This window comes from Sceloporus occidentalis, unplaced genomic scaffold (assembly GCF_023333645.1).
Source record: "Sceloporus occidentalis isolate IW3139 unplaced genomic scaffold, rSceOcc1.0.p SCAF_56, whole genome shotgun sequence".
Lineage (NCBI taxonomy): Eukaryota > Metazoa > Chordata > Lepidosauria > Squamata > Phrynosomatidae > Sceloporus > Sceloporus occidentalis.
The window spans coordinates 2,603,629-2,728,920 of NW_028317036.1; the positions used below are offsets into that span (position 1 = coordinate 2,603,629).

The 125,292-nt window shown below is 38.7% G+C and overlaps 5 protein-coding genes across 7 annotated transcripts; 1 reads left to right on the forward strand and 4 right to left on the reverse strand.

Moving 5' to 3' along the window:
* Window positions 1-30,126: 30,126 nt before the first annotated feature.
* On the reverse strand, window positions 30,127-39,620 carry LOC149287814 (histamine H3 receptor-like). The gene is made up of 4 exons (XM_089492420.1): window positions 39,449-39,620; window positions 38,201-38,367; window positions 36,951-37,346; window positions 30,127-30,153 (listed from the first exon to the last, which is right to left on the reverse strand). The coding sequence occupies exons 1-4, from the start codon at window positions 39,618-39,620 to the stop codon at window positions 30,127-30,129; spliced, it is 762 nt and encodes a 253-aa protein (XP_089348546.1).
* A 2,265-nt stretch (window positions 39,621-41,885) lies between these two features.
* Window positions 41,886-50,299, reverse strand: LOC149287815 (histamine H3 receptor-like). The gene is made up of 4 exons (XM_089492421.1): window positions 50,077-50,299; window positions 49,517-49,701; window positions 48,575-49,111; window positions 41,886-41,927 (listed from the first exon to the last, which is right to left on the reverse strand). The coding sequence occupies exons 1-4, from the start codon at window positions 50,297-50,299 to the stop codon at window positions 41,886-41,888; spliced, it is 987 nt and encodes a 328-aa protein (XP_089348547.1).
* A 2,997-nt stretch (window positions 50,300-53,296) lies between these two features.
* On the reverse strand, window positions 53,297-55,901 carry LOC149287816 (histamine H3 receptor-like). Its single transcript, XM_089492422.1, has 3 exons — window positions 55,670-55,901; window positions 55,141-55,307; window positions 53,297-54,070 (listed from the first exon to the last, which is right to left on the reverse strand). The coding sequence occupies exons 1-3, from the start codon at window positions 55,899-55,901 to the stop codon at window positions 53,297-53,299; spliced, it is 1,173 nt and encodes a 390-aa protein (XP_089348548.1).
* Window positions 55,902-59,642: 3,741 nt separating this feature from the next.
* Window positions 59,643-69,775, reverse strand: LOC149287817 (protein IMPACT-A-like). The gene is made up of 11 exons (XM_089492473.1): window positions 69,740-69,775; window positions 68,310-68,441; window positions 67,528-67,580; window positions 66,962-67,024; window positions 65,574-65,668; window positions 64,951-65,079; window positions 64,629-64,717; window positions 63,323-63,396; window positions 62,256-62,346; window positions 60,463-60,597; window positions 59,643-59,714 (listed from the first exon to the last, which is right to left on the reverse strand). The coding sequence occupies exons 1-11, from the start codon at window positions 69,773-69,775 to the stop codon at window positions 59,643-59,645; spliced, it is 969 nt and encodes a 322-aa protein (XP_089348599.1).
* Window positions 69,776-74,792: 5,017 nt separating this feature from the next.
* Window positions 74,793-117,169, forward strand: LOC149287818 (oxysterol-binding protein-related protein 1-like). 3 transcript variants are annotated; one of them, XM_089492379.1, is made up of 27 exons: window positions 74,793-74,913; window positions 76,327-76,412; window positions 76,814-76,888; window positions 77,260-77,371; window positions 78,106-78,191; window positions 78,628-78,772; window positions 79,445-79,512; window positions 79,595-79,639; window positions 80,346-80,419; window positions 80,979-81,042; window positions 81,500-81,601; window positions 81,843-81,965; window positions 83,987-84,068; window positions 85,240-85,340; window positions 91,682-91,847; window positions 96,558-96,714; window positions 105,920-105,995; window positions 106,791-106,925; window positions 107,470-107,567; window positions 107,683-107,865; window positions 108,702-108,809; window positions 109,176-109,265; window positions 110,300-110,426; window positions 115,457-115,573; window positions 116,131-116,254; window positions 116,408-116,498; window positions 117,067-117,169. In XM_089492379.1, the coding sequence occupies exons 1-27, from the start codon at window positions 74,793-74,795 to the stop codon at window positions 117,167-117,169; spliced, it is 2,859 nt and encodes a 952-aa protein (XP_089348505.1). The 3 variants fall into 3 exon arrangements, with proteins under 3 accessions (XP_089348505.1, XP_089348507.1, XP_089348506.1); XM_089492381.1 differs by lacking the exons at window positions 74,793-74,913; window positions 76,327-76,412; window positions 76,814-76,888; ... (10 more) ...; window positions 85,240-85,340; window positions 91,682-91,847 and adding an exon at window positions 114,142-114,155 and having other exon boundaries at window positions 96,560-96,714; window positions 115,468-115,573; XM_089492380.1 differs by lacking the exons at window positions 74,793-74,913; window positions 76,327-76,412; window positions 76,814-76,888; ... (10 more) ...; window positions 85,240-85,340; window positions 91,682-91,847 and having other exon boundaries at window positions 96,560-96,714; window positions 110,300-110,432.
* Window positions 117,170-125,292: the final 8,123 nt, after the last annotated feature.

Here is a 125,292-nt window from a genome sequence, read left to right on the forward strand (position 1 = left end):
TGAAGTAGCTGAGTTTTTAAGGTCACAGTAACTGGAGGCACAAAGAGAAGCATGTTTGTTACAGGTAGAAAACCTTCTCTCCGACTTTATCCTAGTGGACTCTGACTAAGGGTCTAGCCTCAGATGTGGTATTGTTTTAAGTACATAGTTCCGTGAATATTTCCAAGAAATATTCTAAATAGCTAATAGCATGGGGGGGTTGTCAGAAGATAATCTAGGGCCAGCATGTAATTCAAAACAGACCAGAAAACATAGTTTCTACAAAATTAAAAAAGCATGTTTTTTTAAAGTATAGCAAAAGAGTTGTCAATGATTTATATAGAAATATTATTATTTATTTGTTCTTGGTTTTAATATGCTGTGATAATTAATGTCTCTGTGAGACAATATAGATTTGTTATCCATTTTATTAACAATCTGCTTACAGATCACTTATATCTGCTAGATAATTATGAAACATACAGGGTAAGATGCACTGAGATTTACAAGGTTAGAGAGCTGCCGCTCCAGGGACGTAAACATCTCTATGTCATTTGTCATCATCCAGAGCAATGTTGTCCAAATGCCTAATGGGGAGTATCATAAACCATGCAGAAGCATAGACTAGTGGTCCAGAGCCTATTAAATTAGTGATACAGTGTATCTTGTGGATTTCTAACAATTTAGAGGATCCTATAGATAAAGGATAAAGCCATTTGCCATAAAGCAAATAAAAAGTTTGCACATTAAGCAGGCGCATAAGTACGGATCTCGGAGTTCACAAAGGTGTTCAAGGTCAATATAAGTTCTTCTCAGGAAAACTTTACATTCCAGGGAAAGGGCAAAAGCTTAGGAGCTTTTTTGTTTGCCTTTATCAGGATCAGTGCATACCGGAATATCTTACAAAGGTTCAACTTCAATGGCTTGTGTATTTTTTTTAGCCTTGTGGCTATGTGATTTTAGTGAATACAGAACGTCTTAGAATAGAACAAGCAACTGCTATTCAAAAGCAAAGTCATGTGAACTCTTTAAACTCAATTTTAAAATCCAAAGAAATAAAAAAAGGATTTAAATAGAGAACTGCTGATGTTGTTTCAAAACATTTACTGTCCACTAAAACACAAATTGTGGATTTTCCTATGTTGTCAATTCTGCCAAAATATGTTTGCTTTTTAAAAAAACACGCATGCTTTTATTACATAGTGAATGCTTTTCTCATAAAGGAAACTATATTGTACAATGTGCTATTTAGGGTAGTTTCATTTATTACGTTTTATTACAAATAGTATATTGTTATTTTTCATACTAACATTAAGGTACTCTGTGAATACTTTAATAAACATTCTTCAACTATGAAAACATGAATAAAAAAATAAAGGACTTTCTTAAGGTAGGAGCCACAGCCATGCAGCCGTCCTTTTCCTCTGTGATCAGTCAATTCTTGAAATAGCCAAATGGTGGCAAGAAAGCACACTGCACAGAACCCGACCGGTAGTGTTTGTCGAGCCAGGTCTGGAGCTGACTGGAGGCGAGTAGATCAAGCGCATGGAGATACGATCTTCAGAATCTCTCCATGCATTTGGAGATACCATGAAAATGTAAAGGGACCATGCAGCTACCATGTGCTTTAAGGTGCATTTAATGGCTGGATCGTTCATTTGACTCCTTCCCTGGCACTGATCAGAAATATTTTAGACCATATTCAATATCCATTCAGTCATAAAAATCACTATATATCAAAATAATCTAATAGTGTGTTATTAGGTATATTTAAGAACTGATTGCACACAACATAAAGTATAATGAATACTCAACTAGAAATTCAAATTACTTTACCTCTACATAGACAACTATAGTAAAACCTGACCTTCCTATTCTAATCCATTTTTATAGTGTCCATTATAAATGTGATACTATATTCTCTGTATTCTTAATTCTATGAATTATGCTGGTAATTTGGAAAGTTGGCAAATACATAAATGTAGGATAAAAATACATTTTTATAATACACATAAGATAAACATGTATATTTAAAATATTGTCTACATACTGTATCCATACACACAAAAAACTCTTACATTTTACCAGCTAATATTTTAAAAAGCCAATATAATGACAAATACGGTTTAAATATATTACTATTAGACATATATAATATATACACATTTGAAATCCACTTTATCTATATTCCAACGCGGAAAATCATAGTGATTATTTGCCACCGTGTTTGCAGGATTAATCTGTTTTTTTTTTACAAAATGTTCCTTCCTATTAAGCTATTATTCAGCTTTTGTTAAACGTTATTAGTTATGCAGGTTTTGCCTGAACCCTGCGCTATTAAAGAAAAACTATTTCAACAAAGTTAACTAAAAATAGTTTGTGGGACACTCACTTCAACACCAAAAATATACATACATACACACACACACATATATATATATATATATATATATATATATATATATATATATATATATACATACACTGCTGTGCTAAAATGTAAATTCAATTTTAAGAAGGTGTGGAAAAATGCTGTTTATATATATATATATATATATATATATATATATATATATATATATATATATATATATTGAGAGAGTGATACACGTGCAAAAAAGAAAGTACACCCTTTTTAGTTTTTAGCTTCTCCATTTTGGCTTTATTTTTGTTGAATAAATCATGACGTGGTGTAATATGTCAAGTGTTGTTGTTCATCTGAGGTTGTATTTACCTAATTTTTAGACCTGCTGAGGAACAGCACTCAAGGCTTGCACTCAGCTTTTATGAATAAATAATAACTACTTGCCCGGGTGCAGCTCCTGTTAGATACATATAATGTCCAAAATAATGCTTTATTTAACGGTAAGAAGACTAGCTATTTTGGACCGCAGAATGGTCCTTTATCAAGATCGTTATATTCCATCTATAACATTTTGTCTCACAAACAACCTTGACCTCACACTTTTTATTTGACCTGGAAGCGTAACATTTGTTACATTTGCATTAAAATGTAATTGTAATTTCTGTATAAGCCATTAATCAGTGAAAGTTGGTCAAATGTTTACTTTCAACAAAATAAAAATTACTAACACCATTTGTTTCCAAGATAACACTGTCATCAGCACTTTAAATATCTAGTGGGAAATGTTTATTACAAAATTACTTTTCTGCTGAAAGCTATTTGTTTAAATAGAATTTTGAGTTTCAGGGAAGATTTTACACATACTGCTCTATATTTTGTTATGAAATAACATCGACAAACATAATTTCCGTTTTCTCACTGTTAAGAAAAAATTACGTTAAAATGTAATTTGTCAATATTTTTGTTTTATTCAATGGATTTTAGACTAAATTAACTTTAGAGTTTAAATATTTCATAAGCAATGTGTTTTCCAATGTAGACTTGATGAAAGCTACATGACATATCAAATTTAATGCTACCTACACATGTAGCGACAGATAAAATGGAAACAATGCAAACCCACAGCAGCTACATCTATAAGGTAATATTTTAAGAAGACAAAATGTGGTACAGAAAATTGGCATTGCTGTTAAAGCTATAAAAATTCTACTGTGGCGCTATCCAAAATTCAAAACGATGGGATTGAATTAATGTCAAAAGACAGAAACTATACCACTGAGAAGCTCTAAAAGCAGTGTCAAACTAGGTAAGATATTATTAAATGAGAAAACAATGTCAAATTATGATTACAGTCTTTGTTTTTATAGATATAAACTGTTTTAATGCAATGTACTTTTCTAACAGGGTTTACAGGGATTACAAAGTGGTAGCACTTTTTTCTATCAATAAAAAAGTCTACCTAAATTTGTTAGTAAATCATTTAGTGATTGATGGTGCAGTGATTTTTTAACTTTTTAAAAAAATTGTTTTCTATTTTAGAGAAACTTGTAAATTTACAGTTACATATATATATATAACAATATAAAGTATAAAACAATGCTTTATAAATTGTTATTTATATAACAATGCTTGTGTATTTTTTGCATCTGTGTTCATAATACAGAAAAACGGAAGTTGCCTCAGCTTCTCCATATCTGTAGTATATTTATATTAGAAAAACTCCAATCTGCGCCGTTTTAGTGATATAATATTTAAAAGGCACACTCAAACCATCATATGCACTTTAATGCATGATAACTGAAATGTCCCTTTATATTTATCTGGTACCCCCTTTCAAATGCATGGGCTTATTCTGCAGAATATTATCATGTGCATTTGCCCCTTTCACCGGCCCCCAGTTATTTTCAGTGCAGGTGATGTGCATACCTGGGAACTCTCCGGGTTTGCCTGGAGATTGCCAGGTGAGCGCTGCTCCTCCGGTCCTCCGGGTCAAGACCCGAATCCTCTGGGTCACGGGAGCAGGGTCTTGGCACGCCCGCTCCCCGCCCATTTTCCATTTAATTGGGGGTGTTTCCCGATGTCAGCTAGACCTCCTACTGATATCAGTGGGGCCGCCCACCGACATCAGGGGGAACTCCCACCGACTTCACGGGACTGCCCGCTGACGTCTGTGTGCAGTCCTGGCCGTGTTCCGCAAGGGAAGGCTCCAGGTAGCCGGAGCCAAGAAGTTCCCAGGTATGGTGATGTGTTTGCCTCTCCCAACATGTCATGTACTTAATGGCAGTCAGCTTCAGTGCTGGCTTGGTGAACGCTCTAGGTAGGTAGATGGGTGTTTAAAGAAACAGCAATGCACATCAATTCAATTAATTTAAATGGCAACACATTCCTGCCAGTGGTTGGCTGCTTTGAGAAGCTAATCCGTGATGAGAATTGTTGGAGGTGGCATGGAGCTGCAGCTTCTCTTTAGGGTAAGTACTTTTCTAACTATTGTTTTTAAAGAGTATATATTAAAGTACCCATGTACATGTGTAAACCCAGACATCCAGAGCTGGTGGTGGAAGCCATAGACAACAGCCATGTACAAATGGAGTGTGGCTCACTGAAAGGCTGTTTAGATTTCACTGATATAGCAATCAGTGAAACAAACTCAGAAATAGAGGTTGAGGAGAGAAAATTATTCCAAGCAATAAGAATTTATGACTTGTCTCATAAATCGACCACATCCAGAAAATGGCGGTGCTAATGTGTTAAGATAGTTACTGTGTATTTAAAATAATGCCAATTAAATCAACTTGTTAAAGATGGTTAGGTGCATGCTGGTGAAAAAAATGTTAAGCATATAAAGCAGGACATTAAGGTGTTTAACTGCTATTAGAAATATCTTGAAAACAGGTTTTTTTTCCTTTTATCCTTTTGCTTCCTAGAGGTATCACTGGCTTTAAAGGGACCTCATCACCCATATTTAGTTCAGATGACAACAAAACCAAATATCTTGATATATTTCTTACCAAAAACACAGCATGATTTGGGGGATTATATCATAATCTAAATTCTGATAGCAATAGCCCCATTGCTTTATTTATTGAATTTCATTGCTAAAACACAATGCGTTTTATTGCATTTTCCTAAAACCAGGCAAGCCTATTGCTTGCATTATTTATAAGAATTATGCTTAATTCTCATTTTCTCTTAGTAATCTCTTGGAGTAGGTAAAGATTTGTGTCTCTGTTGGAGAACTAAAAGCAGTGGTGTAAATACATCAATTATTTATCATCAATGTGTTTTTTTTAATTATAGAATCTTACTTTCTGATCAATTTAGTTGCAATATACACCAAACTCCTAAAGTTTGAAAAGACTTCTACTATTTTATCCAAGAGGCTAACAAGCTAAAATAAACTTACCTTGAATTTACATTGTATTATGTTGACACAAATAAAAGATTTGCTAAGGACCTAAGGGCGCTGTCGATTGCTTGGACATTGGTGTTCATATTGCATGTGTTGTACTTCCGAAGTGCTATGATGGGTAGAGGTTCCATCAACCCCTGCATTAAACATTTTCTGTACACATGCTTTGAGAAAGTGCCCATTAGGTGAGTGGGGTAGTTCTTTCTTAATAACATTGGAGAAGGTGCCAAAATAATATGATAGAGAAATAAAAACTAATAGCGCAATTTGAGCTTTTTGTGTCTTTTACCACTGTATTTCCACTGTCTTCCTCCGCTTCACCTCTTCTGCCTACATTAGCCCTCAATCTGGGGTAAATTAGTTAGCTTCAGCCATGGCGAAGACCCAACAAAACACACCAGCTAACTAGAGCATTATTATGCGCAGGATCAATAAAGGTTTACATCCAATTGTAGATCAAAACACAATTTGCAAGACCTCATGCCCAGCACTTTGGTGGTCATGTGTGGTCCTACTACCAGGGCCGGCCTTTGGGGTGTGCGACCTGTGCGACCTGTGCGACCGCATTCAGTGAGAGTGGATTGGTATGTGTGTGGATTGGTATGTGTGTGGATTAGTGTATATATGTGTGGATTGGTATATATGTGTGGATTGGTATATATGTGTGGATTGGTATACGTGTGGATTGGTATACGTGTGGATTGGTATACGTGTGGATTGGTATGTGTGTGGATTGGTATATATGTGTGGATTAGTGTATATATGTGTGGATTGGTATATATGTGTGGATTGGTATATATGTGTGGATTGGTATATATGTGTGGATTAGTGTATACGTGTGGATTGGTATATATGTATGGATTGGTATGCGTGTGGATTGGTATGCGTGTGGATTGGTATGCGTGTGGATTGGTATGCGTGTGGATTGGTATGCGTGTGGATTAGTATATGTGTGGATTGGTAAGTGTGTGAGAGTGATGGGTGTTATGCTGTACCATTTCCAATGTCTTTTTCATGATCTAATTATGCTCTAAAAGTACATCATAACTCCCATCATTCTATACTGTTCCATACAGTGGCAGAGCTGGGAGGCAGAGGCCTTGCACCCCCACCGTAGGACTCCTGAAAGGTAAGTGAACTTCAAAGAGGGAAAGGGTAGATAGTTAGGAGGGCGTATATAGGGAGAAGGGAGTGAGACAGGGGAAAGGGGGTAGATAGGGAGAAGGGAGTGAGATGGGGTAGATACGGCAGAAGAGAGTGAGAAGGGGTAGATAGGGCAATCATACTCCTATCATGCCAAGTCTGCGAGTAAATCCTGGAATCTGGGTATGCCTGGGCATGATAGGAATGTGATTGCTGTTAATCATATATATATATATGATATATATAGACTTGAAAACCGAAGTTGTTTGTGTGGTTATTTGGAAAGTCCCTGGAGTGCCGGTAACTATTTTTGGACTTTATATATATTTGGTGTGTTACTTACTTTAAATAAAAGTGTTAGATTTTTTATGGTGTTGGGGGGGTCATATTCGGTTTTGGCCAGGTAAATGCTGCACTTTCGGTTTCAGTCCAGAATTCGTTTCGGTGCATCCCTACTACTAAGCCAGACAATTAAGTGGTAGGCCTACACCACATCAATGTTTGGCGTAGTATATAGTGATTGGGGTTTTGTTACAAGTTTTGTTACAAGTTTTTATTCCTTTCTTTTTTTGGGATGGGGGGGCGCCAGAGGAGTAGTCCGCACAGGGCGCCAGAACACCTAAGGCCGGCTCTGCCTACTACATTAGAAATCCAGTAGACTTGTGCACTCAGATTCATATAAATTGCAATTTTAACAAAATTAGCAAATGTTAGCATTTCTTACGGATCCCCGAAAATGTGGAGGGACCCACAATAAAAACACGAAAATGAAGCAAAGAGCTTTGGTTTTTTTTGCTTACATTTTGTTGGTTTCTTTCACTCTTACTTACTTACACACCCAGATTGCACACATTGGACTTGCCCCAGCACCCAAATTGCATCCACAGGACTTGCCCAGCACCTAAGGTACATCCAAAAGTCTTACCCAGCACCCAGTTTGCATCCACAGGACATGCTCAGCACCCTGATTGTATCCACAGGTCTTGCACAGCACCTAGATTGCACTCATAGGACTTGACCACCTATATCTCCCAATTCTTTCTCCTCCTTATTATCTTGTTATATGACATCATATACATATAAGCAGCAGGAAGCGGAGGAGAGGCACTATGCACCCGCCTCGGCGCAGCCCTGTATACATGAATGATGCATGGAGCTTGCAAGAAACACATATTCACATGCATGCATATCTGTGTGTAACAGGGAATAGATAATTTTGCATTCTTTTCCTTTAAGTGCTAAATCTGAACAGGGTTCAGCTAAGGATCTTGAAATAAGAGTTCTTGAGAAGTACGGAAATTGTTTACAACCTGTCTCTTATACTATCAAATTATTAACTAATGCAGAAATCAGCAATGCACATATTAAGAAGCTTTTAGGAATATTGTTTCCTGTAAATGATTAAATCAATATGTCTGTGGTCAGATACAGATCACAAGCCCCTGATAACCTATCCGAGAGAGCATTAAATGACTGTGCATTTAAGGTTCAAAGAACCTTAAATAAAGTATTTGTAGTATTTTTAAATTAGAAATTATATTTATTATACATTATTTATGTATTTATGTAAATACTGTGTGCGTTTGCATATATATATATATAAATAAATGTATATATACACACACACCGATCAGCCACAACATTATGGGCACCTGCCTAATATCATGTGTAGGTCCCCCTTTTGCCGCCAAACTGACTCCACAAGACCTCCGAAGGTGTCCTGAGAATATATGGCACCAGGATGTACTATGGGAGGAAGGGAAGCCGATGGAAGCAGTGTGATGTTTTGGGAAATGTTCTGCTAGGAAACCTTGGGTTCTGCCATGTATGTGGGAGTTGCTTTGACACGTACCGCCTACCTAAGCATTGTTGCAGACCATGTACACCCTTTCATGGGCACTGTATTCCCTGATGGCATTGGCCGCTTTTAGTAGGATAAGGCACCTTGCCACAAAGCAAAAATCTGTTCAGCTGAGGAACACAACATCAAGTTTAAGGTGTTGACTTGGCCTCCATCCCCCAGATTTCAATCCAATCATGCATCTGTGGGATGTGCTGGACAAACAAGTCCGATCCATGAAGGCTCCACCACACAAATTATTGGACTTAAAAAAATCAGCTACTAACGTTTTGGTGCCAAATACCACAGCACACCTTCGGAGCAGTTTTGGCGGCCAAAGGGGCAAAGGGGGACCTACATAATATTAGGCAGGTGGTCATAATGTTATGGCTGATCGATATATATATATGTGTGTAACATACATTTTTTGATAGTAGTTTTTTAAATGTAAGCACACCTCCAGACTTCACTATAGAATTGCCTTATAGGCAAACTAGGCAGTGTAGAGTGAGTAGGGTCCATACTTTGCAAATGTCCTAATTCATGTATGATAGTCTTGATTTTGGGACTCTATCCTGCTATCTTGCAAAGTAGTGATCTGGTTTAGGGATTCAGTTGGCTTTTCCTCTCCACAATGTCTCATGTACTGGATGCCAAGAAATGAGGTTACGTCAGTACGGTGATACAGCGAGACTGAGAGAAATCCACTGAGTATGTGTCATGAGGAAGGTTGTGCGGGAAGAGTATATGGTTACAAGGGGGGGGGGTGCAGAGAAAGTATGCCAGCAGCCGGTCAGGCACTTGGCCAGTTTGGAGTGTTGGGAGGTATTATGAGGTGCTTTTCTAAGGTAAGGACGAGGTGGGGAAGACCTGGGTTGGACTGGAAATGACACTTTAAGGAGGGGGGCTGCCAAATTACATAAATAAGCTTGCACACAAAAGACACAGTTTACCTAGGATGTTAGAAACCCTAGGGCTGCTAATGTCAATTATCCTTGCCCCAAAAGACATTTTGAAATCATAAAAACTTTACGTTAGGGAAACCTATATCCCCTATTTTAATAATATAATAAACACTTTCCTATACTATTATACATCATTAAATATATATATATATATATATATATATATATATATATATATATAATAAGCTAGTGATTTTAAACATTGTTTACATGTTTTTATTATTAAAATACAATGGCATTCATTTTAATAATAGTAATAAGAATCTATCCTTACACTAAAAATGGATGTCTAAAGTTACTTAAAAGGTTAAAATGATTATATATATATATGCCATTAAGTTTTCCAAAGTAATTTTATTACAATGGTACATTTTATATTCAAAATGTATCTATTCTATAATTTAAATATTAATTATACATGTCTGCCCTGCAAAATGTTTTTCTAATCTTTTTTTTTTTTACTAATTTGTATTTTTCTGTGTCACACTAAAAGGTTTATTACTATAGCCCAATACTTTTTTCTTTACCACTCTATACATATAAATTATCAGTAAATGTGATTTTTTTTTACAAAAAAACTATTTTTGTCTGTAGACAAATTAGAGCAGAATGATTGGGGCCACTGGTGTTCAAATAATGGATCTGTATAGTATGATATAGTTTGTGCCAACCATCAATCAAAATAATGTGAAATGCACTTTCATTATAATAAAAGCAGCATTTATATAGACTTTTTATCCTTAAAAAAACACAAAGCGCATTTTCAGTTTTCAGTTCCATTATAATTGGTTCTCATTGTATGTTCCTCAAATAGATGAAAGGCTTCAGAGATTTTACTGGGATTTAAACCAATAGCCGCAATGTTATAAGACATTAAAAGGCAGAAAACATTATCATGACAAATAATGGGCACACTAATGTACTTCACCCACTCAGAAAACGTACACACCACAGCATCTAATAAGCTGCCCTTATTCAGACATGAATGTGCGGTGTTCAAAGAACTTAGCACTTAATGGCTATATATGTTCCAGGAGGCTCTAGCTAGGTTCTAGCTATGCACAGGTGATGTAGACTAGTCTGGGGGTATTTCTAGTTTAATTCAGGGTATCTAAGAGGGCTGATCACCATGTCTTTCATTGTTTGTGATAATTAAAAGTACAATACAGTAAGCTATATTTTGTTGAATTTATGTTATTTTTGTTTGCCTTTTTTGTCTTTTGTTAGGGGTAAGCAAACATCTTAAAGAGCTTTTTAGTTTGCATCACAGACACATTAGCCCCCGTTAATAAATGCAGATGTTGTTCATATTTCATTTATTTCGTTTTTAATCAGATAATTGAACATTTAAAATAGCTGGGGCTCTCCCAAATAAGACAATATCATAATACATTTTACACTTTTCTCTAACCACTCAAAATATGAAAGGTGATGAAAAACCCCTCCACTGGGTCTTACAGACAGGAGCTCCAAGGGATCCATGTATAATGTGGATTTAAAGGCAAAAAGAGTTGTTCGTTAAACTGATTTGCATTTACCTACCGAGAATCTCCTGCACTACAAGATTTCTGTTTGGGAAAACAAGTCTTTAGGCTTGCTTGCTGGATGTAACTCGGTGTTTGGCAATGCTTCCGCAATCTGTAGCCAGTTTGGAAACAAAGAACAGGCAATTTGGAGCTATTTTTGGTAGAATAATTTATCACTTCTCATAACTTACCACAATCATTGTATTTAGATTAGATTCAGGTAGATTCAATGTGATTGCACAACTTTTGCCACGTTGCACTAGATTTGCTCTTTTATAACCCCCATTACACATTGATTATATATGTTTCCATTCAACCAATAAAGAGACAAAACATGATTTATCATCAGATATAATCTGGGTTAAATATACTGCCCTTTTAACAATACAACAGCCCATTGTGGCTCTCTTTCAGCTGGCACTCCACCACAGTCCTTACTCTGAAGGATCAATTCATAAACAATTGTCCAATTTTTCGGTAAATTCAGTCCCCTACCACAATGTTGGGTATGTTTTTCTGCCAGTACCTGCCCATTTCCTTACTGCTGATGCTGGCACTCTATCGCTTCCCTTACTCTAAGGGAACAATTGGCTGTTGGATGTGTCTTTCCATTGGTATAGTGCTACCATTACTGGTGGTGGTTGTGGTCTTCCAACGCAAAATTTATTTTGGATCTCTTCTTAAGCCCTAAATTGCTGCTGCTCATAGTAAATCTTGTTTACATTTTAGCCCAGAAGGTGGCCTGGACCACCCCCTGAAACCCAATTTGTTGTCCCCAAAAATATCTGAAGCTTATAATAATCATGAAGGGCACCTGATGCTCAGATTTGATCAGCGTTTATTTTAAGTATCAAACAGCTTCAAAATCTCTTGATGGGATATTGGCAAAACAAAAAGCATTATCCTCTTAGCTCAGAGCTAAGCATAGTGTTAAGCAGGGCCGGCGCTACCTATAGGCAAGGTAGGTGCCAGCCTAGACCACAGATCTATGCAGTGGTGCTTTCACTGAAGAAGAGATGTAGAGTCACTGGAGATTCACTGGATCTCCCTCTAACAGGCGCTCCCTCACAATGCTGCTGGTGCTAAAGAAAAAGGAGGAGTGATAATGAGAAGGGGATCAAAGAAAAGGGGGAGACAAAGGAGGTAGGGAGAAGAGTGAAACATACAGAGAAAGAAGACACAGAATGAGAAAGGGGGAGATACATAGAAATAGGTGGAGAGATAAAGATAAAAGGGAGAGAGAAGATAAAAATAATGGGAGAGATAATGAGCAAGAGGAGGATCAAAGAGAAGGGGATAGATTAAAGGAAAGGGGAGATAAATCAGGTAACAAGAATTGGAAGATGGACAGAATGGGGAGAGTTAATGAGATGGGGAGAAATTATGAGAAAGAGGAGAGAGATGCTTGTGTTTTTAAATTGTATGTTAGGACCAGTATGTCTAAGGGCAAGCAAGTATGTGGATGTAAGGGTAAGTGTAAGATAGGATGTTTATGTGTAGGGGCAAACGTGAATGTGCATGTATGTGTGCATGGGCAGGTGTGTGTTATGATAAAGTATACAGTCTATCTATCACTGTTACTGTTTTGGTCCTAAAGGGTATACAATGAATAAAGGGTGCGTATGAGACAAACTGAGAGGGAAGACCACTGTGGGTGCAACCTGGGTGCTGGGCAAGTCCTTTGGATACTGGGGCAGGCCCTATTTGTGCAATCTAGGTGCTGGTCAGTCCCATGTATGCAATATTGGTGTTGGGCAAGTCCTTATGTATGTAATCTGTATGCTGGAGCAAGTCATATGTGTGCAATGTGGGTGCCAGGGCTGGTCTTTTGGTTATAAAAGTGTAACACTGATTAAGATATAATACCCTAACATAAGTCTTGTCTGCTCTTGTTTGACCTGTGCTGTGCCCCTGCCTGCTCTATCATTCATCCCACTTTGCATAAATGTTGGGGCCATATTTGTGGAAAAAATATTTTTTAAGCCTTTGAAATAGACTGGTTGAATAAGTTGTTCTGAAATTGTTAACATTCAGTATTTGGCTACAAAACCATGGTGCATGGCGTTCTTTACCTTTTCTTTCTGTGAGTCCAAATTGTTGTTTTGCACTACTCGTTATGTCCTGCATGCACATTGTACAGTGCTGCGGAATATGATGGCGATATATAAATCAATAAATAATAATAACAAACGACCTTTGTAATGACTACAGAACACAATGATTTTATACCAGTTTTGCTAGGTTAATTTAATTTCACAGCAGACAAGAAGATAGATGCATAAGACCACAGTGACATCTTCTGGTTTCCTCATGTAAAATCACTTTACAGAGTGCCATTTATACAAGTCACATAACAATGTGTTTTTCCAAAATTGTTAAGTGGGGTGGTTAACACACATATATAACAAATATATATTAATACATACAGATACATCAGACTTTGTAAGTTTCTGACAATGAGGGACACATTTATAAGGTATGCAATGTGTTCCTTTTGAAGCACTGTTAAGTTAGAATAGAAGGGAAAGAAAAATGTTGGTGACGCAAAATAAACTGAGCTATTTTTGAAAGTAAATGCACTACTGCATAAAGTATTTGAAATATCTTCATGCCAATAGTGAATGAAACAATGTGTTATGGGGTCTCTGTCTTCATTCTCTATTATGACTGGATTCAATTTTACTTAACATCTCCAACAGAAGGGGCAGAGCTGATTTGCGGGCCCAATTAAATCATCGCAAACAGTCTTTTAAAACACCAGAGAGATGGACATTCTGAGCAGCCACAGCCAGGTGCGGACACCATCCAAGGACTCGGACAACTAAAAGTAATGGATCCCCCTTAGCCACACAATATCATGACCACACCTCTTCGTGATTAAGCTTCTCCCTTCTCCCTATTTTTTTTGTATTTGTAGTAGTACAAAAGATAACTTTTACAAAGGCTCATTGGAGGCATGTTAAGATTTTGACACAAAGTTGGTCTTTCTTAAAAAAAAAAAAATGTTTTACCATCACCAACTATTATAAACATGTACCCGAAAACCTACAACCTATAGAAGGAGCAAATAGCTGAGTTAACAGGGTACATGGCCTGAGTTGTCCTCAATTTCTATGGGTTCATAGGGTGGTCATAAATAGGTGATGGGTCTTAGGTTGCTAACACTCCAGACATCTTTATGGCCGATATGCTCCCTTCACAATGGTAAAGATGATTTTATCCACTATATATAGAGCAAGACATTGTGCTGGCCGGACAAGTGGGTCAAGGAAGGTTTGACAAAAAATCTAACTTTGTTGGAGTTATTCCCTATAGTAGCTGCTCTGTACTTGGGTGGAGAGAAGTAATGTGGAAGGCGTCTCATGTTTGGTTGTGACAACTTGTGTGTAGTTATGGTCATCAGCTCAATGTATTCTAACAGCAAACTGGTATTGAGAAAAATTGTTTTTTAAACAGTTTTAAGCTTAATATTTTTTTAAAGCTAGGCATATTCCAGGTAAGAGTAATCTATTCACTGACACTGTTTCTCTCATGCAGATCTCAGCATTCCATGTGAGGATCCCTCAGTCAGAAGAGGAAGGTGTCCAGTCCCCAGTGTATTTGGGGGATTGATTGGGGGCGATTAAGATTAAGAACAGTTATTAAGAATTCAGTAGCGGAATCTACCGGGACAGATTACCTTAAGACTTTTTGGGAAAGCTACAATATGGCTATGGGAGTGGATCTGTGGAAGGTTAAAAATATGTTGCAATTTCACTTGTGTTATACCTTATGCAGGAGGGTTATTCCAGATCAGGTATATACAGTATAGCAGGGGTTGATTTTGTTATATCTGGGCTAAATTCTTTGCAGCTTTGCACATTGGGGAGTTGGTGTCCAGATGCAAGTGTTGCACAATTTTCAATAATTTCTTCATTAGTGAGCACAAGGGATAATTTCTTCATTAGTGAGGACAAGGTATGAGTCTTCATCAGCAGGTCCAAGAAGGATCAGCTCGATACAGTAAATTGGTTGTCATTGTTCAGCATTGGTGGCCCATTAGCATCAGTTTTAGCTTATTTAGCAATTCATCCAAATAGTGAATCCCCCTTTATATTGCACCAGAATGGTTTGCCCTTAACCAGATTCCAGTTTATAAGTGTTTTAAAATTATGCTTAAGGGAGTTGATTTTAGAGAATGTCCATTATTCATTCCATTCATTTAGGATTAGGGCAGCAACAGAAGCTGCAAGATGAGGTTTGGGAGATGAGCATACCTGGGAACTTGTGGGCTCCAGCTACGTGGAGCCTACCCTTGCGTGACGCGGCCAGGACTCCCCGCTGACGTCAGTGGGTGGTCTCGCTGATGTTCCTACCTGGGACTATTTATTTAATAAAATAATATGAATTGATGTTGTTTTTATATTATGGTTTGGCTGAAATAATGTAAAAAACCCTATTCTTTATTGATTAAGTTGTGTGTGTTCTTACTTATTTAAAGTATGGGTATGAGGCAGTAAACTATACAAACCCCATTTATAGTGAAGTCAACGAGATTAGAAAAGACTCTCCCTTTCGAGTATAAACCCCAAAATGTAAAATGCCTTCAGTGCTCATTAAGACCCTGAAGTCTGTATCCAAAAAGTTTACAGTGAAGTAGCTTTACTATATTGCCATCTGTCAGAATAGGTGGAACCATGACAATGGAAAATAATTGTAATGCTCATAGTTGATGACAACGTTATCCATCTTCCTTCATATAATGTTCTCATTGCTGACATATGACCACATGTCTAGCTTAAGAACCCCAAAGTTCATGCAAATGCTTAATGGTTATTGTACAACAATTTACATTAGTTGAAAATATGACAAGTGTGTATTTTTTTGAAGCGTTGGGGATCTTTAAGCAGAATAGGTACACAATCTCACTTTTAGACTAATAGTCAACTAGACATAATTAAAAGCACATATTATTTTAATGATATTTAGAGCAACACTAATGTTGAGAGAGAGAGAGAGAGAGAGAGAGAGAGAGAGAGTTTCCTATTGTGCATTGTGTGCACCATTGTAACTGTGCTTCAAGCTCTCAAATAGATTTGATTGATGTTTATGTGGAATTGTAATGCTTATGATAATGGGTAGTAACCAATTTAGTTTTCACTCTTTGCGCGTGAAGTCTCCATGTCTAACGTGTTTTCATCAATTATCACAAATGCAAATGCTGTTTATGATTTTCATCAACAGATAATTCTCAGTTGCAAAGATTTTCTAAGTTGCTCTGGAACCTAGTTCAAAGAGATTCAATTAAATAAATATAATCACCCACATAATTAAGCTTTATTGTGATGGAGTCCAAGCACCAGATAATTAAAATCTAGAATTATGACCATAACAATAGCTATGCCCTGTTTCCACTGTAAAATCCACTGTGTCCCATAATTTCTGTCTAAACCAAGATATGGATTTCAATAATAACTATTTACTAATTTCTCTTTGCAGGAGGATTGACAGCAGTGTATTATTATTTGATTTAATAAACTATAAAGCTTAAAGACTCTCCTCATTTCTACTGACAACATCATTCATATCCTTTTTAAGCAATGCTGTTCAACAATAGAATTATGATGTTTGGATAAACCTGCAGGACCACTGGCAACTATATAGATAGATAGATAGATAGATAGATAGATAGATAGATAGATAGATAGATAGATAGATACACACACACCTACTGGCCACTTTATTAGGTTCACCTGTTCATTTGCTTGTTAACACAAATAGCTAATCACATGGCCAATCACATGGCAGCAACTCAATGCATTTAGCCATGTAGATGTGGTCAAGGCAACTTGCTGAAGTTCAAACCGAGCATCAGAATGTGGAAGAAAGAGGACTTAAGTGACCTTAAATGTGGCATGGTTGTTGGTGCCAGCTGGGTTGGTCTGAGTATTTTAGAAACTGCTGATCTACTGGGATTTTCACGCAAACCATCTCTAGGGTTTCAGAGAGTGGCAGTTGTGTGGACAAAAAAATGCTTTGTTGATGTCAGAGGTCAGAGGAGAATGGGCAGACTGGTTCGAGATGACAGAAAGGCAACAGTAACTCAAATAACCACTCGTTACAACCAAGGTATGCAGAATATCATCTCAACACATCGAACCTTGAAGCAGATGGGCTACAGCAGCAGAAGAAGGAAGAACATTGCCTGGTCTGATGAGTCTCGATTCCAGCTGTGACATTCAGATGGCAGGATCAACAACATAAAAGCATGGATCCATCCTGCCTTGTATCAACGATTCATGCTGACAGTGGTGGTGTATTGTGTGGGGGATCTTTTCTTGGCACACTTTGGGCCCCTTAGTACCAATTGAGCATCGTTTAAACATGACAGCCTACCTGAGTATTATTTCTGACTATGTCTACCCCTTTATGACCACAGTGTACACATCTTCTGATGGCTACCAACAGGATAATGCACAATGTCTCAAAGCTCACATCATCTCAAACTGGTTTCTTGAACATGGCAATGAGTTCCCTGTACTCCAATGGCCTCCACAGTCACCAGATCTCAATCCAATAGAGCACCTTTGGGATGTGGTGGAACGGGAGATTCGCATCATGGTTGTGCAGCAGGCAAATCTGCAGCAACTGCGTGATGCCATATAAACACACACACGCACAAAAGGTATTTGCTGGGTGAATGTGCTGATTTCTTGCTTTGTTGTGTGTACATGTTGGTCATTTCAGCAGCAGCCTGGAATCTGAATGTATGCTTTTTAATTTGGGCTTCCTTTTTCTGTATTTTTTTGTGCATATTTGCAAATTCTGATCAAACCTACCAACAGGTGCCTCATTAATGGTGTCTAGAGAGGGCTTTAAATGGCATGCGAGTCTCAATGTGTTAAAAGGGAGAATTTCCACCCATTCAGCTCCTTGATAAGCAATATGGCCACATAATAGTTAGGACTCGCCAAAATTCAGAAGCTTTGATGTAGTGTCGGATTTAGCAATATATGGCTATACAGTCTGACTGAATCCCTACTATTTATGCCTCAGATAGGTCAGTTTAAATACTATTTTGCTTGTTGTGTTATGTGCTGATTTCTTTGTTGGGTGTACATGTGTCAGGATTCCACCCTGCTAGCCCGGACCATGTATGATTACTTTTGCCGTTATGTCCGGCTGCTACCACTAGTGGCCACCCTCTCCCTCTCTCTGCAGTGCTCAGGATCGGATTACCAGGTCAGCTGGGTCTGATCACCTGAGTGGGACCTGCCTTTATTAACCTGCCCTGCCCTGTAGTCAGGGCCTTTGCATTGAAGTGCATGGACTGCTCTGCTTTGGCCCTGTACCGTGAGCTACCTGCTAGTTCCTGAGCTACCTGCCTGTACCTGCTGCCAACCCACCCAGTGGGCCTCTGTACCCGTCAGCCCTGCCAGTGGGCTTCCTGCCGTCAGCCCACCCAGTGGGCCTCCGTACCAGTCAGCTCACCCAGTGGGCTTCCTGCCGTCAGCTCACCCAGTGGGCTTCCTGCCGTCAGCCCACCCAGTGGGCCTCCGTACCAGTCAGCCCACCCAGTGGGCCTGCGTACCCGTCAGCCCTGCCAGTGGGCTTCCTGCCGTCAGCCCACCCAGGGGGCCTCCGTGCCAGTCAGCCCACCCAGTGGGCCTCCGTACCAGTCAGCCCTGCCAGTGGGCTTCCTGCCGTCAGCTCACCCAGTGGGCTTCCTGCCGTCAGCTCACCCAGTGGGCTTCCTGCCGTCAGCCCACCCAGTGGGCCTCCGTACCAGTCAGCCCACCCAGTGGGCCTGCGTACCCGTCAGCCCTGCCAGTGGGCTTCCTGCCGTCAGCCCACCCAGGGGGCCTCCGTATCAGTCAGCCCACCCAGTGGGCCTCCGTATCAGTCAGCCCACCCAGTGGGCCTCCGTACCAGTCAGCCCACCCAGTGGGCCTCCGTACCAGTCAGCCCACCCAGTGGGCCTCCGTACCAGTCAGCCCACCCAGTGGGTCTCCGTACCCGTCAGCCCTGCCAGTGGGCTTCCTGCCGTCAGCCCTGACAGTAGGCATCCTGCCTAGAAACTACTGCCTTTTCTTGCTGGTGATATCCTTCATCAATACAGTACCTTTCCTCGTATTCTGTTGTGCCGTGTGTTATTTCGCCTGTCCGTACCACATCACATACCGTCATGCATCGTGGGGTGCAAACAGAACCCCTTGTATCCCCTGCTACTGGGCTCCTACCCGACCTGCTTACCAGGGTCCTGACAACATGTTGGTCATTTCAGCAGCAACCTTTAGGAATAATTACTATATAAAATATGCAAAACTAATATTTTATCAAATATGCAAACTTCTGGCATTATTCATTATCATAGAACCACACCCACAATATTAATGTAGAGAGATACGCTATATTTTATCTCTGATACATTTTTGCAGATCACGTCAAAATGTATAATTCAAACCAACATATTATACCACAACGATAGTTAATCAAGATATAACTTATTGTGAAAACACAATCTATAAAATGAAAACAAAAATGGAGTAATACCCCCATCTATATGTGCTTAATCCTGATACAGACAATACTGCACAATACTGCACAATGCACTTTATTCCTTTTGTTCTCCTTGTGAGGTTCTGATCCTTTGTGAAGGAGAACTGACCCTGCTATACAAGCTGATATACGTTTGGTGTGTCTGTTTTATCTTACACAGAGTGGTTTTTCACTGTTAGACATTATTTGATTATTTTCAGTGCACATCTTCACTTTTCTATTTTGTATAATTTTCTTCTAGTTGTGAGACACTTGGGAAGTTTGTGCTGCGTATATACACACCTTTGTTTCACTGCAAAAGAAAAAAAACGCTATAATTAACCATTACAATGCTAGAGATATCTATACTCAGATCACACTTAAATTAAGCATTTAATAATATCTTTAAAAACTCCAAAACACAAACTTAGATTGGATTTTTTCCATGCAATAGGACATTGTCTCACATACAGACTCCCCCGCTCCTCCCTGCTCACTGTCAGCATCTGCCAAAAAATCAGTGGAGATAAGAAAATGCCTGGAGAAGGTAAGTGAGTAGGTGGGGGCAGATACAAGAGAGGGTGATGCAGGGACAAGACTGGGGGACAGAGAGTAAGAGAGGTGTTTTTGGCCCTGAATTTTGTTTCCAAAATAAAAAAAGCCCCCAAATTTCGTCTGAAGTGAAAGGGCAGGAAACAAAATTTGTTGCCCGAAAACAAATTAGTGAATGGCGAAACCAACAATTAGTCCAAAATTACAAAAAACAGCTCCTGTTTCCTTTATAAGGTGTGACCCACCCATTTGTTATGTTTGTCTCAGTCTGCAGTCTAAAGGTATGTCCTTCTCTGTTCTGTGTATAGATTTAGTTTCAGCTTATTAGTGATTAGTGATTCCATAGGCAGGGTTTAGTGCTAGGACCCACCGTATATTGGAGTACTTTGGCGTAGTGGTGGGCTAAGCATACTATGGCCATAAAATGCACCTTAATCTCCAATTGTTATCATATAGTCCTAAAATAGTCCTGTATTTTTGTATGTCAGTCTTTTATGTGCCTTTGCCCTCTTTTCCCTGAATCATCTGAGGATTTTGGTTCCTCTTTCCTCTCCCCAGGTCCCATTTAAGATATCCTATCCTTGCTTAAAGCCTCACTCCATCCCTTATGTTCCTTGTTCCCTGTCCTTTTTTGTGTTCTGTATCATGTATGTCTTGTCTGGCTATGTTTCTTGCTTGTTCCTTACTCTGTCCCCCTTGCTTGCTATGTTTCTGCTGTTACTTTGTTTAGCTTCCCTAATCCCAGCCTGCAGCATCCTGCTCTTTCTCTGTTGTGCTATGTCTCATGCCTGCTCCAGGGTACCTGCAGGATATCATTGTTTTGTTATGGACAACATCTGCTGCTATGTCAGGGCCCTGGTATGTGGCTGACAAACCCTAGGTGCTCAAAACCCTGGAGAGTGCAGTCCCCCTGCACCAGGCCCTGGCGAAATCCGCTACTCTGCAATACCTCCTGAACTCCATCTTTGGGTGTTCTGTGTCATTACAGTCCTCTGTATGGACCCAGTCCGTGACAGTAATTATATTTAATCGCTTTCATACTCACATCATAATTTTTCACTACAAGTTATATTCCATTAAAATCCCGGTACCTTATTTTTTAATAACTCTGTGCAAAGCAGCACCAACGTTTTCAGCAGTGTTTAAATTTAGCAAAGCATTTAGATATTTTTAGATCGATAGTTTCACAAAGGGAATTTATGCTATAAACTACTCACAACCAAATAAAACGAAATCCTTTTCCAAAATATTTGTTTTTGTTTGACCACTTTTATGTAGGCATTATTTTAATTAATATTCTCTGTGTCTTTGTACTTCTCAAATGAAAATTTTGCTCTACAACCTATAGGACATTGCAAGAGGAACCTCCTGTCGACCAATGGGAAGCAGGGGGGGGGAGCTTGCAGTAATTACATATAGGGTGAATAGAGTAGAATTAGTTAGTCACAAGAAATGAATGAGTCTATGAAGACAAGAAAATTAATTATTTAATTTGAAAATCACAAACCACATAACTTATAAATAAAATTACAGCATCTTAAATGTTTCATAAAAATGAACACATTATCAACAATTGATTACGCAATTCTTTACTTAGGTTATGCCAAAAACAGTGATCTAATTGAAGAATCAAAGATAACACAAACATAATTTATAGTAGAATAGTCTGTTAATAAACGTATTGTTGCTCACTTTTCCTTTTCTCTGCTCCTTCCATGTGCACCAGAAATTACAGACGCCAGGAAAGCAGAGAAATCATACCGCTATTACTGGTTTTAGTCACATTCACCAGCCAACCCTTCAATTTGTCATGATGTATTTACCCAACGGCATTCAGCGTGACAAGAAACAAACATTAATGCAATAGGGTTCTCCTGTTCATCTCACATGATTTTGGTTGTACGTCAAGCTTAAAGGTCAACCATAATTGGAGTGATGTATGATTAGGGAGTATGCATGCTGTTGTGGGTTAGGGATGGACTTGCATGGCATATCCACCTGTCCTGCTCTTATGTTAACATTCTGGGATATTACCAGAAGGTTTTTTCCTTCCAAAGATATGAGTTTAGGCAGCATTTCCCTTTGTGTTTTTTAATGGGAACTCTGGGTAGGTGCATGTTTATGGCATTACATTAGTTGCCATCGTGGTATCTATAGACTGATTCTAGTACCAGGCTGGAGGTGATATTGGTGAACACCACTGACACGGTAAAGTTGCCGCAGAAATACAGAAACACAAATGTAAAGACAACATACACATGGATCTGGTAGAAACACAGACACACACAGACAGCTACTTTACAGCACAGTGCTATGGAATTCCGCCATCAACAACATTTTCTCAGCCTGAAAGCTAAAGTCCTTTGACAAATAATTTTTCACATAGTCCAATATTCTTTTTTTTCTTGTCATCTCTAAATAAAATGTTTAACTGGGCAATCTCTTGAGCAACCCTAGTAGTTTTTTTTTCCTTTTTTTCATATTGATGACCTATGGGGAAAATGTATTGCAGGTTGATCTTTAATATATTTTTAATAATGTACCAATGTTTGTTTAATATTTTTTCTTATGTTCCTAGATACGCAATAATATTTTTTAATAAAAGGAAAATCTATAGAGAATTCTTTGTTTGTCTGGAAATTATAACATTTTTTTTCCATTTAATCTAGTTTCATATTTCTATGCTCTGACAAATAGGACAACTTTTTAAACACTTTTCTAAACTCTGGATCTAACATGTTTTTGTTGCATTCGGTTTGATCTGATTTGATTTAATCAGTTGATTTATGTGAATTTGTTTTTTTAATATAAACAGTTACCAGTACAGCAGTTATAATACCTTTATGCCTAGTTTCTAGAGGATAGGGGGAGATAGTATCTGTAAATCCATGGAAGCAATTAGGACCACAGTCTTTTGGCAGAGAATTTAGACCAGTGGTGTATTTAGGTAGGGCACTGTCCAAGGCCTGACCCAGAGCAGCGCCAAGGCCACCCCAAAGATGTACCTCCACAACCAATGTTCTTTCTGCCGATTGCCTGGATATGATTTCACATCTTGGCACTCCACCTTTGAAGGATGTGTGGCACCCGGTACTTCATATTATTACAGATCTCACTTGTAATTGAGTGATTTAGAAGTAATACAACAGAATTTTTATCACAAAACTTTAGCAACCTGCCTCTGATTTTGTAGCATCCAGACCCACCACCCTAGGCCTAGTCAAGGTTGGCCAGTATATTCTGCATCATTTTAAATAAGTTAATAACATTATCTCATTTGGCCCTATGCTGATGCATACAGTGAATTGAATGATCTCCATCTATTATTACTAGTTTTATTAGACAGAAATGTACCTGGATTCTATTGGCATATGGGTTGTGTTAACACTAATGTTAACAAATCCACTATTTTTTACTAGTGAGAAAAATGTAAAAAATTAAACTGGGAAGTTTTTGTTATTCACAGCAATAGCTCATATTTTAGATCCATTTGTTAGTTTAAAGACTCAATAATGGGCAAACACTGAGACTGCTGAACAAGAACTGTTAGTTCATCCGAATCACTTGATTTTAGGCAGGAACACAAATAAGTGGGAATATGGGCATTCCAAAATGTAAGTTGAAAACTGTCTAGACGCATATACCCTTTCCTTACGCTTGCTGCCCAGACATGTATCCTGCCTCTCTCATTCTTAGAACATTTCACTGGGACTGTAATGGATATGTTTATTGGTCTGACCACAGAGCCGGCGTGGCTATAGCAGGTACTTGGTGGTTATTGGATAATTCAGGCTATAGGGTGTTTTTTGGATTGCAGGTTTTACTTGGAAGCCGAGGTTAAGAAAATGTGCAATTCATTTTACTGTTGTTTATACCTATGTTGTTTGTTAATAAATACTGTGGCCACATTGTCAAACGAATGTCATGCGATTGTGCGTCTTTATTTGAAGTGGGGGATGGGGCAATGTTGAGATCACTCAATGTTACGCCAGTCATGCTTGACACTGTTTCAAGCTTATATGTCTATGGTTGTCCTTTTCACTTACAAATGCTCATTGGCCAGAGTAAAAAAAAAATAAAGAAAAAAGACTGTCTCTCCACTTCATGACAATCAATCTCTTATTCTGTGCCCTTATAAACACAGTCCACTTCCCTGTAGAAAGAGCGCAATAACATGTTGTAATGGTGCCAAAACAGACAAATTAATAAACAAATCCTAACAAATATTCTTAGTTTTATTGTTCATTTTCATTTGTTTCTTTGAGGGGTGCCTAATCATTTTCAAGGATTCGAAACTCATTAAAAAGCTTGTACGAATCTGCATGCACAAGTTTAATTTGAGATCCATATGAGGCCATTATCATTCCATTGACAGGAAACAGAACATCACTTATTAAGACTAGATGAGGCATGATTCCATCTTAAACAAAGGATGAACTTCTATGCATATGTTTTTTATGGAAATGATGAACGCTAGTACTATGCAGACTTTAAGGAATTAACTGGATTGCTTTTCGGCAAAGAGAATTCCACAACATGGTGTGGTATTCACTGAGAACAATATTCACATCATTAGAACGTAAATTGTTAAAACATAAAAAAAAGATGTCCATTATAAACACTGTTGGGAATCAGTGGTGGGAATCAGTGGTGAGAAAGCGAATGTATCAGTAAATAATTTGTCAACCTAAAAGTTTAAAAAATTAGAAAACGTGATGGATTGGGAAAGTGTGATGGGAGTGCAACAACATGAAGACAGCAGGGGACAATAAGGCCTCCATCTGAAGTTTTTCAGCAGCAGCTTCACCAAAGTCACATACCAGTCCTTCAAGAGCTTTGACAATTCCATTGGAGATATAGACGGATTCAACGACTTTGAGAGATTATGTCAGCTTCAGCAAAAGAGTGCCTATTTTGGCTTTTAAACTTACTAGCTGGGCAGTCATAGCCTATGGAGCTATCCTGGAATAGTTGAGCCGAAACTATAAGATAGTAAAGAAGCATCTTCTCCGCCGAGAAGCTGTTATGATAGATACATATTGTCAACAATCCAGAAGGACTCGGAATAGACTTTTTGATGACCATATGGAATAGGCATTCATGCTAGGAAGAGCTTGTTGCAACTAATTACAGTCCACCACCTTTGATGAGTGTGTGCAGCAGCTGATACTGGAACAGTTTTTTCAGCTGGCATCAATATGAGGGATTGGGTTCAAGATCTGGAGCCTAATACCCTGGGGAAACCTTTCTCCATGACATACTGTTTTGTAGCCACCCACAAATGGGGCATGATGGCTGAGTGAGGTAGCCAAGACACAAGTAAAGACAACTTGCCTTCTGGAGACAAAGTTGCTTCCTTCTGGATGGGAAGGGGATGCTTAAACTGAGTAATCAATTTAGATGACAAATAATTAATTTTATTTACATAATATAAGTTATAAACACATTTTCTGATGCTTATACACACATTGTGACTCTTAGGGCTGCAAAACACGGTAATACACCTATGCTCAGTGTGCATTCTGAGCTCCTAGAAAAGAGGGGCATCAGGAGAAGGAGGAATAGGAGGATTTCAGTCTCACAGAGTCCCTTGTAAATAAGTACACTTGGGAGGTAAATAGTACTACCATCCCCTTTAAAAGACTATATATATAAGAATATATTTCAATAAAATCATTCTAAAAGCAACTATAACACACTTATATAACTCTGTTCCAAACCAACTAGTTTTATTTTTATATCAGTGCTTTGTTATTTTGACTAAACACTGAATCTCCCGACCACTTTTTTTAAAACATACCATTTGCATTAAGGTTTTCTTAAATGCAGGATGACACAATGGATATAAAAATGGATTAATTGAAGAGTTAAGAAAAAAGAGCCAGCAGGTAACATTATATAACTCAGGAGATATACACATCATACAAAAAGCTTCCCTGACAATAGTAAGGAAAGAATATGGAGCCCAACATATGCAAAATGTACATACAAGAACTGCTAAGGATTTTGCCATTTTCTTATCTTTTGATAATGCTGAATTTTTTACTTCATCTTTATTTTCCATTGATTTGCAAGTGTTGCCCTTACAAATGTTTGTGATGAATTGCAACATACTTTTCTTGCTCGTACATGATGGGGATGCACAGTGTGTACGTGTTGTAGAGGACAGATCATTTGCCATTCCATTTGTTGACACAATGACAAAAATACCATTGTCATGTGAATTTGTGGCATTCTTTTCAACTTTATCTTTTGTACGTCTTCTTATGTTAAAGTATATACTTAAGTTAAAAAATGCTATTGCTGTCATTGGAGTGAAAAAATCAAAGATTGAAGAATAGAGAAGGTAATTTCCACTGTAATAAAATTCAGGGTTGCATTCACCATTGGGTACAAGACTGTAACCCACAACATACTCCCAAAAAATAATTGCTGGACCAAAATTCAAAAAGGCTAAAATCCACACAACGCCCATCTTCAAAAAGGTTGGTTTGATTTTGTTCTGCTGATCTCGATATTTAACCTATATAGAAATGATGGAAAGGCTTACTATGACAATTATATAGTTCAGTGCATTACATTAAGCAGAAATAGCCAAAATGTAAAATTATCTTTTGGAAATTAGTGCTTCTCTCCCAAAACATCCAGGAGTTCCATCTATTAATGTGTGCTGGTGGCAAGGCCAGAAGGCAGGCTAGATACATGCTTGGATGTCTGTTAAGGGGGAAGGAGTTTAGTGTTATGTATACATACTCCCAATTAAACTCCACTAATGTCATCAATCTTCTGCACTTTTTGTCCATTTTCTATATATGTCCTGCCAATGTGTATGATTATGTCCTCTTAAAAACCCTGTTACAAAGACCACAAGTGGTGTTTGGAACTAAGGGCTCTTGGAGCCAGGGCCGGTCCTAGACCAAGTGGTAAACCAGTGTCAGGCCCCATTCAGGCTGCAGAGCTGCTTATCTCTAGTTTTCCCTGTCTCGCTACAGTTCCACAGTCTGAGGAACTGTAGTGAGATCATCGGAGGACAGGATATCCCCTGCAGGGTCTTCCTGTCGCTCTGATGAGGCACAGTCTGTGGGGACTTGCATAGAGATCACAGTGTGATAGGTGCAGGGGGGTGCAGGAAGGAGAGTGAGAAACCATACCTCTCTCTCTCCTCCCACACTGAAAAATGATTCAGCAAAAAAAAAAGAAAAAAAATGTTAGTGATTAAAAAAAAAAGAAAAAAATTACTAATATAATACAATAAATAATAATTAAAAAAAAAAACAATAAACAATAAAGTGAGCTAAGTGATGTCATTGTGACATAACTGACATTAATAACATGTTCAAGAGGTCCTAAGAGGACCTCTAACCATACAAAAAAATAAAATATATATATATATATATATAAAAAGGATAATAATAATAATAATACAAAACCCTTACATCCCATTGCCCTAACACAACATCTAAAAAGTATAAAATTAGAGTTGCAATCCAATCATACCCAATGTAAAAATTCTACGAATAATGTACACCTTATAGTATGTTCCCTTATGGGATGTGCTGGGGAAGTATGGAAATTCTATATAAATTAGGTATTTCTGAATTCAGGACACCTGAATTTATAATCTTGGAGGGGATTTTCCATCACTTTATGTACTCTTTTGAGGATCCAGAGGAAAAATATATAAATAATAGGGTGTTTTTTTCAGATTTTCGCTAGTGTTTACTAAATTTCTCATCCTAAATTTTTAGCCAATCATCTAACTATGGTATCAAAAGAAAGCTCTATAGTTTATATGGGTACACTATTCGCAGGAAAGCAAAATTGCTCCGGGCTTTGAGGTACCAAAAACCGCTGGGACTGAAGGGGTTAAGGCCTCTGCTTTGGTTATTAAACCTGTGCATATGTTGGATTTAACTCCGTATTTAAATATCCTGCTTCTATATTTAGAAGCAATATAATTCAGTTTACAAACAATATTTCTTCACAAATGTTTCTTGCTGCTTCATTTTTAGAAATACAATTTAAAAAATCTAACAATTTAAAAGACATATGTTCTGAAATAAATGCATTTCAAGATGGTATAAGATGCTTGGGGGGGGGTTAAAACACTTACGGCTTTGGTCACAGCCAAGAAGCGGTCACAACTTATTAAAACTATGTTGTAAATTGTACACTGACACAATGTATAGTCAATTGTCAACCACAATTTGCAAACAGCTTTTCCAAGGACCCATTCTTCATTGATGATGTAATTGTTCAAATACAAAGGAAGAGAAAAGATACCTAAGAAAGATATATAATTCATTAATTATTATTAAATAATATAACAAAAAATATTTTAAAAAAAAACCGTTACATTTATAACAAAAATTATAATTAAATAATTATAATAGCAAATTATTCAGTGTACTAAATACCCAAAGTTTTGAAAACACAGAGAATCATTGTATTTGTGAATGTTTGAGCTGTGGCTGCCTATACAATGTCACAATTTGTTTATATTATAATAGTAATTGCTTATATCAAGTCGTTCTGCAAATCTCTCTTGCCTCCTACACATTAAAAAATAATAAGGTTGGAATTTTTTTTTATCAAAATACCTCTGAATACTGAATTATATATAATATTTGATCACATATGATAAATGAATTATTAAACTTTACATTTTAAACAACTCTACATGAAACAGAGTGCATGCCTTTCTTTTTTTAGGAAAACCTTCAAAGTATGGTTTATTTCAATACTTTTGGGTCAGATATAATTTTTTGGGGTCATGCATTTTGGATAATATTAGTATAAAAGTAAGGTTGTCAGATTCACTTCTGTAGAAACTCAGGTTTCCAGGAAGGAAATGAACACATTTTCTTTCAACAAATAATTATGCAGTACATTAATTTGAATAACTAGATACAAGCATAAGCTATACATTATTTAAGCATATAATGGGTCAGATATCTATTTTAATCCAAAATAGATGAGAGTTAGGATAAATGCTGTGCTGTTAGAAATCACTACCATTACACAATATGTAAAATTATTCTGGTTTAAAGTTATATATATTCAGAATATTCTGTGCTTTATATATTTTAGAGTTAATACAGGGATATCATTAGTTTATTTAAGAAACAATTCTTTTGTTATGGGTCAAACTGATCTTTATATCAGGACGAATGAAAGGGTTTGTGTAAAAAGTGACTTTAGCGCTATTATACCTAATTAAATACTTATTGCACCAGTCCTTCGGTTGCTAGCCAAGTCCACTTTTCTAGACTTCATATCTAAATGAGAACAGGTAAAGAGTTCATACAATCCTTTTGAAATATAATACCTATTGTATATTTGCTGACATGTCTACAACAAACCACATTGCATATCTCTTTTCTTCTATTATGAGCACAGTCATATATTTTTCAATATGACTTACAATTTAATGTGTTTTAGTACATATTGGATCAAACTGATTTTGTGGTGTGCATGACATCAGTTTTGAATAACCTATTATTATTTATTATTTTTTTCTACAAACATATTATTGTACATGAGTTTTTACCTGTGAAGAAATCACTAATAGCAAGATTCAAGAGGAAATAATTGCTGGGTGTCCTCAGTTTTTTGTTTGTCACAAATCCAAGGATTACGAGAGCATTTCCCGTACCAGTCACAGTTATCATACAGGACATCAGAACAGCCTGGACAGCTCTAGTGTCTCTTGCAATCTCTTGACTATGATTGGAAACACTCACACTGTTGAAGAACGTACGGTCTTCTATGTGAGCCACAGCAATATCTCTGGCGTGGATGAACATTGTGACCACCTAAGATCAAGGTCACTAATGTGTGATTTTCCTCCGATATCCCTAAAGCATTAAAAAAAAAAGTAATTGAATAAATATACTCTATATTATTTTACTTTGTATGTAATAATATTGGTATCTGCCATTTAGATCTCAGGTCACAATTATTTAAATGGGAATCCTAAATATAAGAAACCTTTATCCTACCTTTTCTTTTGACATTCAGTGGCGCCGCACTGCCAATAACATAGCAAGCTGTCACAAGGCTTCCTTTGTCACCTGTTAATATATGTTTTTTGTCACTCGGGACCTTTTCTGCAGAGACAGTTTAAACAATCACACTTAGTGACCTATCCCATCAGATTAATTTGCCTTGTTTACACTAATTACATAGTATTTGACGTGGCGGGTGAGCTTAATTATGCTTTGGTCAATTCATATAAAAAAAACCTCTCATTTATATTATGTTTATATATTTGTTGACAACTTTATTCGGTATTTGCAGCATGCTCACACCTGTTTGGTAGGCTTCATTTTATGCATTCCTATTATTTGAGCCGGGAACTAGCTAAGCGCACCAACATTTTTCTTTTCCCTAATTATATAGTACTTTTTTTTTTATTTAATTGTAGATTTTTTTTTATTAATACTTGACTTTAAACATATAAATAGAAAATAATGCACTGCTATTATTGCTTAGTGCATTCATTTATCAGTTAATCTCTAAATGTCCAGGAAATTAAAATATTTAATAGATTACTTGCAATTACCTATCTGAAGTGAAGTAAGGTACAAAATAATTGCCAATAAATAACATACATTATTATTTCGGAAGTAATTTACATATTTAATGAATTTGTTAAAAATAGTAATAGGACTGATGCTTGTTCTCATCGTCTTCCCCTTGAACTTTGATGGATTGAGTATTCATCAGTGATATAGCCCATTTTTAACAGACTTGGCTTTTCAGCATTAGAGTTTTGTTCTTTTTTGTTTTATTGTTTTTTTAATTTAGCTACTAGATTCACTTTTTTGTCCGGATTATTGGTGTCAGGGACTGGACAGCAGTACAGAGGCAAAAGCAAAAGACTGCGGTTCTTGGTCTACAAGAATCACAGATCTTTAAAGGTTAAACTCTTGAGTTTGTGTGGCTTCTGAGATTTTGGCACATCGAGAGGGCAGTCCATGACATCAAAGGAAATTCAAAAGAGTGGTTTGAAATAACCAATAGCCGAGATGGGAAATATACTGTAGGTCAAGGAAGATAAAGAAACTCATGATAGAACACAACCTAGAAAAGTATAACTCGTAGAATGGACATTAACAAACTCAAAGAATAAGTCAACAACAATGGTCAACATGCATCAACCACTGTATGAAAATTGTATATACTCAACAATACAGAAAGGGAAAAAAATGAAGATGCGACATGAATAAATCTGGACACCTATGCTAATTTTCAGTAACTACGCCCTTGCTTACTGCTACTTGACAGCTTCTAAACCAGCTATGGATATGGAAGTAGTGGCCTGTTTCTGTCAATTAACAGCAAAGAGCCAGTCCAAGTGATGTTAGGTATTATTGATTGGTCCAAAAACCTGTTTAGCTAATTGTGGTGACTAAACAGACATTGTCATGGAAGCCTCTTTAACACACACCTACAGGAGCTACAACCATTACCTCACCTTGATGTTAAGGGGGAGCATGGAACGTTAATGGTAAAAACTCACTCGTCACTATGCCACAGGGCCAAGAGCAATTACACTTTAACCCCAAACCTGTTTACCCATTCTGATAAAAAGTGTCACAGTGCTTTACAAAAGTAGTGGTAAGAAAGAAAATACAAAACACATACAATACAGTCTCACAAGTCCCTTGTCAAAGATGTCCAATAATGGAAATTCTAATTCTTATTCTCAGGTTCCCATTCTTATTGGAATCTTCTTCCTGTGTCTCTGCGAGACGTGGGGAGGGTAGTGAGTAGCCCAGGCACTAATGAGCTCAGTCATAAACCCTGGCAGCAAACTCCTGCCTGATATTTGAATATGTCATGTTGTACATTAATAACGTACCCCGGTACCTCTCACGTCCCCGTGTTATAACAAGTGTACAAGTACCAAACATCCCCTATCTACCCGATAGCATTCTGGAGGTCACACTGTCACCACTGTCATGTTATGATTCTGTTATGGAAATGTAACCATATTTCTCATATAACTCTGACTGCTGCACCCCGTGTGTGACCCCACTGCTTGGTGCCTTGTAGGATTTTATGGCCCCCAGGACAGGACATCTGTCATCATTCATGGTTGCTCTTCCAGCCCACTGATGTTATGGTGGGGCCTGGCCAGGTTTTCACATAACATTTATTGCAGGATGTGTCCTAAGAAAAAAATATATTTCCTCTTCTTCATGCAAAATGCCATATTAAGCCTTAAACATAGGCATTTTGCATGACACACACATGTATTATTTTTTTGAATGTAAATCAAAACCTGTATGTTTAATATCGTAATAAGTTATGTATTTATAGAATGCTATGTATAGGTTTATAGATCTCCATTGTAAACAGCCCACTGAGCAGTGGCACGTACAGGAATCTGAACATTCAGTAAGATGATCTGCTCCCACTCTTTTGGAAGAGAGACCTCTGTCCCTTAGACCTGCCCCTGATCTGCAACCCTGGCGTTATGGCGCTTCTTTTATTATTGATATAAGCCATTTGTCTAAACATGAGGACATTGAGGAGCTTGTTAACCAGTAAAGGTTAATAGCAGTATTTTTGCTCCCTTATTTCGTTTTATAAAATCTGAAAGCAGTTAAAGATATCTCCAAGGGCATATATTAAATATTGTAATAACAGAAAAGAGGTTGATTCTCATAACTGATTTCCCTGACGCATTGAAGTTACAAATTTAATATGTGCTTATTCTCTTGGGTATAATTAGTTCCAATTGCATTTTTTCCTTGTGGGCATCTAATTCTAACATTCGGGAATCATGTTTTTTAAGGATTTCAAAAAGACTCCTTCCGCTGTGGCTCACTTTACACTCCAATAGATGTATAATAAGGTCTTTATAAACTGTACTTTCCAGAGGTCTGTATCAATTCCCTAACACACAACTAGGTAGCACTCTAGGAGGTGCCAGTTACTTTTAGAGATACATAGCCCTGGATACATTACTAAAAGCTGTGTAAATGTAATAATCATACCTGGGAACTTCTGGGCTCCAGCTACCCGGAGCCTTTCCTTTTGCAGGACGCGGCCAGGACTGTCCCGCTGACGTCGGTGGCCAGTCCCGCTGATGTCAGGGGCGTTTCCACCAATGCCAGTGGGAAACACCCCAATTTAAATGTCCCGGAGGATTCGGGTCTTGAACCAGAGAACCGGAGAAGCGGTGCTTCCCCCGGCAATCTCCGGGCAAACCCGGAGAGTTCCCAGGTATGGTAATAATTATAGTCTAATGAAGTATGATTAAAGGCATATGATATTGGATATTGGATGTTGAACATATCCCAAACTGTTGAGAATTGATTTCATATAAACAGGTATTGTGTACAATTATAATAAAACTAGATATAACAATATTGGTCACAGAGTCTACTCTACTTACTGTTCTAGTTCAACCAATCACACAATCAATGCAACATTTTAACCCGAAGGCTTAAGGTTGCCGAAGACCATGGTGAGTCGAGGCGTCACATTGCCACAGCGTACGTTTCTTTATTGGTATTATAGGCTACACTTACTATACTGCACCCCCTGCCTTTCCGATAAAATGATAGGTATTGAGCGACTGCAAATCTACTTTTTTTTATAGCTTAGACGACCTATAAAATTCAGCATCTTCTTTTTTAATGATCATACTTAAATGTATTACTTCTTAAAATCAACTTCAAAAAGTGGTATATTAGCATAATACTAGGTGATTAGTTTTCATTGTATGTTGCAACAATTAGAATTATGTTAAAGGGACACTCCAGCCATCAATTTCACATTAATACAAAAAAGTGGTACATTAGCATACTACTAAGTGATTCTTTTCATTGTATGCTGTAGCAATTAGAACTGTGTTAAAGGCACATTCCAGCCATCAATTTCACATTAATACCAGGCTAATGAATGAGTATAAAGGGGTCAAAGGTGGCACAGTCAGGCTGTTTAGGGAGCAGGGATGGCACTGGCAGGCTGTTTAAGTGGCAGAGGCAGCACTGGCAGGCTGTTTAGGGGGCAGCTATGACAAAGGAAGGCTGGTTAGGGGGTAGAAGTTGCACAGACAGGCAGGGCCGGACTGGGAATGAAAAACAGTCCTGGAAATTTTTGGGCACTTGCCCCATTTATTTTTTTGCATGGACCACCAGCCAAATTAGGCAGCCCTCATAGACCCAAGGCCAACCGTCTCACCGATTCCTGGTGGGAAAATTCGGCCCTGCCCATCAGTCTGGGAACATCTGGGAACATAGTGAGCATAGCTTTATGTGTATCCCATGCCTGTTTAAATTCCCCCACTGCATCAGACTCCACCACCCAAGCTGGGAGAATGCTCCATTTATTTCCTACCATTTCAGCAAGCTGAACTTCCTTACATTACCTCAAAGCCTCTGATCCTCTTGCTTTAGCCTAGTACCTCTTGTTCCAATATTGCGACTCCTGTCAAATAAGCTTTCCTGCTGTACTTTGTTAAATTCCTTTAAGTACTGAAATGTTTCTATTACATCCCCCCTCTCTCTTCCTTTCTCCAAGCTATAAATATTAAGATCCCTTAATCTTATATTCTGCAAGCCCTCCATTGAACTCTCTCCAATGTGGTAATATCCTGGACATGAGGTCTCAAGAACTGTACACATACGCTTGACCCTTGCACTGCCCATATCCAGGAGGTTCCCCAGTTTTTCAAATCCGAAATGAGACACAGACACAAGCGGGATTGGATTTAGAAAAGGCCGAGACATTTATTTAGCAAATGTCTCAACATGACTTTATTTAACATTTTGTAAAATAATTCTTTAAAACCACTTGTATAACCACTGTATAAATACTATTCACTCTTCTGTAAAACTGAGTACAAACAATCAGTACCCCCTCAGCCGGATACCACCAATCACCCAAACAACCGTGGGTCGGATAGGGGGAGCTCCACCTTGAGTTACCTCTTAATCCTGTACAGGGAGGGCATTAACGCTAACCTCTAACCAAAACAATACAACTTGCCACTCCCATTATTGTTCAAACCTCTCCAGGGAACTTCTCCGCCATCAGCACAAAAAAACATACCCTGCAAAAGAAGCAGAAAGAAAGGGAAAGGGGAAAAAACAAAACAACCTGGAAACACAAAAGCTGAAACAAGGGGCAGGGCGGGTGGGAAACTGCTCCTGTGGTGTTCAAGTAACTGCCCCATGTACATGTGCCTGGGGGCTTTTATAACCCTGTACCCTACCCCTTCAGTCGCGCATTTCTTCCTCGTGCTGGCCCTTACTATGTTAACCCTTTCCTGACCTAAAGCCATGTGCACCGTCCTGTAGTGCTGGCAGCGCCATGTTCCCCTTTCGCCAATGAATCCAGGGGTTTCTATAAATGAGGCCTGACCAGAGATCTTAAAGTGTCATAACCACCTTCCTCTTCATGCCACTAATGCTTCTCGCGATACAACCTTCATATCCCGCTTGCTTTTTGCAACGCATTTTGTTTTGCATTGTCTGGTTACCTTTAAGGTTATATTTTTATTTTTTCCCAAATCCCTCTCTTCTGTTGTTACTGACAGAACAGTCTCTAGTACTACATTCTGCTTTGTGATTTTTATGTCTCAAGTGCATTATTTTACATTTATCAGCATTCAACTGCAGCTGCCACACTTGTTCCACACCTTTTGTATCATCTGCAAAGAAGACATACCTTACCATTAAGACCTTTTGTAATTTTACAAATATAAAAAGTACTGACCACGCAAGTCATTTACTTCCAGATATTAATGTGTCCTTTCCTTAAGCATGGTTTCCATTAATTTACCAACCACTGATGTAAGAATTACTATCTGTAGTTGGCTGATCCTTCCCTGCTACTTTTTTTTGTGAAATGATACTACAGTTGCCCACTTCCAGTCTTTTGGAACTACCCCTGCCATTAGTGGTTAAATAAGTCTGCCAATGGCTTTGCCAGGACAAAGTCTTTTAATAAGTTTCGGTATATCCCATCGGGTCAAATAGATGTGTCTGATAAAAACAAGTGTCCAAACGATCCTAGGAAAATACCCTGGGCTGTCTACTTTCAAGAAACGTATACTTTTGTGTATCACAGTGGTCTTCAATCAATAATGGTCAACCAGCCCTATAGCATTGTTTACATATCTCAGCATGCAATTTGCATTCGATAAGCATTAGAAAAGGGAAAATGTTTGAACTTCAACTATTATTATTTTCATTGTATTATTATTTTCTGTGTTAAATCCTCTATAGTGCAGTAAATGTTCATGAGACGTAATCTATTTCATACATCTAAATGCCTTTAGAAACATTTGTAAAATAATATTAAAAGCATTTTTGAAACTTTTATGACATAAAGGATACAGGATAGGGTTAATGGCAGAGTTTATGTATAGCATCCAGATGGTGATTTCATACCAGTATGGCTCTACACATTGGCCATTACAGGCTTTACCTATGCTTATTACAAACGTGTATGGAGCCCAACAAATTGCAAAAACACACACAAGAACCGAAAGAGCTTTAGCAACTTTTTTGTCCCTTGAAAGCTTAATGGTTTGAATGTTGTCTGTATTTGTTTGACTGTCCACTGGTGGAACAGAAGATATTTTCTTACTGTAAAAGCAATGGATTGAGAATGTCTTAACTCTGTTCCTTACGCCTGCCAAAACTTCCTTTTCCTTGTGTAATGGCGTAGAAGTAAGAACAGCATTAGTTGCTATGATGTATGGACGTTTCTGATTTTCCTTTAAATGATGGGGACCTGAAGGACACCTTTTCTTTCTGTTGCGTTTTTTGATATTCCAATAGATACTCAGGTTGAAGTATGAAATACTGAATAGAGGAAGAGCGAAATCTATAATCGAAGTTCCAAAATTAAAATACCAAACTTCATAAAATCCAGCCGCACAAAGAGTATCTGATATATCGTTTTGTTCATAAATACTTCCCCAGAAAATAATGGCTGGACCATAGAGAAGGAATGACAATACCCAGACAGAGCCCATTTTAATGACAGTGGACCTGTGGTTGTTTTGTTGGGAACGATATAAAACCTGGTCAAAGATAAAGAATAATAATTATGATTATATATAATTAACACTGAACCCATCATTTTTATAAAACATAGCAGAACTAAGGACCTTTCTTCAAACTGGTTACATTTTAAAAGGCCAACATAGAAAAAGAAGTAGAATTATATACGCTTCCTCAGAAGTCATAGTCTAAAACTATAAAGTTTTACTTTACTGACAGGGTGGTAGATACACAGAGAATTAGGCTCCCAGCAGAAGCAGAGAGGAATTTAAACATGCAGGGCATACGTATATGACGTTCCTGAATCTAAGACAAGACCAAGGACTGATTAAGAAGTCTTTATATCGGGGGGAAATGGTCAGACTAGGGGGCCAAATGGTCCTTTCTGCCATTAAATTATTTTTCCAGAAAAAACCAATGACACTAATTTTGTGCATGTTTTTCTGTGTTGGTCTGATAAAAGTTGTTACCGTCCCCTGAACATCCCATTAATCGTCATATAAACATCACATGCTAGAGGTATATTCACAATGATTCAATGATGCAAAAAATGACATCATCAATGTTTCTTTAAATAATAACGTTGTAAACTACACCAGCTTTTTAATTCATTTACTGGTTACTTAAGTCACTATAATTTGCACTATGCATGAACACTCTAGTAAAATTAAAACAAAAAAGATGAACAATGTAATGTCTAAATAATAACTCGACATTTAACTATTCTAAATATATACATAAATGTAGCAAGCATACAGTATTTATAGCCTATATCAGTTTTAGGATTGGTGATGCTGTATATAACAGTTTTATATCTCTGTGCAAAAAGTATATCATTTAAACAGATAGTACAAAATATACAAATTTTACTTACGGCTTTGGTCACAGAAAGAAATCTGTCATAGCTGATCAGGACAATATTAAATACAGAAGCCACACACATCATATAATCCATAACTAGCCAGAGTTTGCAGACTAAGCGTCCAAACTGCCACTTCCCAGTTAGCATATATGGTAAATATAAAGGGGTGCAGAATACTCCTGTTAGGGAAATATATCATTTTAATGTTCATATAAATATAAAAAAGAGCAGATATCCGGTTGTTTTGTGTAGCATTTCCAAAATGTCTTTTGAAATCGCCACAAGTAGTAAGATTGGCATTTTATGAAGACAATAATTCTTAGTAACATTGTTATAGTACAGTATTAGTACCGATGCTAATTTGAGTATTTGTACATATGCCCCTGTCCGTCAGCTATTTTCCGTACAGGAGATGTTCTCGGCCGAATAGTGAACACGTCTCACCTCCAGTGCAGAAAGCGTTCCCATTGATTGCACAGGTAGCTTTTTAAAGCAGCCAATCAGTGGCAATAATGATTTAAATAATAATCTAGACCATGGAGGAGGACGACAGCTGCAATTTCTACTTCAGATAAGTGTTTATTTGAAATGTATTATTTATTAAAGTACTTGCATAGTATCTTGACATGAATTCTTCTTTAATACGCCTGTCAGGGACACAGGCTCATGTGTTTACATTCTACACATGTTACTAGCTTATGACCCACATATCTAAATTTAATCTTTTTAAAGGATGGAAGGGATTCCATTGAGATTGTATGATTTTACGGAAAAGATGGAATTATACACAAGAATAATATTAACAGCTAGAAAGCAGAAGCTCAGCGTAGCTCAATCCATGGACAACTCCAAAGATAGGAGTCAAAAGAGCCAACATTCAGATGGGTTGTACAAAAATGGTGGGGGAGTTTGAGAGTCGGAAAGATAAATAGCATCTACAATTATAATGTACATATGTAGAGGCCAAATTTCCTGAGTGGCTAAATAAAGAAAAATCAGGCAATTATAACCTTCAATGACTTTTGCGATTGATTCATAATCTACCTCTTACCAGTATAGCCTGGATCTGTTTTGAGTCAGTTTGTGATGAGTTATTCAATTGTACATCTAAACAGCTCAGAATATTTACCTAGTTATTTTTTTTACTATTCATCATTCAATATTAACAGTAAGAAATTTGACTCTGTAGCAAACGTCACAGACTATACAATAATAAGACAAGTGTATGTAACTTAAGATATTAAAAAAGAATGCACTTACCAATGAAAAAGTCGCAAATAGCCAGATTCAGCAGAAAAAAATTGCTCTGCGTTCTAAGGCGCTTATCCACGATAAAAGCTAACATAACAAGAAGGTTACCAGAAACTGTGAGACATATAACCAAAGATATAAGCAAGATGATGAAGTATTTTATACCACCTGAAAACCTCATGTCTAAATCTCCAGTGATGTTATTTAGAGATAAGTCTCCAGTTTCATTTATTATTTTGAAAGTTAACATTCTGTTGATCAGCCCGAAAAATATATAAATGGAGGCATTTTAAAGACGTATTAGAGTCTCTGATACCAAAGCTCGGTATACCCATTCGTTTTAATTTGTCAGAACATTTTAGAACGTGTTCCACAAAAACCAAAAGTGATTTTGTCTTCCACTCCGAGCATATACACGGATGCTTTAGAGCCATGTCTCCGTTTATCATCTTTTATAGGAAAGAAGTACAAAGGGTGGAGCTCATCATATGCCCTTCACTGCTATTATTATATGCAGATATTCCTTTAATTACAGTAAGTGCCATTTGTGTCCCCAAAGGGCAATTTGAAAGTGCTATCGGGATTATATGAACTCTCACAGCTGTTTTCTGGATTGCATTCAGTTCTCTATTTTTGCATATACTGTCTTCTTAGTGTCTTGATAACCGTTATAATCTAACAAGGTAGTCTCACACCCACCTCATTAGTGGGTCGCTTTAATTAAATAAATTAAATTAGATATTCAGTTATCTGGCTATCATTCCAATTGAATAAAGAAACTTAAGGACAGAGATATAGAAAACTTTGAAGCATTGTGAGATCTTGTGTCATTGGTAAAACTACTCATATTGGTGGTACAAGCAACTGGTGTGTGCGATGTCCAAATGGTTCACAGAATTAAGAATTACGTTTGTCTTTATACCTTATATTAAAGGTGTTTTTTTCTTTCTGTCATTGAGTTCCATAGTTTGAGGGAGTCACCTTATATTGAGGGCCAGGACATCTGCTTCAACGATTTCTGCTAGTGAGCAGTTTCCAAATGTTTTCATTGTGCAGGCTTGGAGGTGTATGTGTGAAATACCACGCACGATTGGTAAACCTGCCTTAAAATTGAAACACTGTCCCAAAGAATTACCTATTTTATGTATCTAGACATGCTACAAAATAATTTACACCTTATAGCACTGTCTCAGTATACTCCGTTTTTATCTCTGCCATCCCTTTATTACTTCCATATTACCACCATAACTTGCTGTATTCCCTTAATTAACCTCTGTGTTCACTGTCCTTACGCCATTTGTTTTTAGCACCCATGAGGCAGCAGATCCTCGCTAGCTACTGTGAAGTAGGTGATAGAGGAGACGGGGTGTGGGTGCATTTAGAACACCATTGCTCACATATAGTACATAATCGTGTAATGTACAATGTTGACCTGCTGTAACTGGGCACAGTGCTCCACAGAGGAGCATTTAGGATCAAATAATATTTTTATGATGGCAAGTGGTTCCGTGAGCTGACCTGGCTTTTCATATATTGTAGTGTCTTAAAAATGTGATAATGAAGAAATAGATGAGGGGAACAACCGGACTGCATACCAACTGCTAAGAAAAATATGATAAAGGTGATCTCAGGCCAGAGATTACCTACGGGTTTCAAATGGTGTTTGACAAACTTCAACCTGCTGTATAGCATTGTGTACATATTTTGCAATTAATATGCAGAGGGAAAATGTTTAAACTTCACATTTCATTTATTATTTTCATTATATAATTATTTAATGTGTGAAATCCTGTCCAGTGGATTGTTTATAAGACTGTGCCAAACCCTGTTAGCCGAGGGCATAAATGTCACTTTTATAGATCCTCTAGCACAATTAGGCTCAGGAACACTGATTTGCAGCAAACCATGTGATTTGCAAGTGAACAAATCAAACACCCGAACAAATCATAAAAGAAAAGTCTAGCTCCTAACGGAAGCCCTGTCTGGCTTACACTTATCTGGCCCAGACTGACCAGCCCAACTACTTACATCCCTTCCCTGCCAGGACCAGATAAGCCAGGCTCTGGAAACCTCAACAGACAGTACATACAGGTTTGCCCAACGGGGATCTTTTTCAGGGCATCTCCTTGACCTGGGAGCGCAGGCGATGAAGGGTCTCCCTGATTGTCTAGCTCCACCTGTGCCTGTTTCAGGCTTAATCAAGGTTCTAGACAAGATCCTACAAATCCAGTTTGGGCATCCAATCTGCTGCAATACTGGAGTTGGATTTTCAGCTTGGAGGAGGAATGGAGCATTGGACCACCCTGCTCTCCAAATGTTCAACCCCAGGGACTATGCGTGATATAAGTCTGCAGTCTTCCTCCTATAAATACACATGTTACTCTCCATTCTTTTTCCACTTTCATCATATTGACGCAAGGAAGTCTCATTTTGCAAGAACTTCCTTCTAATCCTTTCTTAACACTTTCCGCAATGTACCAATCATATCCTGTGAAAGCGGATATCCACAATATCACAATCCAATAGAGAAAAAAGGAATCAAATGAAAAATATATAGACTTGTCTCCATATATGTTATCGTTTTACAGCTGTATGTATATGTTTATGACTGTAACCAGTCTTCACCATCTCTCCCTCTTCCAATGTTCCAGGGGAAGCTCCGTTGCTTACCACCACTTTAACGTAACATAATAGCCTTTTAAGAAGTAGAGTATCCCACAAAAACCAGTTGAGATGTGGATAAGGGGGAAACCAACAAGAAGAATTTATTCAGGAAAAACAAAGATTACAGATCAAAGGGAAACCCCAAAAATTCAAGGATTCAAAGGATTCAAATTTGGTATCCATACATGTTATGCACTGAGAGGTCTTGTTAGGCCTCCTGGAACTCTCATTTGAGCAAGGACAGGCAAGTATATGTGTTTTGCGATGAACTCATATCTGGGGTCCTGGGTTTATTTAATGGTTTTGGACAGGTCCAGCAAGCTTTACCTTCCATAAAAAAAGAAGCAAAGAACCAGGTTAGTAAGCTGTGATCCCATCACACAGTAAACTATCACACGTGAGGCAGAAAGATAAAAAATTCCCACCGATTTATGCATCTTTAAAATGACATTGTACAAGAGCCAACTTCACAATGTGCTATGCCTGTCATCCTTTATCAACCAAACCTATAGTGGCCATCTGGCAAATCGGGCAAATGCCAGGTTGGTCACTTATATTTAGTGTGTTTGTGCAGCAGACCTGTTACATTAGTGCATGACTGCCACCTGGATACATGCAGCCGTATGCTGCAAGGATATAGGAACATAGTTGGTGTCTGCGATTTATTGTCGACTGGCCTTAAAGTGCCAGGGCCATCTTGAATCCCATGTGTGGCTCTCTTATTAACAGTAGATCCAATAATGTATGTTCCATGGTAAAGCTCATTTAACTAGCAATGTGGTTATTTTACCAGTTAACAGAGTTATAGATATTTTTATCATCAATTTTAATTCACCAGTCTACTTATATGAAAATCAATTAAGCACTGAATACATCAGTTCTTCAGATGATAATACACCATCCCACATATTTTTAGCTATATAATTGTTAACAGTTTGGGAATCAATTTCTACCGCAGCTGTTCATTTTAATTGCTGTGTTTAATTATGCTCATTATGGTGCTTACCAATGTTTATCATCTCAGAGGTATACCAATGGTTCGTTTGTGTTGTCAGTTATTAATCGACATGCCTACTTTGAAAATAGTAGTTATCTGGTTTTAGCACAGGTCAGTACAACCACATGAGTTATCTAAAACATATGTATATAGCCCTTGACTGGGGCTTTATTGACCCCTGCTAATTCCTCCATGGCTACCTTGTGGCCACCTAGCATGAAATCTTGGGCCTCCGCTATGGGGAGATTGTGGTTCACGTGGCAGTGCCTCTACCTAAATGGATATCTAGGGCATAAATATCATTAGGACCCTTATATAAATAAGGACAACAGTACTACCAGTAAATAGTAATATATCACAATACAACAATAAAATATAACAATATAAAAGATGCAACAAAGGCCTATCTGACACCTGGATCTGACTACCCAGCTTCCAAGTTGCCTCCCAAAACCACCTACCACTTCCCTCAGGCTTCGCTCTAGCAGCAGGAGTATGTTGGTGCACTTAATTGGGACCCTTAGAAATGTATCCACAGGAGTAAAGCTTTATTACATGCACTGGAAATTCATAGTACATAGAGTGTTTGACACCTGGGGCAGATTCTATATTTAGCACTCTAACACACACAGATGGCGGTACAGCATAACTTCCATCACTATATACTGAGCCAGGCACTGATGGTGGTACAGCATAAGTACCATCACTAGATATACTGCCAAACATTGAAGGTGGTACAGCATAACTCTGATCACTATATACTGAACCAGACACTGATAGTGGTACAGCATATACTGAGCCAGAGTATAGACTGTAGTAAAGCAGGTACAGACTGTAGTACAGTACAGTCTACTAGTATATGCTGAGCCAGACGTTGACAGTGGTACACCATAAATCACATCACTATAGACTAAGCCAGACATTGACTGGTTTCTTAATGTTTCTCTAGCTTTTCTGTGTCCCCTTTTCCTTACCTGCAGCTCTTCTTCTTCTGTTTTCTGTCTTTGTCTGCTTCGCAACTGACCTTCCAGTCTGGAGCGCTTCTGCATAATGGATGCGGCTTCAGTGCTGAGCTTCAGGATATGACATTGTATCTTTGCTCATGGCAAGGGAGCAGCAACACTGAAGTCTGTATGAACAAACTTTGCTCTCCCTTTTTTTGGGCTAGTTAGAAGGAGATCCAACTGGCCCTGCTCCTCCAGCAGTGGCCAATATAGTCTGTCTCTGTAGAGGTCGCACATAAGGGGCTACCCTGTTGGCTCCCCCTCTGATAAGGGCCCCTCGGCCCTCTATGTACACCACTGCAGCTAAGGAGTAACGTGTGTCACTGTGCTAAATGTTAAAATCCATGTATCGCAATACACACAACAGAGGCTACATAGTTTTCTAGACCCTGGCAGTGATAAGTTTGTGGACAGTTAGGATTGTTAGCCTGGGCCAAGAAAATAAAGAGAGGTCCAATCGGGAGCTAGAATTTTACTTTTAAGATGTAATTTGTGTCACAAATCAGTGTTCCTGAACCTAAAGGACAATTAATAGGGATGGAAAAAGTGCTAATGTATGATATACCTCACAGGTAATGAAGGAGTTAATCAAGACACAAAGTGATAGAATACAGTAATGTCTAAAAGAACAATTGTATAACTACCTTTAAATGCTCTACACATGGGAGCATCCTTCATCCATGTTTCAGTATCCCCTGTGAATGCAAATTGCATTATAAACAAATTAACTGTGATAGCTTTGATCAGTTGTGTTATGGGAATTGACACCTTGGGTATTATTAAGTGGAAAATGTCTTAACTGGAAATTAAAAGAAAAAAGTTAAATAGTCTCCCAGTGGAGGCTTTATTCCCAAGAGTGAGATCTGTTTTGGGCAATTAATAATCACACTACATTTCTAAGAATGACACCACCCATGTTAATGGCAACTTGTATGTACCACAAACCAAACAGTTATCATGGCCAACGCTTTTTAATATTTGTGGGATCCCTTGGTTATTTCAGGGAACTTCTGAACCATGGAGCGGTCCAACATAACAGTACATTATTAACTGAGATGCTGGTTTAATTTTGAAGAAAAAAAAGGGTTAATTTTTTTTCTCACTTTTTATGGGCCTAGTTGAAAAGATTGGCCTCACCTGTAGGTGATGAAAACAATATATATTCTAAGTAACACAATGCTTAATTACTTTGTATTCAAAGAGTGTGAGCAACTTGTATGTCCTAGGGTGACCACATCGGCCATGTTTTCCAGGACACATATTATTTTTACATATTGCTGACCAGCCCAGATGAAATGCTGCCCTTAATATAGCCGATTAATTGGTTCCCTTCCATAGATCTATACATCCCACATACTGTAGCCACATACCTATAACCCCTGATGTTCATTTTCAGGTTTACTAAATTCATTTTTATAGCAACGAATAGAGTCGTACCTTTTTGGAGAGGTGTGAGTATTATCCAAACATTTTGAAAAGAAACAAGACAGCTCTCTCAGTAATAACCAGAATACATATCAAATTAATATAAAATCTATTTAATATAAATAGAAAATACACACAAAACGTCACACAAAATAAATCATAAAAAAACATATAATAATATTACCGATAAATACAAAAGTATAGGGGCATATACAGTAAATCACTATAAGAATACCAGCATATACAGTACCCCAATATAGTAGTGAAAAGTTCAGATATATTTATAACCGTGGGAACAACTAATAATATCGAAAGAAATAGCCTGACCATTCACTAAAAAACGGACAATATACCATGCAGCGTTATTGACCTGGCCAGGTACGCTTAACACTCCTCAAAAGATGTGTTTGGAAAAACATCCTCGGTTCCATGGCGTTCACCTCATCTAGAATATTTTAGAAAACTTATGTATTTATGTATGCTTTTTTTTAAGCATACATAAAGTAATTGTCTGCCCCATATAGGTTTTATAGGATTTTTTATTTATTTACTTTTATTTCTTTTTTTCACACTATTTTTGTCCAGGGTAATCATTTACTACACAGTCTATTGTGGTTTAACCATACACCACACAGCAGGTTTCAATGTGTGTAACTTTGCACACACACACATACTGGTTAAATGAAAACAAATCATAAAACAAAATTATTAATTAGTACAGAAGGTAAGTAAAAACACTACTCCTGAACTGGATTACTTTACCTTCAGCTGCCAAGAATATATGGTGCTACATATTTACCAACCAGTATCATTCCTGATATATATATATATATATATATATATATATATATATATATATATATATATATATATATATATTAGCGTAAAATGTAGTGAAATATTCACTAATCAGTTGATACATATTATTAACAAATATATTATTACTGAGACAAATATATATATTTTAATATATACTGTCACTGTATATTTCATTCAGTGTAGTGCGTGTAGCTACTACAAGTGCTATTATTAGGACTTCTGAAGAAGGACATCAATTGAAATACCCTTTGTAATCATGTGAAATGAGTTTAATGAACACATTACAGATAAGTTAGGAAGTGAAGGGAATTTTTTTGAAACCAAATAATTTTCATCCAAAGCAAGACCAGGCATACCTAAAGCGAATACACCATCAAAATACCAGTAGCTAACTTTATTATGAAAGAGAATAGCATCTGAAGGAGATCCCAAAAGGGGCAAGCAAATGACAACTAGGAAATTGCGGTCTTTGTGGGAGAGTAGCATTCTCTAAACCACTTCTTCATAAAAAAAAGCAACAAAGTTTAAAATTTTTGGTTGAAATTACGGAGTTTATATGAGTAGGTAATCACATGAAAGGCACGACAGTGTTTAAAACCTACAACTAAGTATGCAGGAAATCTTCAGGTCTGTGGATGCCTATTCTGGAATTGATGAATTGCACAAGACCAACTGATCTTTAACCAAGGAGAAATTATTACTTTTACTACTACACCTATATTTAATTGATATAGCGCCAACAAAATGCCACTATACTGTGCAACCATGCCTTCTGGCTTAAAATTGTATGGAAGAGGATTTATTTTCCAATGATCATGAACACACATCTAAGCTATGCCAGGTGTATCAGAATTCCAAGGAAGGGCAACGGGTTCCAATTGGGGTTTTCTACTGACCTCAACCCCTTTGGACGTCTTTGGGAACAAGGTGAAGCACACTGTGACATCACTCCCTGTGATGCTCTAAGGTGTGCATGAATAATATGGATTCTAAAATGCGACTCAAAGTTCAATCAATTAAAATCGATGCCTGAAGCACCTAAAGCAGATGGTAGTCATACCAAATATTGAAAAATGTAATTACATATTATTTTTACTCTTATAAGTGAAATTATGTATTTATATTTGAGAAATATTGTATTTTTTCCAAATGAATTTGTTTTTTCAGAAATACTAAAAAAGCACATTGCTTTAGCATCAAAGGAGCAGGAATGTGTAGTGCAAGATAGCACGCTGCACTCGCTGGTGGTCTCACTCAAGTCTTATAAGCTAAAATGCCATTGAGGCAACCCTTTTGTTATACCAGTATCTATGAGGTTTGCATTAACAGAAAGCCAATTAATTAATTATAAACCCTATTGTGTGATGAGTGTGCATGAATTTGAACTGCTAGTGCCTATAAAGACACGGGCAGATACAACTAGTCTGGCATGTAAGAGAAGAGGAAAGAAAAGTCAAGAAGGGGCTGAGGAAAGTGTTAAGAAAAAGTAAATGAAATAGTAGGGGTTGCACATAATGAAAGGTAAATAATGAAAGGCATAATAGTAAGATAAAATACTTAACTAAGGAGAGAAAATCGAGGAAATAAGGTTAAAAAGGTGAAAAGGCCGTGACCAAAGCAAATGCCATGAACTGGTTTTTTTTAGCCAGTAGCCCTGATAACGACCTTACTTAAAATGCTGAGATTTATGTTACCACAGCAGAATTATTTTCTGTAAGTAACCTTGTAAGTATACCTTGTCTTGAATTCACTTTCATTCCAATGTATCAAATTGCTTATTTCATAGCACTTTAAATGTCAACTTTACAGTGAAATAAGATTAAAGAAATGTAAGAATACAAAATTTTGAATATTTTATTGTTTTTTTCGACACAGCCCTCCCTAGTAAAAGTTACAAAGTGTATACATTCCCAGATTATCAAAATAATTGAGAAACATAATTCAGATTTATACAAATTACATTAGAGAACTATAATACAAATTCCAATTTGTTTTTCATGTACCTTATCATCAGGTAGTTAACATACACTTGGAAATGACTTTTAAAAAGGCTTTCCTAAAACTAGTATGGCACAGAGGGTAGAGAAGAGGATTTATTGACGAATTAAGCCATAACAACCAAAATGTAATATCATACCAGTAAGAGTCTAAACAATAGTCACGACACGCTGCACGTATTACCATGAGAAGAGAGTAAGGGGCCCAACAGATGCAAAAAACACAAACCAAGACTGAAAGCGACTTCGCAATTTTCTTATCGTGGGAGAGCTTAACAATGCGGATATTGCTCCCTGGTGCCTGTGCGTTATATAAAGAAGAATCTTTAACATTGGTTTTAAAGCATTGCATGAACAGTAAAGGAAGCAATCTCTTTTTGACCATCTTTACTGTAGAGGATTTACATTCTGATCTTCCATTGTTCAAAATATTGCTTGCTATAACAAAGGGTCCAGCCGGTGGCTCGTGCTCATTTGAGGAAGCCGAAGAGATCATAACTTGTCTCTTTTTTCTGCTCCTCATTTTAATATTCCAGTAAATCCGGAGATTAAAAAATGAAATGCTTGTCAGAGGAAGAAAAAAATCAAAAGTTGAGGCTCCAAGAAGAAAATACCAGCTGTAATAGTATCCTGGAACACAAAGAAAGTCAGGAATGGGTTTATCATCATCCAAATAATCCCAGAAAAGAATAGCTGGGCTGTAGACAAGAGATGACAGGATCCAGACGGCAGCCATCTTGAGGACAGTTTGACCGTGGTTATTTTGCTGCGATCGATGCATCACCTAAGCAAACAGAAGGGCAACATGTTAACATCCAATATTTGCGCAATTTACTATGATGGACAAGTTATATCATGCCAGCAGCAGGAAATGACGTGTCACAAGAAATTCTAGAAGATGTGTAACATATATTTAATTAATTTGTGTATCCAATATACCAAGGGTTGTGGCAAAGATATAAGATGTTGTCTCATAACATTATGAAGTGCCAAGCTTATACGGATTAATAAAGGTCTGAACAATGAAGTGTTGGGGACATAAAACTTCCGTCTGCTCTCTTGGTTTACAGTTGGGTTTTGATAAACGTGCAGAGTATTGATTGAAAATACTGGGGAGAATGCCAGAGGTCTTATTAAATAATACAAAATAATCAAAGGAAAATATAATTACAGGAGACTGAATACTTAATGCCATGGCAACAGATAAAAATCTGTCATAACTAATAAGGGCAACATTCAGAGCTGATGCTGTACACATAAGATTATCCACAACCAACCATAGTTTACAAACTACATTTCCAAGAAGCCACTTCCCAGTGAAAACATATGGAACATACAATGGGATACAGAAGGCACCTGAAATAAGCACACAATGGATAAAATAAATTCAATTAGAGTCAAATATTGACATTATTTTTGAAAATAATAATATATAAATAATAATAATAATAGTGTATTTTAAAGCATAAGATATATATATATATATATATATATATATATATATATATTGATTCAGGCATTTATATTTTATTTGTGGTTGATTTTTCACAGAAGATTTTTAAATGTATTTTAACAAAATAATTTGAGACAATGAAATACTGTTTTCTACTGAGACATATTAATACTGTTATCAATAACACAATAAGATGTGGAAAAAAAAAACCATTTTAAAATGATAAAAAAGCTAACTAGCTTTGGAAGATATTTTGTCCGAATGACACCTAGACTTACCAATAAAGAAGTCACAGATGGCGAGATTGAGAAGAAAGAAATTACTCTGATTTCTTAGTCTCTTGTCCTCGATAAAAGCTAAAATTACAAGAGTGTTACCCAAGACTGTGACCAAAATAAAGAATGAAATTAGCACAATTAGTAATATCATAATATTTTGCGAAAGGAGGATGCTTATTTCACCAGTAACAAGAGATGAATTCCCATCGCTAAGATTTGTCATATTTCCTGAAAGCAAAAATAAAGATCTCATTCTGATGTGAACAGGATGCGGAAACATTTTACTATGCAAGGTATTCCACCGTTAAATAAAAATCCCTGTTAAGATCACAGCTTGTTCACCTGAGCCAAAGGCTGGCTGCAATAAGTGCCTGGCAGCGTACATTGTCACATTATCACAATGTAAACCATTTTATAGGAAATTGCTCTTGTGGGAGGAACCACTTTTCCTGTTGTATTTTTTTTAAAAACATTTAAACATGCATTTTGCTTATTTCCAATCAATGACTAATGCTAAAAATATACTGTATATGATAACATAAATAATAAATGTAATGCAGCATTTGCTTGCATTATATGGACTCAACCAATTTTTTTTCTATAAATGTAAAATGATAAATATTGTTTGTATAGAGTGAAATCCCACTGCAACCCCTGTTCCCAAGACCAATCACGCATTACATTTCTGCTCAAAGCAAAGGGACTTCTTGGTGTTTCCCTCTGTGTATTCTTTCTCTATTTACAATTATTTAAATTAATGAATGATTGTATGGAAAATGTAGCGCTTATGCTGTTTTACAAAATATGTAACAAATGGCTGATGGAACACGGCACTACATAACATCTAGTGTGAAAGATCTCCAGATGTACAAATCATGTAGAGCTTATCAATAAATTATCCAAAAGGTGGTGTATTTAAGCCAACTAGACTATACAGGGTGTTTCTTGGGGACTCTAAAGCTTGTGGTTGTGTCTTCTTCAGGGGGATTGAAAGATTAAAGTATTAGTAAGGATCTCTCTCTTTTTACTTTTAATCAAATGTTTCTCAAATTCTACATTTTACTTTTCTTAAATGTTCTTGATGTAATTTTGAATTAGGATCGTCAATGATGAGGACATCTTTCCTGTTTGCCAAAATAACTTATGTAATGGTATTTCTCGTGCTACCCCAAGCCTCAAGTATTAAGCCAGTATCCCAACCTCATGCTAACGAGTCCCATTAAGGATGAAACAGCTGTCCATGAGTGGTGATCTGGCTATTGCACCTCTTCCCGAGTTTTGTTTAAAGGCTGTCCTGTACAGCGGGCAATTACTTTCAAGGGATCCATGTATAAAGTGGATATAGAGGCAAAGGTGATTATTGTTGACTTTATTTGCATGCGCCTACCCAGAATCCCTTGTGTTTGTGACAGCACCATGAGATTTCTGAGGGAAAAACAAGCCTTCTGGCTTGTCTGGTGTCTGTAGACGAGGCTTTTACATGTAATCCTTCTGTATTGTATTCTTCCTTCAACAGTTTATTAACAGAAAATATGTTACAAAATGTAAAGGAACAAAAAACGTTTGAAACCTCATTAATAGACAATGTTGGTTTATACACGTCATATTTTGTGCAAACCGCAATTTTTTAATTTAGGTGCCTTACTAGTAGATGTCAGAAGTTATTGCACTACAGTGCCAAAATGTAAGTGATTCGTTGAATTAACCTTTAGAAAGATCTTTTATTAAAAAAAGTCAAACCAAGTGGCCTAGTATGATTGTAGCCCAAAATGCATTTGGTAGACAAAATGCTACCCAGTCCTGTTAAAGGGACATCAACACAAATGAATGCATAGAAATTCATCTCTCAGAATCAGTGACACAGTTGACTTCATCTGACGACCATGAAATGAAGAAAATATATTTGTTGCATCTTTAACATTATATTATAATTAGATGCATTTCTTGCCTTAATCCATGTCTCTATGATTAGCTTAATTTGTCCCGAAAAGAAAAAAAAACATAACGTAAAACATAAACAAAAAAGTATAAGTCTGTATAACGTTATCACCTAAATGTGCCCCATCTCCTAGAATTCAATATTTTAATGGGACATTGGCGCCTTTTTAAATGCATATTTGGGTCCAGTTAGTTTATTTCACAAAAAATTGATGCATGCATTTTTTTGCCTGATGTTTCTCTTTCCCTGTCTGCTTCTACTGAAAGAGAGAGTGTACTCATCGTACTAAAGGCAATGCAAATGAACTGCGGGATCTTAAGATTATATGTTGAAGATATTCTTTTATTTGATAGGGAGATTCTTAGTAGAGTAATACTAATAGAGATTTCTCAAAGAAATAAAGATGGAGCTGCGGAGGGAGTCCTGAAAAGGTCAGAAGAGATAGGAGGTTCATTGCATTACGTTGAAAATAATATATGAATCCCTTTAACCCTTTAAAACCTGCAAATTATTGGCTAAAGAGATTTTTTTTTAGAAATAAACAATTTCTCATTTTTCAAATGTTTGAATATGCGGATTTATAACACTAATGATAACAATGTTTGGGGAAACATTTGGGGAAATGCTGGATAACTTGCTGCTGATGTGCTGGAATACACACACATTACTAAATGTGTAAACAACAAAGGATAAAGATGACTTTACCGTTAATAATTTTAATGTCTGTCTTGCTAATCGATTTCACCACTTGCTGGTCTCTCTTGTACACCTCCCAGAATTATTCTTTAAATATATATATATACTATAGTATGTAATGGCGCATTTTGGCCCTCCAAAACATGAAAAAGATATATATATATATATATATATATATATATATGTGGAGTTGCTATAGTATATGGATGATGCTGAACATCAATTGAGCGTATGATACTAATGGCATTTATCCTGTTCAAGGATGTTTTGTATTTAAAAGTTCATGCAGGATTTATGGTATATACTGCTAATAAATAATGTATAATATTTATGAATATGGTTTTAAATTAAAGCCCTATTTGTGATAAGAAAAAATTACATTATAAAATGAAGGGAAGGTACACAGAAAAGGGTAGGAATGGTTGAGGGTACCAAATACCCTTGTCAGGAAAGGGTTAAACCTATAAACACCCTTTATAAGTTGAATTAAACATATCAATAATCATATCCAAAAAGTTGCACAGATGTTATGAAAGTTTGTGTGTTTATTTTACAGAATTGGAACACAAGAAGTGAAGATACAGGTTAGAGTTTATTCCGGTCCTTCTTTAAACATGCTTGTAAAAAAACTTTCTTAAAAGCCTTTCTAAAACTCTTGTGACACAGAGGGTAGAGGACGGGGTTAATTGCTGAATTTACCCATAGGAGCCAAAATGTTATATCATACCAGTAAGAGTCAACACAGTAACCATGGCAAGCAGCACGGATACTCATCAAAAATGTGTACGGCGCCCAACAAATACCAAAAATACAAACAATAATAGCAAGAGATTTGGCGACTTTCTTATCTTTTGATAGTTTAATCATATAAACATCCCTATTATTTGGAATATTGGTTTGAGATAATGAGGCTCTTTTTCCCAAGCATTGTCTAAGAAAAACAGGAGTCTTCACTCTTTTTCTCGCAGTAGATCGGAACTGTTTGTGGTCTGAAGAAGATAAAACAATATTAGTTGATATAATGTATGGTTGGACATCAGCTCCCTTTTCTTCTGAATGCTGAGGATTGGAGAAAGCTCTTTTGTTCTTGTTGCGTTTTTTAATGTTCCAGTAGATGCTCAGATTAAAAAATGAAATGCTTAGAAAAGGTAAAGCAAAACCAATAGATGAGGCTCCAAGCAGAAAATACCATGTGTAATAAAATCCTGCAACACAGAAGCTTTCGGACATGCTATAGTCTCCTGTGAAATGTTCCCAAAAGAGAATGGCTGGGCTGTACAGAAGAAATGATACTATCCAGACTACAGTCATCTTAAGGATAGTCACACTATGCCGTTGTTGTAGAGAGCGATACAAAACCTGATAAAAGATAAAAAGCGATTAATATTATTTATTATTTTTATAAGACATGCCGTTATATTGACAAAATAATAGCACATACCAACAAGAGAACCATGGCTGGTAAAGTTGGGGGTGGGTATAAAAGTGATTCTGGTGCAAAATAAAAAAAAAATAGTCAAGAAAGAAACCCTGGAGTCATTGGCGTAAGGGGAACATGACACTGCCAACACTACACGAAGGTGCACATGGTATTAGGGCAGGAAAGGGTTACCCAGCAAGGGTCAGCACGAGGAAAGAACGAGGGAGGAAGTCACAAGGAACGTGACTGTAGGGGGAAGGGGACAGGGCTATAAAGCCCCTCTAAGCACATGTACAGGGGGCAATTACTAAACACCACAGGAGCAGTTTCCTGCCCACCCTCCCCCTTGTTTTTTGGCTATGTGTTTCCATGTTGGTTGGTTTCTTTCCCCCTTTCCCTCTTATTCTACTTCTTTTGCAGGATACATTTTCTTTGCTGATGACGGAGGAGTTCCCCGGAGAAGTTTGAAGGATAATGGGAGTGGCGAGTTGATTGTTTTGGTTAGAGGTTAGAGTTAATGCCCTCCCTGTACAGGATTAAGCAAAAACTTCAGGTGGAGCTCCCCTATTGGACCCGCGGTCGCTTGGACGATTGCTGGTATCCGGCGGAAGGGGTAGTGTGCCATTGTCTGTGTTTAGGTTGGGAACCCTCAGCTCATTTGTTAAATAAATCCAATCCTGCTGGTGTCTGACTTTTATTTCAGGTTTGGGAAATGGGGAACCTCCTGGGTATGGGCAGCAAGAACATTCACATGATTGTAAGAGTGATAACACTACTCACATCTTATATGTAACCCTATGTAAGCTACATCATATATATAGGAGATTAAGTGCAGTTTTACTAGACAATCAAAAGAAAATCCAAAGAAAATGCCAATGATATCCTTTATCTTATGACATAACATTCTATTGTAAGCGATACTCCACAAGTGACTTCAGTATTGCCAACTGGATTTTGCCCAGTCTCATAGCTATACTATCTTTGAAAAGACAATAAATGTCATACTTACAGCCATGGTGATGCAAAGAAATCTGTCAAAGCTGATAAGGACCACGTTAAAAGCTGAAGCTGTACACATTGTATAATCAATGACCAGCCACAATTTACAGAGAAATCTTCCAAGCATCCATCTCCCAGTCAACATATATGGTACATATAGGGGTATAGCAATTGCACCTAACAAAAACAGAAATATCAGAAACCACAGTGTACGCTTTAGAATGCAGAATAGATATTAACAAACCATCCCGGATAAAATTTGCAGGGTTCCCCTATAATATGTATTTTACAATCATTTTAGAATAAAATGTAGTTAGATTCCTTCATTCAGAAATGTATTTTATACAAGTTAATAATTATTTAATTGGAACAATTCATAAATGCTACGTTTAGATTTTTTTGTCAATCTTATAAAATGTGCTCTTTGCAAGCAATTCTAAAACTGATTGTTTTAGAAGAAATACAGTTATCTACAAAATGTCATGCAATTATTTATATATACATATATATATATTTGGATAGTCTTTATAAATACTTACCCAGTAAGAAATCACAAATGGCCAGATTTAACAGGAAAAAGTTGCTATGTGTCCTTAGCCGATTGTCCACCATAAAAGCCAACATTACCAGAATGTTACCAGCGACCGTCAGGAATATAAGTAAAGCGATCAGAACAATTACTAGGATCTTTGTACCTTCTGTAAAATTAACAGCTTCACTAATCACAGACGAATCTCCATCAGACCAGTTACTTATTCTAAAAGTTAGCATCCTGGAGACAAAATACATTACAATGCACCATGCATATTTATTCTGACAAATTTAGCCACACAGCACCCTTATGTATAACATATAGAAAGTACATATATATATATATATATATATATATATTTATTTTTAAAGGTATATGCAGATAATCCCAAACCAATTTGTAATAATTCACACAACACTGGGGAATAAGAAAATAATTCACAGATGTTTTCCCCAGTGTACATTAACAATGTGAGTGTTTCCCACTTGAGTATGTTCAGGTCCATTTTTTCTTTTTCTTTCTTTCTTTCCTTTCGTTCTTTCTTTCTTTTGTAAAAAAACCCCACACTTAACATTCTGCATGTTATGCAGAACACCAGGTACCTTATCTTCTTCCACAAAAGGATCCAACCCTGATCCTTCTCTCCATTGGAAAACCAATCGAGGGCTGGATTTTCTTAGTCTCCCTCAAAAGTAGGGACCCACTGAAGTCTTCAAGGGATGAGGCAGCCAAAAAGCCCCCCCAACAAAAACAAGTCTTCAGCAACCTGGCTCCACTGTGGCATTTTCAGTGTGTTCAATTCTTGAGTAAACTTAATCATTTAAAAGAAGAGTGCAATGCATGCACAAAAACCTAAATAGTGCCATGTGCAGGGGCTAAAAACAAAAAAAGTGCAATAAAGGCCCCAGACTATGGCTGTTATTATTAAAATTAAACCATCACTGACCAGCCACGTGCAGAGGAAGGGTCCGTGTGCCTATGGTGCTTTTACCAGCCCAATCACAGTGAGCGTGTTTTGAAGAACTGTTAATAAAAATAATAATTGCTTTATCAAAAATAAGAGAAAATAAAGTTTTTTTAGTTGAAGTTGATACCTTTTCTTGAGATAACATACAAAATACCGGTATGTAAAGTAACATAAGATTTTAGAGGTCATTCTTCTGGTTCCGATGTAATGAACAGAGACAAGGCATAAAGACATATGAAAATATGTTGATTTCCCCTTCGGACAGATTGGCGACACTAACATTCGGGACAATATTAGAAATAGAAGATAGCGCTAGCGTTCAATTCGACAGACCAGGTGTTCCAAGTGTAAAACATGGGGTGGAAAACTTTTATAGATTGCAATTGTACATTTTATATATAAACAGCTCCTTATATAATATGTTGTTTCAATTTTTTATCTAATTTAAGTTTGGTAATATTGAGTTTTTATTATTGTTTTAGTTTTTAAATATATATAATATCTATATACACCAATCAGCCATAACATGGCGACCACTGACAGGTAAAGTGAATAACACTGATAGACTTGTTATCATGGCACCTCTCAGCGGGTGGGATATATTAGGCAAATACTTGTTAATGCTGGTTCTGATAGAAAGATGTCAGAACACAGTGCATCACAGTTTGTTGCGTATTGGGCCGCGTAGCTGCAGACCAGTCAGGGTGTCCATGCTGGCCCCTTGTCCACTGCCGAAAGCACCTACAATAGGCACATGAGTTATAAGGACTGGACCAGGTTTGATGAATCAAAATTTATTTTACATCACATGGATGGCGGGTGCGTGTGCGTGGCTTACCTGGAGAATACATGGCACCATACATACATGAAGGCCCCACCTCGCACCTTACAGGACTTTTCTTCATTGTAATAGTTGCAGTCCAGTTGTCCCTTTTCCTGTATTCTTGATGAAATTATACTTCACAAGACCAGAGCCCGGCCTTACATTGGTCCAGGTGGGTCTATGGGACCTAGGAGGCACTTTGACAGTGGTGGCAATCTCAAGGCAAGTTCTCTCTGTCGCTGTTAAGGAGGGGGCGGGGATAAGGGGGGGGTCACATGACGTTGCATGACCTTGCGGTGTATGTTAGTGTATTGTTTTAGCAGGAGTATGTGCTTATTATAAAAATCAGCCTATTGTAAAGTGTGAAGGGTGAGCCTAGGGTTAGTGGTACCTGGAAGAGGAAAAGAGTGTGTGTGAGTATGTATGTGTTCACAGATCTTTTTGGAACCTAGCAATGCCCAACACCAATGTTATTGAAGAACGGCACATAAATGTCCAGGTAACAATGCTTATAAGGGCCTATGTATCTAGAGAGTATCTAAAGCTAGGCTTGATACGTGGCTCAATGAGCTAGTCTATTGGCTTAGCTTATTCCCCAGCACTGCTCATAGTCCTCTGACACAAGGAGGATAATACCGTATTTGCTCGATTATAAGACGACCCTGATTATAAGACAACCCCCCCAAATCTGAATATTAATTTAGGAAAAAAAGAAAAAGCCTGAATATAAGACGAACCTATAGGAAAAAAGTTTTACCAGTAAATGTTAATTCATCTAAACTAATTTTTTTTAATAAAAGCTGATTGAGAAAAATATTTTGGTTTTATTTTCTTCTATTTTCTAACCTGCCCCCCAGTTATGCACATCTGCCCCAGAAATGCCTTATACCCCCTATATGCCACTGTGCCCCATGATATGCCTTTTAACCCTCTAAATACCACTGTGCCCCATGATATGCCTTTTAACCTTATATGCCACTGTGCCCCATAATATGCCTTTTGACGCCCTATGTGCCACTCTGCCTCCAGAAATGCCTTATACCCCTATATGCCACTCTGGCATTTAGAGGGTTAAAAGGCATATTATGGGGAAGAGTGGCATATAGGGAGGTTTAAAGCATTCAGGAGGCAGAGTGGCGCATAGAGGGTTAAAAAGGCATTTCTGGAGGCAGAGTGGCATTAAGGGGGTTAAAAAGCATTTCACAGAGCACTCTGCCTCCAGAAATGCCTTATGCCCCCCATTTAACACTCCCCCCCCCAAAACTTACTGGTGGTTCTGACTTCCCTGTCATGTAGCCGGGGCAGCGTGTAGATCCCACGCACTTACGCTGCAGCCGGAAGGAGGTGTGGCTAGCAGCGGGGGTTGTCTGCGTCCATCGCGCAGACGTTCCCCGACTGTCAGAGATCAGAGTTCCCCGCGCCGGTGCCACACTCTGAACTCTGATCTTTGACAGCTGGGGAAGGTCTGTGCGATGGAATATTTTTTTTAATTTACCAGTCACTGAGTTTATACAAATAGATTGCTGGATAACTTGCTCAGTCCTGCTTTCAGATTCACCATAACACAGATCCACCATAACTATACCTGCAACTAATGGTTAAATGTAACTGGAATGGTAATAAATATGGAGAAACAGAGCCCACAGGGAAGCGTTTGTGCAATTGGTACGTATACATCTTCTCAGTGGATGTCTGCATCAAATAATGGGATCTCTTAATAGAACATAGTTGTTGTTTTGTCAGAAAAAGAACAAATCCATCAGCCTTTCCAAGTTCTTCTTTTTATTGATCTTCAAAATATCCCAAAGGAGGTCATTTTATATAAAACAGGAAATACAATTTATTTTTTACTTTATAAAACAATTATATTCCTGTAGAGATTTTTTTATGTTGACCTCAATTTGCCCATTGATGTTACACGGCTTTACAAACCGTCTCCAAAAGGTTGTTGGGTTTGTAGTGCATGCAGCTGGTTCCTTTGCTTCCATAACCTCTGTGCCACTGATTTTGGTGTCTTGTTTTCTTGCTGCAGGGATGTTCTTGCCAGGAGAACTGTGAAAACACCATATCACAACACATCTGCCACAGCGTTGGTAGAGCTGGAACATAGTATTCTGGGCTTATGCCCCATATTGGGCATTGTTATTTATTTAATGCTGGAAGCAATTACTGAGCATGGTCAAATAATTTTTAGTGTTCTGTCCTCTTTCTATTTTCCTTTGGGGTGTTTTTGTTTTTCGCAGTATGCTTAGCCAATTCTTCCTAAAAATAAAAAACACCAGATAAAGAATAACTCTTGCTAACATTGACCTTTATTGACGACTGCAATATATGTGTGATAGCAAACAGTTGCGTCTCCTTAATCTACTGCTGTATTAACTATGGCAAGAATTTCACAAACTGGTCAAACTGTAGTTTGAAAGCACAGAGTAATAGGCTTAGCAATGTACATTATATGGACCCAATAATGAGTTAAAAAATGTATTTATTAAGAGACAATTTTGTCTAAAATTAAACAATCAGTCACTAATGAATTGAGTCATATCAAAATTTGTTGGCATGTTTGTAGGAGTCAGCCCCATTGCTGCAAAACCGTGGGCTTTTTCTCCCTAGTGGGCAATCAGCCTCCCCAGTGTGCCGCTGCTTATTTGGTCAATTGGAGAGATTATAGATCTCCCTTGTAACAGTACCACATTCAGATGAAGGCTCCTTGTACCAGGCACCGTGTCTAGGTGAACAATGTGACACATTATTATTTATTGATTTATATAGTGCCATCATAGAAGCTTACAATATAGAAGACCCCCTTGCAGTAAAGCATTCCAGACAGGGTATGACTGTTAAATGGACTATACAGAGTCATAATAAACATCATACTAAAGGACGAGTTGGTACAAACACCACAAGAACTAACTTGCCCGTCTTTCAACAAGCCATAAAAATATAAGGTTTTGGTGCCCTCTATTAGTACAAAAAAACATAGGGATATTATATTATCATGACAACTTACTGAAGCGTGAGTGTAGTTATGCTCCACCAGTATGTTACGTGCACAGTTGTTGATATGTTTGAAGCGATCTGGTCCAAGAAGAATACCTCCATACCACCGTGATACCACGACCATGACATCATGCACATCTAAGATCTAGAGACAAATACATGTCAGGAAAAGGCTACTACTCCATGGCTATAGAACTGCCAGTATGCTACAGACCCACTAGAGATCTCATGAAAACATATACATGAGCCTTGCTGCATGTCAGTGGTACACAACTGCAGACCGAGAGAGACCCAAACAGGCCAGAATTTTGGAAAGCTCAACTGAAACCATTAAATATGAAACTACTTGTTTTCAGACAAGGATACACAGATTTCTTGGCCCATTTATAGGACTAGGATCGCATACCCTGTTATATGACATGCTGTAGGGCAGTGATGGGCAACCTTTTTGGCGTGGTGTGTCAAAAATCGGCAAAAAATCGAGCATAACTCGCGTGGTGTGTCACTTCGACAAAAAAACATGCACCTCTGCCCCCAGGCTTGCCACTCTGCCCCCTGATATGCCTTCTAACCCCCTATATGCCACTCTGCCTCCAGAAATGCCTTATACCCCCTATATGCCACTCTGTCCCATGATATGCCTTCTAACCCCCTATATGCCACTCTGCCATATAGGGGGTTAAAAGACATATCATGGGACAGAGTGGCATATAGGGGGGTATAAGGCATTTCTGGAGGCAGAGTGGCATATAGGGGGACACACTTACATACACACACATGCCGATTTTTTTTGTTTTTAACAAATACAAAAAACATTATACAGTACAAAAAATACATTATTTTACTCACCTTCTACTTCTCTTGACTTCCTGGTAGCTGCACACTGTTCTCCTCTATGCTGACAGGATGCCACTGACCTGACATCCGGTGCTGCAGCAGTCTGAGTGCGAGGGGGCGGAGCTTCCACCTCACGCTGCTCCCATCACTATGCAGCCATCAGACTGCTGGGAATGTAATCTAAACGGCCGGTGCGTGCTGATGCCGCCGGCCGGAGCTACTTTAACACTTTTTTTTTTTATTTATATGGTAAGCTGGATCGGCTTGCCATATAAAGTAAAAAAAAAAGTATTGAAGCAGAGGCGGCCGGCGGCATCAGCACGCATCGGCCGTTCAGATTACATTCCCAGCAATCTGATGGCTGCATAGTGATGGGAGCAGCGTGAGGGGTGAAAGGTCAGTGCGAGGGGGCGGAGCGTTCACCCCTCACACTGCTCCCATCACTAGACGGCCATCGCACACGGCTGCTGGGTGCACAGATTCTTTCATCCTCGGCGGCCGTGCAGGAGCCGAGGATGAATCGCATGAAATCCTGTGCGTGTCACTCCAAATGGCTACGCGTGTCAGCACTGACACGCATGCCATAGGTTCGCCATCACTGCTGTAGGGAGTCTTGTGTATCTATCATTCCTAATCCCTGATCCATAAATCCACACATTCCATTTAGATTCCCCGTCATACATGTTCCTAAGCGGAAAGCTCATTTTTCTAAATCCCCATGTGGTTTTATAATCTGATCAATCCATGTGCACAGTGCTTATTTGTCTTGAAAATTCCAGTACCCCCTGGCATTTATTATAGCATGTTATGATTTCAGCTTCTATACTTGAACACTGGTGGAGAACCCAGCATTCATTTAATTACTTTGGCGAGGGACTTTCTTACTTAAATTCAGAAATGATAAAATGTTTTTGGGATTATACCTGGATGTTAATACATCTGATGCTGCATAAGATATTACGTTACCTGCATAAGATGGAGCAGTCGTTTTCCTGCTGCAGTTTCACCATCGTCTTCACAGTCTTGTATAAACGTATTGGTCTTTTTAGAATGTATCCTGGAAAGAGTGCGCACATTACCGTGTGTGATCACACATTGCAGATATTGTTCTATAAAAGAAAACTCTGGGGTACAAGTCCAAGATAAACTTTAGCAGAGCCGGCCTTAGGCGTTGTGGCGCCCTGTGCGGACTACTCCTCTGGCGCTCCCCCCTCACTACCCCCCCCTCTCTGAACCTTCAAACTACCCCCCTCTGCCCCTTCAAACTACCCCCCTCTGCCCCTTCAAACTACCCCCCTCAAACTACCCCCCTCTGCCCCTTCAAACTACCCCCCCTCTGCCCCTTCAAACTACACCCCCCCAAACTACCCCCTCTGCCCCTTCAAACTACCCCCCTGTTCCTTCAAACTACACCCCCCCTCTCCCCCTTCAAACTACACCCCCCCTCTCCCCCTTCATACTACACCCCCCCCCACTTACCTTGTTGCCAGAGTCCTGTGGTGAGAGCGGGAGGCATCCGTCTTCTCGCTCTGCCGGCACTTCATGTTGAGCGTCGGAATAGTCCGGCGCTCAACGTGAGATGCCAGCACCGCGATGGAGTCACGGAGAGTAAGGGGCGCCGAGCGGTTGCTGAGAACTTCACGAGCAACCGCTTGGCGCCCCTGCCCGGGACTTAGATTAAAGCATCGGTTTTTTTTTGGTTTATTTTAAACTTTATTTAACATGAATTATGTTAAATAAAGTTTAAAAAAAAACAAAACAAAAAAAACCCCGATGCTTTAATTTAAGTCCCAGGCAGGCACCCCTGCTACCATGGCGCCCTGTGCGGCCGCACAGGTCGCACACCCCTAAGGCCGGCCCTGAACTTTAGATTAAGTGTCAGAGATTGTCAGCTGTCAGTTCTTGTAAATAATACTTTCATTGAAGTTAAAGACGAAGTTTTGCATGGAAAGGCCATACATGCCAGCACCCTAACACATCCTGTGCGCCTATGTATTATTTTCTTTTGATATTTCAGGCAGTAGGGCACCCACCTATATGCATAAATGTTGTGAGTGGCGGCAGCAATCTTCTTGTTTTCATATAGCTTTTTCAGCACAGCTTTAACCTAAATTAAAAAAATAGTGCACAAATTAATAAACATAGTCCTAAAATCTAATCCATAGGATTAAAGCGGATGGTAGTTGGGCGGAATTGGACCCCAAGCTTCCTAGATGCATCATGCATTCTATCATTCCCCCCTTTGCTTTTTTCCTATGCAAAAACCTCAGTTCCACGTTCCAGCTCATTTCAATACACCATATCCTTCTTATAATAGTTTGTCCCATCCTCTATTCAATTGGCATAACTTTCTGTAGAGTTTAGAGTGTGAGAATTTAAACATGAATGAGATTATAGTCTGAGTATTTACATCAGGAAAAATGGAATGGAATGGTTCTTATCGGCACTCACGTCCAATGTTTCTATGAGCTCCTCATCCAAATACTGTCACTCCATCAGTTCAGTTCAGTTTTGGAACATAATCCTTCATGTGTCCTCATCTCTTTTTACTCCACGCTACCTATTATTTCCCACTTATCTGTCACCCTGTTTTCCTTTTTACTACATAACACCCAACAACACACACTCTTTCCAGCTCCTATTTAACACCATATAATAGACAATAATGTACAAAAGAGGCTTCCTCTGCCAACAGGTAATATTCCGTAAAGGGTGTAGTTCATGCTCCGGGTATGAGACACATTTCATTGTTCAGTGCTTCTAAAACCCTTTAAAGCTTAAATGATTTTATTGTGTGCTTTGTTTCCCCCTTTAAAATCCAGACGGATTTAGAGATTACATATTCTTGCCTTGTAATTATTGAATATAAATATGATGAAAAAAGCAATCTGCACTCGTATAGATTTTGGATGTGTGTACACAGCAGGCGGACACATACACCAGATGCCATAATGGTAAGTGTGAGGTGCTTTATGGCACAAGCCCTATACAAGCATGAGCCTAGTGTCCCAGATTGTCAGTCCTCGCCTATATGGAAGAACATTGCAGGGGCGCGATGATACCCTATGGCACATGCAGTTAATGTTGATAGATATTTATATACATACAGCATTGTTACTTCCTAGAAGATTAAAAATACTGGAATATTAAGCCTTATTTAGTACTACTTTTTTCTCTTTATTTTCCTGACCCAAGGAAGCTATTAAGTTGCTCGAGATTCAGACTGTACAATCACAGCTCACTTCATTCCAGTTACATGCAGGAGTGGATTATATTTTTAACACACGTTGAAATACCATTTATCAATTCACTTTGGTTACTTTTTAAATGTATCCTTACCTGAGATGTGTTGACTACTGGAGCCAAGTGTGCCTGAAATGTACTTCTTCGATCACTAATGGGCTCTCCATGTGCAATTGTAGGTGTTTCTTCTGTAGTTGCTAAAGAACAATTAACTAATTACTCTGATAATCAGATACAATGTAGATGCAATCTAAAAACATTCAACTTCAACAAGGGCATAATGCTAAATGAAAAGAAAAAGAAAGATAAAAGTTTAAGACCGAAAAAAAGCCATGGCCGTTGGTTTACCCAATCACAGTGCTTTAGCAAAATTAGGATTACATTTGTTGATGTTGGATTGTTGTAAAATATTTAATACCTTCTGAGGTTTCAATAAGTGCTTCAAGAACTGCGTTCTGTAGCAAGACATTTGGTAACTCAGAATTAGGTAGGATTTCACTGTCATCGTCAAGAAAAGCTTCCTCAGTTGTGGTTTTAAAGCCTGGACCTGCAACAAAAATATACTCATTTGGTTATAAATTAAACTTAAAACATACGGATTGTTAATTCTACTAGGCTAGAAGGTAAAGTTGCATTTGCTGTAAATTGAGACCTTTCTAAAAAGATCCCATTGGTGAGGATAATATTTTGAGCCTGGAGGAACTGAAATGAGCTTGCAGCGTATGTTATGTTATACTTGCTGTTTCTGTTCATGTATGTTTGCCCTTGCTTTACCAAGAGCTTGTTTTTCATACATTTATGTTGCTCTGGAATAGAAATTAAAATGCATGAGAAGCGCACATAGTGTCAATTGTCAATAATAATTTATGTATTTATTATTTATTTCGAAAGGTATGAGGACTGACTTAGTAGAGCATTTTTTAAGGAAAGAATTGTGAAAAGCAACAGTTTGTCTAAAATACAAAATTAACAAAGTTCCCATGTACTTTTGTATATGCCACGCGAATATAAGCCATATGGATCAATAAATTGCATAAGCACCTGGATTAGAGGCCTGAGAAGTCTGAGATTTGTCGACCAGAAATTCTCTAATCTTCTCTACCCATAGATAAAGTATGTTCTCACCAATGTTTTGCCTGCAATAACAACCAAAGACAAGTGGGTTTTTTTTTTTAAATAATTTTTTTAAATCTCCACTATCCAATTTAACATTCATATTACCTATGTGTTACTGTAAATGGTTTTCTCAGTTGTATGTTAAGCCTTGCTCCCCACTTGAGAACAAACTTTAATACATTTTAATAAATTGTACTTTATTTTACAATTGTACTTGGTTTAACGACGTGGGTTTAAAAGTGTTTGCAGATTACAATGGTTGTGCGATATCTAAATAATTCATAATATTTTCTCACTAGAACGCCCACCATCATATAAAGTTTACTGCATACGATAGCTGCATGGCCCCTTTAAATGTAAGCGGTGTCCCCCTTGTAAATGCATGCCCCTTTTCTCACCCTCGGGAGATGTGTTTGTCTCCGCTTCCTGATATGTTTACCTCCAGCCAAGCATTTGAGGGACACTGCATAACTATAATTACCACTGAGCCATCATACGCATCGCAGAGGCCCTTAAGGAAATAGTTAAGCAAATCTTACTTGTTTTCAAAGTAAGCTTTGCACAATTATTTTCATAAAAGTAAATCCTTATTCACCTTTCAAGGGAAATGGGGAACCAGTGTAAGGTGCGTAAAGCAAGGTTGACAAATTTGGGTTTTTGGGGTTTTTTTTTGATCTAGGAGCCAGCCACAAACACACATACTAACATACTAACAAACACACATACTAACACACATACTAACACATGCATACTTACACACACATACTAACTCCCATGGCAACATATTTACACAAACACAGTAACATACTCAAACAGAGTTTGTATTCGACAGAATGTCTTCATCGGCACAGAATGGCGGTTGGCGGTACAGGGCAGGGAGACCCTCTCAGTGTGGGGGGCTTATGTTATGCAAAGTACAAAGCGCGCTTTAATTTACTTGTGACCTGCCGCCATTGAATTAGGCACTAATGTGCACGATGGACTTTTAAGCAAGTAACCCAGTGCTCCCCTGCAAAACCTTAGCTATGCATTATACAGGCTACATTATACCAAGCCCGTGAATAAATCCCATTTAATCAATGAGGCACCCAAAAATAAAATAAAAAAACGTTATTTGTGATTTCAAAGCACCATTCTGATGATACAATGCTAAAAGATGAATGACTTAAATGGTTTATTTTGTTTTAGGGTAAACAGAGGGTGCTTTGTCAATACATAAATGCAAGCCATTCAGATGGTCTTAATCAGACATTTATACACCAAATATAATATTAAATATTTGTTAACTAGACAACATTATAATAGGTACTTACAAATAGATTTCTTCCAGACTATTTGATAAGACTGTACGGTCTTGACCCCTCAGCCAAGGAGCACTGCAAAGCATACAATATTTATACATCACATTTCTAATGGTATTACACAAACTATCATTTACATTTTGTATGAATCCATTTTACTTGATAAAGTGATATACATTATAATGAACGGGACAGTTTAATGTATTTTACAGCCTCACCAAGGAAAAATGCATAATAAAGTACACCGTAAGTATGCATTCTTCAATCTTTGAAATAAAAAATAGGAGATGCTGCAGCTGGCTGGTGATGAGTACTCAACCAAGGCACAGGCCAGAGGAGATGTGTTTGGCCGAACGTATCTCCTGCAAGCCAAAGAGCTAGGGCAGGTAAATAGGTAAATTCCACAGAATCCCCCCATATATTTGCATTGGGACCACATGAAAATTATCACACAGCTATCATGTACATTAATGTGTCCCACATTATAAACATGTGCATTATTGCAATGCATTTCCCAGCCATTCGATTTGTGCTGCTATAATTTCTGAATCAAATCAAAAGCATCATAAAACACTTACTTTAGCTGATAAAGAGGTGGTGCAGAAGATGGGTATTCTGGAGGCAGTATAACCTGAAGATATAATGGAGAATTCATTCATTACAACTATTAATTTTTCAGGTTGTAAGAGACAAAACAGTCACTTAAATATCAGGCTATAAAAATATGCTCTTTTTTTGAACAATATGCCCATTTCCCAGTTCTTAGGGAAACAACATTTTTGATTTGTTTTGTTTGTAAGTTAATGTTGTTGCCTTAACTCCTGGTGTTATAACTGCCAAGCTTTTATATCGTGTCATTCGTTCTGTAGCTTTACTCCTTGGCAGGATACTCTACTTCACGCCTGTCTTCATTGTCCAGAAGGTATTCACCGGAGATAATTCTCACCATCTTCTTCTGCACGTGTCTGGCCTGAATATTTTATTGTATGCAGAATGGTACGCATACCTGAATAAATCATATTTGTGATCAATGGGTAAGACACAGTGTAAGTAGGAGGATGATGAGGAAGATTAGCAGTATATATTTACAAAAGATTTTATGTTAATGTATCGCGCATACTTCAGGACCTGATCTGTCGCTGGAGTGTCAGACCGAGTGAGTATGGGTCCTAGGCATTTGCCCTGTGTGCCAGATGGCCAGACCCTGGGGTGGCTGGCCTACCCTTAATGGGATAAACATAGATGGAGCAGAGGAAGGGTTTCTTGTGGAACTATGTCATGTCTTATGAGGGCTACATTAGAGAGGATTAAATACACTTCCAGACCCTCCAACAAGTTCAGGTAATGCCTTTTACTTTACCTGTAAGCAAAGGGTCCACTTTAGCTGGTCAGTAGAGTCAGTAGAGATGGTAATGCAAAATATTCTTGCAGCTTCATCGATGACGCACCAGTCATCTCCATATATAGATGACAAAGCTTCAATCTCATCAATCTACACAAATGGGGGGGGAGCAAACATTAATACTGTATGGGTGAAAAAAATATATACTCTCTCCAAAACCGAACGTCCCTCCCTCCAACATTTCGTCAACATTCCCATTGTCAGTGGTGCAGTCATCCCCCCATCCCCTCACGCTTGTTGTCTTTCTGTCACCCTTGACTTAGACCTCCCATTCACGCCCCATATCCTCAAATAACTACCATCTCCAACTTAAAAACATTGTCTGCATTTGTCTCCTCCTAAAACAAGATGCCACACAAAGACTTCTCCATGCCCTCATTATTTCCCATCTTGACTATTGTAAATCTGCCTTAGCTGGTCTCGCCCCTTTAGAATCCACCATGAACGCTGCTTCCTCGGCCATCACTTTACTAGCACCTCTCGCCTCCTTCAGTCTCTTCACTGACTTGTAAAGAGGAAACATGATCTCCTCCTCCTCCTGTGAGTCAATATCCGTTCTATACATGACCAATATATTATAAGCCTTTGCACCTGCCAACTGGCATTGTGCACTGTTGCTAAATTCCATGGTTATTATGCATAACTTCACATTTATCTGTGTTGAACATCATTTGCCACTTGCCTGCCCAGTCCCCCCCACCCCATGTAAATTGTCCTACAGAGAAGTAACACTGAGGTTAGACTATATTACCCTTCCTAACTTAGCGTCATCAGCAAACACTGAGACACGCCTCATGGAGATCGTTATAAATTAAAAAGTTATACTAGTGTGGCTGCTCCGTCCCTGACAGCGGCACTTTTACCTCTTGTGTAACACACCTTAATTCCCTCTAGATTGTAAACTCTTGAGCAAGGGCTCTCCTCACCTGTTGTTCCTGTCAATGAATTTGTTATGTTACATACTACTTGTTATGTCCTATCTACCTATTGTACAGCGCTATGGAATATGATGGTGCTATATAAAACAATAAATCTATCTCACCATGCAATAGGGTTTGCAAATGATTCAGACGAATGATTTCTAAATGTAGCAGAGGGGTGGGACACAATAAAAAGAGAAAAGTACAGTAAATGCATTGTTTTGGCAAATCATTTGTCAACAAAGCGTAACATTTTTGTAAACAAAACTAACAACACTTTACTCGTCCTCCATTCTCTTTAGCTGTTGATCGGTTTTTTTTTAGTTATTATTGTCGGCTCTTTTGCTGTGACAGTGCCGTGTATTTAGAAACATGCCATCTTAAAAAGGGATTAAAGCTGTGCTTTACAAGCATGCAGCTGAGAGTGATGGGATTTGTGTAATAGGAGGAATAACGCATGCTGCCTACTTGGCTCTGCAGGTTTTCCTCTTCCGTGTCAGCCATGGATCGCAGCTGTTTCCTGCGACCGGCTTCCGTCTGGGGGCTGATCCTTGTAAAACGGCGAGGCAGCAGACTCCTGTACAGGGGCGGAATTACGGCGAATGCCGTGCTACCCACTGGATGCAGCTTGGTCCCGTGTAATCCGGCAGATAATACTCTTCTAATATTCAATGCTCGTTTGGGGATGTTGAAAAAAACTGTCAGCTCACTGGCCAAGTTTATGATCGATAAAATTGAAGCAGTATACCGAGACAAGTACTTGTGTAGATATACCGTATATATATATATATATATATATATATATATAACTTCTTCACCTGGATATATAAAAATGTACACACGCAGACTTTTAATTGGAAGTGTTGCTAAGATAATTTAGGGAATACACAATACATGGCTGCCCTATGATCACCGCTAACCTATACCTATATATAGGTTGCTGGCTAATGTTCTGTATGTTTGGCACCTTATCACGTATGTAGTTTAAGGTCACATTAATGGGCTTTACATTTTTAGTCGATGTACAAACAAGAGGACAGTACTGTCAACATTTCATACCATTCTCTTGCAGGTTTATTGTGCAGTTCCACAAACAGCCACCAGGAGGCCTACAGTAACTCGCCTAACATTTGGGTCATATTTGCAACATTACAGGTTCACAGATCCAATGGACTTTGGGAAAATACACTGAACATTAACGCTTTGATATCTCAAGGTCAGAGTTCGCCTTGCACAATGCATACATGATATAGGGAAATTCTTAACAGTATTGGGCTATGCATTATGCAAGGCTGACATCTTCCAGAAGCTAGCTAGCCCTATTTAATGCAGATGATGTCAGGGAGGCTCAGTGTTTAGTGGCGCATACGAGGCCATAGTTGCTTTTGACTTTCACAAGCCGTGACAGGCACTTATAGATTTTTTGAATGAAGTCCCCTAGGAAGGGGCCACATAACACCTGGTGACCCAGTTACCTGCCCAGTGTGCTTTTTCTTAACACTAACGATGATCGTTTGCCTGGGCCGATGACTTTAGGTCGCCAGTCCTCTCTTCTTTACAATAATAAAAAAAAAACGACACTATACCGCTCATAGATGTGTGGCGTTGGGGACTGAGTTAGAAAGCAAGTGTTTGAATAGCACAGCTGCCGCATGTCGCTTATATAAAGGAGATCTTTAATGGGCGTATCAACAGGCGCTTTCAGCACGGCTTTAGACTTTAGAGTTTCTTAGTGCAGTCACAAAACTTCTCCCATGTAAACGTATGACTGTGGAATCAGAGCCTGGATGTACCCTGGGCATACTTAATATTTATTTACTAAAGGGGGAATAGTGGCTTCACTAAACATTAACAACGTTAGCACGTTTCTTTGTTAGGAGGGGCTGTGCTGGCCCTGTATAATGCATAAATTAATGACAGCTCACTGCTTAAATTATACATCATACAGGGTGAGAAAAGCTCTTCCTGCAGCGAGCGGAGTTCCCTAAAATGCAGTGGTCGAGGAGTTGAAACCAGAAGTCATTTGCATTAAAGTGCATACAATGGCTGGGGTGTCCCTTTAAGGGGTTACTAGATCATACCACTTTATTTATTAGCAGGGGGGTAAAGGATGATAATGGCGGGGGGGGGCTCAAAAATTAACATTAGCACAAGAGTGACAACGAACGGGAACACACACACACACACACACACACACACACACACACACACACACACACACACACACACACACACACACACACACACACACACACACACACACACACACACACACACACACACACACACACACACACACACACACACACACACACACACACACACACACACACACACACACACACACACACACACACACACACACACAATGTGTCGCTCTGCAGCAGCTTTAACGTATCACACCGGAGTAATGAGACGCCATATCCCTTTTAGGCCCCTCTTTTCTCCCAGTTCAGAATGTAGCAATGTTCTACAGCCCTAAATACCACAGTAATGTGCGAACAGAGCAAAGAGGAAGCTCGTGTGTTCACAGCACACGGGTCACGTCTATAATAAAGGCCCGGCCAGCCCCGCTTCTCTTCCCTGGGAGCTGCGCTTTCCATGCCGGGAGGTAAACAGGAAGTGCGCGTAGAACCCTGGCCATGTGTAAATGGGGCAGGCCCATATGTGAAGGGGCGGGGCCATCTTCACTGTTATCAGCCTCCATCCTTTTGCTTACCGGGCAAGGGGAGAGTTGCCTTTTTAAATCTTGGAGGGATATTTCACCCCGGTAAGCGGTGTAACCGGCAGTTATAGCTATATAATGACGCGTTTCGGGGGGGGGTTTACGGTACAAGCAATATATATGTGTAGCCTATTGTTTGATAATGGCTATTACCACGCACTTTATTACTTGACGCTTCGAGTGCCAGGGTAATGCGCAGACCAGTGGATCCCTTTGGCACAGAACGGGTTAACCTGTGCCTCGGGCTATGTGAGGTAGCGCACAAAGTTTATGAGGTATTTTGTTGGCTTATGGCGAGAAAAAGGTGATTTAACGAAATACAGAAGTTGTGATGTTTAGTTAGCGAATGCTGATGGCTTTTGATGAATTAGGGCTGTTGGTGAGAACGGGTCCGGTTGGCTGAAGCATTGCAATAGGCCGTGTGAAGTGGTTGTTAATGTATAGAGGTGATCTGCTGTGATGATGAATTACTGCACCTTGTAATGTGTTGAGTGGTTGCTAGCCACAGGGTAAAGGGGGGCTACCTGTTTCAGACTAAGGATTGTGACTGATCCTAATCAGATGGGGATGGCAGCAGCACCTGAGATATTTTCTTGGCAACCCCAAACCATTGTATATATCTAACACACACACCCTACACCCCCCCAAACCATTTTATATATCCATCACACACACACACACACACACACACACACACACACACACACACACACACACACACACGCTTTACGTAAACTAATGCTAGTGTAATGTAGCAGGCTAGTCGCTTGGCGCTGTCTCTGTAAAGCTGCCACCGCCTGGGCCCCACCAGTCAGCTGAATCACCGCATTGGCCACATGTTGCTACATTGTTGCCAACTTGCCAGTTCATTTGAAAGTTCACAAACATCAATGTGTAACGGAAGCAGCGGGTAGAGGTAAACGCTGGGTTTCATGCCCGCCGTGTAATCGTCGCTCCTTGTAATTCTTTGGAAGACTGTTAAATAGTTTTAGTGGAAGGAATGGCGATTATAACAGGTAGTCCTTTAGGGGGACTGTTTAGTATCTCACACAGCCTTGGTCTCAAAGTATACTCGCACTGGCTTATCAGTGAAATATACCCACCCGCGTCGGACCTCGGTGCGCAGGATCTTTTACTTTTGCTTGTCCCGTGTTGCCTCACTGACAGAATGCGTATTGAAGTGCTTTATTATCATTTTACAAGTTGTATAATATTATAGTACTTGAGCGGAAGCTGCAGCTCTGGTGCTGCCCCTGCTCTGTGATCGCATTGCCAAACCACTGATTGTTTTTGTGCATGCTGGTTGTTGCATCCGTTTTTGAGTTATTACAGTTAGAAAATCTGATTTGTGTTTGTCCTCCCTGTAGTGAGAGCAGGAAGTTGCTTAACGGGACAGCTTCCCCCCCCCCCCCAAAACAGAATGCGTATTAATATTAACGTTCTTTAGTGTCGCGGTTCCTACATATTATTGTTATATTCTCCTTGCTCAGGTTTAGTAGTATATGTTTTAGTTATAGTTGTGTCCCGCACCCAGTATCCGCTCCCTTATTCCCGTGAGACCCCTGGTGCCCATGTAACCACCTGCTTGTCCCCTCTGCGGGGCAATAGGCACCTTCCTCATAGGTTTATTCTGTCCTTCCTGAATCTAATGGCTACTTTGACGTGACGTATGACCATCAATAATTAGATAATAATAACCGAGCCAACTTGTCTTTTCACCCACTGTTTTTTTCCCACAACCCCGGTTCACATTATATTTAGTATACATTCTTCGAACACAAAACGAGATATAATTGGATGCTCTCCTCCAGGGTCCATCGATTCTTGCCACTGAATGAAGCCGATAGCCCCCACCTGTATCGTTTCGGTTGGCTCGTGCACCTTGAGGTGTGTTCAGCCCGAGCTAGGGGGTGGCCGAGGGGGCCAATGTATTTCGTTTTCAAGGGGGACACCACAAACATTTAAAGGGGCTACAGAACTATTGTATGTATTGAAGTGCATAAGATGGCTGGAGTGTCCCTTTAAGTGCACATGTGGCGCTCCATTAATGTTTTAGAGAGCAGTAGCGGCTTGTCGCGTCCGTGCTAGCCAGATGCTATGATTGGCTGTCGCTATTCTTATTGTTTTCATTGGGATCATTACTGCACTTGTTCAGAAAGCATGCTAACGAGTCGTTCTCACTGTGTAAGAGCCTGACGGGGATCTTTGCATTCTGTCACACCGTATCATTTGTTTCTTACCGTGCGTTAAAGCGACACTCCGGCCATCTATGCGCTTTAATGAGTATCGTAGCTGAGTGTCGCCTGGCATTTCCTTTTTTTTTTTTTTCGGTTCTCCTCCTAACGCAGAGACGGATTCATTAGAATTCGCTAACTGACCAAACGCACCTCCTGCTCGGCAATGTGCGCTGTAATACAGCTCCAGCGCAGGCTCACAAAAGATTTCAGGGGGTCTTATGACCCCCCCCCCCCCCCCCCCCCGTACCCATGTGTACTTGACATGCCAATTGATTTCAATGGGGAAAAATAAAAAATTCCCAGAGTCACGGTGATTGGAGGGGACATAATGCTGCATTTTAAGAGAAAGCTGGTCTTTTTTTTTTTTATTTAAATAGATGCATATTAAGTAATTAAGTAATCATTAATGAGGGCACTTGGAGCAGTAGACTGTCCCTTTAACAGTTTGCGTGCCAGCCTTTTCTCTTGTATGGGCAGGCACATACGCGTGACACAGTGGAATTATTTTTGTACTGTTCGCATCAGTTTGAAACTTTTAATTATCCCCCCCCCCCCAGAAATGAACACTGAAGATGAAGAACAACTTTTACATGATGCTCGCAATGGAAACCTTGAAGAAGTTCGAGAACTCCTAGAACGTAGTAGAAAAGGCCAAACCGTGGTTAATGTTAACTGCAAAGGCAAGTCGGATTCATTGTTACTTTGTGTACCATTCCGAAAGCACTTGGCAAAGCTTCATCGCTCGGCAAATACCCTTTCAAAGCCCCCTTTATAATATAACATACACGCTTTATATTACTTCCATAACAGCAGCACAATACGGAAATTAATATAACTGATTTTTTTTTAACTTTCACTAAACTTTCTCTTTGTGGGCCACACTTTGCACAGACCCCAATACATTTTGCTGCATGTATTTCTTTGTTTTGGGGGTTAGGAGTTGAGATTTCAGCATTTTTATGTGTACGTCTTGCACATGCCTAGTAGAACGCCCATGGAAGTCAGTCACATGCTAGCAAAACATCGTTCTAAGTGATGGCATAGTGGGCTGCTTCTACTCCCATTGTGTTAAACTTGCATGTAATTTGTGAATTAGTTCCAGTCATGAGACTAATTAATCTAATATACGGGGGGGGGGGATCAGAAACGGCTTATCCTTATTTTTTAGCTTGATACTCATTGAACCTCAACCAGGGATTATGCCCAATGTGTTTTTGCTTCAGTATCTACAGTAATTTCTATCCAGGGTGATAATCCAGCCTCTGTCATGGTATAAATTCCGCCTGGTGCCATCTTTGCTGTGAGGCAGAACAGTGGACTTAAATCCGCCTGTGCACCTTTTAGGCCAGCAGCTGATCAATTTAGTTGAACGTGTCGACCTGCCGGTTACACGCCACCACACACTACGCTCCTATACTCTCTCGGACGTGCGGCTGCATGTGTCTAGCCGGCGGCCACATCTGCCTGGCCGGATGCAGTGATGGTAACTTACCAACACCGTCTGACAAAGACCGGTCATGTGTTTGCCGGATGGCTGGTGTTTATTTAGGATGGGGCAGTATAACCACGTGTGTCTCCTGATGGTAACAAACCAATCATGTACAGTGTATTTTTTTTTACATTTGTGTCGACAGAGGAAGTTAACGTGACAATGTTGGCCCCGAATCACAGCTCTCTGTTTCTATAAGTTTTAAGAGGAACTCCCATCGTCTCCAATAATACTGCTTAGTGTTCTATGGCTATAAGGGATATGTATGTATTTATCATAACGATAAATATACAAACATCTGAAATATTAATTTTAGAACATACTCACCAGGAAGTCTCTTGGAGATCGGAATACGCAGCATGCAACACAATCGTGTAAATGGATCCCAGGAATATCCTTGCGCGACCCATGTATAAGCTGCGACATATTGTATCTGCAACAATATTCTGGCTCCATGTACGATGCTTCTGATGTCCGCTTGGGCTTGTATGGCCCCTTAGTAGTTAGGAAAGGTGACGTTCAACTGTAGGAATGGCTTTACTGCCTATTACACTGGGAGGTCGACTAATGCGAATCGTATCTAACAAATTATTTGTTTTTCCAGGTAAAATGAAATCTAATTTAGGATGGACCCCCCTTCACCTTGCTTGCTATTTTGGACATGCTCAAGTGGTGGAAGATTTATTAAAGGTGACAGCAATTTAATAAAATATTTCTATACCTGAAAATACAACATAAATAATAGTGTTAGACTATTATCTTCTGTAAAGCCAACACTTGCTGGGCATGTGCGTTTCTCTTTGTGAATGAAAAGACACAATGATCTCCCCCCCCCCCCCCATCTAGTACATTCCCACCTAATGGCGGGGGTCAAGATTGAGCCCTACTAGGCATCCTTGCCAATGGCGCACTACCTTGTAGACGGCCTAATGTGCTGTGAAGCTAGAAGAGGAGGAACCGAGGGGCTCTGTGTTGTGGTTCAAATGGAACCTCTTGGTAGAGGAGGCTTATGGTATTTTGTGTGCCTATTATTACATATTGAAATCTGGACCTTTTTAAAGCTTGTTTACAGATTTTCTCATATTTCACAGGCTGGAGCTGATGTTAATATTCAGAATGACATGGGCGATACTCCTCTGCACAAGGCTGCTTTTACTGGACGTAAGGTGAAAAGCATGCTTTCTCGTTGGCTTAACTGAGTGAGCTGTGCATAAAGTGGAAGGCTCGCTTATAATAATGATAATATATATATAAAAGCTAAGCAAGTTAAAGTCTAGCAGCTCTGCACTTCTTCAGTGTCTAATACCTGTCTATGACTAACACTGATTTTTCTTTTTAACATTGTACACATTGGTTGTTTGACATGATTAATTAAAACAGAAGTAACTTCCAGATGTAGTTAACAGAAATCTAAATCTCTACGGTGATGTAGGTCGTCACATTGTGTAGCAGGTGATCATTTAGTTTCTTGTGACTCATGCCTTTGACTCTGGTTTTTATTTAATAATTTTTTTTTACTATTTCTTAATTTTAAAAGGAACTCGTGATGTTGTTGTTGGAGTACAATGCAGACACTACCGTTATAAATGGAGAAGGGCAGACTGCAAAAGTTGTCACAGATGATAAGGAAATAAATGTCATGTTGGAAGGTAATTTATTTTTTTGTTCGTCTCGCGTTTTTGCCGTTTATTCTCAGCATATCAACGTTGCTTTCCGTTATGCTGCGATTCTAACATTGTGTTGATAGGGTTAACCTAATTACCATTCAAACTGAATGTGCCCAAATACAAAGTAGAACGGTTTATCTCATGATCAGTATTAAGCAAGAATACTTTTTTGATATTTAAATTTCAGTATGGAATGTAACGGTTTGTAATGTTCACACATTTCACACAGAACTGCTATTGCATAATAACTTGTTTAAAATGTGTATGTACATGCTGTGCCACCAGGTGGCGCTCTAATAGTGCCCAACCAGTTAGCAGTAGATAATACCCACAATTGTAAAGTATTCCGTTTAAATGTTTTCTATAATACTGATCTAAAAACATTGTTTAATTGATCAACAAGTATACCTGCACGGTTTTGGGATATGTACTATGGACTTGTATGTCACCCAGTTTACCCTCAACTACATGCCTGCAGATACTTTCGATCAGATGCAGACCAAATTGTATTTCAGGTTGGAGATACAATGTTGTGTGTAGAGTACCGCTATACAAGTGTGTGCAAATCTGTTGCCCGGCATATGCAGACACCCACTGTGTTGTCAGAAACATTTGCTTTGTTAATTAACAAGACACTTAATTCTATGTATTAAAATGATAGACACCATGGCATATAGAATTATGTTGTTCTTAATTATTATTTCTTTCCTAACTAGCTGCACAGAGGACGCAGGAAAGGAAACTTGAAGAAATGCTTTTGGGAGCTGCAAGAGAAGGAAACATTGCAAAGCTGTCAGAATTAGTAAGCTGTCCAAGACACTGAGTTTTATTTTAACCCCTAAAGGACAATGGGTTGGCCTTAAACTCATTAAAAACAATGCATTGTGAGCCCCTACATGGCTTTGCCATTAAGGGGTTAAGAATGTTGAAATCGCATGGGGTTTCATTATGATTTATACTGTAGAAATGCTTTCTAAATACATCATAGTGGTCAGTAAAGCTAATGCTAATCGTCTTTATTATATATAATGCAGGGAAGTGATGTCATAGGTAGTGGTCAGCAATGTAAATAATTAAATATGCCCTAAACAAATTGGCCGGTATGTTAACACCAACCAGGAATGAGTGCATAGGGTTACCATATCAGACTATAGTCTATACTATACTAGTCTATACTACTTGACAAGTGATCAGTGACATATGGAACAACATTTAGTAAAAGATGTATTTTCATTTAGCTAAATCGTGCAACTCCACCCAACATCAACTGCACAGATGTGATGGGCAATACCCCTCTGCATTGTGCCGCGTATCGTGGCTTACGGCAATGTGCGTTGAAACTCCTAAAAAGTGGGGCTGATAGTAACCTCAAGAATAAAAAAAGTAAGTATAAGACATTGGTTATAAGAGAGGCATTCATGGGTCCATCCATCTAAACTTTGGATTTTGTTTGTGCTAGTTTTGTCTTGTTTGGTTTTATCTGTCTAAGTGCTATATTTCTTAGTGACTGCCTTCAGTCCAGATACAAAGCTAATCAAAGAAACTAGTAATAAGAGGCTCCAAGTACTTGGCACTTATCGCATCATGACCTCTTTCTGGTCCAGGCCCTGAATTGCAATGGCTATTTAGTCATGACATCATACCCAGCCATTCCAGGCCTTAACGATGCATAGAAACACAGAATTTGATGGCATATAACAACCATTTGGTTCACCTCGTTTGCCCTTAAGAGGCCTTAAGAGATCTGTAGTGATATTGACACAGCTTTCCAGTAAACTTCTAGGGAAAATCGACCCCATAGGTCACATCAGCAAATACTGGGTTCTTTTTGATTCCTATAAAGGCCAAAAGTTTTCCCAAACACCTGGCGACAGAAATATGGAAAGCCCCCCTCCTTGTGAAGAAAATGCGTGCAATAAAACGTAACCTTCCGATTCCGATGTTTTTTATGGAAGAAAAGTGGAGAAGAATCTTATCATTTTGTTATCACTTCCAGATTAAACAAGATTTTTATGCTGTCAACTAGTATTTTATAGTTCAATAATTCCATTCCAGATCAAAAACCAATAGACCTTGCACAGCGAATTGAAATTAAGCAAGTTCTGCAAACCAAGGTTAACAAGGTGAGATACAAATATCACAAAGAAAATACTTTGTTTGGTTGCTAAGCCCTTACCGCCTGCTTTCTTATATTATGTTTTCCAGTATACAATCAAAACTCTCCATCGATTTGAAGGCCCCCTATGTAAGGTAGTGTTCGTTTTTTGTTTTTTTTTTTGTTGTTTTACTTCTCTCTCTTGTAATCTATTACTACTTTTGAGGCTAGTGTTTTTTTATTATTGATGTAGAGTTGGAGGAACATAAATTATTTTGGGATGTGATATAAAATTCACAATGCAAAATATATGCAGCTGACTTTTTGCTATACTTTATTCTCGGAGCACAGTAGACCTGTCATTTAACATAGATGGTGTTTGTTTATGTGCCATCATGTATTAAAAAGCTGCCTTTTACAGCTGTTCACTCTGGTTATTTGGAAACCCATTTTCCGTCTACTTTGGGGCCTGATCTTTGTGTTGATCTCAGCAGGATTCTACAAAGGTCTTCTAAGTCAAATCCGCATTAAAGAGGCAGTCTATACACTGTCCCTGGCTCGGGTACCAAGCATCATTTAACCCCTTGGTGCCCGGTCAATGCTAACCAAATGATGGCCTGTTAGACAAACTAGGGACTTAACCAGAAAACCAGTGTTCCTCATTGTAACGCTGTACTATGTATGTAGTTGTATGGGAACTTCGGAATTTTACCCAAAGAAAAAGTACTGTAGGCGTAACTGCACCTTCTCAAGTCAATCTACAAGTACTACAAGATGTGTAACTATGTGCCTAATGTTTAGTAAATACAGTCCGCAGAGCATGTATTTATCAAATTTTTTATTTATTTTTTTCTTCCCCAGAGCTCACGTTTTTTTGGTTGGAAACCGTTTTGGGTAGTGTTGGAACATGGGGTTATATCTTGGTACCAGAAACAGTGAGTGTTTTGTATTTTGGTGGTATATCTAAGTCCCTTTTATAAATTGTTATATATACAGCAGTGCCGGGGTTTTCAGTGCTATAGGAAACTTTGTAATTTACACTTCCATAATAACTCTGTATATTGGACATGACTGATGTGTTGGACCTGCGTAGCACCTATCCCACACAGCATTCACGTCCTTCTCTGAGTGTGACAAGTGGTTTTAGAGGGGGGGGGCAATCGGAAATCTAGTACATGGTTGGTGAGATGAGCACTGACTGGTTAATGCAAACTCTGTTTAACACAGATGAACGGATACGTCGGTTTTGGATGTATCGCTGAGTGTAGCAATGGCTTTGCGGATAGCAGTGTCCCTATAGTCAGATTTTTTTAGGTAAAAAAAAAACCCCCAAACCTTGTTCTCAAAAATTACTTTATCCTGTCTTTGTGAGTATATAACGTTTTAATAAAGGTTTCAGAATATTTATATGTGTATCAGAATGTTACATTTATTTTTTTCATTTTACCTTTTAGATTGCGTATTTTATAACTTTTGCATAATTTTCATCCGCAGAAGCGATGCGGTAAACCACCTGCACCGGCAAGGATGTAAGCATCTAACACAAGCTGTCTGCTCGGTAGGTGCTCGGTAGGTGCTCGGTAGGTGCTCGGTAGGTGCTCGGTAGGTGCTCGGTAGGTGCTCGGTAGGTGCGCTATAAGAGCAACCTGCATCTCCCAAATCTGCAGTAGCTTAGGCAAAACTTACCCTTTTAATGGGAATATCATTATTCTATCCATGGCTTCTTTTAAACATGTTGGTGGGTTTCAGACCCCTGTAGTGTAAAAAGTTTCGCACTCTTACCTTATAAATTTGATTTATAGAGACTGTCTGGGAAACGGCATTCGCATATAAAGTGGCAGCCCAAAAGTCTATTTCTTTCTCATCTAAAAATAAACTTGTGTATATTGTTTTAGAAAACCATACAATTTAAAAAATATATATATTTGGGTTCTATTATAGATGTATCACCTTCTGTGTCCCTGTACAATAATTAATAAATTGTCTGTGAGGATTAACTAATTTGTTCCTTACAGGTAAAACCGACAGACAGATATTCCTTCACAGTTAAATGCTTTGATGACAGTGTACATTATTTAAGAGTTCTGCCAAAAAACCATACAAGTCATACAAGAGAGGTATGTTTTAAAGCATATCTAGGGCAACTAGTAACAATTCCATGTCAAATAAGTCTTATTGTTTTTCCATTTCGCCACCATGTTCCGTAGAGCTGTACAAGACATAACTAGTATATAACATAACAGACTTACGGAAACAGGGGAGGAGGGCCCTGCTCAAACAAGCTTACAATTTGTTGTTTTTTGTTGTTTCCTTTTTTTTATTTATTTTTTTTTTAATAGCTATCTATCCCTATTACAGGATTGGTTGACTGCTATTGAAGAGCATTCTGCATACAGCACTCATTACTGTTCCCAAGATCAAATCAGTGATGATGAAGACGAAGAATTGGTTCTTGTAGGAGACTTAAAAGAATCACTTGGGGTAACGCATTAAATAAAAGTCTTATGGCATCTGTCGTATTAAAATACAAACAATATGTGATCTATGCAATTCCACCTAGCACTGAGTTATAAAGTTGCTGGTTACAAACACGCTACCCTTGCACATTTGCAGTGGCAATAAAGGTACATGGGAGACACCACTGGGCACCAGCTCACTAGAGAGCCCAATGACAAGAATCAGAAAGCGATATCTTATCCGCATGTTTTCGCCATGAGTCTTTTTAACCCATAATGAAGCGGTGAACTTAACGTCTTGTTTCACAATTATTCACCCCGTTAAGTCCCTTCTATTTTGTTAAATGCGATTGGTTCTTGCGAGGTTAGAAGGGCAACTGAAAAGAGGGATGGGTTAAGAGCTGGGGAAGTGATTAATAAAAAAAAAAAAATATATATATAATTTTTTTTTTTTTTTTTACAGGGGGAAGTAAAATCCCACTATAATCCGTATGGTTTATACCAGCCATGCTGTTCTTATGCAAACCTTTCCTTATGATCGAAAGCTAATACGGCAAATAATCATATTTATTTTATGTCTGCCAACGCTGAGGCTTCAGTAATCAACCCATCCACTTAACCAGATTCCCACAGATATCTCGATGTTCCATCTCAGTTGTTTTTTTATTCCCTTTTTAACCAGCACTGACTACAGTGACAACTTTCTTCCTTCATAATATATAGTGAAGTTTGTGAGATGAAACTACAGCGCCTTCTTTAGTGAATTAACCCCTTGTAGAGGCCCCATCTATAATACAAGTGACAAAAACGATAATTCTTTACAAACTAATGGAAACCATGATCAGGAAGAAGTTAAGAGGGACCTGCCTTTAACTTTTTGCATCCTCAGAGGGGTATTGGGCCCCTTTTAGACTGGTGGGGTAACTATTCAACTGCTTAAAAAGCCACCTCTGATATTCCGGTTATATTCTGCCTTAAATCTAGTCTGTGTGTAGGGCCTTTTATATCCTCTCTAATAGAGATATCTCCCGTTGTAGTAGACCATGTCATCTTTTGGCTGTAGACCAAAAACGCATCCGTCTAATCTCTGCTTCGGACAGTTGTTTGGGGACAATAAGCCCACACTTTGTTCCTCTAGGACTGCATGCTTCCTCTAATGAGTTGACCAAATGAACACAGCCTTTCACAACCATATTATAAGCACAGAAATTAGAAATATCAAATTTCCTTTTGTTATTAAACTTATCCGTGCCAGTCATGTGTTTAACATCCCCAAAAATAGTTTGTTTTTTTTTTGATTTAGTTTGTTTAAAATAAAGTGTGGCAATTAGAAGAATGTGTGCCCTTAACAAAAAAAAAAAAAGGTTGACAATATGGCATTAGATAACTGGGGCCTTTAACCATTTAATCTCTTCCATGGTATCCATAACTTTAATTGATTTTATGTGTCTTGTTCAGCATTCATATGTGTCCCCGGATTGTATTTAAATGCAAATACAGACAGTTGCCCTTTTGGCATTTTTGAGTCACAATACTACTGTTTGTTAATGTATAGTGAGCGATATTTGCATAGGGTATGCAGAATAGCTTTGCTTAGAAATAAACCTTTGAAATCGGAGCAAATGCAGGATCTCATTAGACCCCCTAGAAATCCCACACAAGCCGGCCCTGGAGCTGGCTAGTGGGAACTATACCACAAATGTGTACTGGTGAGCGGGCAGAGACTTGTTAAGCAAAATGCGTCTTTTTCCCAGGACTTTTTGCCAGGAGTTAGGAGAGTAGGACAAAAATATTTAAAGATTACTGTCCTTAATCAATCATATGCATTAATGGGGATATGATTGCAGCGGTATCCCTTTTAATTAAACAATTATGTTTTGATATGTTTGTGTGTGTATGTGTGTTGCATATATATAATTTTTTTTTTTTAAACTTTTATTTTACATTTTATAACATTTCCACAGTGTGTGACAAGCACAATGTTTTATTTCATTAAAAGTTGGAAGTATAGCATGACACAATGTTAAATCTAGGTGTTGTCAACAGAATGCTGAAGCATGTCACCAAAGACTGGAGAAAGAAGTGCTGACGTTCCTTAATGCACTGAAGACCTGGGATTCTACAAAAGGTACTTAAAATGTCATGTTTTACTGTAGGATGTTCAGAAATATATAGTATATATGCTTTTAATTTGTTTTTGTATGATCTGTAGCCATTTGTAAATCTAAAATGTCAATTGAGGTATATAAAAAAGGCTTCACATTCCAGTAAATTAAAATGCTGGAAAGAGTAAACTTGATCCTGGGAAGGAAACTGGATATGTTTAAGTTTGAGGGAGAGTACATCTGTGTGGAAGTGCCGGTAATATATTATAGAATTGGGAAACCAAGCTGGTTATGATTTTCTATTTCCAATGCTTTACCGTCGGTGTGTGTAATTTTTTTTCTTAATATCTCTAGTAGTCCCTGAATGGCCTGGCCTTGGAGCTTTTGGAGGCTGACAAACTGGTGCAGTTTGGATTGAAAGTAGCTTTGCCAGGTTGTGAATTGATGACCTCAATCTCTGAGGAGAAATCTATCTTAATCCCCTGAGGATAAACCCTTTATTTGATTAACTTACAAAAGTACTTGGCTTCCTGAAACTGTTTTAGCAGAAGACTAGTGGAGTCAAATAGATGTTGCTAGACACGAATATATTGTAACTAGATTTTATAGTATTTTAAGCACAAACTTTATGCTTGTGTATCCTAGTTTATGATATGCAAGATTAATCATTCTAGTGATCTAAACATTTGTGTGTGTGAATGGTGGTGTTTGAGTAATGGTTGACACAATATGCTGTAGATTAATGCTTTCTACATTTTTACATGGATGTAATTTGATGAGTAATGGCCATTCACTGTTTTCTCCATGATAAGGATCAGAAGTGGTGCTGCCACTGTTAAGAGTAGTTGCCCTAATTAGAGTGTGAACAGTCCATATGATGGCCTTCGTCTGGTTATGGATAAAAAATAAATATGCAAGCGTTTTTAGTGAAATATACCTTGTAATATAAGAGATGGGGACATGGAACGCTGTATGATGTTGCACAGATTACCTGACCCTTCTAATATTAGCCTTCTAATATACTAACGTTATTAGCGTCAACCTTTTTAATACTGCATTTTGCAGATGTCTCAGAGCATTTGAAGTACTGTACAGGATAACAAAAATATGTAATTGCTTCACACAAGAACGAATTGGTGTACGAAGGCTACTGCTCTTTTTATAGAATGCATGCATTTTTCTTTTCAAATATAGATCCTGAAATTCACCAACAAATGAAGCAAGTTACAGATGCATCTCAAGAAACCTGTGTTGCGTTGGGTAATTGTCTTCTTCTGTTCACCAAGCAGGACAGGGTTTGTATGCTTTACCCTTTTGTTGGTACGTTTTTGTGTTTAAGATGTATATGAATACATGCTCTAACGCGCAGAGTATAATCTGGGCACTGTTCATACAGTTTTGGTGTAAGTGTCTCTTTGCAGCACTTCGATTGCGTATTTGAGTAAGATGCTTGTGCTGGATGTCCTATTCAGAACAGTATCTGCCTTATACTGCAGGTTGTCAGCTTTCAGATAAGAGATAAACCCTGCAAGGGTTATTATGTGATAGATTAAAAGATAGCTATTTTCTGTAGGTATAAAGTTAAAGAACCTATTGCAAAATTGTAGGACGGTTGAGGTAGAAGGGAAATGGAGGAAGTAAGCCAAATTCTAGTTGTAAAATTATATATGTATAGAAAAACATTTTTGCAGTAGAAGATCCAAGGAGGTTGAAGTCTAATTAAAGCTAGAAATAAGTGTCGAGTGCAGTCATGTATTTTGGTTTGCGGTTGACCTAGGCCAGACCAAAGGCGGCTCTTCTGCCTACTGTGCTCTCTGCAGAGCAATTGGATATACGGCATATATTAGCGTCTGTCTCTGATGGAAACACGGTGCAGTTTAGGGATACTACGGAGACTGTGCCAGCTGGGAACAGACCTCCATAACGTAACTGGACTAGTTACAAGACAAATCTCCCATCTCCACTACTGGCTTATTGAGCAGCTCTGCCCCAGGAGCCGGATTGCCCAAAGAGAGTGATCTGCCTCTGACTTTGTGACAGACGTAGGCCTAGTTAGACCAGTCCAGTATACACCGCTGTTTGAATGATGGTTAGAAGCTCATGTTAGTCCATGAATACATGTTGAACACATTTATTTCTTAATTTGCACTAAACATCTGGTCGGTTCTTCCGTTTGAACCTTTTACCAGTTGTTGAGGTCTACAGCGAAGCATGCCTGCTGTAGGCATTGTATGATTACCTTAAATTTGTGGGTAATTATTGGAAAACTCCGAGATATGAATCGCTCTTCGTTTTTTAAATGTGTTACTGATTCTTGAATAAAAAATAATTGTGTTAGTAGAGTAGTTGGATTTGGGAAGCTTTGGGTAAATATTCCAAGCTGGGCCAGGGTTTTTTCCTCCTATAAATTAGGTTGTTTAGATTCATTGTATTGTGCGGACAAAGGGGACTTTCATATTTGTTTTGTTACAATGGGCTTTTGTGAGGTTGTAATTTTGACATTTTCCACTTTTGTAGACTTCTTGCAAACCACAGTTTGACAGGACCTCAAAATTTATAATTTAACAGATATTACCGATCAGGTTTGAGTTAAATAAAAAGACAAACATGCAGAACCCCTAGTCAGAGAAAATTGTTGGCTTACATATAAATGTATGTCCATGATGCTCACTGGAAGCCTAATAAAAATGATCTTTTAACCACATTAAAACTTTTTCAGGGTGCTTCAGCTCATTAGCAATATACTGACAAATGAACTACAAACTGGTTTCTTTAAGGGTAAATAATTCATAGTCAAAATCTTTATCATGATTATTAATTGCTTGAGCATTACAGTTCATATAGGAGTAAAAGTAAATTGAGTCATTCTATTAAAACTATAAAATTATGTATGAGAAGAGGGTAATCGGTGAGTTGTGTGGAGCTACACTGATTCAGCCCTCCGGTCAGGAGAAAGTCACCGAGGCTGGTACTCCAAACTCATGGTTAATGTGATGAGAAATTATTTTTAATCTCCAATTCACGCCTACAATATATACCCCAAATTTGAGTGTGTATCGTATTTACATATAGTATATATCGCAATGTAGAGGCTGTTTAGTTTTCTTTTCTTAACCCCTCATATGCCAGATATGATTATCTATTGTGCCTAGATCTCCATAAGGATCTTTCAGACTTTAAATTGCAAGCTCTTAGGGCAGACTGTGTGCCTAAAGGAAAATGTAGAGCTAAACTCAATGCTAGAATTAAAGTTACCACCAGTAATTTGAATAGCAATCCTTGCATTGGTTGCAATTAAATAAAAGGAGATAAATAATTGATGCATTGGTTCAGATTCAATAATTTTATATAGTTTTTTTTTTTTTGTTTGTTTGTTTTTTTTTTTTTTATCTCCTTTTCTGATAAAATGCGTGCAAAGATTTTCATCTAGTTATTGGCAAGATATTTTACTTCCACCAATCTCATTTTAATAATCGCTCATTGCAAGTTCACAATCTGATAAGATACAACAGTGAGTTAAGCATGTGGATTGTGTGAAGGCATATTACAGATTCCGGTATCCGAACTAATAACCATTAAACCGTGCCTTGGCAATAAATACAACAGCCAATTACACGGAGGACAGATGTAGCCAATGGAGGCAGTTCTATGCAGCCAATAGAAAATGTGCTTACATGGGAAGATTTGTTGGCAGAGAAGTGTGCTGTGCTACCTGCCTATGCTGCTGCGGGATTTTGCTGAGAAGAGGAATAGAGGACGTTAGAGAGACACCGGGCATTGTATGTGCAGCAGATACACGGCATCTGGATATCGCGTGTGCAGCAGCCAGGAGGAGGAAGAAAAAATAACTAGATCATCACGTTCCAGTGATCAGGTACCTCTCTGCCTCCTTGCATCGCACGGCTGGCTCTCTGCGTTGCTGCTGTGCATAGGTGTTTAGCAATGACTATTTCTATGCCTTAGCATTTTCTTACTTGGCTTCATTAGCCGTTTAGTTACAAAGATTATGTATATAATTATCATGCGTTAACTGGGATAGTTACATTTAGTTGGACCTTTGAACTAAAAGCTTTTGGAGTCCTTCACAGCATTCAAATTAAGTAGCAATTTAATGTGTCCAATTACACTGCATATAGTGTATTAATGTGCCTGGGGTATGCGCTTTTCTTCTTCTTGCCCCGGGGGTATGGGACTCTCATGACAGGCCTGTTATCAGTACTGAAGATTTGGTCTTTTTATGTACTGTCGATCAGGATACCCGTTCGGTTTTCAGTTTTCTTCAGCAGGTTTAACGGTTTCCATAATCAGCGATACTGGAAATCTCTTGAGATTAGCTGGGTTGAGGACACAGAGGGAATGTCAGCCCATGTGTTAGAAGTGCACTTCTGACCTTGCACCACTAAGCGCTGGCCTGGAGAATACAGTGATAAAATCTAATGCCTCTTTTGTACGCGTTCTGCTGGGATAACAGCGATCTATAAACACGCACTGGAAATGTAACCCCTTGTTGTGTTATATTTGGGGATTTACAGAATATCCACTTTCACGGGCCCACAATTAAATTGGGATTAACAGAAATGCATTTTTCTATGTACTCTAAATATGAGTTAAACATTTACAGTTCTCCAGCATTACTGCGGAACTAAATTTAATGCCTAGGTCACCAAGAGATCATACAGCCTGCTTATGATTACAGCGTAAGGATTGCCATTGTAACATTTCTAATATAGTCCACCCACAGTAACATGTACAGCGCGTGACTTTAACATGCGTGTGCCGGGGGCAGTATATGTAGTATAATGTTTAACTGGACACTGTTAGTAGGTGTTGTACACCTAAGCATTATTTTATGGATGGCAACCAGGTATCGTTAGTCTTCATTGATGCTAAATTGAAATCCAATGCAAGGAATAGCAGCACTTCAGCAATACTAGAGCGTGTTGTCACAGGAAACACATCCATAATTCATAGTAGGGTTTTATTGACACATGGCAATTTAAGATTAACACAACTCTGAGACGGCCGTGAAGTTCGACATGAGGAACACCCATACCTAATCTACTTGAGAACACTTGATTTGGTGTCCACCAATGAAGTAACCAAGGCTGCAGAATAATCCCAAAGACTATATTGTAAGGTCCACCAGCAGGGCCCGCTTCACCTAATGTATCAGTTTGTCTTTAGTCTGTCGGTTCTGGTTGGTTCTATCTAAGTAAGGGTAATAATGACACGCTCACTTTAAATATGGGGCAGTCATTTCCTAAAAGTGTTTTGTTCTTCCTGTAGACTACAGTAAACCGTAACAAGATACATTGAAATATTTTTCTAGTTGCTGAATATAGAATTTTAACCAGTTCTTTTACTGTTTTTATACACTTCAGTGTAACTGTTTCGCATGTAACTTTTTTTTTTTAGTTTGAAAATATTCAAGCAGTCCTTCCATCACTACATTTATTTTTTTTTCCTAAAATATCTTCTTGCGCCTTGGAAGGTGTGATCACACCCAAGTTTAGTTCTTTTCTGGCAGTAGGCAAATAATCCTTGTAACTCGGGATTAAAGACACGTGACTTCATGAGTTCAGCAAATGGGCCCTTTTTATTTTTATTTAGCCAAGTGTGCATGGACATGTGCTCTTTAAACTAGGCTACTGAGACAGTATTTGATTTAACTTTTTTCCGCCTCTTGTGGGTCTTCCCTCCTTCTCCTCCACGGTTGGTTTATTCCTGTCGCTGATTGGCTACTTTAAGCTACCAATCAGTGGCAGGAAGACACTCCCGTTGAAGTTGATAAGAAGGCTTTCCACCCATGCGCACAAAGATCAGAAGGGTTCTTGAGCTGACCTGAGGGAGGTGCAGGGACGTTTTGTTCAGGAGAACACCCCCTTGTGTAGCATATAGCAGCAGGGGGGTATATATAGGGGTGGGAGCAACCCATAGACTTGCCAGAGGCGCACCAAGAAAATTTTAAAGGCCATGCAGCTATCATGAATTTAAGTGCATATGATAGCTGGAGTATACTTTTAATAGCAAATATCTTGGTGTCATTGTACATATAGCAAAAATGGTCCATGCTCCATTGTCTAAACACAAAAAAACATCTCTCACACAGGCAAAGCAAAACTGCTGCTGTATCAGCCCCGTGGGTCACTGTAAATCCAAAATAAGCAGCAAGCTATACTTCCAAACAAAGCTCATTATATCTTTGCCACATGAGCGGTTTTCAGTCCATTTTTCCTATGCAAATGAAATTACGTTTCAACAACCTAAAGAGAGAAAAAAAATTGCGTTAAAAGAAAATAGCTTATGTTCATGTGGGTGTTGGCTTGTACGGGTGTCATGCTTTGATGAATATATAATTCTTATAACTTTGAAATACCATTCTTGTGTGTAAAGTATCGAATGCTGTTAGCGATCATGTTCAAATGTCCCTCATTCATATTCACGCAGAAGCGTTAGGATGCTGAAATATGTTGCCATAACAGCAGAATAATATTTATTTTTTTTATTAAGGAAAGACACTTTATATGTCCAGTCATCAAGATATGTGCGATACATGATATAAATGTTCCTGCCAGGAAACGGGGGTGTCTCTGAAAACCATGACTGGCTCCTAGATATTGTACAAGAAAATTACACTTTATGGCTTCTCAGTTCATGTGAAAGCATTCAATTTTGTATTTTTTTTTTATTTTTTTTAAATTTTTTATTAAACGTAGCAAACCTGTGTGCTGAGGTTTCAAGTCTCGCCCTGGGGTCATGTCCAGTAATAAACCGCACACAGTACAAACTCACAATCCTGTCACTCACTGGCCTGTTAACACATTTAACCCTTCATGGGATGGCCCATGTTTACCTGACTTTCTGAATATAAAGTAACGACAAATTACTCCTTTTTAGCAAGTAATGCGTATTGTTAAAGGTGATAAAAAAAAGTGTGAATGCGGTTGTTAGGATTGACTAAAATAATCTTGCTCCTCTGTTTACGGGGGGAATTAAAGATATAAACAGAACCGTGAGACATCTGTTCATGTATGTTTTGGGAGATCTAATAATTACAGGGGCGATCAGACGGGCTTCTTCTCTGGTTCCACCCTCTCAATGTCGAAGCTCCTACCTACCTTTCATCGTAGTTTTATGGCCACCTGTTCCTGCCACTACCGTCTCCATTGGTAAATGTCTCTACCCAAGCACACCATCTCCCTCTGGTTGTATATAGCGGAGTAACAAAAATAAAGTAATGGTTCCAAAAGCCCAGATTTTGTGTCTCATGTGCATTGCCAATGGGTAGTCCAGACTAATGCCTGTATGTTATCACTTGGGTGGCCCTAAGCTTAAGGGTGGCTTTGTATGAACAAGAATATGAATGTCAGATATTTGGGAAGATGCTTTCCAAATTAAGAGTGTAATGCCTATTTGTCTGTATATTGTTATATAAATTATATATACTTTTCTGGTTTTTTTTCTGTATGTGTAAATATTGATCTTCAAATTGTGTCTCTGGACCAATTTCTTTTCCGTTTCCTATATGTTTGTATATTAATATTGCTTGCTTTTTTGTGTGTGCGTAGTGAATTAGCATCGTCATGTGCCTTTTCCTTGCAGGTACTGAGCAAGAATGTTCTTTATCCGTTTTTAGGCAAGAAATGTTAGACTAGAACACGAGCAAGAGAAAAATAAGATCTTATCAGAGGCTTTACAGACTTTGGCTACTGAGCACCACGAGTTGGAACAGTCTTTGGTTAAAGGAAGCCCTCCTCACCACAGTATTCTCAGCGAAGATGAGTTCTATGATGCTGTCTCAGGTACCGGCCAATGTCTGATTGCTGGTTTAACTGTTTCTTTTACACAGGAGGTCCGTCACTGGATTTTGTGAAAGAGTGAATGTGGCTTGGAAAAGAGAAGGGGAGGGTGATGTGGTAGAAACTGTATATTTAAAGGGGGGTTTATTACCGTTTTGTTGTTCAGGGACTAAGTGCATCGCTAAACATCTATTTCTGCAAGGCACTCAACATTTCAGTTAACATTTTCTTACTGAAACACACAAGAAAAATAAAAAAAAAATAAAATGTGTGTGTATATATGCGCATAATGTTGTTTTTTGGGTTTTTTTTAAGTTTTTTTAAATGTGGTCTTAATGTGAAGTGGACAGAATTTTCTTTTGAGAGGCAATTGAGATATTGAAGCCTTTGTAGAAACATGACTTTTTGCAAACACCGGGTAGCATTTGACCTCTGTTTTATTAAAATTGTATATTGTTTTTAATTTGAATGCTAATGGCCCATTTAACTACAATGGACCGCTGGAACTTATCTAGTAAACCTTTCATATTTATGCGGTCCTTCTGCAACTTTAGTCTGAAAGCAAACGTTACTCCAGTGTGTTGACCTTTAACAAATTCTTACCAAGGGCAAATTCTGTGATTTGGTTTGCGTGGCATTCAGTTAACACGTGTTAAATAACCCGACTATGCATTATGTCTTAGTTCCTTCAATTCCTGCCTTATTTCGTTCAGTATAACTAGGTCTGTGAAATTTGACAGGTACAATCCTTTTAGATCAATCCTTTTTATGGGTAGAAATAGATTCCTCTAATACCACCAAATGTATACGAGGTGTTCATAAGCCCATGTTTGCCAGTCTTTGATTATAATATTGATGATATAAAAATATATATATATATTATTTTTTTTAATTTATTTTTTTCTCCATACCACAATAATATGAACATCACAGGATTGTTTAACCTTCAGAGATTCATGTAGTTTGATTTTTTGCTGTAAATAAAAATGTGTATTTGTTTGTTTGCTGGAACACTCAAGATTTATAAGACCAGGTTGTGTAAGACAGATATGTCAAATGCACACGCACAGGACCATGTAAAATTCATTGCTTTGATGGCGGCATGTTCTGGAGAGCCTTTTAAAGTGTGCCGTACCAATGTCACCATGAAATGGATGTGTTTGAACTGCACTGTTTTTGTGTGTTGGAATCCAGTTTATCTTGTCATGTGGGGTGAAAGCAGTATAACAAATATAATTATTCCATGTCTTGACCTTTCCTCCCACATCTCTGCTCCTTCTCCTAAAGCTGCTAGAATTGAGTATTATATATCAGTGACTTACAGATATCAACAAGAACCGTCGGCATAGGGTGCTATCTTTGTGTTATCACAAAATGCATGGATAATATATATATATATTTTATTTATTTATTTTTTTTTATGCTATATTTTGTAGCTTCTCTGGGATTTGGCTGTAACTACTCCCTTTACCCAAGTTTCACTTTCACATCCATACTTATAATTCATCAAAAATGACTGTGAGCTTGCCGTCTGACAGTTTGGGTTCCTTTCAAGTAGCAGATTCCTCGTTTGAATATATTTTATGCCTGGAGGACATGTGCAGATATGAACTAGCCTTCCGCAGCATCAAGTTTTTGATGAATTATTTTGTATGTATGGTGAAAAACACAGCTTCACTACTTTTAGTTCTCCATCCTCTCCCCTGGTCGTGTTTTGTATGCGTGAAGAAAAGCTCTTCTATTGAAATCAAGAGGAACGCATTCTATGCATGCATGTGGGCGGCTTTATCGAGCCCCCGGAACTCTTCTATGAGCCAACTCTACCATTGTAGGTGAAGACTGAGTGACCCTGCAAGTTAACATATTAACCCTGATACCCTGAAACTGGATTCAAAGCCCCCACACCCTGGTATAGATGCAGATGTTTCCATTACCTCAATAAAAAAAAAAATGTAATGTTTAAATATGATCAGACGATGGATACTTTAGGCTTCTTCAATACTCTCTTAAGATCCTGATCACTAGCACAAGTCTGTCTTGTGATGATGATATATGAGTAAATGTGCGTGTGCAGACATTTCAGAAAAGTGCTGGTTTAGATAAGTGTTGCAACACTGCATGTATGCAACAACCTTTACTTTTGTAATAAGTTTCTATTTAAATAAGAAACTAAGCTTGATATTTAGCTGCTATCAAACTTGCATCAATCAGAGTCCTCTGAACAGAATCATCAAAACAAACCAACAAAAGGAGCTTAATTTATGTAGGAAATTAAAGGGACAGTATAGTGTCTCCTTCAGCCTGACCAATGAAGTAAGTGCTTTAATATGCATTCTTTAACCTGGTTTCTGCACCACTTTTTGCTTCATAAAGTAGTTGTTGTTTTTTTGCCAGTCTACATCCTGAACAAATCAACCATCTTTAAGTTCAGCTTCATTCTAGTCAAGAGAAGAAGGTTGGGAGATGATGATTAATACATGATGATGATAACTACATGCTGTACATAGATCAAAGCCAAAGTAGAAAACATAGTAGACCAAAAAATGACTAGAATGGGACAACAATGCAGAAGCGATTTTGTTGAATGATAGAACATTCTTTTGATAGGATTTCTTTAAATGGAAGCTTGTGGAGTCAATAAGAACTTTTCTTACATAGTTTTTTAGGGCTGAAACAACGAATCGATAAAATCGATAATAATCGATAACGGAAATCGTTGTCAACGATTTCCGTTATCGATTAATCGAGTGATCGATTCGTTGTTTACTTACCTCCACGAGCGTTCCCCGCTTCTGCAGTCTCCGCCTTCTTTTAGTTACGTGACGCGTTCCGGAGGTAAGTATTCTTCATGTCTGTGCGAATCGCTCTGTGCGAGTGGCTCCATTCTCACAGAGTGGTTCGCTCTGTGCGAGTGGCTCCATTCGCACAGAGCGGTTCGCTCTGTGCGAGTGGCTCCATTCGCACAGAGCGGTTCGCTCTGTGCGAGTGGCTCCATTCGCACAGAGCGGTTCGCACAGACATGAAGAATACTTACCTCCGGAAGGGGATGCAGGGTGTGAGTGTGGGTGCAGGGCAGAGTGGGAGACTGGGTGTGGGTGCAGGGTGTGAGTGTGGGTGCAGGGTGTGAGTGTGGGGGCAGGGTGTGAGTGTGGGGGCAGGGCTGGGTGCAGGGCAGAGTTGGAGACTGGGTGCAGGGGCACAGTGCAAAGTGCTGGGTGCAAAGTGCCAGGGCTGGGTGCAAAGTGCCAGGGCTGGGTGCAAAGTGCTGGGTGCAAAGTGCCGGGGCTGAGGCAAAGTGCTGGGCGCAAAGTGCCAGGGCTGGGCGAAAAGTGCCAGGGCTGGGCGCAAAGTGCCAGGGCTGGGCACAAAGTTCTGGGTGCAAAGTGCTGGGTGCAAAGTGCCAGGGCTGGGGCAAAGTGCTGGGTGCAAAGTGCCAGGGCTGGGTGCAAAGTGCCAGGGCTGGGGCAAAGTTTCTTGAACAGTAATAGTCCACCTCTTTTCAGAATGTTTGGGGTTATTTTGTTTCATAAATATTGTGTTTGGGTTCTTGTACTTTGAAAATATAGTTTTTTATTACATCATAACAAAATAAGAATGTTAATGTAAATTTTAAGTTGTTTTTTAACATCCAGTTCATTAAATTATTTTAAATAAACGAAAAATTTGCATAGTTTTTTTTTATCCGATTAATCGATTAATCGAAAAAATAATCGGCCAACTAATCGATTATTAAAATAATCGTTAGTTGCAGCCCTATAGTTTTTTATAGTATTTTGGAATACCAGTATAATGTGGGGATTTTCAGGGTAATATCACATAGCTTCATGTTGTAGCAGTGTTTTCTGTAGGAACTCTACACAGGAGCAGGTCGCCGAGTCAGCCTTGCATCCTACAATTTGCATTGATTAGGTAGAGCGCCTAATTGAGAGCAACCATTGGGTTTGAGTGGATTTGTAGTCTCTAAATATGTGAGTTGGACTTGCAAGCACTTAACGCCGTTTCCCCCAGAATCCACATCCACGGTGTATGTTCTATTGTCATCCTTCATATTGTACATTCAGCTTCACTTCACTAGATAAACTTACCACCTCTTGCTTTCAAGGTGCCATGAACACATTCACACAAGTTTCCATGTGCTCAAAATGGCCTTTGTTTAGTTTAAAAAAATAAATAAATCTTCTAGATTTTTCCTTTTGAGTGGTTTTAACCCCCAAAAAAGGTTACTATGTGGTAACCATGCCACAGGATTTCTTATTTCAAGGCTTCCTTTTCAGTGTAAAAAAAGAAACTGTGGCCTTGGCCCCTGCAAGTTTTGTCGCATGTATCCCACCTTGAATCCCCCAGGCCCCTTTTGCCCTGGTTATCAATATTGTTTAAAATATCCACAATTTTGTTAACAAATGGCACAATGAATACAAAATGTGACTACTTTATGAATACAGTGTAATAATACACCATATATGTTAAAGGGGAAAAAAAAATAATTTTATTTTAAAATGTTGCTATGTAACCTAAAAATGGGTTATGGTAAGTTGTTTATGTGTAACTTGTAAAGAGCCCGTGCAACACGCATCTGTTAGAGAATGGATCCTGTCAAGAGAACAAAGTAGCCTACTCAAGTTTCAGCATTCCATGCATGTGAGAAGCCTTCAGTTGTTGCTACGAGGACTGGGGCTTGGAGTGTTTCACTAACACCAGCATTCATCTTTGTAGATTCGGAGTCTGAGAAGTCTTTGAGCGGATTCGAGACGGTTACAAACTCTTCTCCAGAAGACAGTTTGGATTTAAGCTACGTTAAGGAAGGCAGCATGTCTGGCGAGAAGAAGAGTGGAGAAGGGGAGTCTACTTCCAATGGCATCAAAAAACACAGGTGAGCCTTTGATACTCGTTCTCTTTATATGCACATCACGGCACAGAAGTATGGGGATTTATCTTGTGTTTAACCCTTTGTGCAGCGCAGGTACAACACCTGGTTTATGGAGTGTAGCTTTTTTTGTGTGTGAAATAAAGTAGAATACACTGTTGTGTAAAGTGCACATGACTTTATTTAACCCTTGGAGTGGCTTTCTCCCTCTAGTACTGAAATTAGTTATGTCAGTTGTTAGTACAAAATAGTAGATTTTTTTACTTATTGGTTAATATCCAGCTTGCTTGGTTTTGTTCATACATATTTCATTTCAAGCTGGAACAGAGTGATTAAGTAATGCCTGAAAACACCCAATGCTCAGTTGAGGGTTGTTTTTTTTTTTTTTTTTTTTTACTGGGTGGAAAAAATACCGAGCAGGGGTTACCACCAAGTAACGTTTCAGTCATTCTACATTTACGAGCCTGAATACTTGGCCAGCTTTTAATTGTTAAAAGGCCAGCCAGAAACCGGAAAACTGTATCTTAATGTCAGCAACAGAATATCAAGGAAAAAGCAAATCTTGAGGTGAGAATGGCACCCGTTAAAACGCTTAAAGTATGTGAAATGTGGCTGTTGTATAAAACACCATTCGTGTCAGGATTAGTGTGGTGTTAATAAATGCCATGTGGGGTTTGTCGTAGGTTGTACTTCTCCTTCGTACAGCGCTGCAACATATGATAGCCTCATAAAAATGTGTGCTCACCAGTCTGGCAGATAAAGAGTTAAAACATGAAAAACAAAGGGGTATTGTGTACCATGTGGGGTAAAGAGGACCTCTAGATGCCTGTGTTAAAATAATCTATACTGTGAAAGGACATATAGAATGCACTTAAACTACTAATTGGCAGAATGATTCCCCGTCCACGTTCAGTGATAATAATCAGCATGTTAATAAGTCTTGAGACAAAGTCTGCAGGCTCTTGTGTTCTTCAAATACAAGTTACGCATTTAAATTTTCAAAGCATTTCCTTAGCAAAATATATTAATGTTATGCATCAGCCATTAGTACAGATCACATGTCAATGTGTTCCAAATGCAATTATAAATGAAACCATGTAAAGAAGGAGATGCCCTGTACTACTTCTATAGTAGAACAACCCGTTTGGGTCACTTAATCCAAGTTCTCCTTTGTTGTCCTTTTTGTAACTGTCTAAATGTGAACTATTCCTTGACCTCCAATAAATAAGGGGTTGTATCGCATATATGGACAAACTAAGGCATTTTTCATAATGGTTTCTTCTTCCTATGGCTTAATCAAATTCGTCAAATCCCAGCATGGTTTAAAAACCCAAAAGAGTGCAACTTGAGCTCAAAACTGACCAGTTTAAAAATATATATATATATATCCACATTACATATACTAGTTAACTATATCACCATAGCATAAAACCGTGCACTGGTACGTTGCTGCATTCCCATTCTCAATAAATCGATGGTTTGGCTTAATAGCAAAAACAGCATCAATTTGTATAATCTTTTCTGACTGGTCCATTCTGTAGTTATGTGGATTGAAGTCTGTCCTTACATTGCAATGATCCAGATGAAAGCTAATGCCTTCATGGCAAGCTAGTTTTGACCAAGGAAGGTAAAATGAATCTCAATGGGAATATTTTTGGCATTCATTTCTAAGGATTAGTGCAATCAACCTATTTCACCTTCACCTTTATTCTTGTAATAATTTCAAACATAGACGTGACTTTTCTCTACTCTGGCATTTTCACAGATAATCAATGGGCCAATTCTTTCCATGTTATGATGCCATTTGCTGCACCATCATGGTGTTCTTCTGTAACTTGGTTTGAGAACTCTCTAAATGAGATATCTCTTGGTTTGCTCATTCCTTTTGTGTAATTAAGCATGAATAAATAATGTATCTCCTATTCCTTTTTTAGTTTCCAGTCACCTGATCCCTTACACTGTTTGTGTTGATGGAATTAATGGTTCTATCGCCAAGTCGGAGATGAGGTTCTATGTTTTAAAGAAAGCAGCTCCATGTATGCTGATTGTGGGCAGTTCATGTTCTAGGAGCCTTTTTGGTACCAGGTTTTAAATGTTGTTCTGGAGTATGTTTACTTTTTACACCATGACCTGAAAAGTGATAGCAGGAGTATGAAATGCACACCACTGTTCTCCAATGTCTGAAGGTCTTAGGAGCAGTAGTGTGTGTTTGCAGACCAGCTGTACACAAAGGTGGGCATTTTTGAGGCCCCCTTCTTTTATTTGGTAATATAGTCATCTGTGCTTGGACCACATACCCTTGTACACTTGTACTGAATAATAATGCTGCTGTGCTTTCTATATTGACAGAATAATAACAGTGACCAACTATGTTTGAAAGCCAGAACTCATGGCTTACTAGATTTAGGTATTTTTGGGGCTACGGCTGCCGTAATCTGCAGCCGGTCACTTCTAGTTGCAGCTTTAAGTGGTAATGGTTGTTTATCCCATAGCTAGCTGACGCTAGTTTACACGCTACATGTGAAGTGCGGGTTTGATGGCTATTGTGTCTTCTATGATATCTCAAACTGGCCCAAGGGGTCTGTTTTCATCAGTTGCAGATTGCGCAAAAACAAAATCCCCCATTGCAACTTCCGACAGATATGATATCATCAAATAGTAGGGCTCATGTTCTACAACCTAGGAAAACAAAATGTACTAAGACTTGGTGAGTGCCCCCTTTTTGAGAAATTGAATGAAATAGGTATATATAGGAGAGACAGAGACTGAGTATACAAGGCAGACACAATTTTTTTTCTTTCATTAAACAGTGGGTTACTGGTTGATTATACACGTCTTCCCCATTAACATTGCGAGCGAGAAAGAGAGGCTTAAAAGCATGTGACAGACGCAGTCAGAGAGAGAGCAAACATACGCAAATATATATATACACAGAGAATCGCATGGCAGGCAGTTTACAGCACCTCGGCTGTATCAGAATTGGTCAAAATATGCAGTCTACGCAGAGTTAGTTGTCACATCAAAATGGAATTGGTTAAAATCTGCAAGATAACACATTATGTCAAAATATACAGGTGCCCCCCCCAAGGAACTTCTCTCTTTATCATGCCAGACAGTTGAAGTAATTTCTGTTATTTTAAATGTACCTGTTTAACATTTCAGAAATTCTTTGCAGCCAACCTCTTGTGTTTTTTACACATTAATGTTCTCTATTAAACATTGAGTAATGTTTAATATGAAATCAATTTCAAGGTGAATTGATACAGTTTGCATAACGGAATGCAACCATAATACCTCCTTTAAATGGGATCACTATTGTATCTGATGTATTTAGAAAGAAAAGAAAAAAAAAAAAAAACAGTAATAAAACAAATGCTATATTTTTTAACGTATGCCTGAAATATACTAAAGGATATCCTCTAGTATGCTATCTCCACTGTTGATACCATGGTCAGGCTGTCTCCGTGCTTTCAGTTGAGGCTTACGTGCGATTTATGATTTAAGGAAAATGCATTTAGTTTCATGTCCTCTGTGTTCCCTGGGATCGGAAGTCAAACTGTTCTTGTCGGAAAACATATTGTGTGTCTCAAGTCAGAACCAAGGGAAGTAGCAAACTTACTGAAAGTTTTTTTTTTTTTTTTTTTTTTTTTTTTTTTTTCCCAATTCAATGTACATTAACTAAGGGTTTATATATAATGTTAAATATTCAATGCGGTCTATCTGGATATTTAGATTTATCCTGTTTTATATTTATATTACCATATTTGCTCAATTATAAGACAACCCCCCCCCCCAAAAAAAATTTATATTAATTTAGGAAAAAGCCTAAATAAAACTACCCTATAGGAAAAATGTTTTACTAGTAAACAATTTTTTCCATATTCAAGAAAAATTATGAATTTTTTTCTTTCCTTTTATTTGCCAACCTGCCCCCTCCCCAGTTATGTACATCTGCCCCAGAGCTTGCTAACCTGCCCCCCCTTATACCTGCCTATATACCACTCTGCCCCCTCAGATATGCATTATACCTGCCTATATACCACTCTGGCCCCCAGATATGCCTTTTAAGTCCGTATATGCCTCTCTGCCCCCCCTGAAATCCCTTTTAACCCCCTATATGCCACTCTGCCCCCACCCTCTTACCAGTGCTTCCCCAGACTCTTTCCTCGTACTTCAAACTCCCTGGTGTGTAGTGAGGGCAGTCGGTGGACGTCTGCGCAATGCGCGTAGACAACCTCTGCTGCCCGTTAGTTCAGTGACGTGACCTTCTGGTGCTCATAGAAGCCCCGGCGAAAGTGGCGGCAGCAGCGGAGGTTGTCTGTGCGTATCATGCAGACAACGTCTGTTGCTACCGGGGCTTCTATGGTGGAGCACTGGAAAGTCGTGTCACACCAGTGCTCCGTCATAGAAGCCCCCAGAGGATGTGCTGGCAGTAGTGGAGGATACCAGAGAGGAGGCTCCAGGACCCCTGCAGCGCTGCGGGGGATCTGGATCTTCGTCTTACAGTCAGGCCAACTATTTAAGGTCTGATTATAAGACAAGGGGTATTTTTCTTAGCATTTTCTCTGAAAAAAACTTGTCTTATAATCAAGCAAATACAGTATCATGCATTTGTTTGTTTGCTTGGGTTGTAATTGAGTCTGGCTTTCATATTCTGGATGTGTATAACTGAGTTATACAGGGCCATTTCAGAGGGCTTGCATTGTAAACACTTTAAACTCTCTTGAAACCCACAACTTTGAACACACTTGTACGTCTGTGTCTAAGATCCTTTAGAGATGTTATCCTGCAAATAGTGTTGAGGTGGCCCTGCATAATGTATAGGAAATATCAAACTTCATCCTTCTTTGTTGTTCTGGATCAGCCCAAGAAGGAACCCCAAAATTCTTGCTTAAGGGTACTGTTCTGCAAATAAACCTTGGTGTGGTTATTGACATAGAAGCAACACACAAACTTTTCAAAAGCTCTTTAGTTTCATTGGTAACAACATGACAATTATTCCCTGAAAAATTGCCAATTAAGAAATGTTTTACATGACCTGATATATTTTAGGTTGGGCCTTCCAAAATACTAGAAATCTTGTTCATAATGCGCCATTAAACTGTAAAAGCTACTTTTTGCTTGGTAAGTGCAATAGTGCCTAACATAACGAGACCGATCTCTTCCTTGTGTTGTACATATTTTACATTTTAGCCCAACTTGAGGGAATGTGGATTTTTGTCACTAAAATCTTATTTGCTATACATTTTATAGGTAAATTGATTGTCTATTTTACTTTCTCCATTCCTGCTCAGTAAATTAGTTTTTATAAACATTCAGCCCATCTTTTTTAGATATCTGTAGTATTATACATTATCACTGGAGGTAACCTTTAAATTTCAGAGGGGACCCTTAAGAAGCTACAGTGACGAGGTTAAAAGGTGTGCCGAACATCTGCCATCGCACTAGATCCCATGAATGACAAACGAGGAGGAGCGAGGTTAATGTAATAGTCCCTGCATTTTCCACTCTGCTCGCGTTACATACAGTTACTGTGCAATAGGATTGGCTTACATCTGCAGTGACCTTTATTACTGATTAGAGAGGAGGTCCAGTGAACTTAAGCATTAAGTATCTGGAAGCTTATGATTAGAGACTTTTGCGTTGGCAATTAGATGAGGATTTAGTTGACTAGCAAAAGGGGGAAACTAAAACTTGGTATTTTATTGTAGAAATCAGTTTGTTGATAGCGTGAAATATTATTTTTTTTTCTTTTTCATTTGGATAGTAAATTTTGCTGCACGTGTGTTGTGAGGAATGGGTTCCCTCGAAGTTACGCAGCTTTGAGTCTGGTAAGAAAGTGCTTAACCCCTTCGCGACCTTTGCCGGTTCAGGACCGTCATGACACGAAGGTCACTAAATGACCTTTGACGGTCCTGAACCGTCAAAAAGTAAAATAAGCTTAGAAAGTGATCAACGATCACTTTCTTCGCTTAAACGACGTTACTGTAATGCCTCGATGTCGAGGCATTCAGTAACGCCGAGATCGGCATCGGGGGCCATGTCTGGCCCCTCCCCGAGGCGTCAACAACCGCCATACATTGTATGGCGGCGGACGCCCGTTTTAAAAGCGTTTAGGACGCGATCAACGATCGCCTCCTAAACTTAAATGGTGTCGCTGGAATGCCTCGATCAGGAGGCATCCAGCGACACCAAACACTTACAACTGCCGGTGTTCTTCGCCATCAACAAGATGGCGGCCGCCCTGTAAAAGAAACAAACAAGTTTTTAAAGTTTGCTAGATGGTCTAGAGAACTCTGGCTCCACTTGCAGGTTGAATACAGGTACTGCATTCAACCATGCAAGTCAATGGAGCCAAGCTTTCTAATCACAATGTGATTAGTAAAATATAAAAAAAAAAAATATGGAAAAAATTAAAAGTGCTAACATTTAAAAATAATTATGCAGTGATGTCACTAGATGAACCATCCAGCAAAATGTGTAAAAAAAAAAAAAATATATAAAAAAAAATAAAGTTTATTATTTTGAGCAAGTGCTAAAATTTCTCAAAAATCTCAACAAAGAGTTAAAATAAACGCACTTCAAATACCCAAGGGGTGTCTAATATAAAAAAATGGCTGATGGGGTAAATTGGAGTGGCTGAGCTCAAAGATAGGGCATAGGTACAGACTTTCCAAAATGGACAAAAAAAGCGCACTTCCCAAATGTGGCATTTTAAATCTCAAACAACACGACAAATCCATGCATGTCGGGTATCACTGCACTCAGGAGATGTTCCTGAACACACATTGGGGTGTTGTTTGACAGTGGCATATACCAGGACCTGTATATCTATAACTAAAGTACAATTTGTGTGAAAAAAAATTACTATTACAAAGTTTGACAAAGTGTAGTTGTATAATTGGTGCATGGAAAGGGTTAAAATAACAGCATTTGGAATACCCTGGGGTGTCTAGTTTTCAAAAATATATGGTTTGAATGGGTTAAATTGAGTTAACCGGCTTCAAAGATATTCCAAAGAGGAGATGGAGGCAGACTGACCAGATTTGTTAAAAAAGATTTGGAAATCCTAAAACGCTGCTTGTACTTATTGCCCTATAACTTACAAAAAACAGCCAAAAAACATAAAAACATTGGGTATTTCTAAACTCAGGACAAGTAGTAGAATCTATTTAGCTAGTTTTTTTACTTGCTTTTTTAGGTGAGTAAAAGATTTTTCAAATAAGTCATAAAATGTGTTTTTTTTCAATTTTTCACCGTGTTTTTTTAATTTTTTTTATAGTAAATAAGATGATACGATCAAAATAATGGTATCTGAAGAAAGCCCATCTTGTCCTGAAAAAAACAATATATAACTTATGTGGGTACACTAAATGGTTGAGGAGAAAATTACAGCTGAACACAAGCACCACAAAAGTATTAAAACAGCCTCGGTCCCACAGGGTACAAAACGAAAAATGAGCCCGGTCCTTAAGGGGTTAAACTCGGCTCTCTGCGGTTAGGCTGTAAACATGAACCAAGTCCTCATTTACCAATTCATCACAGTTTGAGTGGTCTTTTAAGCACATTTATGTCCGTTTAGGAATAACGGTATTGAGTTGTACTGTGTTAAGCATCGAAAGAGAACACATTTTGGTAAACATGATGCCTTTTATTGGCAAACTATCTAGGTATCTTCTTCAGGTAAGTGTGCGTGCGTATAAATGTAACATCCGTTATTATGTGGCTGTGGTAAGCGCATAGAAATATACAATTTAGTGTCAGATGAAAACCACTTGGCCGATCTAGCCAGTCTGTTTTTCCTGATGTAAAGGTTCGGACCCAAGTCCTTGATCTTGATCCATGCCTGTTTTAGATACGCTCACTGTATTGGCCTCTGCCGTTTCTGCTTGGAGACCGTTCTATTTAGATGTTTTGGGGAAATCTATGTATGTGTTTGAGATGTTTATCATTTATGCAGTGTGCTGGGATTGTGTATTAAACTGTTTATTAGCCCAGGAGTCCAAACTTCTATCTGATATATTAAATCAGACAGCAGGCTGTTGTGAAAACTCCCAGCATACCCAGCTAAACTTTGAGAGTTGTGTTGGTTAGGAGGGTGTAACCCATCCCTCTTTTAGATCATTTATATAATAATGGCGTGTTTGCTTAGATTGATCCTTTTGGTCATTATGTACTGGTAAACTCTGCCTGCTTGACTGTAAGCTTTAGTGTTGAACTCAGACCAAGGATTCTATGTACATGTTTGAGGGGTCCGCTCAGTATAAATGGGGAAAAAAAAGAAAAACCTTGATTGATATATTGAAGAAACAGTCCATTTTATTTATCTGTACTTCATGCAAAAGCATTCAAAGTGCTGTAGTTACTCTTTTCATGGGGGAAACACTATTATAACTTTCTCTTACATGGTGCTAATAAGAATATGTATGTAGCTGACTTTACGTTTCTTATCAGTATAAATTAGCAACACTTCTTCAGGGTTCCCCAACCATCGAAAGCTAGGAGATCCCACGTGTCTCCTGTGCATTCAGGTTCTACCCCCGTGCGCGGAGCCTTATACGGCTTACAGAGGATCTTTAATGGCAGCCCTTTTAAGACCATGGCTCATAACATACCAGAATCCCCCACGATCACCCAATCTCTGCAAGGGGATTACGTTGGATTCTTAAATAATGTGTGAGCGTTTCTCAGACTATGGGAATCGTTGCAAGAAACATGATTGATTTCTTCTTTGACGCTTCAGCATGATGTGCAAATGACAAGACTGAGACTGACCTAAACATCTGGTGATTCTTATCGTCTTTGTGATCCTTGTGAATCTGAGGCATTAATTTAGAAAAGAATACACGTCGTGAGATATAAAATGTTTAGTGAGGGGCATGGGCATTGTAAGAATGTTTCAATTGGGGGACTATATGGGCTAAGATACCCCACTCACACCAACTAATGGGGGTCACTAGAATTACGTGTAGTGTTGGCAGTGCTAGCGTTTTACCATGATCATAAAATATATCCTTCTACAGAGCAGGAGTGTCAACTATCATGTAAACAGATTAAACGGCTGCATAACACCTTTACAAGTCTAATACACTGGAATGTACTGGAACGTATTAGCAGACTTTATGCATAATTCAATAATTCTAAAGACAGTGTGTATTTTTAGACGGCTAGTTGAGGGTTTAATATTTTTTTTTTCCTTTCATTTTTCCAGAACAAGCTTGCCTTCGCCAATGTTTTCCAGAAATGATTTTAGTATTTGGAGTATTTTAAGAAAATGCATTGGAATGGTAAGCCTACCCCTTGCAATCTGCATTCAAATGAACCAAAATCAAATCTGACTGATTTTAATCAAATCTGACGTTTCCCATATGTATTAACTGTTTGCGTTTTTTATTTTATGGATCCTGCAGCCACTGAATCACTAGATTCCAAATCATGCTATTCATTTGATAGAATAGCCTAGTTCCTTCTAGTTAAGGAGAAGGGTGAAAATGGCACACATTTTAAACATAATTTAGACCATAACAATGGCAATGGAAAGCCTAAATCAGAATTCTGTATCATGGCTCATGCAGCTGTATTCTACATGTCTGTGTCCGATATAAATTTACCAAAGATTTGAAACCGATTAACAAATGAACATTAATACTATTGTTACTGAAAAATTCAGTACAGCGAGTAACATTAAGGGCCACAGGGTTAGCCATTTCTAATGTGCCTCAAGTCCAGGCAACTGCACCTTACCAAACCTTGGCCTGGTGGATCAGATGAGAAGCAAGAGTTATATACTTTGACTTCTGTTTTTCTCTTGATCGGTGTATTGTGGGGACTCGGTTTGCTGGACTGTGAATTCTGAGTCTCCATTATGCGAACAAACCAACAACATGCAATAAAGCATTGCTATGCCACCGTGGGTCCTGCCTGAAGACCTGAGAATGAAGACAAGCAGTGATGAAAGGGCTGAGTGTGCGTGTGGTGGGAGGGAGATCTTAGTTACATGATAATTCCTATATGTCCTTTAATTGTGTAACTATTACGCTTGAACAAAACATAATTGTTTTTGTTATTTTTTTTAAAAACAGGAATTGTCAAAGATCACGATGCCGGTTATTTTTAATGAGCCACTAAGCTTTCTACAGCGACTCTCTGAATATATGGAGCATACGTACCTCATCCACAAAGCAAACCTGTGTCAGGATACAGTTGAGAGAATGCAGGTATGAAGGGTCCATAGAGCGCCACGCGCGTGATGGCGCATTGTAGCAGAATATTGATTTATATGAGATATGGGTATCCTCTGCCCCGACCTATAGAACTCCGAAAAGCGTGGCTGAGAGTTAGCAATAGAAATAAGTAATATGGGGGATATCTTAACTTTTTATGTGAACAAAAAGTAATTGTGAAGATTTATAAACTTATTTTCACTTTTATACAGCCATTCAATTCAATATTCCTACAAAAATAGTTTGCATTAGATAATTGTTTTAGCTACTGGTAGCGTTGTCTGCTCGAATAACTATTGGTGAGATGCTGGGTTATTTTTATGGTCAAGTACTTGTAGGAATAGGATTTTAATAACCAAGTACAGAGAACACCGCATCACCGCCAATATCAAGGTTTCGAGAGGTACTGCTTCTAAATTGTTTCAGCCTCCTACTGTACTGAAACTTGAATTATCTGTACAGTAGAAAAATGACTCGCTTTATATGTTTTCTTACCTAAGGTTTTATCCATTTTGCATGACGTGTTTGTTTGTTGCAGTGTGTAGCCGCTTTTGCCGTCTCAGCTGTTGCTTCACAGTGGGAGCGTACAGGAAAACCATTCAATCCTCTGCTCGGTGAAACATATGAATTAGTTCGGTAGGAACGTCATTTTGGAGTGCATGTAATACTGTGCTTCATGTTAAATATGTTAATTCAGCCAATGTTGTCAGAAGGATGTTTATATTGTTTTTTTTTTTGTATCTTTTTATAGTGAGGACCTTGGGTTTAGACTCATTTCAGAACAAGTTAGCCATCACCCACCAATTAGTGCATTCCATGCAGAAGGGACTACTAAGGACTTTGTGTTTCATGGGTCTGTTTACCCCAAACTGAAGTTCTGGGGGAAGAGTGTGGAAGCTGAGCCCAAAGGAATAATAACTTTGGAACTTCCCAAGTGAGTAACCTTTTTAATTTTCAGTATACATTTTGAGAATAACTCTGAAATATCCCACAATGTAAACGTTGAACTCGCCTGCTCTTTGTGATGGAATGTTTAACAATCCCAAGTTCCACAAACGATGCTTGATTTAAAAAAATCAAATGAACATTTTTTGAGGCATTTCATACCAAACTTTCATTTACTAATTTTAATTATTACAAACTTCTTTTTAAAAAAATGTGCAAAAGTGATCAGCAAAGTGAGCCCTTTCTTACGGGCCTAGGCAGCAATAGCGCAGTATTCCCAAAATCTTGTAAATGGCTGTCCAAACTCACCAAGCCATCAATTACAATTAGAAAACCCAGTAATATCTCCAAAATTAGATGGAAAATAAAACGGTAGCTAGCCTCTGTTAGTGTTCTTTGCATGGCTGCTTGTAGCACCCATATATTATTTTAGAAAATGCCATGGGCTGCGTGCATGTTCTTGTACTGAGCTGTAATATTTTAAAGGTGGTTAAAGTATACATGTGTAAAGATTAATATTGACACATTTATAATTTAATTCTTGTCCTTTGAAGTACAATGAACAACAACACCACGCTTCAGTAATTGTGTGAAGTATGTGTTCAGATTATTAATGCTTGATAAATACTTTGGATGTTATATATGTATACATATTAGGTTCTTGTTCATTGGTTCTGCAGACTTATCTGTCACTTTTTATTTTTTTAAATATTTAGTTTAACATTATTCACTATTCTTACATTTATTATTATTATTATTACATTATTATTCTACCTCTGAATACTGATGCCTTTGAATATTATTTTTTTTAATTTTCTTTTACAGGCACAATGAATCTTATACATGGACAAACCCAACTTGCTGCGTACATAATATTATAGTGGGTAAACTGTGGATCGAGCAGTATGGTAATATGGAAATAACCAATCACAAGTAGGTAACAATTCACAAAAAACACATTTTAATACTGTTAACACCATAAGGCAAGGGCAACACAAGGCATTTGATGGCAGGGTAAAAAGTATTTCTTGCTCTGTTTCATATAGAGATGTATTGCGAGAGACCAATTACAAAGTTTTTAGTCGGGTTTGAATACATAGATATTGTGAGTTTTAAGGTTCAGAAATCAGGCTCATTGATTCCTATTTACTTGGCTTCTGGATCACCGTTTCATCATAGCTAATAAATGCAGGCAGGAACGTATACACGTGGCACGACTATAGAGCCGTGTGCCGCTTTCAAGTCAGAACCGATGGGATCAATCAAAACATACCTGATGTTTATTTATTGTTTTTACAGAACAGGTGAAAAGTGCATTTTAAATTTTAAACCTTGTGGCCTGTTTGGAAAAGAATTGCACAAAGTGGAAGGGTACATTCAAGATAAAAGGTAATGGATCAAATGGCTTCCATTTTTTTTGAGGCATTTGTTTTTTTTAAGTTTTCCGTTAAGTTTATGCTGGGAGGGGGTACTGTTTTCTCAAAATAAAGAGTTAACTTTAATTACATGCAAAAGTCAATTTATCAGGATGTTGGGTTTAGTCTGGAACTATGATATGGTAATAAACATTTACAAGGCAGTGTATGTAGTCTCCCCCTTTTGGTTATAAGGGTTATATATACAGTGCTTCTTACCGTTCCAAGCTTTTGCTCTTAGTAGAGTTTTTAGTATACTTTAGCCCACTTTAGTATACTTTACTTCAAGGCGTATTTCTTGACGCCATTGTTCATGATGTACAAAGTTCCACTTTAGATATAGTTTAGTATATTATCGTATAGGGCAGTGGTTTTTGCCTGTCTAGTGCCATATAGAAGACAACTTGTAATCTTTCTGATGGGCGAAGTATAAATGGAAGGATTGTTAAAAAGAGGCTACGCTGGTTTACTTGTTTATGGTGGTAGAACTCTTGGTAATGTACAGGCTGCACCCTATAGCTTTTATTTTGCACATTCGGACCACATATTCTGAGGTAAGTAAGGCTTCACAAAAAGCTGGCGGCAATGGAAAGCTGTGTATTCTATTTGTTGTCTTCAAGCCAATTTCCGTATGTAAGAAATCTGTGCTTTACTGCAAACCCTGTACGTGATCACGTAGCTTCAGAGAAGTCCGAACGCCTTGCCTGTAAATAGTATATGTGAGAATTTAGGGCATCTCAAATCTGGTATAATTGTGGGGTTGTCCCTGAAGATGTTTCCTAGCAAAATGTGACAGTAGACACAGAAGTAATGTAAGAGGTTTCTGCCATTAGAAGAACCTGCATGATTTGAATTAATCGGTGACATTAATCCAATGCTAATACAATAACGTCTACAAAGTTAGTGTTTAGTGGTTTCCCGACTGAGAGATCTGTGATATCTGTGTGGGGGATGTGGACTGACCTTTAGAGATTATCATATGGCTGGTTGTGTTTTATTTTTGTATAGCAAAAAGAAACTGTGTTGTCTGTACGGGAAGTGGACAGAGTGTCTCTTTTCTATTGATCCATCTACATTTGAAGCATCTAGAAGGAATGACAAAAAGAGTGGTGATGATAAGAAGAATTCTAAGCAGGTAACCGTGTCTGGTGGGCCTGCTAACTTCCTTTTTGTCTTGCGTGGATCGTGTAACTCACAAGTGTTATGTTAGCCAGTATTCGGTCGATTCCATGTATACATCTTATGTACTGCTAGATGGTCAAATACTGGATTGCTGCATGTAGGTCTCATACATGACCTTCTTTTAATGACCTGTCTAGCGACCCTATGTGGATTTCATTTTCCTGACCAACCGATCTAAAATGTCTCTTTAATAATATTCAAAAATGTTTTAGTACAGTTTCTTGGAAACATGTATCTCCCTTCCCCCCCGTCTGGTTAGCAGTGGGATTGAGCGCCAACGTTATTTCTCGTGTTTTATTCATCCATAATACGTGGAAGGTGAGGTTTGGTAAGCTTCAAAAGAACGTAGTGCTTTCCGCAAATTAAATGGTCTGCCCGTATAAGATATTTTCAGTTTAGTACAAGAATCACAAACAATTGATGTTACAACTGTTACATGATTATATTTTAAGAAAAAACATTTTATTTTTTTTTCTTCTTATGGCTTCCACATCATTACATTGTTGTCTTTTCATAATACATACAGATAAATTAATAGAATCCAAGGAGATCATCCTGTTTAAGCTTCCAGGGATTCTATTCCATTTCAGGTTGTGCATGGTTTGCAATTTTTCTATTCCTTAGTTAAGGCTACTACTGTCAACTTTTTTTTTTTCGTACATTTATTACATTTGGGGTGGGGGTAAAGGAAAAAAGAAAATGGTACACACTTAAACTATCAGTTCATTAAGAAACAAAGCCAACAAGTACACCGTATTCAAAGCTTGATTCTTGTAGGGCTGCAACTAACGATTATTTTCATAATAATGCCACTCTACTCTACCCCCACAATATGCCACTGTGCCTGATATGCCTTATACCCCCTGATACACCACTCCATCCTCCCCAGACATGCCACGCTGCCCTCCCCACATATGCCTTATATACCGTATATGCCTTATACCCCCAGATATGTCTCTCCGTTCTCCCCAGATATACCTTATACCCCCCAGATATCTCATAGTCCCCTCATAGAATCACAGACCCGTTCGCATCACACTGACACCATACTTTTATAAATAAGTACTGGGTTAATCTTCACTGCCCCCAGGATTTAGATTCCCCTTAGTCTGCCCCCTTTACCTCTAACTGCGCCTTAAGTTAACTTTATTAAATTAATTAAATTAACCCTCAGTCCTCATTAAATTAACCCTAAACACCCCATTAACCATAACTACCCCTAAATTAACTCTAAAGACCCCATCAAACACAACTACCCTAAATTAACCCTAAACACCCCATTAACCACAGCATCCCCTAAATTAACTCTAAAGACCCCATCAACAGGGGCGGGCTGGGCCGGGGGGCAGGCCGCCCTAAATCCGGGCCGGTGGGCCGGACGGACGACCGGCAGACGAGCATTCAATGTGGCTGCGGCCGCAAAGTTAAAAACTAAGCGGCCGCGAGCAGGATTGAATGCGGCCGTCATGCGTACCTGGCGGGCGGGGGGGGGGTGGTCCGCCCCGGCTGCCGCTCATCTGAGGGGTGCCACCATGCCGGCACGCCTCCAGAAACGATGCGCGCGGCAACTGTGGCTGTGCGCCGGGACTTGATGTGAAATCCCGGCGCACAACACTGAAGCCACGCCCACCGTCTTCCGCGCTCAGTACACCGGAAGGACAAGAAGTAGAAGAAGAAGAGGAGGAGGAGGAAAAGTGAGAGTGAAAGAAGAAAAGGTAGGAGAGAGTGGATTAGTAAGTGTGTGAGAGTGATGGGTGTAATGCTGAATGTAAGTGTGTGAGAGTGATGGGTGTTATGCTGAATGTAAGTGTGTGAGAGTGATGGGTGTTATGCTGAATGTAAGTGTGTGAGAGTGATGGGTGTTATGCTGAATGTAAGTGTGTGAGAGTGATGGGTGTTATGCTGAATGTAAGTGTGTGAGAGTGATGGGTGTTATGCTGAATGTTTGTGAATGAGGGTTCCAGATAGCATGGATGTGTACGTGTTGGGGGATAGCTTGGCATAGGGAGTCCGTAATCACATTCCTTTCATGCCCAGATTCCAGCATGTAGTGGCTGCCTAGGCATGATAGGAGTGTGATTGCTGTTATAAATTATTTTTTGGTCCAACTTCGGTGTGTTAACACTTTTATTGGACAGAATAATTCAATGACAGTATTAATATATATATATATATATATATATATAAATTGCAAACAGCAATCACACTCCTATCATGCTAAGTCAGCCAGCACATGCTAGAACCTGGGCATGATAGGATTGTGATTGTTGTTATATATGTGTGTGTGTATGATTTTTTTGTCTAATTTTGGTGTTACTTTTAATAAAGTATTTTAAAGTTGTTTTTTTTTTTGTTTTTTTTTTCAGTTTTGGACAAGTGAATGCTGAATTTTTAGTTTCAGTCCAGAATTTTCATTTCGGTGCATCCCTACTATATACTATGCCAGTCGCTAAAGTGGTAAGCCTACACCACATCAATGTTTGGCTTAGTATATAGTGATAGGGGTTGTCAGTGTCTGGCTCAATGTATAGGCACACATTGACGGTGGTACCGCGTAATCCCTAAGCATATAATGATAACAAATATGCTGTACCCCTGTCAATGTTTGCCTAACCATAGAAACTATGCAGTTTTAAAGTGTGTGTGGGGGGGTGCCACATACAGGGTCTGCCACAGGTGCCAAATACTCTAGGTACGCCCCTGCATCATGCGGCAGTCAGACCCAACGGCCATGCCTCAGCTCCTCTTCCCACGTCTTAAAAGGGCTGTGATGAAGAGCTGAGGCATGCGGTGCGTGCACACCGGCCACTTTAATTTCGTTAGGCGCTGGTGGAGTGACTGCCGCACGACGGCCGCTTTCAATGTCGCTCGCAGCCGCTTTGATGGTGCAATGGGCCAGTTGACTAGACTTGCCCCCCAGGCCTTAGGCTGCCAGCCCTCCCCTGCCCATCAACCATAACATCCTCTAAACACCCCATTAACCACAACTGCCTCAAATTAACCCCAAACACCCCATTAACCATAACTGCCCCTAAATTAACCCCCACCTCCCCTAACTTTCAGCAGCCCAAATATTAATTTTATACTTAGTTAGATGAGTGTCACAGCCATGCCTTCTGGGAGAAGGAAGGGGGCGGGGCCAGTTGTCACAGTGATTACAGGGAGGGGCTGGTAAGTAGGAGCTGCTGCTGCTGTGAGTCACTGAAACGGATTATATAATATGGGGTATTTTTCAGAGCGTTTGCTCTGAAAAAACCCTCATTTTATAATCGATAAAAATCGATTCAACTAATCGATAATGAAATTCGTTGGCAACGATTTTCATTATCGATTAGCTGTTGCAGCCCTAGATACTTGTAAGCAGGCTGAAATACTTCAATTTACCAAATATCCCCAAACCACATGAAGCACCCAATAATGAAAATTGTACCGGCAAAGAGAAAACTTCCCTAGTGTGGAAGCAGACGGCAAGCCCTGCCTAGTGTAGCTAGTGCTGTAAGGGATTGTAGGATACCTAATTGACATTAAAGGGTCAATGTCATTGATGAAAAATAATGCATATTAATTAACAATACTTTTTGAGTATGTTGAAATGCATTCTTCAAAATGTAAAGAAAATAAAGTAGTTAAGGAGAAGCTGCAGCTCCTCGCCACCTCCATGGTGTGAGGATTCTCCCCAATTATTGGCTGCTTCAAGCACTCCCATTGAAATCAATCGAGGGTGGTTGCCATACATATGCATGGTGGGGGTCGCCAAGCCGGCACTGAGCGGTTTGGTAAGTGTATCACATTCCAGGATATGTTTCATGAGAAATAACTGAAGAACAGACCAAAAGGATACACGTACACATATATAATGTATGCGTATTCATTTTAACATATTAAGGCTAGGTTTCCACTTGGGTTTTTGTCCTGCGTTTTTTTTTCTTGATGAAAAACGCCAAGAAAACTGCCACTGCATTTTCCTGCGTTTTGGCGTTGTTTTTTTTTCTGGAGTTTTTTCTGGCGTTTTAGCCTTTCTGTGGAAATTGCTTTTTTTGACCTTAGGCAGTTTTTCCAGCCTTTACAAGTTAGAAGTTTCACCCAGCTAAAAGGGATTAGGATAAATGGCAAGTATCTGCCCCCTGATGTCATTTACTTGGTAGAGTTCTACTTAAACGCCCCGGCGGACCCTTTTGTCACTTTTCTGTGGTTTGTAAGGCCTGCTTTATTCCGAATGTCTGCTCCTCTAGGAAGATTGGCCCCAAATGATGGTGCAAATTGTTTGCTGTTGCTTTTGGCACGCAGGATCCAGTTGATGTGTCGCGTATGTTTGTTTGTAATGGCATGTTTGTTCCAAATGGTGTAGAATTCAATATGAACTTTGTTTTGTGTCAAACTGTTTGTTTCCAGCCTATTTCTCGTAGTTCACACAGATACTGGGTCCATCCTCTGCATTGTAACTGTGGAAAAAACGCCATAAAAAACGCCAAGGCAATAAACCCACATGGCTTTTTCATGGCGTTTTTTCTCTCCCATAGACTTCTATTGGAGAAAAACGCCAAGATTTCCTTGCAAAAAACGCCAGAGTGTCAACATGCTGCGATTCTGAAAAACTGCCACAGAGCCCAAAAAAGCAGGAAAAACGCCAAAGAGGACTGAAAAAACACCAAACAAAAAAACGCCAAGTGGATATGGCATTCTGCGATTTCCTATTGAAGAACAGCTAACATCTGGCTGCTGCGTTTTTTCACAAAAAAAACGCCAGGTGGCGCTATTGACGTTTTTATGGGCGTTTTTAGCTAAAAAAAACCAAGTGGAAACCTAGCCTAAGGGTGGCTGAAGAACACCATCATGATGTTAATAATGCCACATGTACACAGAGATAATCTTAACACCGTCAAATAGATTACCTGTTAATAGATGGATATATATTCACAAATGGTATGCATATTTCTCATGTAATCAAGACAAACAGATTATTTGTGTTACTGTGTTTTTCAGACCGGGGGCACTGAAGAGCCGGATGAAATGCCGCTACCAGACTCTGAAACTGTCAGTCTTATACCGGGGAGCACTTTGCTATGGAAGATAGCCCCACGACCCTCGAATTCCGCACAGGTCAGTATAATTGTCTGCAACGTTCTACTGTATTTAAAGGCTGAACATTTTTGGCTGTTTAAAAAAAAAAAAAAAAAGAGAGAGAGAAATGCTATCATTGGTCTGTAAAGGGTTAATCTAGATAAGGACTAAGTGTATGTAAATTGTGCTGTTATTTGTGTTTGTCTTTAAATGCGACTGCTATTCATACTCTGGCGTTTTGGATTTCACCAAGTTCCCAAAAGCTTCAGCGTGGCCATAAACCTTAGTTGTCGGGAATGTGCTGGGTTTTGTAAATAAGTCCCAGAGCTTGCAGTATTTTTCCTTGAGGATCAGAAGAACCAGCTAGATGCTCGGTCTCCTCCAACTGCACCATTGTGCACCAAGCATCCAATACAGAGTTACAGTAGGTAAGGCAGGAAAGCAGTGCCTCAGATTTGCAGGGAAAAAGTGCTGCTTGGGCTCCCCACAGTTTGAAGGAGGAAAGCAGAAAATGGTGTCCATGTACTAAATACTGATTTTCTGTGTCCAAAAGTCATAACTCGCTGAAGTAATACAAGCTTTATTTTTCCCCCCAGATGTATAACTTCACTAGCTTTGCCCTGTCTTTGAATGAGCTGGATAAGGGTATGGAACGTATAATTCCAAAAACAGACTGTCGGCTACGTCCAGACATAAGAGCTATGGAGAACGGGGACATTGGTAATTTGTGTTATGTATTCTGTATTGCAGTGATGCATTAAAGGCCTCTGGGGTGTGAAGTTTTCTACATGAGCAGAACAAAAGACAACTTTTTCGATGTAAGCGGACGTGAAGCTAACTAGTGGTTTAACTTGCCATTAATGGTTATTACAGATACAGCGAGTGAAGAAAAGAAGCGTTTGGAAGAGAAGCAAAGAGCTGCACGCAAGAATCGCTCCAAGTCAGATGAGGACTGGAAAACGAGGTCTGGATCAGCAGCACAATAACTTCTAAAATGCTGTCTGCTGTCATAGTGCTATAACGGCCCACGTTCAGATCGTATTGATACCTTATAGTAGATTAAGATGTAAAGCCTCAGAAGCTGTCAACAACCCCTACCTTAGCTATCAATCACTTACACATAAGGAAGAGACGTCTGAGGTCTTGAATTCGCTGTAATGCTACTCCCCAATCTATGAACATTGGTTCCCTAAAATGTTTGGTAGACCTCTTGGGCCAATGTGACAGTAGCCTGTAGTGTAATAAACTGTTCAGCAGGCAACCTCAATTGAACAGTAGTGTAATAATTAATTATTTGCACTGTATTCTACTCCAAGTTTGGAAATTATTGCACTCATCCCCAAGCCTGTTAAATAAGAGGCCCAAGATTATACTTTTTGGCATTGTCATTTATCACCAGTTAGTTAAGATCATGTCCTTTTAAGTATTGCAGCAGAAGTAAAGGTTCGCTCATATTGTCCTCCAGACAGAAATAAGTAACTACCCATGTTAAAAGAAGTTTGTGTACTAAAGTATTTAATTTATTTCTACAGGTGGTTCCACCAAGGCCCAAACCCATACAATGGTGGCCAAGACTGGCTCTATTCTGGAAACTACTGGGACAGAAACTACACTAACCTACCAGATATTTATTGAATAAGCCATACAGCAAACGGAGGCGTCAAGAAGTCTTTCCAGCTGTATCGATTGTAGATCTGTGTGTATCTGACTTTCATAGAATTGCACCTTCTGTAGTACCCTAAAGCCTAGCATTAATTTTCAGAGATCTGTCTGGATTAGTATGCCTTTTTTTTGTAAGAAAAATCCAAGCAATATTTCAGGGTGCACGAAGGTACAGTAAAAATGTATAGCTGTAAGCTGATGCTGGAACCCATTCAATTCAGGTCTATTGATTGTATCATTTTTTATGGAGAGAATGAATAAATAGAATATATATATCGCTATTATAAAAATAATAATTAAAAAAAAATATAACGCGTATATATTATTTTTATATAAACAATAAATAAAAATATATATTAGGAGTTCTATCTATATCATGCTATATCATGTAGAACACGAACTAATATTGATGTATACACATTGATATTTTATGATGAGAGATTTGATGTGTATTTGATGCACATAAGCACAATTAAACTACATATTGTATTAAAAATTTATATAGTCTCAGGAGAAAATGAAGACCGGGAAGAGGAATACATAATTTTTATCGTACATTTTATACTATGCTTCCGGCACTAACTGATATCTGCCAGAGCACAATAATTTACATAAGACATCCTAACTGCAAAACCTCCAAAATAATACATGCTAATAAAAATAACCACAAACATATAGTTGAGGAGTAAGACATTTTATTATGACCAAAAAAAGTTTAGTTAGGCTTGGCCCAAGTGACAAGAAAAAAAATATAAAAGGAGTTGGATAAAGTGAAAAAAGAAATTTTTACAGATAACTTGAAGTCTACTCAGCAATGCAACTCTTTTATATCCCAACCAGAACCTTTCTCAATGCATAGGACATACTCGGCTACATCGTGATTGGGTTTAATGTCCAGCTTTTAGGGCAAGAAGGGTGTGACCCGTAAGATGTAATTGGGTGTTACATGGGTGTTCATACTTTGTTCACTTCTGGGTAGTGTTTCATTCCCATAGCGCTGGTGGCAAAGTCAAAATGATTGATTTTCTGATTGACACACCTGTGCGAAGTGTTTTCTCTGCCAGATGTGTAGGTAACTGATGCTATACGCGATGTATTCACCCATCTGGCAGGCATTTGTATATAGATGTACCCGTCTTTTACTTGACGTGCCTGTTATAAAATGATTTGTATGGTAAGTTGGCATCAAAATGTAAATGTCATTTGGCTAGAGAATGTTAAAAGTTAATAAAATCTTTAAGTGCTGCTAAATAAAAGTATTAAAATAAGCGTCAGATTTTATTACGTTATGTAGTGCAATACTCAATGCATAATTTTTTTTTTTATACGGTGCCAAAAATGTAAGCAGCTCTTCTTACAATACGGTATATTCAAGGGGTATAATAAGACTAGAACTGACAAGACAAACCGATACGTTAGGTGGAGAGAGCCCGGCTCGCAAGCTTACAATCTTGATGGAATGGGGTGACAAACATAAGGAACAGAGAAAGGGTGAGAGGTAGTGTGCTGGTTGTATCAGTGAAGTTCTAGCAGCTAAGATGGTGCGGCTTCTCTGAAGAAGTGGGCTTTGAGATTTTTCTTGAATGTCGGGGGGGGGGGTGAAAGCTGAAGGTTCGGTAGAAGTAGATTCCAGAGAAATGGGGGCAGCACAAGTGAAATCTTGTGGATGGGAAAAGAAAGAGGGGGTTGCAAAGAAGAGAGGTCTTGTCTAATAGTTTAATCTTGTCTTTGAAGATGTTGGGTAGCGAGAAAAGTAGGGCTGCAACTAACGATTATTTTAATAATCGATTAGTTGGCCGATTATTTTTTCGATTAATCGGATAAAAAAAATATGCAAATTTTTTGTTTATTTAAAATAATTTAATGAACTGGATGTTAAAAAACAACTTAAAATTTACATTAACATTCTTATTTTGTTATGATGTAATAAAAAAACAATATTTTCAAAGTACAAAAACCCAAACACAATATTTATGAAACAAAATAACCCCAAACATTCTGAAAAGAGGTGGACTATTACTGTTCAAGAAACTTTGCACCCAGCACTTTGCACCCGGCACTTTGCACCCAGCCCTGGCACTTTGCACCCAGCACTTTGCCCCACCCCTGGCACTTTGCACCCAGCACTTTGCCCCACCCCTGGCACTTTGCACCCAGCACTTTGCACCCAGCACTTTGCACCCAGCCCTGGCTCTTTGCACCCAGAACTTTGCACCCAGCCCTGGCACTTTGCACCCGGCACTTTGCACCCAGCCCTGGCACTTTGCACCCAGCCCTGGCACTTTGCACTGTGCCCCTGCACCCAGTCTCCAACTCTGCCCTGCACCCAGCCCTGCCCCCACATTCTGCCCTGCCCCCACACTCACACCCTGCACCCACTCTGCTCTGCACCCACACTCACACTCTGCCCTGCACCCAGCCCTGCCCCCACATTCTGCCCTGCCCCCACACTCGCACCCACTCTGCCCTGCACCCCCACCCCCACTCTGCCCTGCACCCAGTCTCCTGCCCTGCCCCCACACTCACACCCTGCCCTGCATCCCCACCCCCACCCTGCCCTGCACTCAGTCTCCTACCCTGGCCTGCCCCCCCCACCCCCACTCTGCCCTGCATCCCCTGAAACCCCACCCCCACCCCCGCGAATCGCTCTGTGCGAATGGAGCCACTCGCACAGAGCGAACCGCTCTGTGCGAACGGAGCCACTCGCACAGAGCGAACCGCAACTAAAAGAAGGTGCGTGTAGCGGAAGCGGGGAACGCTCGCGGAGGTAAGTAAAAGGAGCCGAGTGCTCCAACAACGAATCGATTAATCGATAACGGAAATCGTCGACAAAGATTTTCGTTATCGATTATCGATTTTATCGATTCGTTTCAGCCCTAGAGAAAAGTTTGATGTGAAGGGACAGAGAAGGGAGCTGAAGTTAAGAGGAAAAAGAAAAAAAAAAAAAGGTTGAAAGAAAGGGAGGATATGAGAGCAGAGAAGTAGTTGTTTAGTGAGAGAGAGGGCAGAGTTGTAGGTGTGAAGCATGAATTTGTGGTGAGTAAAGTCTGCTGGATTTGGATTTTCTGAAGTAACGTTCACCCGTGCGGCAGCCCTTCTGAAGAAACTGTGGGTTTGGTATGCCATGGTTGGGGCAATACAGGTAACTGTGGCTATGCTGTTGAGAGATGTGGCAAGTGTATTGTTATGAAAAAAAAAAGGCTGCTGCGTCTGGACAAGAAAGGGTTGATATGGAAGGTAAGAGAGGTTCCAGTGAGGCTGACGGTTTGGTAAGGGTATTGTTTAGTAATGGCCTACAACTATGAGGTGAGTGCTGGAGAAAAGGTTAGAAGGTGGCGGTCAGACCGAGGAAAAGGAGAGATGAAGAAGTCTGAAAGGGAGCATGACATGTTTAAAAAAAAACAAAGTGTGTGTGTGTGTAGGGAATTGGTCAACTGAGAGAGTTTGGAGCTAACAGAGTTGTTAGATATGCCAAAAGGAATGTTAAAATGACCCACGATAAAATGGGATATTAGAAGAGAGAGAGAAGTGGAGCCAGACAGAAAAGAGGTCAAAGAACTGTGAGGTAGGACCTGGTGGGCGATATAGGACAGCAATCTGAAGAGGGAGTGGAGAGAAGACTGATTGTGTGAACCTCAAAGGAACAGAATGAGAGGGAGGGAGTGCTTGGGGTATGCTGGAAGGTGCAGTGAGATGAAAGAAGGATGCCTACACCACCAACCTTTATGCCATCAGTCCTAGGAGTGTGGCTGAAGTGTAATCCTCCGAAGGAGAGTGCAGCAGAAACGGTAGTGTCATGGGACAGGATCCAAGTTTCAGTAAGAGTTAGGTTAAAAGCATGGGATAGAAAAAGGTCATGTATACAAGTGAGTTTGTTGCATACCAAGCAGGCATTCCATAGGGCACAGTTGAAGAGGGGAGGGAGTTTATGGTTGGAGATAAGAATGGGATTGTTTAGGTTGTGCATGTTGGTTGAATTTAGTGGTTGACTGTGTTGGGAGCAGAGAGAAAAATGGGGGGGGGTGTGGGGGTGTGAAGTAGCAGAGGTGTACACAAGAGTAACCGCAAATACAGGCTTACTTCGTGTATAAAGGTTTATTGCTGAGGTACTGGGGTAACCATGGAGAGAGAGGGAAAAGATTTATTGGAGCGTAATGGGGAATGAAGGGTTGGTGCCCTCTACTGGCATGTTTTTTTTTTGCATTAGCTTGCTGGTTTGCTCAGGCTGCGGTTGTGGTGGGGAAGATAGAGTGTATTGCATAATGTTTACAGATTAAAAACTAGCATTATGTATTTCAAGGGAGGTCATTTTAACATTGGGTCAAGAGGCAAGTGGCTTTTAGTTTATATGTTCAGTTGTTTAAGGGAAGCCAAAAAAGTTTGCACCCAAGTTTTATCTGAGATTAAAAAAAAAAAAAAAAAAACACTCTGCGCTTCTCACCCTAATAAAGTTGGTAACAAATATATAAACATAATATAAATGAGAGGTTTTGGTTATATGAATTGGCCAAAGCATAATTAAGCTCACCCACCACGTCAAGGCACACTCTCAATAGGGTGAGAACCAGTGTTTCCTCTTAAGCTATGCACATAGCTTTCAGAGGGAGCGCACACGAACAAAAATTGTGCGCACAACCAGTAGCGTACCGAAGGGGGCCGGTCCGCTACTGGTTGTGTGCACGGCACCCCTCCAGAGACGGACAGTAATGTCCGCCGCTAGAGGAGCAAGCTCGGTTGGGGAGACAGAATTAGACAGAACAATTCGATAAAAATAATTATATATAAATATATATATATATATATATAAATTGCTAACAGCAATCCCACTCCTATCATGCCCAAGCAACCAGTACATGCTAGAACCTGGGCATGATAGGAGTGTGATTGCTGTTAATTATATGTATATATATATATATATATATATATATATATAAAAAATTGTTTTGTTTTTTTTTGTCTCATTTTGGTGTGTTACTTTTATTAAGTGTTTTTTTTTCTCTTCATGGTGTGTGTATATATATATATATATATATATATATATATATATATATATATATATATATATATATATATATATATATACACACATATACACACTAGGCCAGACACTAAAGTGGTAGGCCTACACCACATCAATGTTTGGCTTAGTATTTAGTGATTGGGGTTATGCTGCATTATTGTCAATGTATAGTGATAGGTGTTATGCTGTACCACCGTCAGTGCGTGCCTCAGTGTATAGTGATAGATGTTCTGCTGTACCACTGTCAGTGTTTGCCTCACTGTATAATGTTAGCAGTTAGGCTGTACCACCGTCAATGTCTGCCTCAGTATATAGTGATAGGTGTTATGTTGTACCACCGTCAATGTCTGCCTTAGTAAATAATAAGTTATGCGGTACCCCTGTCAATGTTTGCCTAATGATAGAAGCTATGCAGTTTTAAAGTGTGTGTGTGGGGGTCCCATGTACAGGATCCGCCCCAGGTGCCAAATACTCTAGGTACGCCCCTGCGGACAACAGTTTTTCCCAATTTTTTTTTATCCTTTATGCGGCCTGGAGCCTCCACTCGTGATTCGCTCATAATTTACTTATGCAGTGAGAATTTCACCTTTATAAAAACATTACAGCAAGTAATAATGGTGTGTAACTAATACTACATTATCACACTATAATGTAGTGTTATTAACCATGAGCGAGCTATACCAAAAATATAGAACAATAATTTAAACTTAACATTTGCAAAATTTTGGCTCTGGGAAAATTTTTGCACAAGAGAAATTTTCTGCGCACACCACCTAAGAAAAATTAGAAGGAACATTGGTGAGAACCTACTCTCACCTCCTACATAGTGGGCACGCAAAGCAGTTTATACTGCTACCAAAACCAGATTAATGTGTTGGGGGAGGTGCAATTAAACCTTCTGCAATATACAATACAAAATACTGTCTGCGCTTCTCACTCTCATAAAGTTGGCAACAAATATATAAACATAATATAAATGAGAGGTTTTGGTTATATGAATTGGCCAAAGCATAATTAAGCTCACCCGCCACGTCAAGGCACACCTTAATAGGGCGAGAACCTACTCTAACCTCCTACATAGTGGGCACACAAAGCAGTTTACACTGCTACCAAAACCAGATTGATGTGTTGGGGGGAGGTGCAATTAAACCTCCTCCCATTTAACCCCTGGACAGCAAGCTGCAACCAGACTGTTGAGGAGCCAACAACCTCAAATATGTACAAACAGGGAAAAGAAAAAGAGTCGGTGCGCTAAGCTAGTCTCAGGCTCAAATAATACAAATGTATAATATGAGGCCTACCAAACAGTGTGAGCATGCTGCAAATATCTGAGATAGGTTAAAGGTTTGAGTGTTTTAGACTAGCAAGAAATATTTAGCTACTCCAACATATGCTTACCTTGTAGGATGCATCTCCTCCCTGTTTTTGGAGTCTTTAGTTGATGCGTATACCATTTATTGAATCAACGTAGAAGATGTAAGGATATATGTGCTTCTCGGACCTCGGAGGTCTCTTCTGCTGAAGTCCTGAAAGCTTTTGTGACTTTACCTTTTTCTTTGTTAGCCGAATAAGATATCAACTTTGATTGTTTTTGTCTTGATAATATAGACTTGTGGACTCTGATTTTTTAAAATTTTAACAAATTCTATAAAAATTTGTATGAATGTCCAAAAATGAGGCGGGATCCCCAATGAAACAAACGTCTGAATTTTCTTTCTTCTTGCTTACTTTCAACTGCACCCGTTTCTCCTTTTCTGCTGCTCTGTCTTCCCTTCTCGTTTAGATTCTTCTCTCCTTCAGAGTACTTCCTTAGCAAGACAGAGCAAATTGGAGAAAGGGGGCAGAGATTGTCCCCATGGTGTGCTCTGAGTGGAGAGGAGAGGAGAATGCAGAAAAGCAGAATCTGAGACACAGAAGCGGAAAAGGAGAAATATAGAATCTGAGACCGGAAAGTATGCCTGCAAATTCTTGGATTTGATAACCCATGTTAGGAAAATAATGCCCTGAAGTCTTCTCTGATACATAAGATAAACCACAAACCACACATGAAAAAAAACACACACATTTTTAAGACCTCTTTCCTTTTATTTTCTTTGAGGAAATATAAAAGTGCAAGTTCTTTAACATTACGGCACAATAAATAAGCTAGGGGTTTCAGAAACATCTAAGTCCCATTAATTCCTAAACTGTAAATAATGGAAACCAACTAAATGCATAACCAGTGATGAACAAATAATTAAGTAATCGTAATAGTAGGATGCACATAGTATCCCTTTTATTGCTATCAGAAAATGCCTCCGAGGTTGGATCACATGGAACATACAATGTCCTGGCTGTTCTCATCACAGGCACAATCCAACATGAACAATATTTTGCCTTATCATATTTTCTTCCAAACTTAAAAATAATACAAAAGAAGTAGAACAAATATTAAAGTGTTCAGATTGTTTCAGCTGAAATGTAACTCAGTAACTGAATTTTGAGACAAAAAAAAAAATCCTAAAAAGTGCAACTAATAAAAATTAGCATACAGTCACTTTCACAACTGACAAGAATACATCTAATAAGCTGTGATCTAGTGAGGCCTTTCAATGCCAAGCCATCAATTGGCACAGATCTTATACCTCACTTGCTGGTGGTACTACCACTAAATTTCTACTGGATTTGGAAGTTAGTTGTCCTCCATCAGCCCTAAATAGCAATATGAGGACAGACTCTTGTCTAATAAAGGGGAATGTGTCACAGTGCTTGGGAAAGGCATATAAAGCATGACATTTATATAATTTATATTATGCGACTTCAAGCCATTCAAGTTATATTGGAAGGGAACTTCTATTGGGGGGGTTATTTATTTCAGATTTAGCAATACTTATTCGAAGAAAAGGAGCTATTCATCCAGTATATGCTCTTGCATATGAACCGACGTGTGCAGCCATTCTGATTGAAGGGTACAGAATGTATGTGAAGAAGGGGTTTTCTAGTAGTCAAGTTTCTTGTGAATGGCCATAGATGGCAGAAAATGGCCACTAGTACGGCAGGGTAAGCAGTATACAAAACATTCCAACCGCACTGACCC

Bases quoted from the DNA above. Each gene is read 5' to 3' on its own strand.
- LOC149287818 (XM_089492379.1), top strand. From the start codon at position 74,793: ATGAACACTGAAGATGAAGAACAACTTTTACATGATGCTCGCAATGGA. The intron at 81,966-83,986 runs GTAACGCATTAA...TGTTGTCAACAG, and splicing joins ACTTAAAAGAATCACTTGGG to AATGCTGAAGCATGTCACCA. The intron at 107,568-107,682 runs GTAGGAACGTCA...ATCTTTTTATAG, and splicing joins GAAACATATGAATTAGTTCG to TGAGGACCTTGGGTTTAGAC.
- LOC149287817 (XM_089492473.1), bottom strand. From the start codon at position 69,775: ATGGCTGACACGGAAGAGGAAAACCTGCAGAGCCAA. The intron at 64,718-64,950 runs GTATTAAATATT...CAACTACAGAAG, and splicing joins ACTTATTGAAACCTCAGAAG to AAACACCTACAATTGCACAT. The intron at 62,347-63,322 runs GTGGGTGCCCTA...CACTCTTTCCAG, and splicing joins CACAACATTTATGCATATAG to GATACATTCTAAAAAGACCA.
- LOC149287816 (XM_089492422.1), bottom strand. From the start codon at position 55,901: ATGCTAACTTTTAGAATAAGTAACTGGTCTGATGGAGATTCGTCTGTG. The intron at 55,308-55,669 runs GTAAGTATTTAT...TGTTTTTGTTAG, and splicing joins CATTTGTGATTTCTTACTGG to GTGCAATTGCTATACCCCTA. The intron at 54,071-55,140 runs GTAAGTATGACA...ATCTTTTATCAG, and splicing joins TTCTTTGCATCACCATGGCT to GTTTTGTATCGCTCTCTACA.
- LOC149287815 (XM_089492421.1), bottom strand. From the start codon at position 50,299: ATGACAAATCTTAGCGATGGGAATTCATCTCTTGTTACTGGTGAAATA. The intron at 49,702-50,076 runs GTAAGTCTAGGT...TGCTTATTTCAG, and splicing joins CATCTGTGACTTCTTTATTG to GTGCCTTCTGTATCCCATTG. The intron at 41,928-48,574 runs GTTTGTGTTTTT...CCGCTTTCACAG, and splicing joins CGAAGTCGCTTTCAGTCTTG to GATATGATTGGTACATTGCG.
- LOC149287814 (XM_089492420.1), bottom strand. From the start codon at position 39,620: ATGAGGTTTTCAGGTGGTATAAAATACTTCATCATCTTGCTTATATCT. The intron at 38,368-39,448 runs GTAAGTGCATTC...TTTCCCTAACAG, and splicing joins TATTTGCGACTTTTTCATTG to GAGTATTCTGCACCCCTTTA. The intron at 30,154-36,950 runs GTAAGGAACAGA...TTAATGCTTTAG, and splicing joins AAAAGGAAGTTTTGGCAGGC to GGATATCGGAGGAAAATCAC.